Source organism: Lycorma delicatula, chromosome 13, assembly GCF_047948215.1.
Source record: "Lycorma delicatula isolate Av1 chromosome 13, ASM4794821v1, whole genome shotgun sequence".
In the NCBI taxonomy this organism is placed as follows: domain Eukaryota; kingdom Metazoa; phylum Arthropoda; class Insecta; order Hemiptera; family Fulgoridae; genus Lycorma; species Lycorma delicatula.
In genome coordinates this window covers 4,354,490-4,498,668 of record NC_134467.1, presented here as the reverse complement: position 1 = coordinate 4,498,668, position 144,179 = coordinate 4,354,490, and the positions used below count along the sequence as shown (strand labels likewise).

At 32.7% G+C, this 144,179-nt stretch overlaps 1 protein-coding gene across 2 annotated transcripts; it reads left to right on the top strand.

Moving 5' to 3' along the window:
* The first annotated feature begins 70,733 nt into the window (after positions 1-70,733).
* Positions 70,734-119,900, top strand: LOC142333901 (uncharacterized). 2 transcript variants are annotated; one of them, XM_075381495.1, is made up of 5 exons: positions 70,734-70,837; positions 79,444-79,596; positions 85,186-85,314; positions 111,193-111,366; positions 115,116-119,900. In XM_075381495.1, the coding sequence occupies exons 2-4, from the start codon at positions 79,447-79,449 to the stop codon at positions 111,199-111,201; spliced, it is 288 nt and encodes a 95-aa protein (XP_075237610.1). In that variant the 5' UTR covers positions 70,734-70,837; positions 79,444-79,446; the 3' UTR covers positions 111,202-111,366; positions 115,116-119,900. The 2 variants fall into 2 exon arrangements, with proteins under 2 accessions (XP_075237610.1, XP_075237609.1); XM_075381494.1 differs by lacking the exons at positions 111,193-111,366; positions 115,116-119,900 and having other exon boundaries at positions 85,186-85,683.
* The last annotated feature ends 24,279 nt before the right edge of the window (positions 119,901-144,179 follow it).

The following is a 144,179-nucleotide window of genomic DNA, read 5'->3' as shown; positions in this document are numbered from 1 at the left end:
TTCATACTATGTTTGTTTATCTAGACTAAGCAAAATTCTTACTGCTCAAAATTTTATTTACTATTATGTATGGGATTTATTACAGTATTCTGAGGTATAGTATAATTGCTTGGGGGTCAGCAAATAAAAATATCAAAATACAACCTAAGGAATCATAAATATACTGCTATGTTTTATTTTAATAAACTTCCTCTTGAAACGAAAAGTCTAGTATCAAGAGATCGGAAAGGTTAAGATGAATGAACTTAAAATAAGGCTATTTCACATAGATGAATACTTAAGTTACTGTATTGGATGGTATCATATTTGGTTTTGCAATTTTAGTTTTAAATTTTTGTAGACTTTTTTTAATATTTTTCCTATAGTTTTTATTTCTTGTACTGTTATTCTCTTTGTATTATTACTTTTTTTTTTATTTTGTGTATTTGTATATATGATTTTACATGAGATATTGCATTTCTGCAGTCTCTGTAGAGTTCTCTTGACACAGTGTCTTTCTTTCAACTGTGTAACCATTACATATGTGTTATAACATAAAAAATAAAATAGAGTAAATAATATAATAGTGAGGAACTAAAATTTTCTTTTGTAGTCGACCAAACGCTTCTGACATAGGCGGTACATTTGAAAAAAACAATAGTTACCGGTGACAATGTAAATACTGTTTTAATAATGCGACGATGGAATGAACGTTTTCGTCTGCGGTCAACAAATCACTTCTGATATCCTGATCGCAGATTACAATTCATAATGCGCTGAATCGAATTGTATGCCGGTTGTGTTCTGGTTGTAACACAGTGACCGGATGGTGGCACGTCGATGGCAATTGAACGCATCAATGACCGGTGAAACAAATTTGAATTCTATCTTAACTTTTTTGCTTTTTCAACACTTTTTCACTTTAGTTTTCATTTTAAATCGTTTGATGCTCACCTTGGGGAGGGGGGTTATTCCCTGTCCAGCAATATCACGTTTAAAATAAAGTCGATACACTTTGCAATCCGTATACTTCATAAAATTTAATGTTTAGCAACCGTAAATTTTGATTTTATTTTGTTATTCGTGTAGTATATTTTATCGTAGCAATTATATATATTTTTTTTTATTATTTTAATTCTAATTCTTGGGATTAATTTCCATCTTAGTTTTAACCTTACTTTATTAATATTTTAATATCCGAGAAGGGTTTTTTTGTAATTGTTTTTGACCCGGGTAATGGTAATGCGAAACCGTTATTTGCCCGATAAAAATATCACATTTATGAGGGTTTGCGTCGATAGTGTCTGATAAATATAAATGGTGCTTAACCGTAATTTTTCCTTAGCGAATCATATGTAGAAAGATATACCAGTATTAGTAGAAAAAATGTTATATTTGTAAATTAAAAAAAAAAAAAAACAAATTGAAAAACGTTTACATTTTAGTTGTATTATATTTTTTTGTTAATAAATTTCTTTGAAATTTTATTTCACCGTAAAATTTAATGAATTGTTTATGAAATTTAGATCAAACTTTTAATGTATCAAGAAATACGAATAATCTTTCAGAGATTTATGTAAATTTATAAAAATACATTTTTTAGAGCTGTTTTGTAGATCTTGATTGCTCTGGATTGAGCGATCAAATAGTTTTCATCTTTTCTCTTACGCGTTTTACTATATAAACCTAAATAATGAAATTAAAATATTTCAAAAGCTAGATATTATATTGTATTGTTTATCGGCTGATATTTTTGTATGAGTATATTACAATCGAGTTTATTGCTATTTTCCATACGGTTAATCTTCTTTGTTCTAATATATATATATATATATATATATATATATATATATATATATATATATATATATATATAGATTCATCATAAAAGAACGGTGAATGTTTAAGACGTGAATTAAATAAAAACAAAAATTACAGTTTTATATCGTTAAAAAATTTGACAAATACAACATATTGCTTTATTTGTCAAATTTTTCATTTCAAATAGTTTTATTACAAAGTGAATTTCAATATGCAACCGTTTTCAGCTCGGCAAATGTCCAATCGATATTGTTTCTGCCTATATGTGATGTAACATATCTTCTGTTACGGTTGTAATCGCTTCATTATTATTTCCTTTAACCGATTCAGGTCATTTTGATTGTTGCAAGTAAATAGCGGTTTTAGTATATTCCCGCAAGAAAAGTCAAGAGTTTAGGTCTGGAATTCTACGGGTTAGGCTATTTATCTACGCACCAAAGTTTTCATTTCAAGACCGGTCAACAAATGCTTTAAAGCGTGCTTAAGTCTTTACTTAAGCCGTCTTGTTATAAATAAATTTGACATGTATTTTCACATTCGTCCGGTTGAGGTAAGCGATTATTATTTCCATTAATAGACTTTTCAGCAAAGAAAAAAGGCCAAGGTGCATGATTTTCATTAAACCGCACCGAACATTCACTTTAAGTATGTCATATACTTCTCAAAGGTAAAGTCTGTTTTCAGATCCCCGTATTGCTGAATTCTGTATCTACTACATATACATTAACGCATCGGTTGCAGTTTTTTTTAACGCAAGCGATTTTCATGCGTTACAAATACCTGTTGTCCAGTATTTATGTTTCTATCGGTACGTTATCGCATCATGTAAGCTTTTGGCTCTTGAAATGCTACCTGTCGGTCATCGATAGAACTATTAGTGAATTTTATATTCAAATGATGCGATACCGGTCTCTCATGTCAGGTGTAATCTTTCTAATGTCAAAATATTATTTTTAGAATTTCTCAGTACGATATAAAAATATAAAGAGGATAAATAGTGGATACCGGTGTTCTTTGGCGGTCGGGTTTCAATTAACCACACATCTCAGGTACGGTCGAACTGAGACTGTACAAGACTACACTTCACTTTCACTCATACATATCATTCTCATTCATCCTCTGAAGTAATACAAGACGGTGGTTCCTGGAGGCTAAACAGGAAAAACCTAACCGTTCTTGCATTAGATCGCTTGTCATCCAGGTGTTCTGTGAGCTCAGACAATTACACTGTCACAGAATCTTTCTTTTGGCACAGTTTTGCTGTAAAGGATCGCGTAAATCGATAATTTATTTCTGTAAGCAGTTACTCTTACTTTCTTATATCCGGTTGTTTTTACCGTTACTTGTTTTTCTCTCCTCTCGCTTAACAATGTAATTTTGTGGCATATCAAAACAAACAGCGACTTCAGCATTACCGATTTGAACGAGACGATATTGTTTTTTTAATTGTAGATCGATACGTAATGTTTATATCTCACTAATTTACGCTTGTAATCTGATCGTAACTTCTGACAAATGGAGGGTTTGCAATGCAATGACAGACATTGCCTTGTCGTGAATTTCTCACATCATTCGTGGCTAGCTTTAAATTGAAGACTGTTATTCCTGGTCTTTAACATCACTAGAAGTCCTTTTGCGTGGAGTTCCTTGAAGTAGGCCAAAAGAGCAGCATCGATTTTCAATTATTTTCCGTGTTTTGGTCTCAAAAAAGATCTCTTCATTCATTTACACGCAAATAATCTTTGTGTTATACTGCATCACCAACGCGCGTTCGCTTCACTTGCCGAAAACCGTTTACCGGCGGCACAGATTTCTGATCTGTTCAGCGCATAAAATAACCTTGTGTTTAAAGTCGGCAATGTATGTGAATACTTTACCACGATGATGAAACGGTTAGAAAACTCGACAAATAAGTAGAAAGAAACGATTATGAAAAAATCAGACCGATTTACAACTATAGTAGTATACCGTACGCCTGTTCAACATCAAATGGATGTTAGACAGGAAACGTGAAAGAACTTTTGTCATCATGCATAGAGCATATGCACAAATTCCAGAGCGATCACTCATCACTAAATTATGAACAGCGATAAAGCTATTGAGGTGTAAAGCTTTCTGATAAGAGTCATCTTTCTAGAAATTTATGTACGTTCTATACACGATGACAAATGTTCTTTCATGTTTTCTGTCTGGTCTCCATTTGATGATGAACGTGCGTACAGATTCAGAAACTTCAGCTTTACACCTATTAACTCTGAATTTATGTCAAATAGCATTAGACCTCCTATTTAAGTCGCACCTTATGTTTTGACCCTTTAATCTGTTAAAAAAGATGCATCTTATATTTGAAGCAGTACTGGTAAGTTATGTTAAAACAAATTTCAAGGTGTAAATATTTATTATATATATATATATATATAATATGACTTGAAATAAGATCCTGGAGCTTCAATTGTGAAAAGATTTTATGTATGCGATTAAAACGGGATTCATACATTCTTGATCTCATCCTGACCCTGAAGGGGAAGATACCTCGTGACAGATCCAATTGCCATTAACCCTCCGGGTCGGTCTAGTGATGAACGCGTCTTCCCAAATCAGCTGATTTGGAAGTCGAGAGTTCCAGCGTTCAAGTCCTAGTAAAGCCGGTTATTTTTACACGGATTTGAATACTAGATCGTGGATATCGGTGTTCTTTGGTGGCGGTTGGGTTTCAATTAACCGCACATCTCAGGAACGGTCGAACTGAGAATGTACAAGAGTACACTTCATTTACGCTCATACATATCATCCTCTGAAGAATTATCTAAACGGCAGTTACCGGAGGCTAAACAGGAAAAAGAAAGAAAGATCCGATTACCACACCACCCCCTGTACCTAATCTTTAAAAGCTTTTCTAAAGGTCATTTTTTAGGCTTGAAGACATATTTCATCTTGCCTCGGTCAGGATGCCGCTGATACGAATATCACGTGTGACATTCAATGGAATATAATTTATTTAATCTTGTTACCATATCGTAAAGAGCGTGTCAAGTACCGGTTAAAATATCTTTATCTCATTCCAAAACAAATTTAAAAGTAGGTCAGTAGTCCGTGGACATTCTTGTACTTATTTTGACACGTGCCCGTATCACAACTTTGCAATCGCTAAGTTAGTACTCCTTTAACTCTACCTATATCGCTTACTGTCTTCTGGAGATTCTATCTGGTTAACCGTAAATAATCGATCAGAAAATCTTTCACGTCGCCTTCAGCTAATAATCAAAAAGCATTTGACAATTAAAACGATAAAAAAATGAAGCGAACAAAAAATCCAAATCGCTTTTCACGTCGGTTACTGATCATTTTATTATTATTTTATCAAATTAATGTCCAACATTTTGGAGATAAATCTTTTTATATTACTAAACGTTTGTTCTTTCTTATAACTAGTAAATTTCTTAGCGTTGAGTTATAGCTATCTATTTTATTTGGATAGTTTTCATAATTTTATATAGGAAATATTGCATTTAACAAAACCAAAAACGGCGAGGCATTATTGTAAAAGCTTACATTTTAAATCTATATTATTGTAGTGTTATAAAAGGTTGATATCGGTATATTTTTTAATGAAAATTAAAATTTAGCAATATTGCATATATCCTTTTTTGTTCGTACCTCATCGATTTAAAATATTCTTTATAAAAAAAAATTATAATTTTGTTATTTTACGTAAATAAAATGTTTGTTATAAATTTTAATTCAAATAAAATTACTAAAAACCTCACAATCGTCTTATAGAGTGTCTACAATTTGTACCACACAGTCGTCTTATGAATGAAAACATTAAAATTTTCCCTCTGTTGAATTATAGGCCTGTTTGAAAACATGTATACTTTCCTTCCTAAATTTTCTACTAATTCAGATGCTATTTAGTCAGAGTTAATCTCTGAACAGTCGATTTTTACCGTACGTATTTTACAATTTTGTCAAAGAAAACATTTTGTTTTAAATTAGGCGAAGGAGTTTTATTTATAAATTAGTTTAATTTTTACTTATAATTAAAATCGCATACGTTATAATAAATTCTTTATTGTACTTTATTTACACAACTTCACTATAATCTGCGGGTTTTTATAAAATCCTAAAAAAAGCAGTTTAATATAATTTATGATTTATCAAGTTAATCTAGTTTATTCTCCTATTTTTAACAAAGAATAAATTTTCTTTGGCGTATGACTTGTGGACGGTTAAATTGATTCGAGTGAATCTTTTGATAAAGAATTAGTAACCGCTTTGATTAGATTTCAAATATCGATTTATTAAACGGATTCAGATTCCTACAATAATAAAAGTTTGATGGTAAATTAAACATTTACTTTAATACGCTGTTTCACGACAGAAAACGATACTTTAATTTGCTAAGCGATTTGCCATCTCTTTTTACGACAAGACGCGTGTAAAGCACCTAATAGTCTAAAATCTGGCAACTGATTTCTGCAGGTGTCTTTTTTAATGAAACTCCCAGAAAATCAAGCAGGAATTATCTATCCGCTCTTGCGTATCGTTTTTTAACTTTTGTCTCTATATTTTATCGGTGAAATACTTAAATAAAAATTCATCAGAAATTAGTTTCGGCGACCCGAATCTAAAATTATGCGATAGATTAATATTAGATTATAATGCTACAATAGTTAATCGTAAAACTATTTGTATTACACCTAAGACGGTTAAATGGAATAGACATGTGTACATCTAAAAATGTCTAATTAATTAAGAGCCTGTTTTCTATTTATGACCTGTTCGTATTCTATATTAACAATCTTCACGTTCAATTTACAACAGAATAATAATAATTATCAGTATGAGCGAAAATTGTTTACAAATGCTTTCAAGTTTTCTTCTTTGTTTCTAAGCTATATTTAATATCTTAATATTAGCGGCTCAAAGGTATTTAATTACTTCTGAATCGATATATTGTAGAGTTTGTAGCGATATAACCGGATGTTGTATATAGTATACGGGTATGTAGTGTAACTACAAGCGAACACACTTTTACTCGTACAAATGCTTTTGATGTATATTAAATTTATAGTCGAGCAGCTATTTTATTAAGAAAACTAATTTGCTGTAAAATAACAAAAAGAAGGAGAAAATTCCATTTATTCTGAATTATTGTTTCGATTTTTCGGTTAATGATAATTACTATCCAGAAATTGTATTCGCTTTAATATCTTCTGTAAGTAATTTAGGATATTTCAGACTCAAGTTTTTTTAAAAATAATCTGTTTGGAATTTGTAAAAGAACATAGTTTTTTTTTCGGTTTTCTCACTTAGAATTGCAACTCTGAAATTCTTAGAATCGTAGTAGCAAGTTTATCTGACCGTGCGTCTGTTAAACTATAATTTTAATTAGTTCTGTACAATAAAGGGATGGAATGTGGAACGCTTTATCGCTTACATTTATATTCAAATTACCCGGTACTATTTAACTTTGAAATACACGCGATAATTGCAAGTTGCAGGTTTTCCTAAGTTCTTTTTTCATTGTCCACAAACAAAGCGATAACGACTAATGTTACTTTCTATTATGACATTTTGGTGCCTTTTCTGTAGTATTTTTGGTGTAAATATTTTACGGTGTATTAGATTTATTTAAAGCGAATGACTCGATATACCGAGTTCAGGGATGCGCTGAATAATAGTTTTAAAGTAGAAGCCGGTTAAAAATCAGAACTTGGAGACAGAATTTTTTTTATAATTTTCAAAATAAAGTGGGAATAGCAAAGAAATAGATTAATCCATTTTAAAAACGGTAGCGATGCTACCGTTTAACTATAAAATTTATCATAAAAACGAAAATTGAAATTTAATGACATTTTGGTTATAATACTAACGAAGAGAATTTCACAAACATTAGCGTATAGAAAACCTTTTACCTTGTGTTTGTCAAAAAAAAGCTGACAAGTTGTAATATTTTGCCGGCATCGGTTACTTAATCTTATTCTTGCATCGCTAAAATATTTATTTTTTCTGCTCCCCACCTCCAAAATCACCTTCCCAGAAATGTTTTTAATTTTTCTACGTTTACTATTTTGAAGAAACATAAAAGAATTCCATTAAAAATGTACAACCGTTAAAAGTTACCTAAGATTGTTTTTCAGGAGGGAGAATCTTTTCTCAAACGATCCAGAATATTCGAGACGAGTCAGAACTTCTTGCAAAGCCGCAAGAATGTTCTATACGGTGGACATAAAACAGAGAGCAATAGAGAAACATAGATTCCGGTTTTCTCAGTGCAACGGATTGGTGTTGCCGATATCAATAAATCTACTTATTCTTGGTAATTTGTAAGGTTTTTAATTAAGGTCGTACTGTAGCTTTAACGTCAAAATTCTCAAAATATATTACTATCGTATACATTGTCATCGTATGAGAGGCAGGGGGCGATGAAAATTACGATTGTAAATACTGAAAGGTTGAGAAATGCTGTCTTAATATACAGGGTCATTCACGGGAAATAATCATAAAAAATTGAATAAAAAAGTTTTATCGGTAATGAAACGGTTGTTAAATCAAAGCATTTGTTACTTACTCGTGAACGAAAAATTACGTCCGGCAAGCGATGTCCATTTTGGGCGATAAATTGTTGTAGCCTTTCTCGGTAACCGGCCTCAATTCTTTGCGGCATGTCTACATCGATCTGGGTGACGCGATGACGAATCGCGATCTTTAGGTCCTCCAATGTACGCGGTTTATTGCCGTACACACGCGATTTCAGAAACCCCCGCAGAAAAAAATCACAACTACTCGAGTCGGGGGGCCGAGGGGGCCGAGGAATATCGCCGAATCTGGAAACCATCCGTCCCGGAAACAAGTTACGGAGAACAGACATCGTTGCCCTCGCTGTGTGCGCTGTAGCGCCATCCTGCTGGAATAACACATTTTGAAAATCGATTCCCCGGTTTCGTAAATCAGGGATGAAAAACGTATTCACCATAACAATGTGACGATCGGCTGTTACAGTTACGGCAGCGTCATTTTCTTCAAAAAAATATGGTCCGATAACACCGACCTTTCCTATTGCACACCAAACGGTCACCTTTGGGCTATGAAGTGGTCTCTCGTGAAGCCGATGCGGGTTTCTTTCTGCCCGATACCGGCAATTCTGTTTGTTGACGAAGCCATTCGGATGAAAACGGGCTTCGTCACTCATTAACGATAAAAAATTTTCATTTTCTTCAAAAACGGTAAGCGTCTGTCGACAAAATTGTAATCGCCGCGTGAAATCTTGCTCGTTTAACTGCTGCACGACGGCTATCTTGTAAGGATGGAAATGCAGGTCTGTATGCAGAATTCGTCTTACCGTACTTGTGCTCGTTTGAAGCGCTGCTGAATACCTCTGAATAGAGGGGCGTGGGCTTCTGACGACGGCTTCCCTTACTCGTTCGATGTTCTCCGGAGTGCTAGCGGTTCGTCGGGGACCCGGTGGTTTTTTCTTCAATATTGAATCGCTTGTTCGAAGGTTGTTTACCCGTCGCGATATTGCGTTACGAGAAGGGACGCTTGCATTACGATGGATGTTAAACTGACGGCGGAAATCTCGTTGAACAGCAGTTACGGATTCGTCATTTCGCACAAAACTGTCATACGCGTACAGGCGTTGGTCTAGCGTCCACGGCTCCATCTCAACGACTTAAGTGTAAATGCTATGAACAAAGGAAACGTCAGACACCAGCCACGTGCCCCTCCCACCGCGAACGCCCGAGTACAACCCGCTTCAAAAACATCCGGTTCCCGTGAATGACTGTATATCTTGTTAAAATTTTCTTTTTATTAAATTTGCTACAAATTTATCGTTGCGATTCTTCTTAAAATATTTTTTCTTACACTCTTAACAATTTATTTAATATTCAACATCGTCCTCCTCTAAAATTGGATTTCTCCCCCGACAGTGAATTCATATTTTAAATAAAAATGAAATAAAACTAGCCAAAAAAACCGTTGAACTTAAGCGATTGAAACCGGGTTTTTGATCCTTCTCTACGCTGGCAATCTTTAACTTGTAACTTTTATTTCAACTTTTTTGGAAGTAATTTTGGTATACCAGATTTGAAGCGGTATAGAAATAACCTGAATATTTGTTTACGCTTCAGATTTTGCCTTTTCCGGTCCTTTATTCTAGTTTTAATCAACCGATTGTGATTTTTCATTAGGAATTAGTGTTTTTTTTTAGTAGTAGGAAGAATTTTACAATAAAAACCAAATAATTCAGGTATACAGATTCTCATTTGGTACAGATTAGTGAAAGTCCGGATTAATCGTAATCGCTTCTAATTCTAGTCTTTATTATTACTTAGAATTTATACGTAACACAGATCACGCTGAGGTTATAGGTACTCGTTTGAAAGATTGCGTCCATGATGTTTATACGGTTTTGTTAAAACGGCTGTGCCTGTGAACGTAACGAAGGAAATTGCTATCCAGCGGTGTATAAAACGAACCCGGTGTTGAGGTGTTTGTCAAGCAAAGGCTTACCTCTTGTAATTCATACATCCGTACGCGGTCTTGTACGCATTAAATTTGTACCGAAAGGTATAAGATTCCATCATCTAGTTCATCGGTAAAAGGAAGATGGCAGCAACCACTAACACTCTATGTTCCCTATTAAAACCGTGAACTAATTAAATTAAAACCGATAAAGTTTAATGTAAAATAAGAACATTTGTTGACTTAAGTTAAATTATTAGTAGGTATACCTGTACGGCAAACCTTATCACCCCTTCACCTCTTTAAGCTAGATTTTCACGTTTGTTTCGACGGACCCCTTGTATTGTCGCTTCTCTGTTGCAATTAATTTGACCGAATAGTTTGTCTTTCCGGTTTTTATCGCTTGGATAGATCGTTTTCAATTTATATATGTAGTCGTATGTCCCGACTGCGGGTAGGTAAACTACGCCGTGAAAATATTTGTCAAAGTAACAAAAAAAAAGTTATATATGCAAATGTTACCGTGCGTTAAACCCGCTGCAGATTGTTATAGACCGATTTAAAATTTTTAAGACTACTTTTTCTTCGACTTTTGTGGCCTTAGGATTACCTTGCGTATTAATGTTCTGGACGGTAATAAACGATATCGATATAAAGTTTTTGCGTCTAGATTTCTTTATAAAACTCATCCGTTTTCAAAGGAAATTTTGAGGACAGAAGCGGCAAGAATAATTTTCTCGGCATATTCAGGCGTTATAATGAAGGTTTTCATAAAGAATACTCAAAATTTTTGTATAAATTGACCGAAAATATTTTAAGTGTTTACAAAAAACTCTTGATAGCAGATTGTCGAATATTTTCATCGTTTTGTTAAAAGGAACTCAAATATGATGCTTTTTAAGCGGGAAAGCTTCACCTCTCGCTATAACAAAAGACATCGGCTCTTAAATTCCTGTAGTGGCCTATGTTGTTTTGTTTGCCGTATTCACCGATATTGACAGTTATAAATTTATACGAGTAATTTACGTCTATTAAAAGCCAGTAAAATATAAAAAAATCTTTTGACTGATAATCTATGGAAATATGTTTTATTCTCTGTCTCAGAATGAATTCTGAATTCAGTAATCCTTTTTTTCTCTCTCGCGCGCGTGTGTGTTCTATTTTTTATAATCGACAGCCAACTTGAACCCAAATACAGAATTACAAAGTAAATGAAACGACACTTACCTTGTTTTTCTTTTCTTTATTCCAATAGCGCTTTTTTAGAAACCTGCATCATCGGTTGTATATAAATTATATAAAATTACATATCAAAACATAACATTTTTTTAAAGAAAAATTTAAAAGATTAAAAAATAAATATAGATAAATAAATAAACAAATATTATATATAGTTACATATTTTATCTATAGTTAGATTTATCTAGTTTATCTGTATTTAGTTTATAAATATATACTATAAAAATAATAGGTAGCAGCTTCTTCTACTTGATCTATTATACTAGATGAAACAGAACGGTACACTTGTACAACACTGTAAATCGAAGCGGTCAAGGTAGTTGATGTACGAAGTCTGTTCAGAAAATAACCGAACTTTATTTTTTAATTTTTATTATTAGTTTTGCAAATTATTGGTCCTTTTCCCCTTCACCTATTTACTTACTCTTCCCAGCAGTGTTTCCGCTTCGCGAAGCGGTCCTAGATAGTTTCATTTGAAATGATATTTAAGATCTGCGACGAATTTGCTTTAATGCCGTCAATATTCTCAAAATGGCATCCTTTCATCGCCGATTTTAATTTTGAAAGTAAGAAAAAATCGCAAGAAGCCAGTTCTGGCGATTAGGGAGGACAGTCGTCTGATTTTTGGCACAAAACTGACGAATCGACAAAGCCGAGTGTGCGGGTGCATTGTCGTAGCGAAGGAACTATCAGTTGTCTCGCCGCAACCGGTCTCCTTGTGAATTTTTTCACGTAACCTCTTACGCAAGTTCTGTGACAGTCGATCGGCGATTTGCAAGCATCAGATCAGTGATTTTCTGAACGTCGATGTCATCGGTCGATGTCAAAGCCTTTTCCGGTCGAGTGTCATCTTCAGTTGACCGACGACCGCTTTTAAATCTTGAAAACCATTCGTAATATTTCGTACGACTCTGAACATCATCTCCGAAAGCTGAAATGTTTTTATGAAAGTTTTCCTCAGTTTCACGTAAAATTTTACATTATAAGATATTAAATCTAGTTTAATCCAAGAAGATGTGGTTACAGAGGAGGTTATGCAGAACACAATGCTGCCAACAAACCTCATACAGTAGCAATACACAGTACACAGGTTGAAGTACGAGTGCACAGTACATCTGTGTAAACCGGCTTTGTCATAGCTTGCGATAATCGTTGTAGATTATAAATTATATATTACAGAAAATAGATAATTCTTTTATTACGGTTATTTTATCTTATTAGACACAATTGTGTGCAAATTTCTACATCTTGTATTATAAAAATTACTTATAATTTTAGAAAGATTCCATTTAGGTTTTGTATTGTTTTTATTTATTTATCGTATTAAAGGTAACTAAGATTTAACAAAATAAAATAACATCGTTGTGGATTAGATATCGTGTTTCTTATGCCGTTACGTTTATATAATACTATAAAATTATTTACAAAATTTACACGTAACACGGTGTTTGGTTAAATCTTCTTTTAACTTTTAGCGGTTATAATTAAATTTCATATTAAATAATAAGTTCACCGCTTATGATGCTTTTTGTATTTACTAACCTAAAAATTTGCTTTTTGTCGTACTTTATATATCGAAAGTGAATCTTTACCTGCATTTCTTATGTTCATACTGCGGAAGTGATACTGTAGGTTAGCGATTAGAACTTGAAGGAATGATAATGAGGAGTTCAATATCGTCTTTTGTGTATCTTTTGCTTACAGAATCTACAAAACATTTTCTATAACTTTTGAATAAGTATAATTTAAACAAATTTGGTTTTAAATTAGTTATTGTAGTTTTCTTGAGCGCTTTATTTTTTGTATTACTAAAATATTTTGGTAACAAATGGATTTCTTTTTATTTAGGTGATAATATTTCTTATTCCTTATTCTGATTAATTTTTTGCGTTTTAATAAAATTAAGAATATTATTTGTTAAAATTTCAACCGGAAATATATCCTTTAAAAATTTACTGATCCTTATTCCTTTTAATCTAAAACATCTATTGTTATTTGTATTATAAAAATACGTTTAATTTTTAGTAATCTATCGACCGCTTAAATCGTTCGGTTTCTTGTGTCGCCAGAAAAATCGATCTTAAATTCTACTTTTACTTAAATCGTATTTTAATTCGTCTTCGTGTAAACCCTACTACAATCTGCGGTTTTCCTTATACCGCTCTAAAGAAATCGGTTAAGTCTTTGCTTTGAAGTTAACCGGTGTTTGCTTTGGGAAATAGCATAACAACTCGTCTCAGTGCTACAGCAGGATGGTCCAGACTGCACTACCTGGAACGACAAGTCGGAGCTATATAGATACTCTCTTAAGGGATGCGTTGCGGTACAGACCGATATATCAGAGTTGTTTGGGAGTTTGTCGATGAAAAAGTTGTGTTACTGTTAGTGGAGCGATCCAAGCCGCTGATCTCTGGAAGCGAACGCATTCACAAAGAAACGGTAGTAATTATATACAAACATTTACCGATTTATCGACCAAATTTATTTATTTTTATTAGATCGGGTAGTTACTCGCTATTCTTATGAGTTATAATTCTTAGCAGGATATATGAATACTTACGTAAGTAGCCTGCATGTATCGTTCCATATTTTACATTGTTGGGAAAACAAACAAAAAGAGCGTACTATTTATTTAATTTTATTGTAATTTTATTTCTGTTGTAATTACGAAAGATTTTTTACTATCGACAATCATCATTTGAAGAGTTGGAGGAGGTGCTGATGCCGAACTGGAGGAACCGGGAAGGTACTTCCAACCGAATGCTAGTAAAACATAGGTGTCATGCTTCCACCTAAATAACAAGTTTGCTAATAGGGAGCTTAAAATTCTATTTAAGAATACACGGCTCTTTCACAATAAGACACCAAAATACCTAGGTGTGACACCTGATAGAACGCTTTAATTTAAGGAGCGCCTGATGAAAACTGACGAGAAATAACATTGCACATAAGCCATGAAGAACAACACGGGGGCTTCCGCTTTGCACACATCGGCTCTGAACCTTGGCTGCAAAATATTGTGCGTCAGCCGTAATGTTCATAAAATTAACGCTCGACTTAATATCGCTATGAGAATCATCGCCAGGGTTATCAAATCTACTCCTGTGGAACGGCTTCCGGTATCGAGCTACATACCACCCCCAAATCTGCGCCGTACGAATTCTCTTGCAAGAGAGTACAAGATTAGGGGCAAGGGAAACCTACCGATACACAAGGACATTGAGGATGCCAATCGTGGTCGCCTTCGATCTAGAAAGCCGCTTATCAAAACAGAAATTGCCGCCACAGCGGAAGAATTCAACCTAACTGATGCCTGGCATCAAGAACGGACCGCAAAGCAGAATAGCCAAAGCTGCCGGGTTTTGACTTGCCGCGTAAGACGCGGTCAGCATTAAACAGAATATGAACTGAGCACGGTAGCTGCACCTACTTACTGTATAAATGAGGTAAAACACCGACACCCCTTTGCAAGTGTGGTGAAAATCAAACCGTAACACATCACAGAAGAGTGACCTGGGACAAATTAAGAAGGGACCCCTGAAGATTTCCTGATTGCGACTCCAGAATTAATAGCTTATATTAAATTGTTAGATGTTTGTTTGTAATTTTTTACTATAATCGGTGTTTTGTGTCGGTGCCGTACGCTAAATAAATAAATCGTCGATAACGAAGAAAATAACAACTGCTATGCGGTATAAAATCTTTTTCCATAAAATAGTTTATAAGACATATATTTCTTTCAGACACTATTTTTCATGACGTTTATTGCCGTATCTAAAATAACTTTTTACAGTAATATATAATTTGTTTATATTAATGTGTTTATTTATGTAAACATTATTTTGAACGATCGGCCTTCAGGTAAAGATAATGTTTATTTATATTTTAAAATGACATTAAATAAATTTCATTCGACATATTTATAGATTTGATTTGACGATTGCATGTCGGGTAACCTATAAAAATTCATATCTCTTTTGTGTGTGTTTGAATGACAATGGACATGTCCTGTCGAATAAAACGTACAACTAAATAATGAAAAAAAATCCGATTAGTTTTTACTACTTTTTATATATTTCTTTTTTCCTGTATAATATTGTGTTATTTATTCGGTTTATAAATTATAGTTGTACTTCCATTTCCTATAATTCATTCGTACAAATCGTACGCACAATCGTTCAGAATCTATTTCCGGCTTAACTTTAAGTACTTCAGATTTCTTTTAATATGAAACGCGCAAGAAAAAAAATTATTTCTCTTGTTACTTTCTTGGCCGTGACCCTGTTATAAATCGTTGGTGGGTATAAAATAAGTTTTAAAAAACATTAATTTCAAATCGTTACTTTTAATTTCCAATTTTAAAATCGGTTTGTTGTACTTTCTATTTTATATTACTCGACGCATTTACTACGTACTGTATACTCCATTGTCTGTCGTGAACCGTATTCACGCGCTGTTTTCTTTTTTAATTTGTATTTAATATGCGCGGTTAAATTAACTTTTTTCCTTGATTTCTTTAAATCCACACAGACTAATGAATAGAAGAAAATCGCATAGCCGATACCAGATGAGAGAGAATTTTAAAACTGAACCTAGCCGGCACGAACTGCAGTTGTAGCAGTCGTATTTAATGTTGCTACTATTAAAGCCGCTATTGTGTACCTCGCTACTCTCGTCTAATACGTTCACGATTCAGTTCTTTGTAGGTTTATTCTTTTTAGATGTATCTTTCTAAAATGCCCTATTCTATCGCAGAAAGGGTTACTATTGCGGAAACTTGTGCGCGTTCTGGATGCTTTCAAGAAACGCGTTATATAGTCGCAAAAAAATTCCCGAATACCAGAATTCCAGCAGGGAGTAGCATTCACGATTCGATTAAAAAATGATGTATAACAAGATCGATTTCTACTCAAAACGAATAGAAGATTTTCTTGGAATATCGGCTTTAACCGATGTTCAAAGAAGAATTTCTGTCGGTCCAAAAAAGAATCTACGCGTAAGTTATCGCAACAGATCGATGTAAAATAAACATTTTGCCGAATACATTCTTAACGATTTAAATTTCAAACCGTATCGTGTATCAACTGCGCGACAACTTATTTGAAAAACCGATTCGTCTTAATTATTGAGACCGACTTTTCAAAAAACATTGTCGATGAACAGATAGACCTGATGCTGCATTTCATGTCAGACAAGGTACGGTTTAATTATCAGGGTACGTTATTTGCACGATACGTGTATCGGATGAATGAAAATCTTTAGCAGATGTTTGCGTATCCACGATGAAAAATTTGGTGCAAGGTGTGCCGTTTCCGGTAATCGTATACTGGAATTTTCGATACGGAAATGTACCGTGTAATTTTGAAGAATTCTAAGCTCAGATAAGAGATTATGGAAAAAAGTACAGCTTTTTCCGACAAGACGAAGTAACGTGTCGCACATCAAACGACTTACTAGCGAACGTTTACGTGTCTTAAACGAACAGTAAGCAGAAGGAAGCCCTCCGTGTTTTTTGTCTAGCGATTTTTTCCTCCGGGGTTATTTGGGCAGATCTCCACACTATCGATGAACCGAACTCGATATAATACAATCTCTCCGATTCGGCAAACTATCGGTCGCCTTAGCTTTAACCTAATCGCTCGAATCGATTCTTCGTCCGGCTAGTCGGTCTAGTAGTTAAGCGTAATAAACCCCGGCGATGGTCCTGCCTTTTTCCAAGCGGTCTATGAGGACCAAACATGTGAATCCCAAAAGCTTTTTCTGCAGACGGAACTGTTTTCCCTTTCTTCGGTGCTTTTTCACCTACTTCCGCCCGCTGTTTGGTACATGGCATGTAACGGTGAATTTCTATTTTTATCTCCTGTTGTAAACGAAAAATTTCAGCGGAACCGCAATTAAATAAGTACACGCACTCGGGAAGTGTTCAGTGGAACGGATTTGTGGTTGACACATGCGGTACTCATCGAGCCGAAAGATTTTTCTTATCCAAATCATCCTGTAACATGTAGTCGAGATGTCTGCGATGTCAACAAGCTTTCGTACCCTCAGTCGGCAATCACTTAATACGGCATTGTGGGGTTTTTTTTTTTTGACATTTCATCGGTCGTAGCAGTTTTTAAGCGTCCCGAGCGTTAGTCATCGTGAACGGATGTATGACCGCGTTTAAAGTCACCGGCCCAGTTTTTACCGTCGAAAACGAAAGGTACGAATCCTTCAAAATTGAAAATAACTTCGTATCTTCGTTGTTTTGAAAAGTTAAAGGTTTTTTTTATCAATATTACAAACTACCAAAAATTTGTATTTAATCACCTCCTCCCCAAAAAATGACTATATATATATATATTTTTTTTTTTTGTTAGATATATCTTGCTTAAGAAAGCAGTTAATGAAAGTTGTTTGCATCTGCATTTTCTACATCTTCAGACCACTGTAAAAACGTTTTCCCCCGTCCATTCCAGTGGTAACAAAAAATATTTTTTTAATTAGAAAAAAAAAAAAAAATTAAATCAATCTTGTAAGTTATCCGTTGTATTTAAATCGTAAAATGTTAATTTTGTTTAAAGCCCTTACACTTTAGTATTTCTTGAAAAAAAAAATTAGTCAAACGTTTTTTCATCCCGTTCCTAGGAAAATTACAACTTTATTTAGAATTACGGCTGTATCTCTGTATGTTTTATACGATTTTAAAAGTTCTTTTTTATAAATCGATTATCACGACTTAGAGATTATCTTCTTATTAATTATTATTAAATTAATTTTACCCGAATGCTTCCCCTTTAGGATGGAAGCGTAATGAAAAAAATAATTTTTTTAATCCCAAAAGTGTGAAAATATTTCATAATTTTGGTTTTTTGTTCTTCGATAAAAACGAATGATTTATATATAAAGATATAAATAACGCTTAAAATTATTGAATTACATAACTTAATTTTTTTTATCAATATTACAAACTACCAAAAATTTGTATTTAATCACCTCCTCCCCAAAAAATGACTATATATATATATATTTTTTTTTTTTTGTTGTTAGATATATCTTGCTTTGTTAGATATGGAAAGTTATGCGGTTAGTTGCCGGGTTATTTACCTAAAATATCGATAAACATGATAAAAAATATTTTTCTTTTTTGCATTTGTTGGCTTTCTGTAACAAAATCGTATTGTCATTTCTATTTTACGTCATGTTAAGAAAAGGTTACAAACTACATTTAGCAATTTGTATCGGTCGGCCGAAAGTTCAGCGTGTTTATAAAATAATGTAACCCCCGTTTAAAAGAAACTATATTTAATGACAAACAGTAATTGATATGGTACGTTAAACTTAGCGTTATTAATTTTTTACACATACATATCGCAATAAAGGTTGAAAATATCCTTCTTCGACGTTTATGCAACCGTTAACTCGTTTCTTCATGTTCGGTGCGACTTTCCTTGGAGTCTTCAACGAGTTACTTCAATTCTCCAAAGTATGCGATTTCTTGAAAAACGGTACCTTTCAGACGACCCCGAAAATAGAAATCCTGTAATCGACGGTGAAACCGTTGCTCGATGAAAATCCGCGACAAAAGAAAATAAATATATTTGATTTTCATAAAATTATTTAATAAATCAAAAGAGCTATTTCTGTACGCAGCATCTTCCTCGGGCGTTAAAAACAGAATATTAAAGCTAAAAGTACATTCGACGCAAAAGGTAAATACAAATGCCAAAAGAGATAAAGAGCAACGATAGGGAGTGTACTCGTGTATCAGTAATATATAAATTTAACACCGAATACTATAGGTCGATTTAGAAAAAGGGGGCGGTACATAGAAAAAGATAAGAAGCCCATATCGCATCCGTAAGTACAAGTCCTTAGCATCACCAATCGGGGAGCCGATCGGTCATGTATGATATGTTTCTATTATTCCTTAGTTCGTTCCCGTTTAGATTGTGTCGCCTATTCTTCAGCTCGTCATACCGCGCTTAAAATGCTGGATGCTGTACATCGTGCTTTCCTTCGGCTTGGCACAGGTGCGTTTAGATCAAGCCCTGTCGCAAGCTTACTTGTTGACTACAGGGAGCCGTTACTTTTGGATAGACGGGACCGGGTTTTAGCATCTTATTTTGCCCGTCTCAAAGTACAGCCAAATCACCCGGCTTTTGACTCGGTCCTTGGGAATCCTACCTAATTTACGAAGGTATGAGGACCGTTCACGTTGACTGTACGTGTAGGTGTTCGAACCCGACATCTACTGCACCTTATAAATGTCGACACAGCTTCAATTTTCCAACATATCCTCCATCGGGATCAAAATTATAAATTTTACGTTTGACCTTACGATATACAGAAAAGGATCGACAACACCTGCTGTCTTCCGGCAAATGTTTCACCGTATTCTCGCAAAGATAAACTAAGACGCAGTAGTTTACACTAATAGATCGAAACAGAACATCCACGTACTTGTGGATTGCATATACAGGATTATCGTAAAAGAATGGTGCGGTTTCAGTAATTCATAGGAAGATTGTAGGGAAATTTCTAGATGTTATATCGGTATCCCTGAAAGCCTCCGACCCAAACGTTTGTTTATCAGCAGTTGTAACCGCAACGTCAGTTCTTGTATTGTTGTTGCGGTGAGTTTAACGAGTTACTACGTTCTCGGATAAAGACAAAGCAAAGTGTGTTTTATTGATACCTAAATTAAAATCCGTAATTTTAGTTCGACGTGCGTTTCGGCGTGAATTCGGAAGAGATCCGCCGCACAAAAATAACATAACGCGTCGGTTCAAACGATTCGAAGAAACCGGATCGGTTAAGAAACAGAAATCAACCGGCAGACCGAGTGTACCGGACGAAACGGTTGAACTAATTAGACGATCGGCGATTAGAAGTCCTGGGAAGTCCATCCCCGGTCGAACAGTCGAATTAGGTATTCCAAAATCAACGGTTCACAAAGTTTTACGTAAAAAACTGAAATTACACGCTTATAAAATCCAGATAATGCAGGAATTGAAACCCGATGATGGTGTAAAACGTTACGATTTCGCCGTTGAAATGTAAGACAGAATAAGTGAAAACGAATAATTTTTAGACGATATAATTTTTACAGACGAATTTTTACGTTAACGCATCCATTCCACGTGAATGGATGCGTTAACAGACACGATTCACGAATACGGGGCGCTGAAAACCCACACGCGATTATCGAGAAACAACGCGATTCGCCTAAAGTTAATGTTTGGTGTGGTGCGATGAAAAATCGTGTAATAGGGCCTTTCTTCTTTGCTGAAAAACAAATTAATAGAGTCGCGTATCTTGACATGTTAACCGATTATCGCTTTCCTCAGCCGCGGATGAATTCGAAAACATTCATCAAACTTCATTTCCAACAAGACGGTGCTTCCCCGCACTTCAATGCATCGGTCACGGACGCTTTGAACGAAAAATTTGGAGATCGATGGATAGGCCGACAAGGACCCGTACTTTGGCCTCCAAGGAGTCCACACCTGACACCTTGCGGAAGTACATCGAAAGCGTTGTTTATACGCAAAAAATTCACGACCTAAACCGCTTAAAAAACAGGATTAATGAAGCGATGACAACCGTTAACGAAGAAATGTTAACTTATGTTTGAAGAGAAGTCGAGTATCGTTTGGACATTTGTCGAGCGACTAAGGGCGCGCATATTGAAATTTATTAATTATGTAAAAAAATGTTTGAGACGACAAATTTGAAAAATAAAAAACATAAACCGTAAGTAATTCTGTTTTAATTTAAACCGTGTTCAAAACCGCACCGTTCTTTTATCATAACTCTGTATTATATTTTTTGTTTTAAGATTCTCAATTTGATTTAACTCTTATTTTGTACTTTTTAGAGGGTTTTTCCAATTTGTTTCCTTTTTTTATTAATGTTAATATTAATATTAGATAAATAAAAGCTTTTTAAAAAAATAATTTTTTATATGTAATCAAATGTATTTTTGTAATTTTTTTTGTATTTTTTATTATTGTAATCTTTCTTTATTTTCATAATCTTGATTTTATTTTATTCGCATTTATCTTCTTTAACGTCTAATATTTCTTTTACATATCTGTACCTATAATGTATATAATTATTAATGACGCTAGAAAAAAAAAAAAAAACTTATATACCTTACATTATTTATTTTCTATTTATGAAAATAAAAAGATGTATAAATTGGTTACTTTTTAACATTATATTTAGTAACGTTATTATTACAAGAACAGGTTCATTTTAATTTTATTCTGTTTATTACTACCGTAGATGACAGAATGCGTTTTTCTCATAGCAATTATTTAAAATAATTTCTCTTCCTGTATTAAGAAGAGTGTTTTTATTATATTTAACGAGTTAGTTTTTTCCGTTAACTGTTCATAATACGACGAAGGTCGCATTAACAAGAACTTTATGAATAGTTTGAATGCAATTATTTGCGATTAAATCTTAACATTTTACGACTTTTCATAAAATGTAAAATAAAAAGAAAAGCTAATAACAATGGTGATGAAAAATAATGTATAAAATAGCGTTTACAGTTGTTATTTTTAATTTTTAAATCGCTGTAATCGATGAAAATTAAAATCTATTTTTTAATCCTTTTATATATACTCATAATAGTTGTAACAATAAAACACTAAATAGCTATCTCTTTTTTTGGAAGAAGTAGATTGCCGTCTATTTTATTTGTATATTGCTATAATGGATTCTGTTGCAACGGACTACATCAATTTGCGTCCAAAATGAGGAACGTATGATTTGTAATTTTATCATTTACCCGGTAAAAATAGAAAAAATAAAACATTATTTACCCCCACGATTTTAATTCTGGTAAATTTTTAATAACCGTTAAAGATAAAAGGATGTAAAGTAAAATTCTTAACGATTCATTAATAATCTAAGACTTCCTTCTACAAATTTATTCTGAAATTAATAATAATTTATTTATTAGACAGAAACAGTTCAAGGCCAAAGCATTACCTAAGAAAAAAAAATTAATTCTCGACTCTGACTCGTTTTTCAAAGCATCATCTAAGCCGGTATCATGTGATGCCGGCAGAAAGCCATCCTCCGTAATTTACTACCGAGGATCTGAGGAATCCATCTCCGAGATATTAGTATTCTTCAAAATTCGACGTCGAGGTGTTCAGGAGTATCGAAAATAGAAGCAGAAAACGATGACCTAAGGGTAAACGTTGTGAATAAAATTTTATGAGCTTTTAGAGGTTTTTTCATGAAAATACCAATTTTTTAATATTTGTATGACATTGCAGCTGTCTTGAAAACATTTCGTTCAAAATGGTTTGGGTGCTTTTACATGGTAAGAGCCTTCTTGTGTTTCTTTGGGGTTCAATATCCTTTGACAAGTATATTTTTAGATGATCTGTTAGTACAGGATTAGTCTTCTCACAGTTTTACTGGTCTTTTAATCAGGGAGGAAAAAAAATGTTTTTGTTGCTTTTTTTGTGGTAGAAAAGGACTAATGACCACAGTAATTGATGTCCTTAACCCTCGAAAAAACTAACGAAATAAATATCTGACCGACTTGACGGCGAATATTTGCGTGAATTGAGTGCGCGGATTGTATGTTGAAGATTTATGAACAGCGTGCTCAATCCTTTATTGTTCTATGTCAAGAGGCCTTTTGATTTAACTTTTACGCCGATTGTATTACTTTTTTTTCTAAAACTATTAAATCAAGTAACTTAGGTATAAGATTACACACTAACGGTTAATCCAGGTACGAATTCTACATGTAATGAAAGCGAACGCGTAAAGTACATAAAATACAAAAGATATTAAGGACATTTTTTTTGCTTAGAAATTCAGGTATTGTAACACAAAGATCGTGCGGTAAAACGTATTCAGTAATTAATATATGAATATACTACTATGTACTTAGTGTATGAGAGTCCTTCCCCTCTTTGTCAGTGTACAATATGGTTCGCTCAACAAAAAGAGGAATAATAAAAACAGTTTGTTTTTTTTTTTTTGTTATTTCGGTCAATAGTTCAGTATGGTAAACTAAAGAGCAGAATTTTTTATTTCAAAGAGCAGAATTTTATTTCCTTATTATCACCGCGCTTCTTTAGATCGTAAATGTTGATCAAAGATTATCAGGTTCGCTTTTCTTCAAATCCAAATCCAAATCATAATCCCCAAATCCAAATTATAATCATAACCCCCAAATTCAAATTTTTAATCATAATCCCCAAATACAAATCCAAGTCCAAACCCTCTAATTCAAATCCAAATCCCGAATCCCAATCATAATCCCTAAATCCAAATTCAAATCATAACCCCCAAATCCAAATCTGAACCCAAATCATAATCCCCAAATCCAAATGGAAACCATAATCCTGAAACCCAAATCCAAATCCAAATCATAAATTTCAATTCAAAATCCAAATCCCCGAATCAGAATTAGAATCCCTGAATCAGACTCCGAATCCCTGAATCAGAATCAGAATCCGAATCCGAGTCAGAATGCGAATCCGAATCCCAATCCCGGAATCCCAATCAGAATCAGACAGTCAGTCAGACTCAGACTCAGAGGGGTAAAGGCCAGAAAGCCAGAGGGCCAGAGGGCCGAAGGGCCAGATAGAGGGAGAGCCAAAAGGCCAGAGGGCCAGAGTGTCAGATAGCCGGAGGACCTTAGGGCTGGCGGGCCAGAAGGCCGGAGGGACAGATAGTCAGAGGGCCGGAGTGCAAGAGAGCCAGAAGGCCTGAGGGCCGGAAGACCGGATAGTCGGAGGGCCAGAAAGCCAGAGAGACGGAGGGCAAGCGGGCCGGAGTGCTAGATAGTTGGAGGGCCAGACGGCCGGAGAACCGGAGGGATAGAGGGCCAGTGAGCCTGAGGGTCGGAGGGCCAGACGTCCGGAGGGCCAGAGGGTGGGTGAGCCAGCGGGCCAGCTAGTCGGAGATCCAGAGGGCCAGATAGTCGTAGGGCCAGACGGCCAGAGGGTCGGAGGGCCGTAAGGCGGAGGGCGGGAGGGCAAGAGGGTCGGAGGGCCAGAGGGCGGGAGGGCAAGAGGGTCGTAGGGCCGGAGGGTCGGAGGCCGTAGGGTCAAAACGACCCTCGTTAACCGGTCGTTCAGAACGACGGAGGGCTCTACGGCCCTCTCGTCGAGGGAGAGAGCCACAGGGTCGGAGGGCCGGAGAGCGAGATAGTCAGTGGGCCGGAGGTTCGGGGGGCCAGACGCCCAGAAAGATGGCGGGCCGGAGAGCCAGATAGTCGGAGGGCCAGAGGGCCAGAGGTTTGGGGGGCCAGACGGCCAGAAAGATGGAGGGCCGGAGAGCCAGATAGTCGGAGAGATGAAGGGCCAGATAGTCGGAGGGCCGGAGAGACAGAGGGCTGTAGGGCCAGAGGGCCGGTGGGCCGGAGTGTCGGGGGGCTAGAGGGCGGAGTACCAGAGAGCCATAGGGCTGGAGGGCTAGACGGCCAGAGGGCCGGAGAATTAGAGGGCCAGAGGGCCAGCGTAAGAGTCAGAGTAAGAGTCAAGAGTCAGAGGTAGGGTCAGGGTCAGAGTCAGAGTTAGAGTCAGGGTTCCAGTCAGTTTCAGAGTCAGGGTTCGAGACAGAATCTGAGTCAAAGTCAGAGTCAGAGTCATTTAATCTCAAATCCTGATGCATTATGGATATTTTTTTGCCGTACTGAATATCAGTAAAGCACATGTGCTTTGTCTTGTAATAATTTTTTAAAAATATTACATCTTTTTGAAATACTTTAAGAATTTAAACTTATATTTGTTTTACGGTCGTAAATATTTTATTCTAGTTAGAAAGAGCTCAAGATAATCATTACTTTTCTTGCACAACTCGTATTATTAATTTATCTATTTTATTTTATAAATTATTTACCTATATTTACTTCGTTGTACGAAGTAAAGGAAATATTGTAATCGTGAAAAATTCCATTTTTCACATTTCAACGGAAATATCCATTTTGACCATCCTTGAATCCATTTTGACTAGTTTCGACGTGACGTACATACATATATATGTATGTATCTCGCATAGCTGAAAAACGATTAGCCGTAGAATATCTAAATTTTGGATTCAAGACTGTTCATCTAGTTGTGCAACTCCCCTTTTGATTGCAATCTACTGTACCAAAAGAGCCCAAAATACAAAAAAAAAAATGGATTTTGGACTTTTCCTTTTTTTCTTGAATTTTTTACGGGCATCGACTACTAAGGTCATTAGCCCTCGCCACGTTCTTAAAAAGAAGTTAGTATCACCAACAAGATCGTCATGTGTAAGGGTGTAAAGGGCCCTTACATTTTATTTAAAAGCACAAACTACACAGAAACATTAAAACACCACAAAAACAAAAACAAAACAACACTTATGGGGTGTAAATGGCCCCAAAATTAAAATTTGAGATAAAATTCTCAAAGAAGATAAAAGTAAAACTATAAAAACAGTACCATACCGTTCCACTTATTTTCTTATACCCGTCTCGTTTAGTTGTTAATTTTAGCACCCTCGGGGAAACAACAACCGCCGTGAAGCAGTATATTAGTCGCGCCAGGATGCCGTGGCAGTTGACTCCTTATAAACAGGCTACAGGCAGCCATTGCGCTTACCCATAGCCTCGCGCCCTCAGTCCACCCTTGAGGGTCCCCCATGCCATCATCGGACACACCCCGACTCACTGCTCTTGAATGCAGACGAGCCAGGGTGGCCTAGGCAAGAGGGGGCTACCTCCGGTCACTATACGTGCACGCTTCGAGCCTCCCATATACAAATAAATGAAACTACCTCTTAGAGACTCTTTATATATAAAACGCAACCCGTCCATCACTCATCCATGAAATTTCAAACGTCAAGCTTTCTCCCCTACTTGTTACTGAAATGGACTCGTCCAATATCTGAACAACGCGGCGACGCAGTAGAACACTACCGATAGTAACAACAATGCAATCATAACGTTCAGTGCATCGCTAGAGACAAGATGGTGTTTTCGCTAGATGAACGTGTTTTCATTGCCGAGTCGTACTTCAGTACGAAATCAGCGGTCGCAGTGCAAAATTTGTTTCGCCATAAGTGTCCAGATAAACCGGATCCTAACAAACCATCAGTATTAAGGCTGGTTGCAAAAATTTGAGAGACCGGTTCTGTTAATAACAAGGAACACAAAAGATCTGCGTCGGTGTTGAATACAGATACAGTCGCTGAAATCAAAGACCGATTACTCGCCTCGCCAAATAAATCGATCAGACGTTTGTCTGCTGAAATTAATTTGTCTAAATCGACCGTTCATCGGGCGACCAAACGATTACAATTACGACCTTATCGCATTCAAACGGTTCATCGACTTCTTGAGCCCGGCAAAGAAAAACGGCTACAATATTGTCAACGGTTCCGTCGATTTCTGCGCGAGGGAATTAACGTTACGGATTCGTTATTTTTCACAGATGAAGCACGGTTTCATTTGGACGTAAACAGCCAAAACAGTAGAATTTGGAGCGCTGAAAATCCCCACGTTTATCACGAAAAACAGTTACACCCGCAGAAGTCGGACGTGTGGTGCGGGATATCGCGGAAGAAAATAATCGGTCCTATTTTTTTCGAGTATACCATTAATGCAGAACGATATCGGGATATTTTATTACGGTTCATCGCACTCTCGGAAGAGGAAGACAGACACTGCTGGCTACAACATGACGGTGCGACATCGCACTACGCAGGTTCAACTTCCGATTTCGTCGAGGAATTTATCGTCGGTTATGGGTCGAGGCTTGTGGCCACCAAGATCTCCAGATTTGACTGCGGCGGATTTTTTTCTACGGGGTTACCTCAAAGAAAAAGCCTACGGCGACAAACCACGAACACTTGAACGATTGAAAGTCAATATTGAACAAGCCGTATTAAATATCCGGCCACAAACTTTGAAAAAAGTTGCAGGAAACGCTGTAAAAAGAATCGAAACTTGTATTCAAGAAGATGGCGGCCACTTCCAACATTTACTCTAAATGTAAGGTAACGGATGGTAATAATAAAAATTACATTTACATTTACACATGCCTTTTTATTATTTCAATACCTACCGATATAAGGTCGGGTTGCGTTTTATATGGGACATTCTGTATTTAACATTAACAGTGTTAAGATTTTTATAAAAGTTAAATTTTTTTCGTGTTTAATATTTCTTGCGGTACTATTTAGTTTCTAATTACCTACGAGCGTACTAGGTCCTTCGAACTTGGCCCAAATAAAATTAATTTTTGTAAAAGGTTTTTCGAGTATTTTCTTGTTGAAATAAAATATTATATTGGATTTTTCTACCGAACAAAAATATCGTGTTTGGCCTAATTTTACCGTTACTTCTGGTACAATAAAAATAACGACTGCTTTAAAGCATATTGGAACGATAGCAAACTACTGGAAGCGCTGTCAATTAGGCTAAAGTTCTATAATGGAACTGGGAAATCTTAAAAATATATACTTCTGTCGGTTACTAAAATAAAAGTTATATATATATATATATATATATGTAATGCTATACTGGTATTTGACATTTTTCATCCCGTTTTACTGGAGTGTTTGTTAACTGTGTATATAGATTTCTAGTTGTACCTAGTAATCCCATTATACACCGTACAACTGCGCGCGAACTCTTCTATTTCGTTGTTGTTGCGGAATCGATGTCCTGTCAGTGCTTCTTTCAATAACCCAAACAAACAGTAATCTTAGAAGGATCTGGATCGTACGGGCGATGTTTTAAGATTGCTCGGTAAATTTCGTTCGGCTTATCCCGATTGCTAACGGCTATATGAAGCGTTGTCGTGATGAAAAATCGCATCTCTGATCGATCGGCTGACGGTGCTTTTGTTTCGGTAGGTGGCTTTCACTTTGCCCGAGAGCCGGAACTAGTACGTGCCATTTATAGTGCAACGGTTGTGAAAAACACGACGTGCAATAGGCTTCCGGTCCAAAAAGATAATCGTGAGGAATTTAAGTTAACGAATGCGTTTTCGCCTGTACGATGCAAGGCTCTCCTGATTTCGACTCGGGAGTATAATAATTACCCGTATCTCACCGTTTCAAATCTTGAAACCTTCCTGTCACAAACTTTGTGGAACTCTAGTCGCTTTGTGATAACGGAACGGGCACTTTCATTACCGAACTGATTTCATCGATCGTAGAATTCCGATCGCCTTCGATAAGGCCGCACGGTTCGATCGATATTGTCATTTATCACGCTTGACCTTGAACGTCTATTGCGATTCATTTTTTAGAGCTTCTTGCCCTTCCTTAAATTTTCCGACTCGGTTGTAAAATTCACCTTCCCTGTTGATAAGCGCTGTATATTTTCAGATTTTTATTTATTCAGATCAAGACTACATTTTTTAAAATAAATCGGTACGGTTTGACATCAAATAAATTATCTAGTTTTATAAATTATTTATTTATTTTTACTCGTTTTAGCTTACTACTTCGTCGTACGAAGTAAAGAAAGTATCGTATCGCGAAAAATTTCGGTTTTCAGAATTCAACGAATATCCATTTTGATCGTCCCCGAATCCATTTTGATTACTTTCGGGGTGAAGTCTGTACGTATGTATCTCGCATAACTCAAAAACGATTTAGCTGTAGAACGTTGAAATTTTTTATTTCAACACCGGGTCAACTTCTGGGCCAAAAATGCGTATACACTCAGACCTATAAATAAAGCGAGGTTTCAATTTTGAAATATTGGGATTTTGAACCGTTTCTTAACTGCAGCCATCGGGAGCGTTTCAATGATATATCATAAGCGGTACTTATTTTCATCGGTTCCGCAGTTATAACCACGTAAAATTTTAATCGATGAAATATTTGGATCTTACAAGGGGAAAACACATCGATTCGAATCTGACTCGGTTTGAATCCTTTTTTTTTCATTTTTATTTTAATTTAAATATATTGATTTATTAATAATATTAACCTCCGATTGCCGATTGTAAAAAAGAATTTAACAAACGGTAATTCAATAATAACAAATATAAAAAAAAATATGAAAAAAATCATAAGTTATTTTTACAATTTAACAATTTTTACGATCGGAAGTTAATAATTATTAATAAATCAATGCGTTTAAATTTTAAAAAAAGTTAACAAATAATATATGTATATGAAATCGGATTCTAACCGATGTGTGCGCGGTTCCGACACGTTTTCATTTACACCACACATCTGATTGAGCGACGTGAAGCAAAAATAATATATACACTAATACAAAACGCTAAGGAAATTTTTAGGACCGTTTTTCTTAAGAAAAATTTTAATAAGAATTAATATTTTAACAGTCGTGTAACTGTCCGCTTTATTAAAGAATTGGAGGATCGTATCTCACTTTCAAATGAAAAAATTTAGATAAACTGGAACAAAAAATGTGTACATGTAATTAAATAGGGTACAAGGAAATCATGCGGTGTCAACATCAGATTTTTTTTACACATATATTATGAGTAAAATTTTACGCTGTCGCTAAACAAAAAAAAGAATTACTATAACTTAATCGCTGTAAAAGTACTATTATATCTAAAGAAAAAATAAACTTTTTATTTAATTGAACTAAAATAACGGATCGGATTATTTATCGTAATCCGTTACATTTTTCATTAGTTTTTAAGCCGCTATACGATTATTGTGAGTTTTAATCTGTCGTTTTCATAAATCCACAAGTTCTATATTTTTATTTTCTTTTACCGTTTTTCATTATAGAAGAAATGAATCGCCAACAGTACTCGAATACTCTTTCTCATATATAAATTAAATTTTCCTAGCTAGTCGACGGAAAGCAATCGTTATAAAAAAAAAGTAATGAAAAGTATAATTAAAAATAATAATAAACACAAGAAAAATAAGAAATAGTTCTAATTCGATTTTCTCACGTTATTCTTGTTTGAAAGGAAATAGTTTATCAAAAGTACGTGAACCGAATAAACCGTAAAACAAAGTGTAATTTAAAGGTAATTAAAGGACGAAGGTTCTGAGGTTCAAATCCTAGTAAACGTCAGTCAGTTTTTGTAAGGTCTAGGGTGTGGATACCGGTGTACTTTAGCGGTCGGGATTTAATTAACCGTACGACTGAGGAATGTTTTGGCTTGGCGAGTCGTTACAAGACTTCACCGCACTTACATGTCATACATATGGGCCGAGAGGGGGGATTTCTTATTGTTATTAGTTGAACAGATTGCAACGAACAGATTAGGAGAAATAATAATATTAATTAATAGAAATAAAACGAACTAAAAACATTTTATTTTAAAGTTACTTAAGCTAGAAAATATTAAGTCGCTGAATTATAAACGAAAAAAAATATTTTACGGATCGTCAATAACTTAAAACAAAAAAAATTCAAATTATTCAATTTATGTCTCGATGAAAGTTCAAGATCTTAAAACGCATTAAAATTTTATTCGGAAATAACAAATGGATTTTCGGAAACGTCACGTTAAAAATCGTATAGTATTTACTTTGAATCAGATCGTTAAAAAGTAGCAGGTATTAATTTGTAAAATCAATGTAACTTTTATAGTCGGGATTAATGCGTTTGATAATATCAAATTATCGCTGTTCTAAGAAACAATATTTCGTAAATATGCTAAAAATGTGTAAATTTTGACCGAAGAAGTAAGGAGAGTAACGAGTGTGGGATTAGGCTGTCCCTGTACTCTTTAATATCTATATTGATGAAATTCTTTATCGGTCGAACGAAAAGGTTATTCGGAAATATTCTATAATTCATTTTAAAATACGGATGACATATTCCATTCAAACAAAGATAGGTTAAAACAAGTTATGTACATTTTACGTTACCGAGTGGAGAATTTGGTCTGATGATTTCGATGCGTACAACTAAGATGAAGGAATTTAAAGATAAAAAACGAACCGGGTAGGGAAACAAGTAAATGCGATCTAAAATTTAGTATCGTTGTGAAACTATATGAACTCTCATTAACGAAGGAGAAACTATAAGAATTGTAAATTGTATACGTTTTGTAATGAATTTAAATAATAAATTTCACGTTTAGCCACTGTATTAGCGTTTTTTCCAAGAACGGCAGTCATTTCACGCTAATTACAGTCGAATAAGTACTTACAGAACAGCTAAATAACTGTTAAAATTTATCGTTATTATTATTTGATGATAATATGTCCGAGGGTAAACGGTCAAAAGTTAATTTACCGAAAACCAAATTAAAATTAGAAATTAAGAAATAAGAACGATGATGTATTCGGTGGAGAAAAGTCTGAAAGAAAACTGTTAGCCTTTAAGATAAAAAAACGAGAAAGTATCTAAGGTGTAATGGTAGCTGCATGCTACTGCTTGCGGTTTTCAACTGTTAGTGCGATCGGTATAATAGTGTTTCAGAAATACAAACGTTTAATTACCTACAATTCTGGTGAAAATAGAATCAACATATTGCCAGTGATAAAGAGGTTTTAACGGTTATTAAGATTCCATACGATGCATATTTGTAAAGGCATATCCAGATGCAAAAAACTACGTTGTTCTCCCGGTTGTAATGCATTCCATAGCCGCAACAGAAGCACATGAGGATAAAATAAATAAAATATTAGAGACATGTAGTTTAGTCACGTACAAGCAGAAAGTCTGTCACAGTTTTTTAGGATAATAACCGGTCAGATGAAAAGAACGGTAAAATTATATCAGGTTTGACCGGATCGTTAACGGGAGGATTATTAACGGATAAGCAAATGTTAGTGTTACTGTAGTTATGAGAACTGAACTTTTAAATAAAACGGATAGGATTGTTTAATCGATTACTAGTGGAGAACAAAAAGACTTAGAAAATTGCAATATCTAAGAAGAAAATATTAAATAAGTTTATTTAATAAATAATATATGAAACAAACTAATTATAAAGTATATATAGAAAAAAGTATTTCATAAATAAACTATTACACGACTTTGTTATTTAACTATTTTTGATTATTTCTAAAAATATTAACAGAAAAAAGAGGAGAGGAAAATAAATATTCCTGCCTACCGCCTACCTTTATAACGCTAATTACATTTTTTGTTATGTTTGCTTTTTCTTATTTTTGTCTCGGGATTTAGCTGTAGATTCGTATAAATTAATAGGGAAGGCTAAATGCAAAAGAAATTTGCAGGTTATGATAAATATTGTTTACGGAATATAGCTAGTTGCATAAAGAGCAATAATTATTGAAGCGAGTATTTTAATTACTTTAAAGAAAATTTTGTTTCCCTAGAAAGGCAACTACGTTAGGCAAAAACTTAACTGGCGCAGTCGGTAGGATACCTTGACTTCAGTCAGCGCATTTAATTAACTTGGATCTCTGTCGTTAACAAGGTAAACTAAAATCAGGGTAGACTTCGGAAAGATTAGCGAACATAATTTTTCGTTCGATAGCATCGAAAGCCCACTCTATGAATCGTGTAGCCTTGCCGAAGGTGAGGGGGCTTCCGTGCTCGGTGGTACAGAGTAGCCGGACCGAAAGTGCAACCGTATCGGGGAGGTATCTGTTGAGAACCGGTTTAAGGAACGATTGCTGAAAGAGGGCATCAGCTCTTTCAGTATCTGTTAAGGGCGTAGGTCAGGAAGAATTAAACTCCAATTTCAATAATACTCGATCTTCTGAGTGCAGCGCAACTGAAAGCGATGGAAAATTATCGTTGCTGTTTTTTCCCCGAGAAATGTAGCCGTCTGCAGTTTCATGTATCGTAGATGACGGCGCCATCCGTGGTAAAATATTCCCTCTTTAAACATAACGTTTAAATAGAGAAACGGATAAGTTAAGTTAACGAGGTTAGGTGGGATGAGGAAAACGACCTTCGGTCAGGCGAGGTGATTTTAGAATAATTACTGGGGCTGTCAGGAATAAGTTTCGTAACGAACAAGAAGGTAGGGAAGAGAATAGAGTATTTAAAAAAGCATAGCGATAGAATCTTATAGCGATAGAATCAGGATAAAATCAATACCTAAGCCGTCAACGACTGTTAACTTCCACACGTCTACAAGTGTCCGTGATGATGATGAGGTAGTGTGTACGAAGAAATTGACGACGCAATTAAACACATAAAAGCGGATGAAAATTTAAAAATAATTAGCGATTGGAACGCAGGCATAGAAAAAGGCAAGGAAAGAAATACCGGGGGTGAATACCGATCGGGCAAAAGAAATGAAAGAAAGGACGACTAATTAAGTTACTGTCAACACCCAAATTAACAATCACAACAAAAGAATATATACGTGGAAAAAGCCGGGCGATACTGCAGGGCATTAGATAGATTATATCATTATTAAGCAAAGATTTAGAAATTAACTCGTCGACTGCAAAGCATAACCAGGAGAAAACATCGATTGCAACCGTAATTTAGCGATAATGAAATGTAGATTGGAGTTTAAAAACCTGAAGAAAAGTCGCTAGAGAAGTTAAGGAAGAGGAGGTAAAGATTTTTGAAGTCGACATCCCAAGACGTCAGAGTAAAAAGGATAAGGTAGAAAATATAGAAGAAGAATGATATAATAATGATACAATAATAATCTGAATTTAATAGAGCATTAAAGAATTTGAGCGGTAGAAAGGCTCCTGGGTACCGGCAGAATAACTGCGCAGTGCAAGTGAGGAAGGGATAGATAGATTATACAAACCGATGTGTAATATTTACGAAGAAGAGGATTGTCGTGATGCCAAAGAAAGCAGGAGCAGATAAATACGAAGAATACAGAACAATTGGCTTAACTATTCGTGCATCAACTAGAATTCTGTGAAAAACTGAGAGGTGAGTGGAAGAAGTGTTATGAGAAGAAATATTTGGTTTCAGGAAAATCATAGGGACAAGGGAAGCAATTTTAGGGCTCAGATTAATAATAGAAGAAAGATTAAAGAAAAACAAACCAAGATACACGGTATTTATAAACTTGGAAAAGGCATTTGATAGCGTAGGTTGGAATAAAATGTTCAGCGTTTTAAAAAATTTAGGGTTCAAATACAGAGATAGATGAACAATCGCCTAACTTTTACAGGAACCGAACTGCAACAGTAATAATTGAAAAGCATAAGAAAGAAACAGTAATAACAAAGGGCGTCAGACGAGGATGTTCCCTATCCCCGTTACTTGTTAATCTTTACATAAAACTAGCATTTAATGTCGTTAATGAAAAGTTTAGACCCGGAGTAACAATGCAAGGTGAAAAGATAACGATGCTACGATTTTCTGACGATGTAGTAATTCTAGGCGAGAGTAAAAAGGTTTTAGAGGAAACAACGAATGGCAGGGATGAAGTCCTATGCAAGAACTAACGCGTGTAAATAAAGAAGAATAAAACGAAAGTAATGAAATGTAATAGAAGTAAAGAAGATGGACCGCTGAATATAAAAATAGGACGAGAAAAGACTATGGAGGTAGAAGAATTTTGTTATTTGGGAAGTACAATGACTAAAAATGGATAAAGCAGAAGCGATATAAAATGCCGAATAGCATAGGCGAAATAAGCTTTCGGTAAAAATATATTTTCCTTACGTCAATATTTAATTTAATCATCAGGATAGCATTTTTAAATGTATATGTTTGGAGCGTAGCTTTATAGGTTTATAGAAGTGAAATTTGGCGATCGGAGTACCTGTGACGAAAAGATTAGAAGCTACTGAAATTAGGTTCTATATGGGAATTTAAAAAAATCAGACGGGCGGATAAAATGACAAATGAAGAGATATTGCGAAAAATTGGTGAAGCAAGGCGCGTTTGAAAAAAATATAGAAAAAAGAAGACTTATAGGCCGCATCTTAAGGCATCCTGGAATTGTCGCTTTGATTTTGGAAGGACAAGTAAACGGGAAAAATTGTGCAGGCAGGCGACCTTTGGAATATATAAAAGAAATTGTTAGGGATGCAGGATGTAGGGGGTATACTGAAATGAAACGACTGGCAATAGAAAAGCATCCTGGTCTAGAAAGTTAGAGAGCTGCATCAAACCGGTCAAACGATTGAATACAAAAAAAATCATCGAAAGAAGCCGTCCAGCAACGCAAGTGAAAGGACATCGCTCTACATGTTACAAGGGTATACGAATCCGGTCGACCCGATCCAAACAACGAAGTCAACGGTCCACTTATCAAAGGCAACGACCCGCATTTAAGTCAACGCATGATGAATAAAATAGTGAAATTATAATTTTAAGCAGAGTTTTTAATTTTGTGAGAGAATTTTTAACTATTTTTCCATATGAAAATGGCAACCCTAGTCTAAAAAAACTCTTAATTATAATTAAACATGAACCCTGACTTTTCAGGTGATCCTACATCACCGAATAGATTCATTACACTGTGTGACAAATCGGAAGAAAATTTTACGTAAATAATATTCCGGACGATTTCCAAAATGGATATTTATTTCCGACTATATTATCTAAGTTAAAGTCACCGGCGTTAGAATTAGTAATCGGTTCAGATACCAGAAAAAATTGGTCAGCGGTAGGTACTGTTAAAGGTTTATTTAGATAAGCGAGACTTGTTTTACTTTAAATTCGGAAACGGCAGAACTAAAACAAGAGCCAAATCAAACGCCGTTCAGTTTCTATAAAAAGTTTAAAAAATTAATACATTTCAAACGCTTATTTTACGAAGAGAGAATCAGTAATTGCGAATGTTTTTTAAATATGTAAAAAAAATTACCTTTAAGAGTAGTATTAAGAGGTTTACAAGAAACGATAGGTTCGTTAATGAGAACAAAGAATCCAAATTCTGTTAAAGAAACATTATACATGTTAACTAATGACTTCCATTTAAAATTAATAAGTTTAGTTTTGGTATTAATTTTTGGAGGGTGTAATCCACTCCCTTCGCATGTGGTAACTATGTGGTTGCCTGACTAATAATTGTAGGATGAAAGAAGGATAATGTATCTAGGTTTTGGATTTTTTTCACTTCGTCTTCTTTATATTCTTACATCGGCCGAGTTGGAAATCACGGGATATCATTTTTCCTTTTTTTTGCCGACTCTCCGTGTTTGTCGGTTGTAAATATTTACGACCGTAACTTATAAAGACGTGTGAGCCCTTTGAAGAATATCACGATTGAGAGTGCAGGCCTCTTCGTTTTCTCCGTCGGATGGCGGCTGGATTCTTCTCCGTTTCTCATTTCTGTCTTCCTGGGGTCTTCATTTTCTTCTCCGCTAAAAGGATATAGAATTGCGGGGAGGACTGAGAATTAATATTAAATCTGTTCGCGTATCAGAAGGTGGAAGCGATCGGAAACGTTTGAACTTGGACAGAAAAGAAAATACCAGTGAAATTTTCTTATAGATACACTGCATCTAGGAAGGGTTTGCGGAGACCGTGAGGCCGAAAAGTTGTCCTTGTCTGTATAGTTTCTGCCGTTCTGTATGTAGTACCTCAATCAGGACTGAAACAATAGAATGCGATGAGTAGGAGGTTACCTATCCGGCGTTTATTCTTTATTTCTTTACACTTACGTTATTATACAACACTAATCTTTATTTAGATTTTTACTTACTGGAGGAAACGATGTAAAGGTTCGGATAAAAGAAACCGTGGAAACACACGAATAATCGGGTAGATCGGCTGCTGAATTACTACAGATCAACCCCTAAGTCCTGAGGTGTAAATACTACCTAGGATCGGCGAACTTGGAAACAATGTGCGGTATTATTTGAAGGGTGTGTCCGATAATAATAAAAAGTACGAGCGAAGAATGCGTCCCAAGAATATTGCGTTTTGGGACAGTGTTCTTCTAGGAAATACGTACTAGAGGACGTTTCAGTGGGGATGGTGTGAACAGGAGACGAAGTAACATTATTTATCGATAAAATTGTAAGCGACTTTCTTTTGTAAATATTAAAAATAAATAAAACTTGCGTTACTTATTGATTTTGTAATTATTAATCTGCTCTATAATATATATTTAATTTTATAAAAGCTATTGTAGAATTCATAGTAGAATCGAAATTGTTTGGCGATTTATACGAGTAATTTAATTATTTTATAAGTAAAAAGTTAGAGTAAATAAATTGTAGTTATACGTACTTTTACGTTTGCTATATCTCAACAACTTTGGCGAATCGCAAACACGCGACAATATTATAAAATCAAAAGTTATTTATAGCGGTGGCACATTGATATTTATAAAGGAACACATTGAAAGCGAGATGATTAAAATTAAGGCGTATTTGAATATCTACATACACATGTATAAAAACTAAATTATTATGCTAGGAAAGAAATCTGGACGACTATTAAAGGATTTGATAGAAGTAACAAACGAATATCTGAAATTATTAAATTATATCGTACAGTGGAACAGGATTAAAACATCTAAGAGACAAAAAGGATTTTATTTTAAATATCTGCAACGTTGCTGAAAGTGTAAATAAAATTAACTTTTATGTTTTGCAAAAAATAACACGACTGAATTAAACTCTCCGCTGAATTATTTTTCTTTTATCACCGCATCGTGCGGTTCTGGTACGGGTAATTCTACAAAATTTAGCGGAGAGTTTAATTCAGTCGTGTTATTTTTTGCAACATAAGCGTAAACATTATTTACACTTTCAGCAACGTTGCAGATATTTAAAATAAAATCCTTTTTGTCTCTTAGATGTTTTAATCCTGTTCCACTTGCAGAATTATCCGTACCAGAACCGCACGATGCGGTGATAAAAGAAAAAATCATCGTAGTTTTTATTAATAGTAAAGTTATACGAGGAGACTTTCACATGTTTGATCGATTTTAACCGGAAATAATTATGAATTTTTATCTGTGTTAGATAAAAAGGCTAAACATAATACGAACTATATATTGGGCCTGGAAATCGTCTACAAATAAACCCACTGCCTTTGTCCTTTGGCCAAACGCTTTATTCGGTGTATATTTTTGCTTCGAACGCGTAAATAGATATTTATTATTAAACCATTTCATTTTATATTTTCATATATTTTTTTATTTGTTTCGTAAAATAATCGGTCACAAATTGAGGTGTATTACATCGCTTTAATACGATAAACATATAATCTTCATTCTACTTTTTAAATTGTTTTTTAAAAACAATTTGTTTAATCGTTTTAAATTGATTTCTCTAGATTTAATTTCTGCGGTAATCTAAGATGGTTTCTTTATTCTTATATTTGTAATAATTTTTTATTATATAAAATGTTCGGTACTAGATAAAATTGCTGTTAAAAACGTATAAATGTATTCGACTACATAGCGATACATATTTACTTTTATTAACGAAAGGCTTTACAGTTTAATATATTTAATGAAGTTATCGTTGCCGTTAGAATCCTGATGTATTTTTTATTGTGCATGTATGCGATTAAATTTTCATATTTTTTACTTAATACTATTATTTGGCAAGTGTTAGTTCGGTTCTTATCGATTAAATTTACAAAATACAGTTCATACGACGAATTCTGAATTGTTTCTCCAGTAAAATAGGGAACGAGCGATTCGTATTCATCTCTTTACTATTCGCTTCGAATAGTATTAAATGTTTTTAGAACTACCGGTTTGTTTCCGTTAAAAGAAAAAGCGCTGAATTTGGAAACTGAAACTTGGGTATTCGTATATAATTTTAGGCGTAACCTTTTTCCGCTTTACTTTCGGAGCGTAAATAAATTTATCGTTTATAAGCTTGATTCTAAACTTACAAATACCGTCGTGTATTTTTTATCTTTGAATATAATTTTCCAACAAATAACGCTGTTCCCGTCGTTTAAAAATATTAATAAAATTTATTTGAAAATTGAAAAATTTGATAAAGATTTACCGTCGTACTTTCCTTCCTATAATGTAAAAAGGTTTTTGGACAAATATTTTAATATCGTTTTACTAATAATCGCCGTTCCGATTCTGTTATCATTTTATTTGCAGTACATCGAGAGGGCAGTTTTAAGATTATTATTTGCTTGTTTAATGTATTTGCCGATCCGCACGAGTTTCGTACTGAATCTTGTTTACATAAAAGGATAAAACTTTTACGTCATTTATTAGATACATTCATCCTAAATATTAAACGAGGTTCGTTGGAACGCGAAAGACCGTCAAAATTTTACTGAAAAAATAAGATTTCTACGATACGTCGTAAACGAATATTTTTCTGAAGTCAAAAAACCGTTCAGACGAGAACGTCATTTCAACAATTTTTATACCAGATTTCCAGTCGTATCGTTAATATTTTAGTTATTCAGGTTAACCGATAAAGCTCAGCTCTCATTACGGGTTTTTTATGTTACTTCCATGTACTTGGCTGTAGTCGTTCTGTCTACCGGATCAAAGAAAATTGTAAGTCGGAATTTTTTTTGAATTCTTAATTACACTTTATTTAAAATGTTTTGTCTTCTCGACGCTTAAGAACTAATTTCTATTTTTCACTGGAACCTACAGATTTAATACGTAAAAGGAATATAATACGGCAAAACAACTAAATAGCGGTAATATTTTGTAGCGTTAAACGGCGAGAAAGAATCAGATACAGCGCTCGAAAAAGTTACCGACGCGATCGCCAACAACCGAAATACGGTTACCGTTGATGTCTGACTCCTTTGTGTATCAGTTAACCGTCAAAGGGTACAGCTATCGGAGGTTACAATATATTTCTCAAATGTAATGTATTTTTAAATACTCATCAAAATAAAAATATTATTCGTAAAATTAAAAACAGTCAGAGTCGTAAATATTTTTATTAATATCTAATAATCAATCAAATAAGTATCATCTCTGTCAAACCAGACATCAAAACTACTTTCATGTTAATTCAACACGAAATTTTTATTTGTAAGAAAGAGCCTTATAATCTTTTTATTGCCGCTTTCGATAAATTTCCAAACCGTTCAGCACATCATCCCAGCGACTTATTTAAAATACAATTAAACAGTTTCCTTTTACAGCAAAAATATTACTCTGTCGAGGAATTGGTAAATTATAGTAATTAAAAAAAAAAAATTTCCTGAATTCTCTATAGCTCTGTTCAGTACGTGTACAAAATACATAAGAAAAAAGTAGCTGGTGCTATACACTCTTTGTGTATTGTCAGCTTGGTTTACGCAGTAAAGATATAAAAGAAGAAACTTTTCAGTTATCTTTCGCCGTAAAAATTTGCTTAACCGTTTGAGAATGCGAGAAGAAAGCGATTTTTAACAACTAAGTCCAAAAATATAAAAACCCCTGTCAATGTCTTTCCAGTAAAATCGTCAAATTCAAAGAAGTGATTTTTTTTTTTTAAACAATTTTTGGTGGGATTTCATAGATACAATTTAACCGTTCTACAAATTAAAAATACACATTAAATTTCAATATAAAATAGCAGATTGTATGTTTATTAAATACCATAACCGTAATGGTTGTAAGTGACATGGCAAGTTCCTACTAAAAATAACACGGCCATGATTATGAATAAAATCCATCCTATACGATGGTTATTAAGAAAAGCGGCAAGTAAGGTGATTACCGGTTGCCTTTTACAGACTGCTATGTAAACCCGTTAAAATGCAGTTGGTATTTAACTCTAAAAGACACACTTTCCGTTTTGATGAAATTTGGACTACACCTTATTTAGGTCGTAGGTTATTTGTTACGATTGAAATTTTTCGGTCGGAAATTGATTTCACACGAATTACGTCCCTCGTTTGTTACACAGTACTCTCACCAAAAATTTCATAACTTTTGTTAGGTTAAACTTAACGTAACCAAATTTGGTCTTAACAAACTTAACCGAATTATTTGTTCCGAAAATAATGTAAATTGCTCTTGTGCACTATTGAATTACGAAATTTTCAACCGCCTTAATGATGAAATTAACACGGTTAAAAATATATGTAACTAATATGCGACAAACAACATGGAACTTCACTCAGGAATTCAAGATAGATAAGTTTAAGATATAACATCGTAAGAGATGATACTGAGTAGGCTAACGTAAAACTACGTACTCGTGAATCGACATCAGTAATCACACGATTGTTATTACATAGGCTTTGCCAGATGTAGGACCGAAAACGTCTGAGAAAGAATCATAATTTAAACTTAACAGTTTAGCCTCCGGTAACTACCGTTTAGATAATTCTTCAGAGGATGAATGAGGATGATATGTATGAGTGTAAATGAAGTCTTGTACATTCTCAGTTCGACCGTTCCAAAGATGTGCGGTTAATTGAAACCCGACCGCCAAAGAACACCGGTATCCACGATCTAGTATTCAAGTCCGTGTAAAAATAACTGGCTTTACTAGGACTTGAACGCTGTAACTCTCGACTTTCCAAATCAGCTGATGTGGGAAGACGCGTTAACCACTAGACCGACGCGATGGGTCGACTCTGTAAATATTAATCGTAACGAATAATAAAATAAAACGTTAAGTCTTTTATTTTGAATAAAATTATACCTTATTTGAAATCGATTAATAAATAGCGGATTTGTAGTTGAAATTGTTAAAGAAAGTAGCAATATTTACGCACAGAAATAAGAAAATTTGTAAACAAAGTGAATCGGGGTTCGAACCGACCATGTTCTTTACCGGTCACGGGTGTTTTTAAGGCATATCTGTGAGCATTGTCGGGTTGAAACCTCCGTGAAATGTAATTATTGCAGGAAGGAGCAGGGTTCCGTAGAACACTCTGTATTTGTGGCGATCGTTTTCTGAATGGTATTGAAGCGTGCCGGAGAGAATTCGGCACGTATACCTCCAGAGAATATCATTTGGACTATACTGAACATCAGAAGAATGCGGCACGAGGACATCGTTAAGATCATCTTAAACATCACGATCATCTTTAACGATCATCGTTAAGATCACCTTAACGATGATCTTAAAGAACATCGTTAAGAAAAATACGGTGGAAGAATAGGAGTGAATAATTCCGTATAAATCACAGGTTCGGCTCCAAGGTACAGAAAAAACCGGCACAAAAGTGTATAATATTTGTAATTTATTTAAACTTTTATACGAATTTTCTTGTTTATTTTGATCTCCTTAATCGGTCTCTTTCGACTTACTATACCGTTTTGTTCAGAATTAAATTCTCTACAAGTTTTGTTTAAAAGTTTTACAGTTTATTACTCGTTTAACAAAGTTATTGTACGTCTAACATAAAAAACAGGGTTTTCACCCCAATTTATTAAATTTCACACCAGATTTCACTATAACTACTGCAGATACGTTTCTGGGACCTATTTCATTATATTTTTTAAGTCAAAAACCAAACAAAACAATTTTGTCCCGTAATTAACGTTTTAAAAATTTCAGTACGACATTATTTCACCGGCATTCATAATAATGCGTGACATTATTTTAATATAAAATATATTTTTATTTTAATGGAATAATTCATTTTACGTCCTAAAATGATGCATTTTAAGACATATGTTATGACGAATTTTTTTTCATTATCTTCGCGAGTAGAATAGGTTGTGAAAGGCTTGGGAGAAATTCGTGATACACTCTGCGTATGTAATAAATAATATATTACCGGGAAGATAAAAATTTAATCGAAATTCAGTGAGATTCAATCGTATCGATTCTTTTTTCTATAACCGATGAACGATTCACCGTAGAAGATCACAAAGAATTTATTACAAAGGAATGTGAAAATGGAAATTTTAAGCGTACGCAAAATGTTACGCCTGACCGGTATTCGAATCCCGGGACCTCCAGATGAAATGCCGAGACGCTACCCCTCCGCTACGGTGATCAGAGGAGTGGAGGAGTGGTAGCTTAATTTATTATATCAGTTGGGTTTTCTAAAAACTGGGTTCAAATTTTTAACGGTTTTTTAATTTAATTTTTTTTAAAATTAGTATATTTTTTTAAAAATAAACCTTTATTTAGCTACGTAACTTTTGATAATAAATAAAAATATTTATATATAAAATGAATTTTAAATTACGTTTAACAGTTTATTTTAATAATTTATTTTATTATTTTACACGTTTAAATAGATGTTGAGTGTATATGTGAGGGTGGGCGCACGCGTTGTATATTAATAAAATAAAACTTCAACGCCGTTACGTTAATCTATATTTCACAAGTTAAGCGGTCGAGTGAATTCATACACCGAAGGTAGCCGATTGTACGCGGAGATTTACGAACGCGTACACGATAACTCAGTCGATCATCAGTCGCTTACAGTTGATGGACAATAAACGAGTTTTAAATTTACGTATAATTAATGCGTGTTGCTTTATTTATACAAACTTATCGTCTTTATTTTAACATTTTGGTATGTATTTTTAACATATTTTATTTGTTTTATCTAACGCATATTTATTAGAACATAAGATGTTAATTAAAAAATTCAATACGTATATATTTAATTTTTAAACGGTCACTTATGTTTCGCTTTTTAATTATATAGTTAATATTAGTGTATTAACCTTTATGTATTATATTATAAAAAAATAGTATTGAATAACTTGTTTCAAACTTGGTTGTAGTGTGCGTGATGCGCGCCCGTTTTATCTCTCTCTCTCTCTCTCTCTCTCTCTCTATATATATATATATATATATATATATATATATTTATTTATTTATTTATTTATTTGGTTATCTTATAACAGAACACGATATTGCCGTTTTCGTTATCTTCAACTGCTCATCTACGTTATCTACGAACGTTCCGGCAAATTTTTTCTCTCGTTTTGTCTTCATAATATAACATATTGTAATACGGGAAAAATTGAGGTCGAGGAAATAATTGCTCACAATTACCAAATTATATGTTATATAACTAAAGTAATTTCACAACTTACATAGAAAAAATTCGCCTGTAGGATCGGCAGACTGGTGTATCCATGCGGCTTAATGCACCAGGTACGGAGTCGACCGGGCGATCGATTTAGACATCCCGCCAGACAGAGTGACTTTTTACATTTTAAATATTATTCATTTATCTAATTCTACCGCTCACCTGTGACGTCAGAACATAGCAGTAAATTTTTGCGGTGAGGATGGGATTTTAAAAAAGTTTTTTTGTAAATATTGTTACAATTTTTTAATCGTTAAAAAATTTGCCTAAGTAAAATATGACGTTAGGCGAAATCTCGAGATTGAAGGTGACCTTGCTATACAGTCTCATCTTCTTGACCTTTAAAGTTGAAAATTTAAGGGCACGTGCAACATATGAAGAAGTAATCAGACCAAGTTTGGTCTAAATCGGTTCAGTAGTTCTGGAGATATAAGGTGATTTATATGCCGACACCGAACGCATGTTTATACGAACATTAACATCCGATAAAGTTCCATTCGGTTTTTCGGGTTCCTTAGGCGTCAAAATGTCAAGATCCGGTGAAAACCGCATATGCCGAAAGAGGACCGATTTAAATACATTCCCTTCTAGAGCTGTAAAGCTATTTAGACGGGAAAGTTAAAGCTAATTTAGTAACTCTCCTTTCGTTTGTACTGTTAAATATCGTGTGACGTATAATAAATTAACTATTCTAATTAAAAAGTTGCGCTTATAGATTTATTTATAGGAAAATTTGTCTATTTATGAAAAAGATTCAAAATTTAAATTTAACTATATCTGTTCCTGTATATTTTACGTTCAGATTTAATAATAACTTTGGTAATTATGTAAGTTATGGACTCGCCTCTGTTTTTGATGAAATTTGGATTATACTTTACGTAAAACAAAGTTATTCGTTACTATTAAAATTACTCGTCGGAACGCTTTCCATCGAGTTAGTCTCTTCCAAGTTACGCAGCACCCTTACCGAAATTTTGAAATATTACAAGTGTAATATACTTTATTTTGGAACTAAATAAATCGGTTTCGATGAAATTAAATTCACTTAAGGTTAAATTAATTTAGGTTTAGCTTAAGATGTGGGTTTTGGTAAACGTACGATACGCATTATTTGCGGAGTAAAATGCTTGGTTTAAATGAAATTTAATCGAGTTTAGTTAGGTTTAGATCAAGGTTAATGTTAGGTTTACGAGTAAGTCGATTGAATTTCCCGTAGTTTAACGGATTAATTCACACTTCAAGATTTCTGGTTAACTCGACTTTAAGTAAATCTAATCTTATTCTTAACTAAATTTATACGAAACAAAATTTTAGCCGGCAATTAATGTAGTTACCGTGAAAGATCGATATCTGACAAATATGGATTTTTTCCGGTGAATAAAGTCAAGTACCAAATACGTCGGTGATAGATTGAAATATTTGCTTATTCGGACCTTCCCTGAATTCGTGACAACATAGATAATCCCTGGCGAAGGGGGGGGGGGGGGTCGAAACATTAACTAGAAATTAAAAATAAAATCAGTCCATACCAGTCTCTAGAGTAAACAGATTACGAGAAATCCTCGTAAAACAAGTAAGTTTAAATTTTCTCCAGACATAACCTACATTTGTTAATCTCGTCTAATTAACGTTAAATTTACAAATCAAGTATGTTATTCTCCAACATCGGAGGCGATTAATCAATTCACCGCATTTATAAATAAATCAAATAAAATTTTCAGCATTTTATATACCGGAAAGGCCTCAGGATATACAGATTATTTTTCACGAATGGATGAATAACGATGTAAATGATCGTCAGATGGTTTGCTCTTCGTTCACTTTTTTTATAAAAATGTTTTTATTCAACATTCACCGTCAGAGTGCACCCTGATAGCGGTGAATCTGTTTAATCGGCTCCAATGTTAGAGAATAACATTTATAATTTGTATATTCAATTTCAAATTCAAATCTATTCCGATAATACTTTTACAAATATATTCACGATGTTCCATTATCTGGAATAAACTAAAGCGACAAAAAGCTGCATTTTTTTTTTTTATTCTTCGGGACAACCTTTAGGTATTTCTTCAGAGGATGAGATGAATGACAAATTTTGTAGCGTGTGAAAATTCCACGTTTGACCGGGATTCGAACCCGGGTCCTCCGTATGAAAGACCGAGACGCTATCACTCGCACCACAGAGGACCGCAAAAAACCTCCGTTGCCAAAGGTAATTCTATCCTACTTAAACGGCATATAGTTTCGGGAAAATTTAGCCCTTTTTAACCGGATCCGAATTTTCGTATAAAAATCGTAAATATCTCGACAACGGCTCGTCCTAGCGCTCTGAAAGATTTTTTCGAACCCCCCCAGGCATAATTTTTTTTTTTTTTTGTTTAACCTCCGGGTCCGCAGTCAAGCGATTCATACCGCAAGGATGAGATGAATGTTTTGTAACGTGTGTGAAAAATGCCATGCCTGACCGGGATTTGAACCCAGGACCTCCAGGTGAAAGGGCGAGACGTTACCACTCGCGCCACGGAGCCCGCCCAGGTATAAGTCTATCCGCTCCCGTTGGTATCCGACGATCGATAATATTTTCAATTTCCCCCGGGGCGCCGTTCGGAAATCGGTGGGGGGTTGCGATGGGGTGCCGCCGTAATATTTCGGCAACCGCTCGTCCGATTTTCAAGATTCAAACGGCGTATGTATCATCCATCAGCAGGTTAAACTGTTTAACGTATCGGGATCGGGGACACTGTTGTTCGACCGGATCTTAGTTATCTGGAAATTAAATCGTTTAGCCCTACGTTTAGTTTGCACTCACCCGCCGTAAAAAGTAGCGATCCGATGTTTTGCTAAATACGCTCATACCTGTGCGCTACCGCAGCTATAAAAATAATTCCTCATCGAGAGCTTTTCACGTTATATCATAAGCGGTATTTATTTTCATCGGTTCCACAGTTATAGCGAAATAAAATTTTAATCTTACAAATGGAAGGCGCATCGATTCAAATCTGATTTCATACACATATTTTTTTATTTATTCAAATATATTGATTTATTAATAATTTAATTATTAACCCCTGATTGTAATAATAATTTTACAGTAAATAATAATAATTCAATAATAACAAATATATATATATGAAAAAAATCAGAAGTTATTAATGAAGTAAGATTTTATGTAATTTTCATTTTAAAAAAATATGTATATGTAATATAATAGGCGTACAAAGAAGTCATGTGGTGTCCAGATCAGATATTTCCTGTATGACACAAGTACATCTGGGAAGCTTCATGGAGAAAATCTGAAGTTTTTAATCGAAAGAGTACCGTAACTTAGAGGAATACAAAAAACTATTTTCAAGTTTAAAAAAAATTAATTAAATCTCTGAACGGATGGGGGGTGGGTTTCGAAGTAAATAATACGGGATTTTTTTCTTTACCTTCTGTTCACTAAAGATCACGTTTCAAAAATTTTGATTTCTTTTGCTTTCCAAAATGTCACGTTTCTTCGGTCCATCTGTTCAGGTTTATACCTTTTTTTTTCTTTTTCACTGGAAACGTAGATTTCAAATCAATTTTCTAAATTTATCTCTGTCTTTACACAGATCATTATAATGTTTATTATTTTTAGATCTGTTTATGTAGAGATTAAATAGGGTTTAGTCAAGCATCGATTCCGGTGGCGGCTCGTACTTAAAATTACTGGGGGTGCTGCTCCAGAAAAACCTTTTCTGGACCTTTTCAAGGCCGTGGTCAAACTTTTATGGAAATTAAAAGAACCGACAAAATGAATCGAATAGAATAGCTGGAAGCAGGATATTAATCTAATTCTACACTTTATCGGTTTTTTAAGCACAGCACATTCTGCTTTAAAAATCGTATTCGGTTTAACCGAATAAATAATAAAATGTCAATACAGATAATATTTTATAGTATTAGTAGATAACTTAATAAACTGTCAGTTTAAAAACACTGCAGTCTAACGGTGTTTAATTTAAATTTCTATTACACAGAAACAAATTCGTAATTATTTTTTTACTAATTACCTTCTCTTTTGCCCTTCCAGCGTATTTTTGGACGGTTGTGGCGATCAAAGAATTCTTGCTTTACACCATCTTCTGATCGCTACTGAAAAACAACTAAACCGCTTTCGTATTCCTTCCACCGATTAAACTAGAAAAGGGAACGAACGAGGAACGTTCCACACACGCGCGGAGTAAAAACAAAACTACCTTCTACCGGCACGCAAGGGTCAGAACTGCGGGAGCGACAGTGCTTTCTCTCCCTCAAAGCATCGTTCAGCGTTCTTTACGCGCACGCGTAGAATAGCCAAACAGCACGCCGCTGTAACTGTGAAGCTCACAGTTGCATATAAAGATTTTTGTATGTTTTCATAAACCGCGGCACGGCTACTGAAATTAAGCGTAAGGATTATATATTGTACACGTATAAAAGGAATCGTTATATTAAATGTTATCGATAATACCAAGTGGAAATAGGGGGTGCTGCAGTTCACAAGTGCCTGTACGAGAGTCGCGTAATTTCTTTTATACGCATCGGGATTTACAGGAGATGCTTGCGAATCGGCCACCTGAACACTCACACTTGAATTCTATAAGCTAACCGAATAAGATATACCTGAAAAATTGATGATTTGTGACATGGAAGTAACTTAACTAGGAAGATTTCCTTCATTTTTAACGCGATTCAATATAATTGTGTCAAGAATTCGTAACTCTTGAAAAGATTTAAATAAAAGCTCTTTCTGCAATTCTAAATTATTTTATCAGAGCAAAGGTATTATTTTACTTTTCGCTGAAAAAATAAGAAAATAACAAACTGTAGTAAATCGTAAAGATACCGTAATAGATTTAGACAGATCTTAGAACTAATAATATGATTCGACACCCCCCAAATTTATTTTGTATATAATCGTATAATTGAGGGTACAAATTAAAATAAAGGACTATATAAATTTTATAATTGAATTTATTCATACGCATAAAAAATTTTACACCGCAATAAATTCATTAAATAAAATGCCGAACTTTAAATTCACTTGTTTGATTTGTTCTCATGTTCTTTCTATTTTTATTAAAACATTCCTTTCTTGATTGTAATTAACTTAAATTGTATGACACCCTACCACGTAACGCATACAAAAATTGAAATATAGCTACTATTTTAATGACAATTGAACGCCTACCGCAAAAAAGTTGACAACACAGTTGTAGGATTTTCCCGTCACGTGGAATTTCTCTGATGCATGGCTTACGCATACAACTTAAATTAAAATATTTATCAATTTATTTAAACATAATATTTTTTGTTTATTTAATTCGATGATTCTAACTAGAGTGCGCGCGCATACAATATATTATTCGCGCGGCGGTCACATTAGATAATTTTTTATACTCCTCTTGTAATATTAAATACTTGTAATATATATTAACTCGAAACGATTGCGATCCCATACAAGTTTTCACTTCGGCCGTGCGGTGTGAAGCACACATTTGTTTTTTTTTTTTTGTTAAAAATAACAATTTTTAGGCGAGAATTAAGGAAAAAAAATATTTTTTTACCTACGCTCGCTGACATCGACAAATTAACAATAATGTTTTCATTATTTAAATAATAAATAATTGTCAGAATTACTGAATTTATTATTTAAATACTCAAAACATTACCGTGTTAATTAGGCAACGTTATCGAGCGAAGCGAGCGTAGGTTAAGTTTGATTAAATTATATTTACAAAATAAATAACTGTAAATGGTTATATTGAGTGAATTCCTAACATGTTCAAACTTGATTAGGGAGGAAAATATTTATTTTTCATTTTAAAATTATTTTTATGCCCAAAATCAAGGAAATACAGGTGATTCAGGAGAATAGAGCAATACTTTGACAACTCATTCTAGAGGCTAAAAATAAGAAAACGTTCATATAAACATAGACCCGAAAACGCTTCGTTAGCGAGTTATACAGAGTGAAAGATTTCGCCCGAGTTTCAGTTCCACCGGGTAAATTAAGGCTTTCTGAAATCCTGGGAAGGTCAATTAAGGGGCAAGTTCAATTGTTTCTTATAGTTTTTGAGCTGGGAAATCGAACAAATAGGTCCCAGAACTGTATCTCTTTTAGTTTCTAAGATATCTCGTGTAAAACGCCAAAAATAGGGTCAAAAAACACATTATTTTACGTTTGACTACAATAACGTTGTTAAATTGGCAATAAATCGTACATTTTTTAAACGTAAATTGTAGAGAATTTAATTACAAGAAGATTAACGTAAATAATAATGTCAACAAAAAAGAAATAAAATTTTAAACATGTCGACTTCTATTAATGACGAAAACTTAGAAGAAAATGTTACAAAAAAGAAAACAGATGTGTCTAGTAGGTACAATAATTTTAGACCTACGGAAAACAAGTTGGGAACACTGATTTTTTTCATCGCAATTAGTTTAAATGCTACTCATTGTTGTAGGTTAATTGTTGGTAACGTGTTAAATAACATTTCGCTGTTCAATCGTGTTTGAAGTATTACGTCGAATTCTTATCGTAAAAATTTCAGAAAACCGTTAAGAAGTGTAATTTATTATGCAGGTTGTAATATTAACAAACAGAAAATTGGATTCTGTACAGCACACATTTTTATGTTTATTTAAAGTGCAAAATTTATTTCGTGTATTATTGTTTACAGGTTCACGATTGATTATTGTCAGTTTATTATATTTTTTAACGATTTGGATCAATTAACAGCAAATGAAAAATTACAAGGCAGATTGGGAATCAAACCCAGTAACTTACAGATTAAAATCAAACAGGAATGGTAGTGATAAACGTAACATGATTTTTTTATCTTCAGTCATTTGACTGGTTTGATGCAGCTCTCCAAGATTACCTATATAGTGCTAGTCGTTTCATTTCGGTATACCCACTACAGCCTACATCCGTAACAATTTGTTTTACATATTCCAAGCGTGGCCTGCCTGCACAGTTTTTTTCCTTCTACCTGTCCCTCCAATATTAAAGCGATTATTCCAGGACGCCTTAATATGTGGGCTATAAGTCTGTCTCTTCTTTTAACTATATTTTTCCAAACTTTTCTTTTTTCATCTATTTGCCGCAACACCTCTTCATTTATCTTTTTATCCACCCGTCTGATTTTTAACATTCTCCTATAGCACCGCATTAAAAAAAAAAGCTTCTAATATTTTCTTTTCGGGTACTCCGATCGTTCAAGTTTCTCTTCCGTAGAAAGCTACGATCAAAACGTCTACTTTCAAAAATCTTATCCTGACGTTTAAATTAATTTTTGATGTACGCAAATTATATTTCTGACTGAAAGCTCGTTTCGCCTGCGTTATTCGGCATTTTATATCGCTCCTGCTTCGTCCATCTTTAGTAATTCTACTTCCCAAATAACAAAATTCTTCTACCTCCATAATCTTTTCTCCTCCTATTTTTACATTCAGCGGTCCATCTTCGTTATTTCTACTACATTTCATTACTTTCGTTTTGTTCTTGTTTCTTTTCATGCCGTAGTACTTGCGTAGGACTTCATCCGTGCCGTGATAATATTTGCAGATAAAAATGTTTATTATTATATTATAATTTATTTTTTTATATTTTATTTATATTATTATAATTTTTTATTTTATATTTGTAGATAAAAATATTAACACGAGATAATGAAAGAGTTACAAAACGCGAATTCAGTCGATATTAATTTTAGAATCGATAACAAGAACTTTAAACCGATCGCCGTTAATCGATCGCCTCCACAGAAATACATTTTTCCCCCTGATCGGCTTAGATCAGGGGTCGGCAACCTGCGGCTCGCGAGCCACATGCGCCACATGGTGCTCTATGGATGTGAAGCTGCGGCTATTTAGTTCCATACGCAAATATTATTTATTTTATAAAAAAAAAATAAACATTTAAAAATCGTTCTGAATCGATTAACGAGGATTAGGCACGGATTCTATCACTTTTCCACTTGTACTCGCTTTTCACCGCACCCCTCCCCCGTGACACGCGTCGTCACTGTCGTCAGTCCGTCAGAAGCTCTCGAATGACGCCGTCGTCGGTTGTTTCTATGTAGGTTTTAATTCGCTTTCGACGCAAGACAATTTGGCGTCTTCAACAGCGCTTTGGCTGTGACGTATAGTTTGTTGTTTCAAGTAAAAGAGTTAGAAGCGAATTATCTTCTCAAAGTTATGTATGTACATATAATAATAATAAAACAACCGAAGTAAAGATAGGTAACATAATAAGTATTATATTTTTAAAATACATATTACACATATTTTTTTCCAAATAAGGTACCTAACTGCTTTTTTGAAGTCTATAAGAATTGTTAAAAAAGAAAAAAAGTACTACTGTTGGATATTACCGCAAAAGTGTTTTTATTAAAATATATTATTTAATAAATCACCTATTTTATTATTTATATATTTTATAGCTTTTATTATTTAAAAATTAGAGGTAAAATAATAATTATAAGTGTAAGTACCTATAAATTGTTATTTAATAAACCTATTTTCGAAAAACTTTTGTGGCTATTTAAAAACTTTGAAATTTTGTAAATTGTAATTTTTGACTCTTCTGACTCAAAAGGTTGCCGACCCCTGGCTTAGATGCTTAACTACAAAATATAAAGACCGATAACGTAATTTTAATACGAATTTGAATATTCATGAATTTCTTAGTATCGTGTAACTATATGGATTACACGATTAAATTACACGTAAACAAATCTACACTATTCAAAACAGTCTCGTTGGCGTAATGCACTCGACCAGCTACACTTTTAAACAAATATATAAATGAATTTGAATTTAAAAATACATCGTACAATCGTTCGGCAGGAAAAAATACTTATACCGCATTCTTTTCAAAATTAACCGTTGCAAACATTAATTTTCGTATTACACCGGTATATTTTCTAAAAAAGTTCCCGACCGTTTTAACGTCCAAATAATAAATATCTAATAAAAGAAACAGATGACGGGTGAAGCGCAATATATATTTTAAATTACCGCATCGAAAAACAAAAATAATCAACACTAATAACAATAAATTTAACATATTATTATAACGAATAACATACGACAAAATAAATTAATAATAGACTACTTAACATTAAAAAATCTACATATGTTTAAGTGAATGCTAAGGCAGTATAAATTCATAATTGTATTTATTGTTGTCTTATCGTAGTTATCTTATAATGATTTTTTTTTTATTTCTCCAAAATGTATTTTATTATATACAATTTCAATGTAAACTTAACTAATTTTACGTTCTGGTGCTGTGCATTTTTTTTTTACTTGAATTTTCAATTTAAATTTTTATGTTTTTTATTTCTATCTATCATGTTAGAAAAATCCTATATATTTATTTAGATAATTATTGTATTTTTCATTAATTCTTTTTTTAATAATTCTGTTACAATAATATGAACTCGCGGGTAGCGCTCAAGATTTCTTTTGGTATCTGCTTCAAGGATAAATATGTCGAATAAAATTGTATATGCAATTTTCAATCGACAATAAACAAATATTAAAGCGAATAATGTCAAAATTCTTAGCGATTTTCAGTTTGTAAGGAGTAATTTAAAACGACTGTGTAATAAAATTTAAACTAGTATAATAAACGACATGGATATTTTCCAAATTATCTGCGGCTTGAAAAATTAAGATGCGATCGCTTTTCGTCTTGAAAATGGATTTAATTCACGGTGAACTACAAGACATTTAAATTCCGAGTTTGTAATCGCGATAGAAGTTTGAAGTCGCGTAGTCGACGTACTATGGACATCTATAGCGGCTCGAATTTAAAGCGGAACAGAGAGGAGACAACGTTTCTTCAATCTGTATCGGTTTGTAATTATGATTACTGAAAATATTAGTGCGGTGTTATCAGCAGACATGCGAGGACCTCGTGTAAAATTATTTATGAAGTATATAAACACGTAGTTGCAAAAATGTTCTATCGTAATTGAATTTACCTTTTGGTTCTTTTTGTATCGATAAATGTAAATATCATCCGTTTTATTTAGTTTTGCGTTAGGTTTTATTTACTTTAAAAAATATGTAGATGCGGTTTTAATTTTTTTCTATTTTTTTCGCTTGCAGTGAAACCCTTAAATATTACACCGTATTGTAATACAAACCTTGTAAATTTTCGTCTTCCAAGTAAAAGTTTACATTCTGTATACTATTACATAACGTTTAGCGAAATAAGTACGTTTTCTGATAAAACGTCTGCTATCCCGGAAGCGATTCGTAGATTTCGTTCGTTCAACTACATTATTGCAAATTATTCTTGGAAATATACCGATCTCATTTCTTTTGGGTGTATTATCCTTCCCCTTCGTAAACTAAACGCATCAAGACTTTCTTATATTCAACAAACTGTAATTATACGCGCTGTACTTTTTAAATTTCAGTTTTATCACGTTCTCGATTGTTACACGACTGCACAAAAATGAGTGTAATGTATTTAGGGTGTATGTTTGTACGTATGTATGTTCCATCTTTGCAGCTCAACGGCCGAACCGATTTAGTTGTACGCCTGCACGTTGGAATCCTTTCGTTACCGGGAGTGTCATAGGCCAATGATTCCCATACTGTGCGCCGCGGCCTCTTCACAGCGGCGCCGCGAAATATTTTAAAAGTTTCATAATTAATTGAACGAAGACATTTATTATTATTGATTAATTTTAATGAAAAAAAAATAAAATAAAATAATGAAGTACACGAATTTTTTTATTTTTCTCTTACATACGAGTAGTCATACTTAGGGTAAACCGCCATGGAAAAACTTTTAATTGATAAAGGACTCCGCGGCTCGGAAAATTTTGGGAACCACTGCCATAGGCTTTCTCTCTCTCTCTCTCTCTCTCTCTCTCTCTATATATATATATATATATATATATATATATATATATATATATATATATATAAATTTTATAAATATGTATGTAATAGTGGAGATCTGCCGGTTGAAGTACAAACTTTAATGAAGTGAATTAATGAACTGTGAATTTGTGAGCCTCTATCGCTGTGTGAACCTTCAAGGAAATCGTACGAATAATAGAATTACATTTACGTTAAATAAAATTACTAACAGACTAATATTAAATAGATAAATTAATAATAACGGGCTTCCCATGGGGACTGTGAGTAAGGCTAGAGTGGTGAGGTGATCCAGAAACCTCGTGCGAGGCTAGACCGATCATCACCAACAATTGGTAATACACGGGGTGCCCCTAAAGTGCTATTTGGGGGGTGCAATGGGATGTTCTTATAATATTTCTGCAAAAAATCGTCCGATTTTCAAAATCGCTACTTGTTAGTAGGCTGAAGGCTAACTTTTGCGTTTTATCATATACACTCTCGATCTAACAAATAACAGTTATTCAGAAATATTATATCTTCGCAACCGATCTTCCGATTTTCAAAATTTAAACGGGGTGTTTACTAGTATAGAAAATCATGATGGAACCAAAGCTGCACAAAAAAACAAAAACAACGTTTATCAGCAGTTTCTTTTCGGCAGTCGTGTTTTTTTTATTTTTAATATTTATGTCTTGTTTATCTTATAATTTGTTTTTGTAATTTATATTTTGTAGACGTAATCTATATGATGTATTATTGTCTCCCGATCGGAATGAAGGTTTATTTATAATTAGTTTTATAATGTGAAATTTGCCGGTTCAAATTCTACCTGCTGCGAGAGGTTAAAATTTGTAAACCGAATCGATAACTCTCCAACCGACTCGTGAAGGATACATTGATGTTGGTAGTTTTAAGGAGATCAGGCGTGTTGCTGCTGAAAGTAGTTCCTTGTATACCGTTGACTATCAAATTAGCCTGAATTAACTTTTCAATTTTACCGCGCTCGCTCGCTTGTTTTTATTATTCCTCGAGAACACCCGGTCGGTGTTTTTGTGTTCTCAAGTGTTTCATTATAAATAAAGTATTAGTTTTTAAACCGCAAAATAAAACCGGAAAATTTTCAATAATATTTTGGGTAGTTTTGCCGGGTTATCTTAAAATCTAAGAAAGTTTTGTCTGTTATATTCTGTAACCAAACGGTAGAAGGTGACACGATTTAGAACTTTTTTTACTTCTTAAAAAAAAAGCATACGTATTCTCTAAAATAATATTTCATACCGCGGGTACTAGAAGAGTAACACGTGATTTTCCCGTTCGCTACTCGTCGAGCCGAAAACAGAATCAAACACCGATACACCGAGAGAGAGTTATGATACGTACTTATATATTACGACTGCACAAAAAAGTATAAGATTTGTAAGAAAAAAACTTCATTCGCGAACCAAGTTTTATTTTGGAGGGTTAAAACCCGCATTAAAAAAGGCTTTCGTACTTTTAACGCGATTTTTCAGTCTTTATTTATTTATTGTTATTAGTGTTCTATAATTTGTATAACCGACGAGTTAATCGTTAAACAAATATTTTGTTTAAAGCGGGATAACGCCGTTCGAAGTAAAATATATGCTATTCCATTTTTTCAAATTATTTTCGTACAAATAAAGAAAATCGATCGAAGGCGATAGGCTATAAATAGAAAAGTATTTATTCCAAGCGATATACTGTTTGTTTAAAGAATAAATAAATTCGCTTGTTGCGCACAATGAGGCGTCATGTTTCTTCTATTTTTTAAAGTTAAAATCACCTTTAGGTTTACTAATGTTATAGATGTAATTACTGCGTATATTTTTGTGCGGTAAAATTTTAATTTATATCTCGGTGTTAAAATATAATTTTTGAAAATGATCAAAATTGTGATTCTAAAAAAACCGTTTATTTTTATTTTTTTGTAAATATGCATATTTGTTAACCTCTTTTGCTATAACGTTGGTTTTTTCATTGATATTCTCTGTTTAATATCTGACACGTTAGGCTGGTATCATTATTATAAATATAACACGAGGGTGGATAGTAATTAATTAGAAAAAATAAAAAATAAATTTATCAAATCGGTAAATATTTGTTATACTCTCGAGTTTGTTTTTAAATACGTAAAATATATTATTTTTTTACTTAATATAATTATTCATTTACGCTGAATTTGTCCCTGGAGACACATATGTTGTGCGTTTCATATACAAAACGCACATAAATTTGTGTGTTTGTGTGATAAGTAAAAAAGATAAATCGTAAAAAAAATAATTGTTCGTTAAAGTAATTAACTTAAAAATATTTCTTCCCTTTAGTAGGTGGATACACAATTAACACGAGTTTGTTTTTATCGTATAAATCGATTTAATTAGGCCATTTCTGGGTCCGTTTTTGTTAGATTTTTTTATTTTATTTTTATTTTCAACTGACTTCACGTGTGTTAAAAAATAATGTTTAGAGTATATATTAACGTAGAGTTTACGATGAAAAAAGTTACTTTATAAAATTCTCTCTCCGCTACAGAAATAGGAGCGATTTCATTTTTGAAACGTAGAAGAGAGCGCGGCAATCGCTCAGCAGTTGACCACTCCGTGCATCGCAGTAGGCGTAGTGCGCCAGGCTTAGCTATATCTGATTTTTGCGGTTTTGATAGTTAATTGAATCGGTTAAAATTCAATCGTTAGAAAGAACTGACCAGATTGAACGAAAATTTTACACGAATTTAAACTTTCTGGTGTTCTATAAATCAATTGACTGCTTCCAGCGGTCTATGATTTTTTATAGGGTAAAATATTTACAATATACCTCATCTTGTCTCCGTTTTGAATATTTCCCGTTTCAAATCGATTTATTATTTTGCTAGTTTAAATTTCATCGTTAAACGTGAACGCATGATATTTTTGATAGCGAATAAAATTCTTCCAAGTCGATATCCCGGTATAAATTTAAAAAATATTATTTAAGAAATATAATATTATAATTAAAAGGTTTGTTAAACTTACGCGTATATTTCATTAAATGGGAAACCCTTTTTCCTCATAAAAGTTTTCTAAAATTTTTTTTTTAATTTCTCGAATATTTTTTTTGTGTTGATATATAACAACAGCTATTATACTGACTTCCACGTGCGGTTATTTAAAGTAATTTGTGGGTTAAAGTACTCAGTATTTCGTATAGTTTATTGTTTAATTACTATTTGGAATTATTTTGTATTAAGTTTGTTACTTCTTATTTTTATCTTAGCGTAATACGTAATGTTTTATAACATTTTCTGATTATGTGCATTAAAATTTTGGCGGGATATGATGTACTTACCAACAATATGGACCAATGTTGACTGCTAAATATATAAATATTTATATATTTTTTTATATAATGAAGGAGTTTTCTCTAATATTCTCCGTTTAGTAGGTGACACGTTAGATTAGCATCAGAAAGTTATTTGTGTGAAACTTTTTAGCCGTAAGTAATTTTTACACTTGTACGTCGAATGAAATGTAATAAAAAAACATCGGTATTTCAAACGCTAAATTCCAAGTCCTCATTGTTACGGATTTTCTTACAGTTATTTGATTTACTTGATTTAACTCGTACTTACCGTTATTTCGCTTCCCAAGCGATGGTGAATAAAAAAATATGTATATTCGGCCTATCTTGACCGGGCAATGGAGTTTATTATTAAATAACTTTAGAACCGACTCATTTTTAAACTAGGTTGACCGATTTCTGTTATTACTTTAATGTGGAAAAAATTACGTCGCCTTTTATGCGTAATTCGTAGATTATTCTGTTAACTGAGAAACTTAACTGTACAACAAAGGTTTTTATACTATCTTTTAACGGTTTCGCCGATCTGAATTCTCACACGGTGGTCTGTTTCTTTCGCGTCTGTAATGTACGCATCTACTTCGTCGAATCAAAATCGTAATGCATTTTAAATCCAAGATGTTTCCAAATAGGCTTCCGCTAGGTGTAGAGAAATAAGTCAAGTTACGTAACGTACTGGAATTTTTCTATTTTATTACCATTTTCTTTTAATGAAGCGTACTAAATTTATCAAACGTTATTTTTACTGAATTCCTAATAGATTTTATTTTAATAATTCAAAGGATAATTAGCCAAACCTGTTTTATTACAACGAAATTCAGTTAAGTCGTATACTTCGCATATTTTACTATTTGTTTGGTAATTCTTTACGCGATTGTTTTACAGTTTATTTTATTTCAAAAACGTACTGAAAATTATCAATTAGGGAGCGAAATTACTTTCATATGAACAGGATGAGAGATTTAAAAACTAAGCGACCCGGTTCGAGCTACAATTATTATCGTGTCACTTTTAATACCGTTGCTACTACGAACTCCGCTATTAATTGTTTATTTTACGACTCTCGTCTCTAGGGATGGGCAAAATCGATTGATTTTAATAATAGAGGTATTAGTAATGGAACGATATAAATAATCGATGATTCGTTCGAAATATGAACGTTACTTATTTTTTCCACAAGTACAAACATCGAATAAGATACATTAGTTTGAGTAATTTATCATTTAATAAGTTTTGACTGTCTACGGGCTACTGGCGCCGCTATTAATCGCTCCCTAAACATTAATTTCTTCAGATGCTGTGGTTTTATTTAAATTATTATCTCGTCAATCAGTACCTAATATTTTGGTAACTTGTTTTTTGTTTTTATATATTGGGTCAATTCTTACGGTGTTATTTGTCACAGTTTCAGTTAGCGTTGCGTTTTTCAATTTTGTTTCTTTAGTTTTTTGATTAGGTCTACAGAATTTTTCATTTATTTTAGTATTTTAGGAATTATTACTTATTAGAATTTACTCGTTTAGAGATTATTTCGTTAAACTTTGGTTTTATCGAGTTTGATTATTTTTCGTATATAATTTAGCCGTTTAGAAACTTTCTTTTTTAAGTTTTATTTATGAAGTAGAATTATGAAACCAGGGGGAAATCATCGATCGTTTAAACATTGTTTACTAAAAATGAAGACAACAAAAGTGTTTGTTGTAAAATTTGCAAAAAAAAAACAAAAAACCATTTAATGTTTTTCGACAATATTACTAACCTAAAAGAGCACTTAAAACGGAAACATTCTTTACAGTTAAATGAAGAATTGGGTAATAATAATTTTTTTTTTGTCTTCAGTCATTTGACTGGTTTGATGCAGCTCTCCAAGATTCCCTATCTAGTGCTAGTCGTTTCATTTCAGTATACCCTCTACATCCTACATCCCTAACAATTTGTTTTACGTATTCCAAACGTGGCCTGCCTACACAATTTTTCCCTTCTACCTGTCCTTCCGATATTAAAGCGACTATTCCAGGATCCCTTAGTATGTGGCCTATAAGTCTTGCCTCTTCTTTTAACTATATTTCTCCAAACGCTTCATTCTTCATCTATTTGCCGCAACACCTCTTCATTTGTCACTTGTCATTTTTCATTTGTCAAAAGAGACAGTAATATTATTTTTCGCTCAAGATGCAATGTAGTACAATTAGTTATCGTATCTAACTTCGCACGGGCGCTGCTCATTGTTTAATCCTGAGGAACATTTACGCCTTATCATATCTCGGATAAATATAACGATAAAAAAATAATACAACTTAAGTACAATTTATTATTATTATTATTTAATTTTTAAGAAATGAAAATAATAAAAAAAATTACAAAGATTCCAAAAAACATTTTATGCATAAAATACTACTAGTGGAGGCAATCATTAATTTTGCAAGTTTAATTCATTTTTAGTAAAATGCCCATAATATTTTTACGATTTCCAAATTACTTTCCTATGATCTATATTTTTATGAACAGCAGCCCGAGGGTGTAATGCAGAAATTTTTTTTTTTTTTTTTTTTTAATAGTAAAATTATAATATATTGATTCGTTATTAAATTAAAAAAAAAATAGATAATAAAAATTTTACCAAAATATTAAAAATTATTATTTTTATTCATATTCTATGTAAACGTATTGAATAAGAAAAAACGCAACGCGGCGATTTGTCTGATGCTAAGCTCGGCGGCTACGGGACCACAACGGAAGAAGTGGCAACATAACAGTTTAAATGTTACAATAGTAAATCAGTTTAAATGGCAACATCTGTCTGTGTCTGTCCATCACATCATATACAAGCTTCCTATTACGAATAGTATTGTCATACGTTTCATGTTTTTTATTTACACACTCATAGCTTCTCTGCCTTTCCACACTACGGCAACGACCTTGATAGACATATTCAACAAACCACTATTTTTAAACAACTAAATTATAATGAAAAATTATTCCATCTAAAATTTCATTCAACATCAATTTTTTTTTAACAATAGACAATAGACTGTTATATATGTTGTCTAATATTAAATTATTTTGTTATTTTTAAAACTTATTATCAATCTTACGAAAATTATAAGTACATAAAATATTACACAGAAAAACTTTTCACTTAAAATGAGATTTTCACTTATTTAATTAGTCTAATAATCAGTCTTCCTAAGAAAACTACTGAAATTAATTTAAGATAATGCAATTCTAATTGAAAATACAAATTTAAAGCAAAATTAAAGCATTTTTTGTGAAAAAAATTATTAATAACATTTAAAAAATACATTTATAATAAATTATATTGAAAGTAACACCGTATTGAATGTGACTGATAAAAGCACATGTTTAGCATACGACAAGCCCCATCTAAATTTTGGAAACGTGATCTTTAGTGAACAGAAGGTAAAGAAAAAACCCCGTATTATTTACTTCGAAACCCACCCCATACCCGTTCAGAGATTAATTAATTTTTTATTTTAACTTGAAAATAGTTTTTTTGTATTCCTCTAAGTTATGGTACTCTTTCGATTAAAAACTTCAGATTTTCTCCATGAAGCCTCCCTGATGTACTTGTGTCATACAGGAAATATCTGATCTGGACACCACATGACTTCTTTGTACGCCTATTATATTACATATACATATTTTTTTTAAATGAAAATTACATAAAATCTTACTTCATTAATAACATCTGATTTTTTTCATATATATATTTTTGTTATTAATGAATTATTATTATTTATTTATTGTTTTTTATTTTTATTTTTTGTCTTCAGTCATTTGACTGGTTTGATGCAGCTCTCCAAGATTCCCTATCTAGTGCTAGTCGTTTCATTTCAGTATACCCTCTACATCCTACATCCCTAACAATTTGTTTTACATATTCCAAACGTGGCCTGCCTACACAATTTTTCCCTTCTACTTGTCCTTCCAATATCAAAGCGACTATTCCAGGATGCCTTAGTATGAGACCTATAAGTCTGTCTCTTCTTTTAACTATATTTTTCCAAATGCGTCTTTCTTCATCTATTTGCCGCAATATCTCTTCATTTGTCACTTTATCCACCCATCTTATTTTTAACATTCTCTTACAGCACCACATTTCAAAAACCTTTTCTTCTCAGATACTCCGATCGTCCAAGTTTCACTTCCGTATAAAGCGACACTCCAAACATACACTTTCAAAAATCTTTTCCTGGCATTTAAATTAATTTTTAATGTAAAGAAATTATATTTCTTACTGAAGGCTCGTTTAGCTTGTGCTATTCGGCATTTTATATCGCTCCTGCTTCGTCCATCTTTAGTAATTCTACTTCCCAAATAACAAAATTCTTCTACCTCCATGATCTTTTCTCCTCCTATTTTCACATTCAGTGGTCCATCTTTGTTATTTCTACTACATTTCATTACTTTTGTTTTGTTCTTGTTTATTTTCACGCCATAGTTCTTGCGTAGGACTTCATCTATGCCGTTCATTGTTTCTTTTAAATCCTTTTTATTCTCGGCTAGAATTACTATATCATCAGCAAATCGTAGCATCTTTATCTTTTCACCTTGTACTGTTACTCCGAATCTAAATTGTTCTTTAACATCATTAACTGCTAGTTCCACGTAAAGATTAAAAAGTAACGGAGATAGGGAACATCCTTGTCGGTCTCCCTTTCTTATTACGGCTTCTTTCATATGTTCTATTGAAGAACACTTCAATACTGTTGCTGTTGCTGTTACTGTTGCTATTGGGTTCCTGTACATGTTAGCAATTGTTCTTTTATCTCTGTATTTGAACACTAATTTTTTTTAAATGTTGAACATTTTATTCCAGTCTACGTTATCGAATGGTCAGGTGATTTTAGAGTAATAATAATAACGAAAGAGAAAATACTTCTGAAACTTCTACTTCATCGGTTAATCAACCTCACCGACGCACAGTACCAGTAATAGCGGATCGCGTTCCTTCCATATCATCAGCCGAAACACCAGGTAGTAAAATTAAATTTAATAAAGTAAATATAGCTCCGCCCAAAAAACAACTATGAAAATAATTATCTATCGCAGAAAAAAGTGCAATCGATATGTGCAACATTAAGGTTGTAGCTACCGATTTTCAACCTTTATCGTCGGTTGAAAATTCTGGTTTTTTAGATTATACAAAAAAATTGAACCGGTTGTATACGTCACGTAGTAGGAAACATTTATCGTGTACAATGCTACCCCAAATTTATTCTCGAACGTCGGAAAAAGTTAAAAATATCTTAAATTCAATAAAACATGTTTCAGTAACTACCGATATTTGGTGGTACCGATGGCAATAAATTGTTTGTTACATTTTACACGCGGTAACAAACATCATTCAATTGTACCGGCGACTCGCGAAAAATCAGTTGCTCGAACGGGAGTGGCAATCGGCTCTATGTTAAAAACAATTTTCGAAGAATGGAATATCACCGATAAAATAGTGGCAATAGTTGCAGACAACGGATGTAAAATAAAGAATGCGATTAATGAACATTTAAATTTGCATTACCGTCCGTGTGTGGCTCACAAGCTTAAGTTACCTGTACAAGATGATGGTAAAAAGAACATAGAGTACTTAGATTTATTGAAAAAATTCAGGTATTTTGTTCGCATTTTAAACGTAGTGTGTTACGGCAACAAGCAAATTAATAACTGATCGTGGGATAACCTGTATTAAAAATTAAACAGGATGTCTGGACCAGGTGGAATTCTATTTTAATGATGCTGAAAAGGCTATTTAAAGATCCATTGTTCGTTACGATATCTGAAATTCCAAAAGCTCTTGGATTTTTGGATGCCTCAGAATGGATAATCGACACCGATTGTATTGTTGTTTTAAAGCCTGTTCGGCAAATGACTATCGAGTTGTCAGGAGAAAGTAGTTATGATGAAGTAATCTTTACGGCAAAGGATGATTAGGTGTAGTATGAGATATGGAAGAGTGATTTTTCCTTGTCCTTGGTTAAATTTGTATTTTCTTTCTTTCTCTTTTAATTTTCTTTCTCTCTCTGATAAAGTAGTTATGATGAAGTAATCTTTAGGGCGTTGAATGTTAGGTGTAATCTGAGATAAAGAAGAGGTAATGTTTCTATTCATTGATTGAATTTTTATTGGCTTTCTCTCTGATAAAGTAGAAATGATGAAGTAATTTTTAGGGCATTGAATGCTAGGCATAATCTGACATATGGAAGAGTGAAACTTCCTTGTCCTTCGTTAAATTTTTATTTTCTTCTCTCTGATAAAGTAGTTATGATGAAGTAATCTTTAGGGCGTTGAATGTTAGGTGTAATCTTTGATACTGAAGAGGGAATGTTTCTCTTCATTGGCTAAATTTTTATTTGCTTTCTTTCTCTGATAAAGTAGTTATGATGTATTAATTTTTAGCGTTGAATGTTGGGTGTAAGCTGAGTTACAGAGAGTGAATGCTTTTTGTTATTGTTTAAATTTTTTATCAGCTTTCTCTCTTTCATGAGGTAGTTATTGATGAAGTAATGTGTGAAGGCAGTGAATTTTAGGTTTAATCTGAGATACGGAAGAGAGAATGTTTTTTGCCATCGGTTACAATTTATCGGGTTTCTCTTTCTGATAAGTTTGTTCTTGAACAAGTAATCTCTGAGGGCGATGAATGGTAGTTGTAATCTCAGATACGGAAGAGTGAATGTTTTTCCTCATTGACTCATTTTTTATCGGATTTCTCACTTTCATAAGTTAGTTATTGAAGAATTAATCTGTGAGGGCTTATATGTTAGGTGTAGTGTGAGATATGGAGGAGTGAATGTTTCAATTCATTAGTTAAATTTTTATCGGCTTTCCTTTTCTGATAATGTAGTTATTGACCAAGGAAGCTATGAGGAAGGTGATTGGTAAGTGCAATCTGAGATACGGAAGAGAGATTGTTTCTTGTCATTCGTGAAAATGTACCGGCTTTCTCTCTCCGATAAAGTAATTATGATGAAGTAATCTGTGAGGGCGTTTAATTTTAGGTGTAATGTAAGACATGGAAGAGAGAATTTTTCTTGTTATTGGTTAAATTTTTATCGGATTTCTCTGTTTAATAAGGCAATTATTGAAGTAATCTGCGAAGGCGGTGAATTTTAGGTTTAATCTGAGATACTGAAGAGAGAATGTTTCTTATCATTGGTTAAATTTTTATCGGCTTACTCTTTCTGAGGAAGTCGTTATTGAAGAAATAATCTGTGTGCGCGTTGAATGTTAGATGTAATCTGTGATACGAAAGAGTGAATTCTTCTTGTCATTGGTCAAATTTTTATCGGCTTTCTCTCGCTGATAAGATAGTTACTGAAAAGCCATCTGTGAGGGCGTTGAATGTAACGTGAAATCTGAGATACGGAAAAGGGAATGTTTCTTAATTGGCTAAATTTTTATCGGCTTTCTCTTTCTGATAAGGTAGTTATTGAAGAAGCTCCATTTTTAAGTACCACGTTTAAGTCAATAATACTCCATAATTATATATAAAACATTTACACAAGAACAAAACTGATTGAAAAAGGTGATTGATTAGCAAAAACTTAAGAAAAATTTTCTTAACAGTTTAGAAAGAAGGTTTTAAAACATAGAGAAACAAGAAATCAGATTTATAAATTCTAAATAAAGAATTAAGAAATCAAAAGAGTATAAATTAAAAGATAAATCTATGCCTTTGTTTCTTTTTTTTTGTATTCAGTCATTTGACTGGTTTGGTGCAGCTTTCCAAGACTCCCTATCTAGTGCCAAATGTTTTATTTCAGTAAACTCCCTACATCCTACATCCCTAACAATTTGTTTTACATATTCCAAACATTGCCTGCCTGCAAGATGTTTACCATCTACCTGTCCCTTCAATATGAAAGCGAATATTCCAGAATGCCTTAATATGTGGCCTATATAAGTCTGTCTCTTATTTTAACTATATATTTTTTAATGCTTGTTTTTTCATTGATTTGACTAAACATCTTTTCATTTGTCACTTTATCCACCTGTCTGATTTTTAACATTCTCCTGTAGCGCTGCATTTCAAAGCTTCTACTCTTTTCTTCTCTGGAAATACTCCGATTGTCAAAGTTTCACTTCCATATGAAGCTACGCTCCAAACATACACTTTCAAAAATGTTTTCCTGATGTTTAAATTAATTTTTGATGTAAGCAACTTATATTTCTTACTGAAAGTTCGTTTCGCCTCTACTAATCGGCATTTTCTATTTATTTATTTATTTGGAATTTCCTGCCTTCATCCATCTTTAGTAATTCTACTTCCCAAATAACAAAATTTTCTACCTCCATAATCTTTTCTCTTCCTATTTTTATATTCAGCGGTCCATTTACTTTATTTCTACTACATTTCATTACTTTCATTTTGTTCTTGTTTATTTTCATGGCAGTAGTTCTTGCGTAGGATTTCATCCGTGATGTTCGTTGTTTCTTCTAAATATTTTTTACTCTCAGCTAGAATTACTATATCATCAGCAAATCGTTGCATCTTTATCTTTTCACCTTGCACTGTTACTCTGGATCTAAGTTTTTCTTTAAATCATTAACTACTAGTTCTATGTAAAGATACCATTTGTATCTGTAAACCATGAAAAGAAACTATTAGCCCAGCCCAGTCTAGTGGTTGCTAGACTAATGACCACTACACTACCTCACTCTCTTTTTCCGTTTAGCCTCCGGAATGTGGTCTAACCAAATTTAACTGACGTAGGTGGATGCCCACCATTCCAGCAGGCTGGCCACCATTCTACTCCCCCCCCCCCTCAACGCAGTGGGGATCCTCACTAACTCAGAAATCACATTCGATTATGTTATTCTTGTCTAACAGGTCCGTTACATACCTCACCCTTGGTTTAGTCCATTTGATGCACACGAAGATCACGTGTTCAACATTGTCGAGGGTGCCTCAATAAAAGCACAAATCATACTCGCTGCACTACAGGTTCGACCTGAAACAGTCATGATCTGACAGGAAATAGTCTACATTGCAGCTGTTTCACACTGACATCAGATGACATTATTGGGTGGTTTATTTTTTAAATTGGTTTAACATATTTTAGAATGTGTTTGAAATAAATAACAGCTGGTATAAACTTGTTTTAATGCTAGTAGATATCCATAATTTTTCATTCAGGACAAATGTAAAAATGAGGTGAATTAATGTTTACAAATGTCTTCAAGGATAAAAACTCAACGGCAAAAGTTAAAAAATAATTACTTCTTACTTCTCTTAGAAGGATTGACTTCTTAAAAATCTTGAATTTTAAAAAAGGTCAGTAGGATGTAAGTGTCAAATCTGATTTAAAAGGTTAATTGACAGTACATTTGGATGACCGTTGAGCTTTGATTATTAAATTGAGATTCTTTCTATAACTGTAGGTATGTGAAGAGTCGTGTACTTTCTTATTTGTAATGGACCAAGGTAAATCTGTAAGCTGTGAAAAACTTTGGATTGAAAATGTAATATAATTACATTGAATTTTATTAATATTCCCAATAACTGGCTGCCATAAATCCAGATTGGATTAGGGATGGCTTTGTAAATAATTAACTTGTTCAGCGATAATTTTGACTTTAAATTTACAATCCAGTACAACTGACAAAATTTAATATTCAGTTTTTCTCGTTTTTCCAAATGTGGGCCTTTTGTCAAGATGAATACCAAAGTATTTTGTAGAATTTGATTGCGGTAGCTGAATGTCATCGATTATAACAAGTGGACATTTGTTCAGAGAGTGAAACTAAATGTGTACTTTTATTTTCGTTAGACTATATTTGCCACAACTTCCATCATGCTTCAGTGTTGTTTAACTATTCTTGAAGGTGCTGTGACATGGTGTCTGGTGATGCTTCAATTATTTTCACGCAGTACAAGCAAAGAACATAAGTAAAGGGAGCTATTACAGTGTTGGGAGAAACTGGCATATTTGGAAGTGTATGAATATTACACTTCCTTGAGCAATCCATATATTTATGGAAAATAGTGGAGACAATTCAGTTTGGATTTAACCTTGAAATATCTATTACTTAAAAAAGAACTGAAAATGTTAAAATACTGAAAGGGTAGATGTTGATTAATTTTAAAAAGGCCAGTGTGCTACACCTAATCTGAAGACTTGGCAGATTTAAAAAAAAAATAGTAGAGCAGACGTTCTTTGTCTGATACTATCTGAATATTAGAAAGAACTCTATGAATCTGTTCGATGGTACTATGAAAAGTTTGAAAGCCAAACTTGTAGTCAGATGTTAGTTTGTTTTGTTGAAAAAAGGTTTTAATCTTCTATGTAGAAACTTAAAGTACAGGTATAAAAAAATTATTAACCTCTGATTGTAAAAACCTTTTACAACAAATAACAATTCAATAATAATAAAAAATTATATATGAAGAAAAATCAGAAGTTATTAGTAAAATAAAATTTTATGTACTTTTGAGTTTATTTCAAAATTTTTTACAGAGGTTAATAATTATTAATAAATCAGTATATTTAAATTAAAAAAAGTTAAAAAAAATATATATGTATCTAAAGTTGGATTCAGACCGATGAGTCCATGGTTACGGATCCGATACCCTCTCACTTCACATAACTACTTCAACAACGTGAAACAGAATTAATATGTAAACTAATATAAAATGCTTAAACGTATCATTTTTATTTACGTGTACCGGTATTTTAAACAAAAGTGGCTGTCAAGGTCTTTTGGCATTGCGTTGCAGTGATCCATAAAAATACTCGTTTATGTCTGATGTTTGTTTTTAATAATTATTGACTTCGGATTCACTGAAAGATTAATGTGATTCGAATCAGGGATTCTTGATAACTAACTGATTTTGATAAGTTAGTTACTACGGATTCACTGAAAGATTTATGTGATTCGAATCAGTGATTCTCGATAACTAACATATGTTAGTTATCTCGATAACTAACTGATTTATGTGATTTGAATCATTATAATGATTAGTTTTTCCCAACTCTAGTTCTTTGCGGCTATATGTCGGCTATATGAGCCGTAGCATTGTCCTATTAAAACCACGTATAATCTATCCGTTCTGCAGGTATAGTGTTTAGAAATTGTTGCACCGTCTGTATGTAGCGCTCATAGTTCACAGTGCCGGAAAGAATGTCGTGAAGTTTCGACTACTGATATTGCACGCGAAACTCCCATTTTTTGTCCGCGGAGAGGAGACTAGTGCACTGATGTGGATTTCCGTACGCGAGATGCGTGAATTCTGTGCTTTCATGGTAGTTCCATATTGATGGAACCGTGCCTCGTCGGATCGAAACCGATCGTTGAATTCATCCCCGTCCGAGTTATGACATGAACCGCTGACAGAAAGCTACACCTTTTCCAGTGTCTTAAGGTAACAACTCGTGAACGACAGCAATTCTGTGTGAAAATTAAAAAAAGCTAAAAAACATATATATGTATGTAAAGTTGGATTCAGACCGGTGAGTCCACGGTTACGGATCCGATACCCTCTCACTTCACATAACTACTTCAACAACGTGAAACAAAATGAATATATAAACTAATATAAAATGCTTATATATCATTTTTATTTATGTGTACCGGCATTTTAAACAAAAGTGGCTGTCATGGTCTTTTGGCATTGCGTTGCAGTGATTCATAAAAATACTCGTTTATGTCTGATGTTTGTTTTTAATAATTATTGACTTCGGATTCACTGAAAGATTAATATGATTCGAATCAGGGATTCTTGATAACTAACTGATTTTGATAAGTTAGTTATCGCGATAACTAACTGATTTACGGGATTTGAATCTAAATAATGATTCGTTTCTTCAAACTCTTTGCTGACCACTTTTGACTTGTCCGATCTTCCCGAGTTAATTTTTTATTTAGACGTGTCACAAAAAAAAAGTACAACTAATTTCGTGTAAAATATTTTAAGTACATTTTTATAGAAAAAAATTAAAATAAGTTTGGTGCTGTGTGTCGTTTCAAAAGTATGCATTTTTAAATTAATATCACCTCCGATCGTCATGGTCAAAAATGTATAAGCAATTAAAAATGATTACCGGCTGTTTAATTTATTAACGAAAATGTTTTTTTGAATTTTTACGTATAACTACTGCGTTTTTGTGTTTTATTACTTTTATGTTTAACAAAAACATTATTATTATTCAGTATTATAACGAGATATCGTATGTATTGAAGTATACAATAGCATCTGTTGGCATTATTGAACAATCATTAATAGTGTGAACGTTTGTCTAAGACCGTTGTAAGGGAGGTATTTATATTCTAATATAAGTATTATTTATATGGTGGTGTTCACTTTTGTTTTCTGACCAAGTAAGTAATTTTATACCATTCTAGTATAAATTAATAGAATTTAAGTTTGATTTTTTTTTTATGATGAATTTGTCATTACTAATGCTGTACAGTTAAGTGCTCTACAATGTAATCATTTCTTAAAACATTCCTGTGTTAAATAGTCTAAATTAGCGATCGTAAGTTAATTCGTTAAATTATATTTATAATATAATGGTTATATCGGGCGATATTGACAATAATCCAAAGGTTTGCTGTTTATAGTTATAGATACAAATTAACCAAACTTAACCTAAGATCGCTAACCTCTACTAATTAACATAAATGTTTTGATTATTTAAATAATTGCAATAATTACTGAATTATAATTTAAATACTCAAAACATTTAACAGTAATGACGTATACGATAAAAAAACATTGGGTTGGATAACATTGCATAAGTTCTGTGATTATCTTTTTATTTATTGGAAATAATAATACTTAATTTCTTATTCATATTCTACGATACTAATAAATAAGAACAGCGGATAGTTGACAGTTTTGCAATAGACTGTTGAAGTTTTCAATTAGGTTATAATTACAATAGGACCCCGATTGTTCGTCACCCGTTAATTCATCTCGTTCAATAATTCGTTTCCTTCTGGAAAAATTTGTGATTTTTATTTTAGAGGTACAATACTGATACACAAAAGTAAATTAAATTTGTAATTACTAATAAAAAGTACACCATCTGTTAGGCCTACAGCATAAAAATTCACTTAATTGCGACTGATGTTTTTATATGAGCCTATTGTACATTATGTATAAATTACAGTAATCATGTGAGAAAAGAACTGATAAAATTACTTTACATATCTTTCATTCATATAAACATTTTCATTTGGGCACTATTATTTAATCAGTTTTTTCATATTTCTTACACAGTATAGTACTTTATTATCAAAAGAACTGTAATTACATCATTTCTCTTTCATTTCTAAAATTCATTACAGTAGTGAACTTTGCATTATACGAGTCAGTTGTTCATACTAGTGTCGTACCTATTAGTGTGTACTGTACTTAACGAAGCAAAGTTGTCTAGCAAATGTGGGAGTTATAAAAGTTTGAGATTCTTCAACACCTGTATAAGGGTGAAAGTATCGTTAAACTATCACAGGAATTCACAATCCCTCATATATCAGTAAGCAATATTAAAAAAAAATTCCGATAAAATAGAACAATTTATGAGTAAAATGGAAGTTACTGATGGTGATGTAACAACCAGAAAGAGAATGAAAACAACAGAAAATGCTGAACTTGACAAACCAATGTACATTTGGTTTGCACAGCATCGTAGTCAAGGTCTACCTTTAAATGACTCATTAATTATTGAGGCAGTTCTTCAAATGGATGAACTATTAAATGACGATCCAGATTTTAAAGCCAGCCAGGGTTGGCTAAATAGTTTTAAAGTAAGGCAAGGAATTCGCCAGCTTGCAATTGAGGGCAAAAAATTAAGCGCTGACAGTCAGGTTGTAGTAGAATATTGTGAAAGTTTAGTTCAAAAAATAAAAGTCATAATTTAAGTCATGCGCAGGTGTATAACTGTAACGAAATGGGATTGTCCTGTAAGGTGCTTCCTTAGAAAACCTTAGCATCTTCTTCCTGGAGCTCTGAAGCTGGATACAAAGTAAGGAAAGAACGCATCTCCAATCATGTATGTTCTATCACAAGTGGTTGTCATAGACTTCCTCTAGCTGTTATTGGCAAGTCAAAAACCGAGAGTTTTTAAACATATAAATCGTGACTTATTACCGGTGAAATATTTTTCACAATGAAGTGCTTGAATGACAAGAAATTTTTAGCCGGTGGTTTCACGATGTTTTGCGCCTGAATTCCAGCAACATCTTAGAGAAAATAAATTACCAGAAAAGGCAGAATGCAAAATTTAGGTCTTAAATCAGCAAATTTTTAAAAACCAATTTTTACATTATGTTTTTCTTTGAAGGCTGTGTACAATTCTTTTACGTTACATAAGATGAGCTTTTTTGAATATTAATTGTCTTCCTGTCAGCTTGCCTTACAGAGACACAATCCTTCTTTCCTGGCAACATTCAGCTGTGCTGATCATTGTGGTAAAAATGTTGGTCACATTTAATAACATTTTCATCAATTAGGTGACTTGATTTCTTTTTGCAGATTCGCGGCAAAATTCCACTTGTTTTAACTAATTGTTTGGATTGAAGGGCTAAATGCTGACCAACACTAAACACATTTTGAATTTTTTGATTGTTCCAGCTTCTTGGTAACAAAATTTTTTCCTGGGTTGATTTAACTGTTTTCATTTTATCTTTTATTTTAATGATTAATTCTTCACATTCCCTACCTAAATCAGCATAATTTTGTGGTACTAAACTGGTTTCTTCTGTAGAAACTATTTAAATGAAAGAATTTGTTTAATTTACTGGTAACCGACTTTGCTATTTCCGTAACATTATTTTTTGAAATTGGTACCTTTGTGCTTTTCGATAATTTTTTAACCTTATCGGAGGAAATGCCAAGTGCTGATCAAGCTTTTTTCACAGACATGACTATTACATATTGAGGCTCAAATATATCTTCACATTCCGGTTCGCTTTCTGTATCATTTTGTGGTTTTTGTATTTTGTTTAAGCATTTTGTACACAGTGCTCTGCCTGGAATTAATTTTAAATTTGGATTGCATGTTAAAAGTGTCAAAGATATTTCCAAGATAGATCACCTAGTGTGATAGCTAAATGGGTCCGAGTGACTTTTTCCATTAGTATGAAAATATTTATCTAAATATTCAATTTTATGAAAAGTACAGATACTTTTTGTTTCAGTACATCCACTTCTTAAAGATATCAATGTTATTTGCTGTTTAGTAAACTCTAAAATATCGTGCAATACTGAAGATCTATTGTAAGTCAATTTGTGACATACTGTTTCAGTATAAATGCTAATTGAACACTCCATAATCTGTTTTTATAAAATGCTAGGGTTCTTACAATAACAATACAGTTAGTATAATTTATAAAACTACCAATTCCACCTCACTTTGTCTTATTCCAGTTTCTCTACAACTAAAATTAAAAATTTCTCTAATTAATAAAATTAGAAATAAAAGAGAAGTTCACTGTTAATAAAATTACTTTTTAAACAAGTATATATTACCTAACCACAGTGTTAACACTAGCAACAATACAACATGTCGCATTGAAATCAAAACAGTAACGGAGACTTCTCTACAATGTTTACATTCAGGATTTTGCAAACATTTATGTCCAACCATGTCTATTTATTTTCGTGTTTAAACATGACTGTGTGTATGAGTCATACTTTAAGTAACAAACTATCTAGAATATAAGCTATCTCATTATAGATATATCAAAATATTTTTTATAATAGACCTTCATTATAATCTGACAAAATACTTGCTGTGAATTTTTTTTCTCATCTTATTTTATTTTTATTTGTTGATATTATTATTGTAATTATTATTACTATTGTTATAATTTTACGGTTAGAAGGATGGTGTTTTCAGTGGTTTTGATGGCTTCAAACAAAATAAATTTTATATGGTTTTAAAGTATATAAAAAATACTACTGTAAACATTTCAGATTTTTGCAACCTGTCCCGCAAATAGTTTTTGGGCCCCAAAAATGAGACATTTTCAAAATCTTATGATTTGGAGCCATTTCTTTTAATGAAGGACACTCAGAACAATCATTTTTTTTATAAGTACTACTAGTATCTAAGAGTTAAAAGTTAGAAAATAGGCCTGTTACCCCTAAGTCCTTCATTATTTATTTTGGGTCCAAAATTTGAAAAAAAAAAATACAATTTGTAAACGTAACTTCAGTAAACATTACAAGATTTGGTTATGTAACAAAATGAATTTTGAGTACACCAAGATGAAGTTCCATCTTTACTCTTTCCAAAAAGCCCTTTTTGACCCTCTGTATGATGTAAAATAAGAATGCTACAGCTTATAGAAAAAGTTATGTAAAGGACTGTTTTTACCTGTTGGCGAGTTAGAAAATATTCTATTATGTAAGAAAAAAATTTTTTAAATATAAAAGTATTTTTTGGCCACTGCAAGGTGGGTAGTTATCATGTTTTAAATATCATTAAAATCAAAAGTTTTGAAAATTTGTCGAATTAAATTGGAATACCCCAAAACACAAAGACAGAATAAAAACATCTTTGTAACTGACTAAATACATGTCTACTTAATAGTCTCACAAACTATCAATTCTATTAAAAAGCCACTGAAATTAAATAGCATGTAAAAAAAATTAGAATTATAAATATTTGAAAGTGATTTATAAAACATATGAACATTGTATATAAATATTTATACCCCCTTAAAATTAGTTCTGCCTCTTGTTTATTAACTTTTAATATGTAACATAAAATTTGTTGTTAGATTTGATGATAAATTGAATAAATTGGTTATCGCTAAAGTGAGTACTGCCATTTCCTGAGGGGTGCTAAGAGACCTAAGGATCACCTGGATTTAATTTAAGTTTAATAATTTATTTATTGAATTTAAAATTTTATATGCACATAATTTAAATGTTACATGGTGGTAAGCAAGGTATAACATAATGTCGAACTTAGATATGAGTAAACAAAGATGTACACAGCAATATTATGAATCTGTTTCACAAACATGACTGTAATATAATAAATAAAAGTTCCATAAACTTGTGCATATTTTGACGTTTATATATCTAAACAAGCTTGCATTATTTATTTTTTAATTTCTGTTTAAACTGATTAATATATTAAAATATTTATTCTAAAATCGGAATTATTTTTGTAACATAATTGTCATCAGTTGAAATTGACCAGTTTGCAAATATTTTAATGTATTCTGTTATAAGGTTTTTAGCTTAATTTATATGATTAAATCTCATAAAATTCATTATACCACATCTAAGTTGCTTCCGTGTAATTTTGCTGTTTTATTTTTAATTATTAAAATTTTGTGTAATTTTCATTGATTGCCAGTAGTTATTTGTTGTGCTCCTTTAAGCGTTAGACTATGCATAAAACTGATATCAGAAGCATGAGACTTATCTTCTTTAACAAGTCATTTAAATGTAATATTTATTAAAAGTGTAACAAAGATGCACATAATACAAAAACTCATTTGAGCTACATGTGGCTCACACAGCCTCCTGATGTTCTTTAGTTTTTAATTTGAGGTCCATGTGAGCCTTATAGGGATCACCTGATTAATTTTAGTATTATTTACAAAGTATTCTTGTATATAAAAAAGTTATATTTATAACTCTTAAGGAAACTACCTATTTACATCTTTTAACTACTGTTATTATTACTTACATCGTACTATGTTATAAAAAAATATTTACAGAAAACAATAACATTACATCAATTCTGTTCATAATTTCTATCATGTAATTATCAATTTTTGTTATAAAGAATTCAATACAGAACTTTTTTACACAAAATCATGATCAACAAAGTTTCTATCAAAGATTTTATGAGGTGACAAAATCAGTCAACAGCCGAAGCAATAAAAAATAAAAGAAGGTATCATACACATAACATTTTGTCATCACCCTTTTGATAATTTTTGCTGAGGTTTCTCTATCATCTGTTTACCTCTTCATTTTGTAGCAGCCACTGGATCTCTGTCTTGCTGTTAACTTCTTACCTTCAGTGTTGATCAGCCTATCTACTCTTGCAGTTTCTTTTGTAGATGCACCTTGACTGATTTCAGTTTGCACATCATTGTCAAACATCTGTAAAACATGTAAAGTCAATTCTTCCCTAAATATTTGGGTTTTCGTTGGAAGTTTCTGTTCTTTGATAACAGGGTTGTATGAAAACCAAGCACTGATAATTGATGTTTTTTGACGTAAACAGTATTTCAAAAATGATTTTTTTATATCACTTGATTGACTTGACTCAACCAAGCAGCAGATTCACGCTTCGTTTGTGGATCATACATGAAGCAGCAGCTTTCATCCCCAGTTACAATTGTTTGCAAAAAATTTGGGTCGCTGTAGGCAATTTCAATGAAGTCTTGAGCGCAAGAAAGACACACCTGTTTTTGTTTTGCGATTAACAAATGTAGAACGAAATGAGAGCATACCTTTCAGCAGTTAATTTTTTCTTTTAAAATTTTACGTGCCGTGTCTACCGATGTTTAACACTTCAGCTATGGCCTGAAGGGTAAGATGAGGTTGTTTGAGCAGAGCGTTTACACTTTTGCAATATTTTCATTATGAACAGCTGTTGATGGCCTTCCACTTCGTTCATCGTCATCTAACGACTCTCTACCGTTTTTTAAACACTTCAACACATTTATGTTGAAGTACAAGAAGGTGTTCATCTCCGAATGCTTGCTGTATCATAGAATAAGTTTCAACGAAAGATTTTTGAAACCTAACACAAAATTTTATCGCGCTCTCTATTCCATATTGCAAGCTCCCACAAGATCACAGGAACACAATGTACTTGGCCGAATATAACTCGAGACTAGAGTGACGAAACATGATGAAATTTTGTACACACACTTGTCAGGCATTGTGCTACACATTTCCCTGATTGTTTGAGAGATGGCGCTACTTGTATCGAATACAGAAATTTTATTCGGGAACTTTTCAGACCTACTATACATATAAGTACTTCTGCACTGTTGTAATCTGTAACTACCTTGGTTTCGCGGTGGCCTTTCCTTCTGTTAATCATTAACAAATGCCTGTTATTTTTCCATTTCAATATATATTTTTTTTTTGTACCAGAACCTTGGGCTGTAACTAATTCAATTTTTTTCAGTTTGGTTTCTGTTAATTGTTTTGTATTTCCTTTTTGATTAGCCATTAATCAACCAGCAAGATTTGTGTAACAATCAGTAACTAAGAAGTCAACGATACCCTTGTATACCAATTTTCAAAATAGTGTTCATCCAACATCAAGTAATGGTCCAACAAGCTCCAACACATTTTTTCTGGAACCCCTTTGCTTGAAATTACATCTTTTCTAGCATATATCTTGAGATTCCATATATAGCCACAGACAAGGCATAATTTTAAAAGTTTCACCCCGTGCTGATGTCTTTTTTTTGGATAGTTTTGATGAAAGACAAGCTGTCCCCCTGAAAAGAATTATTTTTCATAGATTCACATCTCTTCCTGAGGATTCATTCCTTCTTGAAACTTTGGGAGAATCTAATCGATGAGTTGTTGAATTTTGTACAGTCTTTCATCGTATGGAACATTTCCATTATTTGAGGCATGGAACATTCTCAGAAGAATCTCAAATATGTTACGATAAATTAGCTTACCAACTTGGTTATAATACAACAGACTTGCTATATACTCGGCGTTTTACTAACACCCATCCACAAAATTATTCCACAGAATCTTTGCATTACATTTATATAAGTTGTATACCATTTTTTCAATCTAGAGCTTTTTTATAATTATTGATTGCTCTGTTCTCCTTCGAAATTCAATCTTTTGTTTCGCATAATGATTTGTCTCATTGACTTAAGAAATTGAAAATGCATGATTGATGAAAAGTGCATAATACACGTTTTGGGAGGTTGGCATCTGTACCTTTGCTATTATTTTTCATCATGTAACTAATAGTGGAAAAACATTGGGATAAAATATCATGTATATCTAAGTTATTATTAAGTTAGATTAGATTCATTATCTCCTTCGTTGTTATCATTTTATAGTGCATTGTTGAAAACATTAGAGCATTGGAGGCTCCCTCGGTGCACACTCCAAGATATCCTCACCTTGACCAGGAATACAAGAAATCTGAATATTGCTGCTGCTACGTAAGTCAGCCAAATTACTGACAGAATCAGACATTCATAGTTCTATCATAACTTTCCTCTGAATCACTCTCTATAAACCTCTAATTTTTTGTCTTGTCATTTACGATTGGTTTGTCAAATTTTGATCTGTAGTCAGGGTTTTCATCAGTCAGTGTCAAAATCAGCATTTTCACTAGAACTCGTTTAAAAATAAATCAAAACACGAAACTGTTATGCTGGATAACACTAGAATTAGGTTTGAAATAAAATAAATGTTTTTAGGTTTAGAATAAAAAATTTTTGTTAATTTTCCAGTAAACAATTAAACATTTCTAGTTTGTAGAGAATTTACTTCTGAGGATATGAATGTAAATAACATCGGTTAAAATTAAACAGAAATTTAGTTAATAAAATAAAAAAAAGAAACTAAATCTGGAACTAAATGAAAACAAATAGAAAACTTATCAATAACAGAAAAAATTCATAAAAAATATATTTAAAAAAATAAAAATCACGTACATTAGTATGTATCAAAGAATCAGTGAGCCAAGGGCCATGTCACATGGCCTCTTAGAGCGATTAATTTGAGCCATGTATATGGCATCATCTGTTAATATCATTCGTCTGTTGTTGTGTTCTTACCATTTTCATTGAGAAAGCTTGCATCAGTATCAAATATAACTCCATTCAAGCCACCAGAAAACATAAACAAAGAACAATCATTAAGGAGTTATAAGACAGCTGTTTATGAAAAACTCAACAGTATTTTTTATATATATATATTTTATGGATATTTATTTTAATTTTTTGTTTTTTTATAGATAATGAATGGGTCTGTAAATAATACTTTTAGTAATGGAGATGTGCCTCTTAATAAAAATATTAAATTAGAGACTGAACAGGATAATGTAGCACAAATAATATCCTTTTTTTTACCACATCACATGACTGAAACTAATACATCACATGAGCATGTAAGTTTTTTAATTTTTTTTTTTTGTAAGTTTGAGGCAATATTTTACTTTAATTCATTTCTTTCTAAATGTTTATTCCTGTTTTCCAACAGTTCTTAATTCTTTTGCTTTACTTTTCCCTTCTCTCTTCTGAGCAAATGTTGTTTCTTTTTTCTACCTTTTTGTGAAATCGTTACTGGTTTTCTGAACATTATTCTGTATTGTACTATCTCCTTGAAAAAATATTTCCATTTTCATTTAAAACCACTGAAATCTGTTGATTTCCATTCTTTTTTTCTGTAAATGTGGTTGAAAATCTGTTTTGTAAGACTGAAAAAGATTTGGCTGTTCGTTTTTGATTGAATTGACATTTTGTCGGTTTCATTGCGTTTGTAAATGTCTTTATTACTTCTTAATTTGCATTCTTAGCGGTTGTAGAATCTTTTTTAAGCTTTTACTCTATTTTTCTTTTGGATTTATTTTATCTGATTTTAAACTGAAGATGCATCTGATGCAGATGCCGCTGCTAAAGACGTATGCAGTCAACTATCCTTCACTACCTGTATTACTACATCCAACTTTATTAACCATGTCAAATACACACTTTGTGCAAGGTGGCAAAATGACTGGGTTGCCATGGTAGGTAACAAACTTTGACATCTCAAAGGTGCTGTGTTGCCACAGGATTCCTCCCACAGGAAAATTCGCTGAAAGGAAGAGGAAGTGGTTCTCTGCCAATTACGGATAGGACGTACAAGAGCTTCTCACAGGTACCTGATGTCAGCAGAAAATGCACTGATATACGTACAATGCGAGTGCCGCTTGACTGTGTGCCACATCCTTGTGGATTGTTATGCGGCCTTGCATTGTAAATTTAAATTGTCCGGGAGTTTTCATCAAATTCTGGGCAGTAATAAAGAAGTTTCGGACTGGGTATTTTTATTTCTTCCAAGTATTAGTATTTTACATACTTTTTAATAATAGTGTGCTTAAATTTTTTATGTACAGTAGTTGTATATTTTTGTTTCACATTTTAGTTAAAGTTTTTTATTTTGTCATTACTTTTAGTATTTTGGTTTGAATTTTTATTTTTATTTTTAAGTTTTTATTTTATTTTAATTTTGTTGTTGTCTTATTAGATTTTATATTTTATTTCTATATTTCAGGTTTTTTTTTCTGGGCTATCATAATGAAAATGTTTTTTGCCCAGAAAAAAACTGAAGCAAACTGGTCCCCTGTTTGATTACTGTATTTTAGTGCCTGATTTTGGGATCTACTGAGACGTTCATTTTGTTGATAATATCTTTTGTTAGTTGGTAGGCTAATTTTATTTTTTTCTTTCTTGTTTCATTGGTTTTTTTTTTAAATCTAAATCATTAATTTGTATTATTTCTTCCATATATTTAAATTTGTTAACTTTATTGATTTCCCATATTTCATTTTTAGGGACTTGGGGTATGTTAGTTGGTTGTGAATTCTGCCTTTTTCAAAGAAATCTTTAGCCTTATTTTTCCTTCAAATTATTTTAAGTATTTTACTTGTTCAGCTGCCTTTTTGAGGTTCTCCAAGAAAATTGTAATGTTGTCAGCAAGGGCTAAGCACTTACTTTCAATTTCAGACTCAATTTTATTTACTGGTCTGTTCCAATGTTTTTCATCTTGTTTTTCCATTCTTTTATTACTTTCTGTTGGTCACAGATAAAAAGAATTGATGCTGAACTCTCCATTGTCTTCTGTTTTAATTTCTAATTCTCCTGATACTTCTCATATGAATTTTACTTCTGATTTTGTGTTTGGAAGAGTGTGTTTTGTATTGTTAATTATGTTGGGATCCACACCAAATTCTTCTAGGCTGTTAAATAAGGAAGTTTTATAGATTGAGTTGTATGTCTTTTTGAAATCTATGAAGACAATTACTTAGTTTTTATACCTTGTCATTTTTTCCCTTATTATTGTTTTAAGATTTATTTTGAGATTTGTTCTGCACATAATCTTTTCTGAATCCTTCTTCTTATAGTAAAGTGCATAGAATCACAGTTTTATAGGCAGGATATCTGAGAAAGATTTTATGTGGTATTTCTAGTAATTTTAATTGCAAGTCAGCAAAAGGTCGCCAGACAACAGAACCGTAATTCTGTACTGTATAAATGTATGAACTGAAATTTTGCAGAGTTAATATTTTCTATGATTTGTAGAGAATCTCTTAATAAAATTGACAATTTTTAGTGACTTAGTGAATACTCTGGTTATACAGTATCTAAGGATAACTTGCTGTCAAAATATACAGCTAAATCTTTAATAGAAGATACCTTTTTTATTGCAGTATTATTCAGTTGCACAGTATATTAACATTTGCAAACCTTCCAAATTGACTATGAAATCGATTTTTTTTAAGTTAATATAAATACTATTTAAGTCAAATCATTTTTGCACAAAGTTCAATCGAAAGTAATTGAATATAAACTAGATTTGTAATAGGCTTAAATAATTTCATATCATCTGCAAAAAATAGAAAAAATGTGAATAGTGTATGAATAAACTTTCATTTATAAATACTATGAAAATTGGAGAACCCAAATACATGCTTTGTTTTACTCCAAATGTAACATAAATAGAATAGAGATAAAGTTATCGGTTTTAACATAGGAAATTTGTTTGTGCAAAAGAAATGTATACAAGACAACAATTTATTATTAAATCCACATGCAGCGAGTTTTTTAATAAGTAATTTGATATTAACTACATCAAATGCACAACGAAAATCAGTGTAAATTGCATCAACATAATTACCATCATTTAGTACATCACCAGTATCTTCTGTATATTCATACAAGTTTGTTCGCGTAGATTACCTTCTAAAAAACCATGTTCTTCAGGAACTATATTAATTTGTTTATGCAAAGTGTGATTTTCATACAAAGAGCTTGGCAAAAAATTGCATTTGCGGGGGTAGGTTAAACGATTGTTTCTCAATAATTATAATTAAGATTTTAGCCCAAAACTAGCATTATTGAAGCGTACAGTGTTCTTTACGAGACAACCTATCTTTAGTTTCAATGATTATTTTATGGGAAAAAACACATCATTGCAATCATTGAAATAATTTGAATAAGATGATGATATTTTTAAAATAAAGTATATAATATTAAGCTTTTATTGAGGTTGGAATGATTTAAAAAGATCGGTCAAAAAGTACAGCTGCAACTAGTAGTTTAGCATGTTTGTGCTATAATAACCAGCAACACACAGACATGGTTTAATAATGCCTTTCACACAGTTTTGTCAGACTACTTTATACATCTTTAATATTATAAATTTGAATTTTTGTAAGTATTATTATTATTACTATACTGTTGGTGTTGTTATTTTCATTTATTTTAATTTTTACAATTATTTGCAATATTTCTATCAAAGACATCTATATAAAAAGAATAACAGATTACATAAAGGCATTAAAATCGTATTGGTAAACATATTATTAGAATGCTGAAATTTTTAAATAAATGTGTAAAAGCAGTAGCAAGCAACCACTTTTTCTTAAAGCTGCTGTTTGATTTCAGCTTTCCTCCAGCTGTTGTGGTAATTTTATGTACCACAAAAGGGAGATAAGTTGTGTTATCTATTATTACTGCACTCCCTTCTTGTAAGTTATTTGTACTTCATTCATAAACCAATCTTTATGATTTTCATTAACCCAGTCTCATCAATGTAAAATATACGTCAACCAGCACATGATGCTTTTAATTTGTGAAATGTCTTAAAAAACCAATTTTTTTCACAATACGAAGAACGGTCATAGATGATAAAATTTGCTTTCAGTTTTTCCCGTATTTCCTCTTTGAACTTAACGGTAAGGATTTCATTATGAATGGTAGAGGTAGTATTGATATATGTTTCTGTACAATACATGATGGTTAAAATTGTCCAGTAACAGATTTCCATTCTGTGTCCTATTTTTCCCTGGCATTTCAAACTGAACGCAACTGTTGTTGCTATCGCACTCCTTAGCTGTCCTACATATCCTTTGTACTGATCTCCAACTAATGCTGCATGTTTCAGCATTGATTTCATGAACTTTATCAAAGTAAATCACGCTACGGAATTCAAAGTCGGAAAGCTGTTGAAAAAATTTATATTCATTGTAGATTACATTTCTCTAACTACTTTTAATTGTATGGCCATGTTGACTGGAAAACGAAGGTGTTTCCCTCTTATTCATATTACACTTAAGATAGTTACAGAAAAATTACAACAAAAAAAATCTGTAACTTAAAACCTGATAAAAAAAATGCAAATTAACTTATTATTATAAACTGTCTTTGGCATAATGCAGCACTGTTAAATAAAAAAAAAGCATGAACTGAACATTTGGAAATAAAATATCATACACCTTGTTAGATACCACAGCTAAGGGCTTAATGAACTCATCAGACTGAAGACTGGCATTGCAATTAATTTATACTAATATACAATGACATAATATCAATATACTGTAATCAGTATTGAGACTTTACTGCTCACTGAGACTGCTTCTTCAGTCCTTATATTGCCACAATTTTCAATCTATTATTATGATCTCACCGTAAAACACTTATGTTTATTAATTCAACTATACAAATAAAAATTCTAAAAAATTAACGCCTGATATTAATGGAAATTTATTTTTTCTAATTGTTTAATCTACTTTCAAAAGTAGAAAATTTTTATCTCTATCGGTTTGGATTTTATAGCAATTTAAGAGTCTACATTCTCAAAAAAAAGTGCAAAATATTCGCTTTTCGTGCCCCCAATTTTCAGAAAACTGACTGTAACTAAAATTGGCCGTATCCAGGTAGTGCAAAAATAATTTCATTTTCTGATGATACCTTAATTTTTATTGTAGGATTTTTAACTTAGATGCAGTAGTTTAAATACTAGCGCCGTCTTTCATAGTGACCACTGTAATATAAATGCAATATCTTACAAAAATTTCTGTTTCATGATCAATATCAAATTCTGGTCAGGCATCGTAATTTTCTTATGCTACAAAATTGCATTTCCGAATTCTACACAAGCTTCAAGGTTATGTGGCAACATAACAAATAAACAACTATTGTTTAGAATTTATCTTTCAGTCATTGAATTTGAAACTTACAAAATTTCTATTTTTATAATCTGGTATGTATTATCAGATATAAGATAAGAATTCAAAATTTTAGGTAACATTACTTTAAAGGTATATATTTATGACTAACAAAAATTTTACCATAGAGAATATTAACACTAATGTTTCTAAGATTAGAAAAAACTAAATGAGGAAAATTACCGGAGCAGTTTAACAAATTATTTGATTGTAAAAGATTACAATTTGTAGAATAATCTGTAGTTGAGTAATTTGACATTTTTAACATTTAAATTTGGATGATAAAATTTGGTGTAAGAAACATTTTCTAGGTTCTCCCATACAAAATCTGGCTTATTAAAGTCATAATAATAATAATTTGACTGTGGCTGTACTGTTAATGTGCGTTATAAGTGAATTAGAGGTACAGATTATTCTTGTTATACAAATTATACAAAAAATCATAAATATTTACTTTTTTAGCATTCATTTTTTTGTTTTGCATTGCAGCAGGTAGATTTAGTACAACTGAAAGAGGAACCGGTTAATATGATTAATGGTGATATTCCAAAAGATCCTTTATCAATTGAAGAGAACACCTCAGTTAAATCAAAAAATGTAAAAGTGGAAAATGAAGTGGTAAGAGTATTAGATTTTGCATACAGTGAAATATCAGTTATCTAGATTGACCTTTGCTAGGCCAGATCTGGATAACTGGAAAAGATAATTTAAATAGTTTAATATATATATATACATATACACTGGACATATCATTCTAATGTTTAAATGGGTAAAAAAAAGTCGCTAAAATTAAAAAGAAATTTGGAACATGTACAATGTAAGAAAAAAAGTAATGCGACACATTAGTATGGTGTAAAAAAAAACAATGTGTAGAAATTTACTTTTATAATTAATTTAACAAATCCCTTCATACAGGGTTACAACATAAAACCGAACTCATATAGTAACCGCTGCAGAATCGGTAGGTTATTTTGGAATGAAATTTGATAAATGATACGGATAAATTAAATAAAAAAAAACATAAAACATAATTTAAATGTTGCATTTATATATCTTATTGTTACAAAAGATGTTTAAAATGGCCACCCTTGACATCGATGCACTTTTGTGTTCAACTGTTCATATTAAGTGTTGTCTGATGCAAAATGTCATTTGTGTTGATTTTTTGTTAAAGGTTCACCTTCAGAACGTTTGATGTTTGACAAGTTACTCCATCTTTTTAGAAGAAGCTGTATTCTTTTTCATTATCACGTGTTACTTGTGCATAGAATTCTTGAAAATTGCTAGGTAACTTGTGTATTCACAGTCTGGTCAGAAAATATTGTTCCCGCTATACAATTACCGCAAACGGTATGTAACACCAATTTTCTCATCGTGAAGTGAACGCTCGAATATCTTGTGGGGATTCCTTGCCATTTAGTACTTGGTGATCTGTAAATTAATATTGTCTTTTAAATGAAGAAACCGTGCCTCGTCTGACATAAAATACAACATTAGGTCTAACTGTCGCCAACAATGTTTTGGAGAAGCCGGTTGCAATAATCAAGTCGTTGCAGTTTGTCTGTCTCCTTCAGTTGTGTCACAGTTGTAATGTGGTATGTTCACTAACTGTGACTAACGACTTATTGTTCATTTTCCTCAGCTCTGAAATAGTGGCCTTAAGTGAAGCGACTTGATCAGATAACATCTGAACAAGTTTTTTCAGCTTATTGCAGGATCCACACTGCTGAATACCTAAATTCACGGGAGTTTGTTTTGACGCAGCAGTAGCAAAAGATACATATGAATTAACAAGGTTCTGTGAATTTAAGTGTTTTTCTGTATTCTCTGCATGCAGCCAGAAAAGATAGCTTGTGCTCGGTAGAAAGTCTGAGAATCGCCTTTTCCTCTAAAAATTGGGCAGTCTCGAGAGCGGGCTGCGTGTGAACCACTATGGTTCACATATTTTTCATCTCATGGCAGTCTGTGTAATTGTGGCCTTCCTGAGCACATTGAGCACAAATCTCCATCCGAGCAAGATTTTGATGCTCCTGGTATTACCAGGAGATTAAATGTTAATATAAGAGATGGCATTAGTTATTCCGACCCGCTCTACCACTTCTTGATACAATTCACACTTATTACTTCTTGGATTCAAAGTTCATCAGCTATTTCTAATGACGAGTAATTTCGTCAAAAACTGTTAAGGGGGGGGGGTTAAATAATATCAATATTTGATGTCATAAGTTACACAATTTATGTTTGATTGATTTGTAGTTTTAATCTCTCTTGTTTAATCAAATTGCTTTTATGTACATGTTATTTCTTTTTTTCAATTTCTTTCTCTTCCATATCTCCTTTATTATTTTCCAGTATTTTACTTTCTTTTTTTTTGTCCAGGTAAGAAATATTTCTTCTATGGTTTTTTCTGTCCTGGAAACCTGAAATATTTTGCAATTCTTTCTCATAGTAAATGTTCTTTGATGTCTTATTGTATTATTTTCCTTTCTTCTATGTCTTTTTCAATTTATATATATAAATTGATTATATATATAATAATTGATTATATATATATATATTTTATATATATAAATTCAATTTATATATATATATATATATATATATATATATATATATATATATATATATATATATATATAATAATAAAAACAATTGTAAAAATTTTAAAATACACAGGAAAAATATTAAAATATCTTTTTAAAAGAAAAAGATAGTTGAATTTTATTCAACAAAATAATATTAAAAAAGAAAAAGATATTTAAATAAAGAAGGAAACAGTTATGCGGTATTTAAATATTAAATCAACTTTGAGAGAGATTTAATTTTTAAATGATTTCACTTGTAGAAATAGTTTTTTCGATTAATCGAAAAATTCAATTTTCAAAGAGCTTTAATTTTTAAATAGATTATGACGTTGTAGAAATAGCAGGTATTTAAAAATTAAATGTCCTCACCAGTCTTACATCAATAAGAAAATATTTAACTGCAGTTATTTAAAATTTAAAGAGCTCTTTAATAAGATTAAACAAAAAAAAATACTTTCAAATAATTTTAATTTTTATATCTATTTTTAATAGGGACGATTACGTATGTGAATACAGAGTGTTTCTAAAGTACTGGGCTGGCAATATTTTTTCGGATTCTACTTGTAAAACTAAACGAAAAATATCCCAAACGAATAAACCATAGAGCTTAATTTTTAATAGGGACGATTACGTATGTGTATACAGAGTGTTTCTAAAGTACTGGGCCGGCAATATTTTTTCGGATTCTTCTTGTAAAACTAAACGAAAAATATCCCAAACGAATAAACCATAGAGCTTAATTTTTAAATGTATTTTTAATAGGGACTATTACGTATGTGTATGCAGAGTGTTTCTAAAGTACTGGGCTAGCAATATTTTTTTCGGATTCTACTTGTAAAACTAAACGAAAAATATCCCAAACGAATAAACCATAGAGCTTAATTTTTAAATGTATTTTTAATAGGGACGATTACGTATGTGAATACAGAGTGTTTCTAAAGTACTGGGCTGGCAATCTTTTTTCGGATTCTACTTGTAAAACTAAACGAAAAATATCCCAAACGAATAAACCATAGAGCTTAATTTTTAAATGTATTTTTAATAGGGACGATTACGTATGTGTACACAGAGTGTTTCTAAAGTACTGGGCTAGCAATATTTTTTCGGATTCTACTTGTAAAACTAAACGAAAAATATCCCAAACGAATAAACCATAGAGCCATAATAAACCACAGGAATAAGCCACAAATAAACCTAATTTTACGCCAAATCAGAATATTTAAAAGACAGAAACCACTCGTTATGAACGATTTAAAATTTAAACACCTAGTGCAGTTCAAAAATGTCTTTAATCTGCAATAGGTTTTTAAAATTTAAATACCATTTATTTAAAGCTGAACATTTAAATAGACTATTATTATAGATACGTATATATATATATATATATATATTTTTTTTTTTTTTTTACTTTCTTTTGGACGCGATAACTGCCGTAATATTGCGCCAATCACTTTCAAATTGTTACATAAAATATAACGACCCAAAATCTCGGTCGAATACATTAATGGGCAAAAACGGACCATGGAGGTGGAAACGGGGTGGTTTTTTTCGAAAAAACCAAATATCGTTATAGCTTTCTTATTAAATAAAATATCGAACTTCTTTAAAGTTCGTACTATTTTTTGGATAAGGACCTAAACCTTATCTAAGTAAAGTCTTTTGATATCACCAACCGTTGGCCCAGCGGGTGAAAAAAATGGGGTTTCGAAGACAAAAAAGCATACCTTCCTTAATAGGCACAGTATCGAATCGATTTAAAGTGATCGTTTCCCCTCTAAACATTACCTGAAACTTTTGTTTGAAACAATTTTTGATATGACCAGCCCTTACGGCAAGGGATGACCAAAACTTTGCTGGAAGTGTTAGAAGATGGGGCTTGTAGTATGCTAAATATATGAAACATTTTTTCACTTGCGACCATTGTCATATCGAGTAAATTTGTAGTTTTTCTTAACTTTTAGGTGGAAATCTTTTTTATCTCCTACTTAGCACCGGTGAAATCTACCTCCGCCTTCCGGCGTGCGAAAGGGTTTTTTTTTAATAATAATTCTCGAAGACAAAAAATTATACCCCCCTTAATAGGCACAGTATCGAATCGGTTTAAAGCGATCGTTTCCCCTCTAAGCATTACCTAAAACTTTTCTCTGAAACAATTTTTGATATGACCAACTTTTACGGCAAGGGATGACCAAAATATTGCTGCAATTTTAAGATGGGGCTTGTCGTATGCTAAACGTGTGCTTTTATCAGTCGCATTCAATACGGTGTTACTTTCAATATAATTTATTATAAATGTATTTTTTAAATGTTATTAATAATTTTTTTCACAAAAAATGCTTTGTTGCCACTTTCGTCGTGGTCCCGTAGCCGCCGAGCTTGGCATCAGACAAATCGCCGCGTTCCGTTTGTCGTATTCAATACGTTTACATAGAAGATGAATAAAAATAATAATTTTTAATATTTTGGTAAAATTTTTATTATCTATTTTTTTTTTTTTAATTTAATAACGAATCAATATATTATAATTTTACTATTAAAAAAAAAAAAAAAGAAAAAAAAAAAAAATTTCTGCATTTACACCCTCGGGCTGCTCTTCATAAAAATATAGATCATAGGAAAGTAATTTGGAAGTCGTAAAAATATTATGGGCATTTTACTAAAAATGAATTAAACTTGCAAAATTAATGATTGCCTCCACCAGTAGTATTTTATGCATAAAATTTTTTTTGGAATCTTTGTAATTTTTTTTATTATTTTCATTTCTTAGAAATTAAATAGTTTTGCACCTCTCCTTTTGATTGCAATCGACTGGACCAAAAGTGTCCCAAAAAAGCCCAAATTGGATTCTGGACGTTTTCTTATCTACAGTAATAAGCCCTCGTCGAGAGCTTTTCAACAATATATCATAAGCGGTACTTATTTTCATCGGTTCTAAAGTTATAGCCAAATAAATTTTTATTTTTTGAAATATTTGGATTTTACAAGGGGAAGGCGCATCGGTTCGAATACGATTTCTTTTTATATTTAATTTTTTTTTTTTTATTTAAATTTAAATTTATTGATTTAGCAATAATTATTAACCTCTGATTGTAAAAAAAAAATTACATTAAATAATTCAATAATAATAAAAAATATATATATATATATATATATATATATATATATATATATATATATGAAAAAATCAGAAGTTATTAATGAAGTAAAATTTTGTAATTTAGTGGGCGTACACGGAAGTCATATAGTGAATACATAAAATTTTTTTTACAATGAAACATCCATGTTGGCGATTTAACAGTCATAAAAATTCACGTTTAAAATTTATGTTTTAAATACCGGTATCGTTCGTAACCCGTCTTTTATTTCTATCGGAATAATTATTTACTTTCTGAAATGGACATTTAAAATTTTAAATAAAAGAATTAAATAGACGTATAAACCGTATTTATACTTACATTTTTAAAATCAAATCCTTTTAAAATTTAAATACCAGATTAAAAGAAACTCAAGTTAAAGATTCTTAACGGTTCAAAAAATTTTGCCTCATTTATTCTCTTGCGTACAAATAATAATAAAGATAATAAATTTTGTCAAATCTTTATAATTTTTTTATTTTTATTTTTTTGTCTTCAGTCATTTGACTGGTTTGATGCGGCTCTCCAAGATTCCCTATATAGTGCTAGTCGTTTCATTTCAGCATATCATCCCCTACATCCTACTTACCTAACAATTTGTTTTACATATTCCAAACGTTGGCTGCCTGCACAATTTTTCCCTTCTACCTGTCCCTCCAATATTAAAGCGACAATTCCAAGATGCCTTAATATGTGGCCTATAAGTTTGCCTCTTATTTTAACTATATTTTTCCAAAAGCTTCTTTCTTCATCGATTTGCCGCAACACCTCTTCGTTTGTCACTTTATTCACCCGTCTGATTTTTAACGTTCTCCTATAAAACCGCATTTCAAAAGCTTCTAATCGTTTCTTCTATGGTACTATGATCGACCAAATTTCATTTCCATATAAAGCGACACTCCAAATATATACTTTCAAAAATCTTTTCCTGACGTTGAAATTAATTTTTGATGTAAACAAATTATATTTCTGATTGAAGGCGCTTGTGCTATTCGACATTTTATATCGCTCCTGTTTCGTCCGTCTTTAGTAATTCTACTTCCCAAATAACAATATTCTTCTACCTCCGTAATCTTTTCTCTTCCTATTTTCACATTCAGCGGTCCATCTTCATTATTTCTACTACATTTCATTATTTTCATTTTCTTCTTGTTTATTTTCACGCGGTAGTTCTTGCGTAGGACTTCATCCATGCCATTCATTATCTCTTTTAAATCTTTTTTACTCTCAGAATTACTACATAATTAACGAAACGTAGCATCTTTATCCTTTCACTTTGTATTGTTACTTTCGATCTAAATTGTTCTTTAACATCATTAACCGCTAGTTCTATGTAAAGATTAAAAAGTTACGGGGATAGGGAACATCCTTGTCGGACTCCCTTTCTTATTACGGCTTCTTTCTTATGCTCTTTTATTATTACTGTTGCCGTTTGGTTCCTGTAAATGTTAGAATTTGTTCTTCTGTCTCTGTACTTGAATCCTAATTTTTTTAAAATGGTGAACATTTTATTCCGGTCTACGTTATCGAATGCCTTTTCTAGGTCTATAAACGCCAAGTATGTCGGTTTGTTTTTCTTTAATCTTCCTTCTACTATTAATCTGAGGCCTAAAATCGCTTCCCTTATCCCTATACTTTTCCTGAAACCAAATCGGTTTTCTCCTAACACTTCTTCCACTCTCCTCTCAATTCTTCTGTATAGAATTCTAGTTAAGATTTTTGATGCACGACTAGTTAAGCTAACTGTTCTGTATTCTTCACCGTTATCTGCTCTTGCTTTCTTCGGTATCATGACTATAACACTCTTTTTGAAGTCTGACGGAACTTCCCTGTTTTCATAAATATTACACACCGGTTTTTATAATATATCTATCGTTTCCTCACCTGTACAGTGCAGTTATTCTACAGGTATTTCGTCTATCCCAGGAGCCTTTCTACCATTCAAATCTTTTAATGCTCTCTTAAATTCAGATCTCAGTATTTTTTCTCCCCTTTCATCCTCTTCGATTTCCTCTTCTTCCTCTGTAACACCAGTTTCTAATTCATTTCCTCCATATACATCTTCAATATATTCCACCCACATATCGACCTTTCCTTTCGTATTATAAATCTTTTTCCCCTTTCTTTAGACAATCACTGTATCGCTCAGAATAAATACTTTTCTATTTACAACCTATTAAATTGAATCGCTTTTCTTTATTTGTACGAATACAATTTCAAAAAATGTTATTACAATCATTTTTCTGGGAATTTTTTTCGGAACTTCTTTTATATAGTAAATAATTGGAAAATAAATTTGCAAAAAATTGCAAAAGACATACACATTAAATTAAGAAAATTAGTTTTGTACAAAAATCTTTTTTAACGTAAAACAAGGGTTTTACGTTAAATTCAATTTTCTTATGTAAAAAAAAAAAAAACGTTCTTACACCTCGAACGGCGTTCTCCGCCTTTAAACTCGTAAAATACGGGTCATCAAAAAAGGTTGTGGCAATAAATAGAATCACTTCTCCCTACGTAATTGAGTAAACTATCGATCGGAATTACAAAACAATCGGAATGTCAAGTTTTTTTTTTTTTAGACGTGACCTTGTGCGATGCGCACAACCACCGATCTCGTTGAAGTATTGGAATTAGTAAAATTTGAAGCTTAAACTACCGCCATCAAAAAATTTTTCCATGGCGCCGTACCCTAAATAAAAGTATGACTACTCGTAAATAAGAGATAAAAATAAATAAAACTCGTGTACTTTATTTTTTTTACTTTATTAACATTACATTAATAATTATAAACGTCTTGGTTCAATTAATTATGAAGCTTTTACAATATTTCGCGGCGCCCTAATGAAAGGGCCGCGACTCCCCGGGGCGCACAGTCTGGGAATCACCGCAGTACATTGCCGCAGTAGATAGGTTGTTAACAGCGCGGTAAGCCGACCGTCAGCCTATGTGCACAGCAATACGTCGACCGCTACGTCATAGGGAATGTTTATTTAGACGTGCTACAACAAGTGTACGTTTTCCCGCAAGTCCACCGAATCGAACAGGAAAGTAACGTTGCTGTAATGTTTTTTACAAGACGGTTCGCCCCCCCCCCGCCACTTTAGCCTAGGCGTTTGACCCCTTTCGATGAAAAATTTCCTAATCGCTGGATCGGAAGGGTCAAAGAAAAGCCCAGATTTGACGACCCTAGACTTTTCTACGGGCATACGTTAAAAACATTATCTGTAATGAAAAAATTAGCGATGTACAACATTTAAGACATTTTATTTTTGAATAAAGGATTTACATGAAGAAGAAAAAGGGCGTAGTACATCGTTAATATTTAATAAATATATGCAATTTTAAAAAATAATTTAACGAGTTGAAAAAAGTACGACACAAAAGTTGTGTAATATAATCATAACAACTTCCTAATTATATAATTTGAAAAAAGATTTACCAAAAAAGTAATGTTTAGAAGGAAACTCCAATTTTCTTCTAAAATGTTTTTTTTTTTTTAATTAGTGAATTGATAAAATTTTAAATTAAGAAATTTTAAAGCGATTTCAAGAAACAAAATAACATATATGTTTGTATAAACAGTAAATCACAATTCCTGTTTTAATCAATCTCTCTCATCGCTTATGGAATTACAGTATATCTTTTATTTTCATTATGCTCTTTTATCTTAAAATAAAATTATTATGGAATATTCTTTTGTTCTAAGTAAACAGAAGTTAAGAATTAAGAAGGAAATTTGACTCATAGTAATGTTAAAGAAGGGGTACAGATATTTACTAGAAAAAAAGCTTTAGTTAGAGTACCTCATATCTCTTTTATGGACCCTCAAATTGAATAGCTTTGAAAAAGAATGTAAATGCACTTAAATGAGAAAATATTGGGAAGAAACATCAGAAGAATAAATTTTAACTGCAAGGTTATGCGCGTGGATCTATGCGATTAGAATAATGAATTTAAAAAACTTTTCATTACAATTAAGGGATAAAGGTTATAAAAAATGGTTCTTTTATCGTAAAAAGTGGATGAAATGTGGAGCTTCAAAAGTTAATCGTGCTTCTCAAATTTCCAAACAACCTAAGCCGAGAAAGTTATTATTGATGGTTTCAAAATAAATATATTTTTTATAATACTGAAGAATTGTGATATATTATGATGATTTTTGAAAGTATATATTTGGACTGTCGCTTTATATGGAAGTGAAACTTGGACGATCGGAGTATCAGAGAAGAAAAGATTAGAAGATTTTAAATGCAGTGCTATAGGAGAATGTTAAAAATCAGACGGGTGGATAAAGCAACAAATGAATAGGTGTTGCGGCAAATAGATGAAGAAAGAAACATTTGGAAAAATATAGCTAAAAGAAGAGACAGACTTATAGGCCACATATTAAGGCATCCTGGAATAGTCGCTTTAATATTGAAGGGACAGGTAGAAGGAAAAAATTGTGCAGGCAGGCAACATTTGGAATATGTAAAACAAATTGTTAGGGATGTAGGATGTAGGGGGTATACCAAAATGAAACGACTGGCATTAGATAGGGAATCTTGGAGAGCTGCATCAAACCAGTCAAATGACTGGACAAAAAAAAAATGATGATATGTAGGCACAATTACTGAATAAAATTACTGTATAAATTAAAATACTGAATAAAAAGTAACATTATTAAATATTAAAATAAGATATGTTCATATATCAGAAGTTGAATTAGACGGGATTTATATTCTAAATTTTAGAACAAGGTTAGGTTTATCAGATAGGTACCTTAGACTGGTTTTGTTTGCGAGCTTCTATAAAAGAAACAAAGAGTCCCTAGACACTGTCATAGAGAATTTAAGAGCTATTTAGGAAAGAGAGAATGGAGAGTTACAAGATAACTTATAATAATACTTTGTTATAAGTCGATCGGGACTCGAACATATTCTGTCTGCTGATTTAGAGCATATTTATGTGACAATAATGCTAACTTAATGTTATTAAATAAATATTTCAATCTACTTATAAGTATATATCCAGGAATCTCTGAATGACTTACTAATATATATATAAAGATAGCTAAATAAAAATAGTAAATTATCACTACTAAATATTACAATAAATATTTATTGAGAAATAATCAGACAAAAGAATAACAGATACCTATACTAACTAATTTGATGCAAATAAAATAAATGTCAGTGTGTTTTTTTTCTATAATATATTCAATAATAAATTTCAGACCGACAATACAAACTAAGAGACATAATTTTATCGGTCTACCGATTGGTTTCTGCGAATAATATAATGATGCTATTTTGCACCACAGTCCTCTACTAAAAGTAAGTAATGACATACAATTAATTTTCTTAATTGTACAAAATATTAATGTGAGTTTTTGAACCTGTTTTACATTAATTATTTACAGTTGCACTGTTTGTAAATGACGACAGAATATTCCAAGGTAATAATAACAGCGATAGACAAAAATGATTGTTTTAATGTTTCTCTAAGTCTGATACCACTTCTTGAATTGCTTTTTTGTGTTTATTACAGGTCTGTAAATACAATTTTTCTTTTAAATAAATAATGCTTCGATAGAATTAAGGGAAAATATTGTTAAAATGTATAATTTTGCACGGCCATACCTGTGTTAGAATAATTTTGCTGATGCTTTTCTTGTATAAATAGCACATCCCGAATTAATGTCTTAACAATAATCGGCTAGCATGTTAGTATTCCATTTCCCTTTATAACGACTTTCCATCACCTAATTGTCTTGGTGAAAACGTTCACTGTGTTCATCACTTACATCTCCGAGGTTGTCCAGGAAAAAAATCCAGATGTGAATGGAGGAAATGTATCATCAAAGATGTATTACATCCCATAGCTCTTAATAATTAAGACCTATGGAACGGTCAATAATAATTCTCTTTATCTTAAAGTAAAAGAAAGTAAATCCCTTTATCTTAAAGTAAAATTATTATGGAATATTCTTTTGTTTTAAGTAAAAAGCAGAAGTTAAGAATTAAGAAGGAAATTTACTATTGTAATGAAGCGATGATGTGAAGTAAGAAGTTGATTAACAATATTGTGGTAATTGTTGAATTTTTGTTTGCCGAGAAAATTTTTGTAAATGTCTTTAAATGAAGCCCAAGCTGCACTTTTTACATTATTTAACATCGAGTTAAATACATCATCTTTCACCGACTCTCTTATTTGAGGACCAACAAATATTCCACGATGAAAGTAACATATTACATGATGAAAGTAACAAGGTGTCGCACACCCAGCGTTGGGCAGTGGCTCGTCCCAAAATCCTTTTCCCGTCATGATGTTTAAATTCATTTATGCGGTTGGCGCACAAACAGAAGAGAGACATCAATGTGATTAAAGGCAGAATTATTAAAAATAAACAAACTTTTGAAACATAAAAGAATAAAATTTATTGACGTATATAAAAAATGAAAATTGGCATCAAATTGTGGATTTTTACTCTAATATTTATAAATAGGAAGTGCTGTACTCACGTGTGCGTGTACACGCACTTCCAAATAAATATGGAGTGTAGGTTTTTTGTTTATTTTATATAACATTTAATTGACTGTATGTGGAGTCGAGAATTATGATCTGAATGATTAATTTCGTTTATTTCTTAACGATTTAATAATTTCTAATAATTTTTCTTAATAAACAATTTACGTTGAATTAATTATTAATGTACTATTAGATTCAGAGCGGTTCAGAAAATAATTAACTTTAATTATTTTAATTCAAAATGAAAGTATAATGGAAATGTTTTATATGAAATAGAAAATAAAATAGTTTTCATTAACATAAAAACCTATCCGACCCTTTTGCAATTGTTCTCTTTATTGCACGTGGTTTAAAATGGTTTACCTAGAAAATCCCTTCCATTTCATTTGACTCGTTTGAAAAATATGTTTATTGAATATAAAATTATTTTTCACTAAACAACTTTTTATTTTATTTTTATTTCAGTATTATAAAGTAATATTCATTTTGGTATCCGTAAAAAAATAAGTAATATCTCATTTTCCCGTGTAAATTAGATTATTAAAAGCAATTTCTTTCAAAAATTGTTTTGCGATAATATTTTTAATTAAACTAAAAAATCATCAATTCCGAAGATTGACCAAAATAAATAATATCAGATCTTTAGTTATAAAATTTTGAAATAAGTTATCTCCCATTTAGTTGATTTTCCATTTTAACAGCATTAAATAGTTTCACATAATAAATGGAAAATATTAGTAAAAAAAATATTTTATGAGCATAAAAAAAATTATCGGTGATTCGATACCGAACCCCACGAATAGCAAAAGGAGTCGTTACCGTAGAGCCACACACACTCACAAAGACTTTGTCAGTTGCACTTCATAAGATGTGTCCCCTGTTTGTTTGTTTAGGTTTTCATTCATTATTTTGAATTTTATCTTAATTAACAATCAATTTCAATACTCTTAAGAATCAATAGACTTGTATAAAATATTTATTTTTATTAAAGATTATTAAAAAAAAATTTTTATTATGTTTAATAAATATTACAACTTAAGTGAATAATCATTCATAAATATTCGATTGATAGCTCGTTTAATCATTATCATATATTTAAAATTTAGTAAAATTTTTGTACAACTAAAAACTTTTGTCCCAAAATCCCTTACTTATATGTTCAAATAACCCGGTAGAAAATGAGATTTTGGGACGAGCGTATACGCATGCGCGCCGAATACTGTGCGCAATGCTACTTGTCACTTGTGTACCTTTTTACTTTCATCATGAAATACATCACATGGCGTGGGTTTGCGTTGTTAGCGTCTTTTTCAACCGTGCAGTTAACGGCTGTTTACTCAATTTAGTAGTGTAGATTAATTTGTTAGTCCAAATAATCTTACTTGAATGCGTACTAAGAGAAATAATTTGATAGTTCTACCGATTGGTTTTTACGAATAATGAAATACTATTTTGCTCCGTGGTAAAAGATAGTAATGGCATATAGTTAGTTTTCGTAATTGTACATAATATGAATGTGTGTTTCTGAACTTGTTTTACGTTAATTATTTATAGTATTACGTTATACTAATTGTGTTAGCTAGATAATATAAAACTAAGTAACTTTTAAGACGTTATGGTTATAGTTAATTTAGACCTAAGTTTTTGGTGTATCTTATCTGAAACGTTTTTATTGTTTTAATATTATTTTTTTGTGTTGGTAAACAAAGTTACGTTTTATTATTCAACCTTGTCAGTTCTAATTTCCATGTTAATTATTTTCAATGTTGTTAAGGGATACTGCTACATTGCTGTTGAATAAGAACTATCAGTAATAATTACCCATCCAGTAATAATTACCCAACTAACAAGTTGGGTAATTTGAGTTTATAAACATATAAACTCAAATTTGTAATAATGCTATTGTGAAATGCAGTGCATTTATTCATTGAATAGCATGACATAACTAAAGTTATTAATAATTGAGTTTTAGATTAATGTAATTTTTCTTCAAAGTCATTTGTAGCTAATTAATGGTTCCTTCCTGCATTAAATAGGAATGAGACAATAATTAGCTGCATAAAGTATTTTGGAAGAAAGAATTTCATTAATCTGAAACTAGTAGTCAAACTTTAACCTAATATAGACTCATTAATTAAAATTAAATGTAAAAATAAACTTATTTAGAGAATTAAAACTACAATTCAGATTTTAAAAAAAGAAAAAATAGAAGAGGTTAATAAATCGGTTCTCCAAGTGCATTAATTTTGTTTTAAAACAAATTTTAACTTTTCCCTTTTTCAAAACAATTCAAAATTTATTTTTAATTGTGATTATAAGCTCAAGTTATGTCACTTGAACACTTCTCTAAAATTCTTCTTATCTTTTGATCTCAATGTATTTAATAAATACTACATGTTAATTCTTAACAGTATATCCTGTCATAGAGTTTACAGTAACACCATTCTTTACATTACTAAATTATAACTAAGCAGTGGAAGGGAGGCTTGGGTAAGATGATACCTTACCACAACTTCTTACAGTTTGATGATTCCACAACATTGTGCAGAGTAAGATCCCAGAAATTGAAGATTATATGAAGTGAAGTAAAATGCTAATGTCCAAATGATGAAGGGCTTAACAAACCTCAGTCAACTTCTGGCCAGTCTAGTTGTACAGTGAAAATACTCATGATGCTACTTTTATATGTAAGATTTTTTTAAACCACAGATTCTCAAACATTTTCACCTACCATCCATATTGATAATCAAAAATTTTCTAGCGTCCCCAAAAATGTTTAAACTTACCATTTGTTTAATAATTGCAGTAGTTGTTTTTAGATGCATTCTTAAAAACAACAATTGCAGTTATTGTTATTAAATGTGGCATTACCTGTTTCTGAGTGAAACTTACATTTTAATTGAAAGCAATTAAACCGCATAATTAATCATATTTAGAAATATTTTTATTAAAGTTGCTTTCAAAAAAATTACAATTTTATCTATATAGTTATTTAACAATAATAGTGATAGCATATTCAATATAACAATTCAATAATTAAAACAAAGCTTTCAATTGAATTTTTTGTACTAGTATAGTAGGTATTTAAAAACATTAAAACAGTAACATACAACTCTGAATGAGTTCTTAAATGTAATATATTGTTTGTTTTGAAAAAGCCATTAGAGTTATAGTTTAGTTAAGTTATTAAAAAAAGTTATAATTTCAAAAAAAATATAAGTTAAAAATTCTTGAGAAAATTGTTGATTTTTTGATCAAGTTATTTTAATTTGGCATCCTAATCTGGATGAAATTATAAAGTGAATCTGTCTAACATCTTTTATTTTGATGTTCCTGATAAATTTGGTAATTACAATCATTCGATTAGGGTGGTTCAATGTATGTATGTGTGAATCCTATTGTCAGTGCAAAAAATAAGTGAAATAATAAATAAAATGTGCAGAATCAGTAGCCAAGAGTGTTGTAACAGATAGATTCAGTTTTGCTTCTGATAAGCTAGAGTAAATTTCAAAAGTTTATAAACATATGTTATTGTTATTTTATTTATTTATTATTTTTTTTGCAATCAGACCTAACTATCCAACCATCCATGCATAGTTCTGAGTTCTTTCTTATCCAGATTCTTTAATTTTTTCCCTAAACTTGTCTCTTCTTTCATTGGTCTATTCCTTTGGTGTTTCCTTTTCTGTTTCTCTAGTAATGTAGATTTATCCACTAGTTTTCAGAAAGATTTCATCAAAAATTATTTCTTTGGAAGTATTTAATAATATTTTTTGAACTAGCTTATTTGCTTTTTCTTTTTTAAAAAAAGTTAAATACTTGTTTTATTAATTTAATTTCATTCATTCCATTCAAGTGACCATAAAATTTGATTCTTTTTCTAATTGTATGGCTTCAAAATTTTGGTAAATTTCTTCCGATTTGCTTAATTTATAAATATTATCTTTGAGTTTTAGTGGTAGAGTTTTCTTAAAATAATTTTTTCGACAATTACTAGTTTTTCCTAAGAAATTCTTTAGGCCTTCCATACTATATAACAGTAATAGTGGTAAAGCTATGTTTTTTTTTGTAGTGTCATGTGTTTTTAATAAAAAAAAATTATTTTTATGTTTAAGATGAAAGCCACTTTCATTTTTTGTGTTCTGGTTTTTATTTATTTATTTTTTTTCTAAAACATTAGGGGTAATTATTTTACTTAAATATTTAAATTCGACTCTCTTGATTGATTGTTATTCTGAAATTTTCACGGTTTGGATTCTACTTTTATTGTTGAATCCATTATATGAAATTTGTAGCTTGATTTTGTTTGAACATTTTTTGAATTCTTTAATTTTCATTCTCTATCTAAAGTCTTTTACCAAAGTTGCTAGATCATCAGCTAATGGTAAAATAATTACATTTAAACATTTAGATATTGTGCCCCCATATTTATAATTTCATTTTTATTAAATATTTGTATTTTCCTATTCTATTCTTCAATTAATTTTTCCAGAGCACAATTGAGCAATATTGTGAGAGACCATCACCTTGTTTCACTGCAGTTTTTATTTGAAAGGGTTTGGAAATTCCACTCAAAAATTTTACTTCTGAGTATGTCTATTTTATGTTTCAGTATTGACATAAATTCTTTCAATATTTTAACCAAAGATTGTCATTTGAATCATATGCCTTTAGGAATTTTTGAAAATAATACTGATTCTGGTTTGGTATGATTATTATTTTATAATTAATTTTTTTTTTTTGCAAATACGAAAAAAATGTGTTTGAGATTTTTATGTTATTTATCTTCAAACTATCTAGTGGAAATATGTGAATCTTTTGAAGCTCAGCTCTATCAAACCAGTTGATATTTTAAATTTAACATGTGTTTTCAATTTTTTATTTTTAGTAAAGAATTGTTTTTAATTGTCTTTTAAAATTAACTCAAACTGAGTGGTACTACTTTTTTATCTGAAAAAAAATTAGATTTTTAGGTTTTCTAATTTTTTACAACTGGACATAAAGTACCACAGTCACTTCTGAAAACGGTGTAATAATTCTCAAAAATACTTTTTTTAAAGGCAAAGATATTCCGTGTAAGTATATTGCAACTAGTATTTCAGTTACACTAAATAAACTTAAATTAAGAATTATTTAGACAATGAAGTAAAACTTATGAAAAACTTTATCTTTGTTTTCCTTTAGAAAAACTCGACGTATTTTTTTCTTTTTGTAACCATTAGGGTCAGTGGAAATGTAAACATCAATTTTAACCTTGTACCATATTGGCTGTCCATAAAGAAAGTATGGCGGTTGCACATACGTCCCTATTAATGTGCATCCGCCATTATTTTTTTTTTTTATAAATTTTAATTTTATTGAAAACACTGTTAAGATAAAAATATAATTACACACCGTAATTTTCTGTCAGGCTTTAACTTTGTTCTATTTATATTTAATTACTGTAAGTTAGTATTTTTTATATTTTCCAGGCAGAAATGTTGGACCAACAAAGATTAAAATATAATGTATTTAAAGGATTTAAAAAATTAATGTTGATGAAAAAATTACAGTATCAGGAAAACCGTTAAAGGTAAGAACATTTATTAATTGCTTAAGTGAAAAACAATCAAAGAATTTTATTGAATAAAACTAAGAATTTTCTGGGTTCACTTCATTTTCACTTCTGTCCATTTTAGAAGATTCTAAAATTCACTAATTTCCCAGAAAATTCTTAGTTTTATTCAATAAAATTCTTTGATTGTTTTTGGTTCTCTGAATCAGGGTGGGAAAGTGGGCATAGAATGTCATTGTTCAGTTGATGTTTAAAAAATTGTCAAAACAAATTGATACTTTTAAGAATTACAAAAATATTTAATTAAGTAATTGTGTAAACGACATGATATCACTGAAAGAAAAACAACAGTTGTAGAAGGGATTCTAGAGAAAATCAACCATCGGTATAGATATACATTATAAAATAAAATATAGTATACTGCTTACTACGAAGAAATATGTGAACCCAGAAGAAATGAAGTGAACCCAGAAAATTCTTAGTTTTATTCAATAAAATTCTTTGATTGTTTTTCACTTAAGCAATTAATAAATGTTCTTACCTTTAACGGTTTTCCTGATACTGTAATTTTTTCATCAACATTAATTTTTTAAATCCTTTTTAACAAATCAGTTGCAGCAACAGGATCACAAATACACAAAAAAATTAGTTGAGTTTGTTTTGCACATTACATAACATAACAGAAATTTAATAATTAGGAATCATCACCATAAATCAGCTGTCATTGGCTTTGATCAGATCACGATCACCATTATTCACTGAGCACCGATCAGGTCATAAATCACCGTTCATTGTGCATTTGATCCATGTCCAATGAGCACCGGCTAGCTTCTCTAAATTCCACCGTTTCATCTGACACTTTTCTTCAGGATTCTAAACCCAAATCTACATTTCATTAACACTAAATTATGGTTGCTATCAATGTTTGCTCCAGGGTAAGTTTTGCAGTCGACGAGTTGATTTCTAAATCTTTACTTAACCATAATATAATCTGCCGGATACCTTGCAGTATAACCAGGCTTTTTCCATGTGTATATTCTTCTTTTATGATTTTTAAACTGGGTGTTGGCAATTTCTAAATAATAGTTTGTGCAAAACCCTGTAAGTCGTTTCATTCCTTTGCCCAGCCTGTATTCACCCACTATATTTCCTTCCTTGCCTTTTCCAATGCTTGCATTCTAATCTCAAACTATTATTAAATTTTCATCCCCTTTTATGTGTTTAATTGCTTTGTCAATTTCTTCATATACACACTCTACCTCATCATCATCATCATTGGCGCTTGTAGGCATTAAATGTTAACAATCATTGTTGGTTTAGGTTTTGATTTTATCCTTATTACAATTATTCTATCGCTATGAATTTTTAAATACTCTACTCTCTTCCCTTCTTTCCCTTTCTTGTTAATCCCTTTCTTTCTTCCCTTTCTTGTTAATTACAAAAGCTACTTCTGCCTCCCCATTATTTGAAGTTAAGTTAATTATTCTAAAATCACCTGACCAAAAGTCGTTTTCCTCTTCCCACTGAACCTCGCTAATTCCTCCTTCATCTACATTTATCCTATCCATTTCCTTCTTTAAATTTTCTAACCTACCGATCTTTTTTTTAGACTTCTAACGTTCCATGTTCCGACTTAGAGTGTTGAGTGTTATTTTTTAATTTTCTGGTGACCCCTCCCTTAGCAGTCCCCACCCAGAGATCCAAACGGGAGACTAGTTTACCTCCAGAGTATTTTACCAAGGAAGGTGTCTCCATCTTTGTTATATGAAAATGCAGCTGCAGTTTTCCATTGCTTTCAACTGCACAGTACTCAGAAGATTTAGTGATGTTGATATGGCCATTTGATTTGTCCTGACCTACATCCTTAACAACTACTGAAAGAGTTGCTGCCCTCTTTCAGGAATCATCCTTAGTCTGGCTCTCAACAAATACCTCTCCGATATGGATGTACCTTCAGTCCAGCTACTCTGTATCACTGAGCACTCAAGCCCCCTCACCTTCGGCAAGGTCTCATGTTTCATAGAGGGAGCCCTAATATAATATCTAAAAACTTATTAAACTGAAAATCAGCATCATTGTTATCAAGAATTTTTCTGTGTGTTTAAGTAAAATTGATCACCCTCGATAACTCTTTTTTCAGTATTAACTAAGGAGTTATATGTATTCATTCTAAGTATTTCTAGATGTTCACTATTACTATTTTATGCTTTCATTAATGTTTGCACCAATATCTCTTATTAAAAAGATATTGCTTGTTGGAAACATAGGAAGGTCTTCAAGACCTTTCAAATTCGGTCTTATTTTGTTTATTCCAGCTATAGACATCGAGAACTAAAAAAAAAAAAAAAACGCTGTTTTAACCGATTCTTCTCCCTTCAGAATATGTCCCAGCTCCCTTATTTTGAATTTTTTTCTGATTAAGCTTCTATTCTTGTAAACAATTTCTTTATTATCTTTTCATTTCCATCTATTCATTTAATCTCCATTCTCAGTTTTGTTTTACTCGTTCAAACCTCATTACTTTTGTTTTCTTAACATTCATTGCAACTCTATTTTGTAATAATATATTCTTATTTTGAATATTATGTACTTCATCTGAAAAACAAAATTGTAAAATCACTGTAAACATTTTACAATTTATTTTCCTTTCTCCTAGATTTAATCTGTCATCTTTACTTCTAGAGCATCTTTGATCATATCTTCAACTACATATTAAAAAAAGGCAGCGTCCTTGCTTATTCCTCTTCCTAGGTTAAACTCAATTTGAGCATCCTTTATTTTGATAACCAATCTCCGTTTCAGGTGCAATTCTGTAATTAATTTTGTATATTTGGATTGTACATTTGTTCTTTGTCTTTTAATTATTTATATTAGTTTTTATATTTGACATTGTATACTTATTTCTTTACTTCTTACCATATACCTATTACTAATGGTTTTGATTAGCCTAATCACATCTGTAGTGCCTCATTTTTTTTTTACTCGGTCTTTCTGTTGAAGAGAAGATTAAAACTTGACTAACTTGAAGATTTAAACTTGAAGAAGAAAATTTGACTACATCCCACTGTTATAGATCTCATTTATGTAATATTGTTATCTCCTGAAATCCTCCTTTAAGACTTCTGTTGTGATCAGTTCTGTTGATGCTGATAAAGCTTCCGATTTTAAGTTTTGCTGCTTCTACTTCAGGTTTTTTAATTTTATTCCAGCTTCTATAAGAAGATCATTTGGCTTCCTTTTAAGCAGTGTTGTTCCTTTATACACTTATTCTACCTTTCAAATATCTTTTCTTCTTCCTACAACACTATTATTTTTACTGGCAATTTCTTTAGCGTCTGTATCTCTACTTATTCCAAGTTGCTGTTTTTTACTATTTTGCACATAAGTTCATACCGCCTGTTTTCCTGAATTTTCTACGTGTGAGTGGTCTCACAAAACCATTTCTTTTTTACTTTTTTGTGTTGCTCTTCTTAATTCATTATTCAGTTTTCTCCATGATCTCTTGTTGTCGTATTTCTTGTAAGATGAAGAAAAATGTACGAGGCAGATAACCTTGGTTTCCTTAACAAAACCGATCGTTCTTCTGTCGCTTTATTATGCAATTTTTCATATTCACATCGACTTCATTTGCTCTTGCCCTAATTATTTCCATAAAATAAAAGTATATGAATACCTGTATTATATCCTTTTACTAGCTGGCCCATCTAGCCAGAACCTGACCCTCAGGGCTCAGATCAGCCCAGACAAATCCCAGAGCCAACTCAGGGGCTCCCGGGGCCAAGAAGCCAGGGGGCCTACCCTATGGCTGCAGAGATCACTTCACTCACCATTTCCAATTTGTGATTATGAGTCTGACCTTCGCAAATTACAAAATGATGGGCATGTTTATTTTTCATTCCATTAAAACTCTGTAAATATTAGATTCATCAAAATTTATATTATTTGCTAAAACATTAAGCCTTTTATTTTGAATAAAATGACATTTTGTTTTTTAAAATCGGTTAACAAATAGAGGATGTTCAATTCTATTAAATATTGTTTTTATTTCAACAAACTTCAATGCAATATAGAATCTAATATTATATTTCTGGTAATATCATTAGATATTTGATATTTATGTGGACATCTAGGTCATAGAGGCTTTCTGGAAGGTTCTGGGTTTGAATCCTAGTTAGGCAAGGAATGAGTCTTAATGACTAATTGTTTTAAATCATTTTAAACGCGATGGATTACAAATTTAAAAAATATATTCATTTAAGTTTTCGGGGAGACTCTATATACGTTACGGAATCGTTAAATTTTTTCAGATTTATTCTTCCGTTAGGCATTTACCAATGGAAAAGTGGTTATTTTTTGAACTCGCCGCATTAAACCCTTTAATTATGTACTTATCACCAAGATCTGGGTTGAGGGCTTAAATTTTTGTTCGTTAAATTAACTAAGGGAAATTTAGAAACTCTGGAATTTGAAACTCTATATTTATGAAAAATTATGATATTTCTTTTAAAAAAATAGGGTTAAAATTCGTTATATGCCCACAACGCTTCCTTACTTGCCCACCTACGCTCGCTAACCTTGACCAGCGAAGGTTAGCGAGCGTATGTTAAATTTGATCGGATTACATTTATAATTCTATTTATTTATTTTCTTATTTCAATATAGCGTTTCATTGGCCCCGTCTAAAAAATAACAAACTGCAGAAGCGTTGTGTGCATATAACCGATTTTAACCAAAAATAGTAATCGATCGCCTTTAAAATGATTAAAAACAATTAGTCATATAGACCCGTTCATTTCTAACTCGCCGGGTTGGTCTAGTGGTGAACGCGTCTTCCCAAATCAGTTGATTAGGAAGTCGATAGTTCCAGCGTTCAAGTCCTAGTTATGTCGGTTATTTTTACACGGATTTGAAACCGTGTAAACGATCGAACTGAGACTGTACAAGACTACACTTCATTTGCACTCATACATATCCTCTGTAGTATTATCTGAACGGTAATTACCGAAGGCTAAACAGGAAAAAAAATTCTTCACCAGAATTACGTAAAACATCTGTTTTACATAAATTTGTTTTAGGTTCATTTTTATCAGAAATACTTGTAATATTCTTTAATAATATAAAACAGATAGAAAATAATATTATCGTACAAAGGACTATCGATAATCGATTTGTACGATATTCTGAAAATCTCCATTTATCCTGGGTAGATTTTTCGATTTGGAATCGGGGCGACCGTGTCGCTCGTTAATGTACCTATAGCTTATATTACATCAGAATATCTTGATTACGACCGAAAACAGCGTGAAGGATAAGAAACCGTATCGAAGAGTTGTTAATATTAAAATTAATATAATCTGTTTTGCCAGACCTTGAACCGTCGACTTCCCTACAGGAAGGTTAGTGCTAACCGTTCGTGCAGTTTCAGCGTGTAAGAGTTAAATGAATGAATGAAGTTAAATACAAAATGTATTCTCAAAGATTATTTTTGTTCTTATTCCTTTATGGAGGTTTGAATAAAACAAATACATCGTACAGAAATACTTTAGCTGTCTAGTGAGCATTAAATTATGTGAAAGAATACACCACATCAACCCTTGGAATAAAATTTTGATGTATGCAACCTACAAAGTACATATTTCTTTTTCTAGGGGGAAACGTACCCTGTTTACAAATCACCGTTGCAAAATTCATTCAAATCGATCAATTCAGTCTGGAGATAACAAAAGAAAGGTACTTACGTAGATACATACAACCTTCCAAAATTGTTAATCGCTAAAATAGTGTATTCGGTTATATTATAACGGCTGTATATTATACTATATATGAAAGTAAACAGACTAGAAAGTATACACCCGGGAAAGTAAATTATCAAAATCGGCCACACGGGTTAGTCTAGCGATGAACTCGTCATCGCAAATCAGCTGATTTCAAGGTCGAGAGTTCTAAGTTTTAAATCCTAGTAAAGGCAGTAGTTTTATACGGATTTGAAAACTAGATCGTGAATACCGGTGTTCTTTGGTGGTGTTTTTTTAACCTCAGGATTCACCGTTAGGCATTCTTCAGAGGATGAGATTGTTTGTAGCGTGTGTGAAAATGCCACGCCTGATCGGGATTCGAACCCGGGTGGTCGGGTTTCAGTTAACCGCACATCTCAGGATCGATCGACCTGAGACTGTACAAGACTACACTTCATTCATTCATATCATCCCCTGAAGTAATACCTTACGGTGATTCCGGAGGATAAAAAGAAAAAAAGACTGAGGAGAGGTCCGACGCGGATGTACGTGTTTAATTGGTATCCGTAGGCTCCGCTGTGTTCCTTGCCGACTATTATCAGACAGGTCCGGTCTTCACGAGTTATTGTGATAGGGTGGGGGAGAGTTTAGACTGTGAAACACGGCACTAAAAAAAATAAGATACTAATATAAAATATTTGAAATAAAGGAAATAGAAATGGGGGAAGGAAAGTGAAAGGAAGAATACAAGGGGAAAATGGAGAAAGCGCATATGGGAAAAACGAAAATGAGAACAAGGGAAAAGGGAAAGGTTAAATTTTGTGAAGTTCCGTATGGTTCATTTTATTAATGTTTTATCAAACCTTCAATTATCTTCATTTAATCTATACTCAAATTTAGCAATAGCGAAGCGCTGCCGGATCTGCTAGTCTTTTAATAACTCTGTTGTACAATATATATATATATATATATATAATTTTTTTTTCCATAACGGAACGGAACGCAAAAGTGGCGGGAGTATCACAATTCTCTATACAAATCGCCAGAGCCTGGACAGTGTCCCTTGCTGCTGTATGATACTATAATCGGGCATGTTTCAGGGGTTTTCTTTTAATGTCGGTTATAGGTTTTAATTTTTGTTTTATTTATGGACGGATTTAGTGATTTGCGTATTTTCCATCATGTGCAGTTTGTCTTATAGCGTTTTACGGAGTGATTTAATAGATATTAAAATATTAGTATTATATATATATATGTGTTGGTGTTCACTTTGGTTTATGTAACTATGTAATTTTATCCCATGCTAATATAAGTTAATAGAATATAAATGAGATTTTGTTGAGCTTCGTATTTTCCCAGATGTTAATTCTACGATTAATATTCAATTCTATTTTGAAGTGCTTTTCAAAGAATTTTATTTGTCAAAGGTAAGAGGGGAAATCCCTATGTCGTTATTTACTTCTGTTTCATCTTATTTGTGTAGCGGATGTATTAGTGCATTTTCTGGTCTTGTAGGATTTTTTCAGTTTTCCATATCTCTTCTAGCACGTTCTTCAGTTTTTCCTTCGTTGTTTTCATGATTCTTTTCGTAATTCTGTTGCAGTCAAGCTATCACATTCTACATTGTTTAATTTCTGGCTAATTTATCTAATTTCATATAATTTTTTTGGGGATTTTTCAGTTCATGTTGCTAGATTTTGAAATTTGAAATCTTACCTTGGTGTTTGGTAGTTTAAGATATTTCAAAGTACTTGCTGGAATTTTGCAATTGTCTTTGTTGTTATGACCTAATTTTCTATTTTTACCCCAAAGCCCGGGTGATTGGTATTTGGTAAGTTTTTAAAGTTTGGTAATTGTGGTAAATTTTAAAGTGTACTTATTTACTTAATTGAAGACAGGCACAAAATCCATCAATACAAAATCATATTAAAAAGAACATACATACATAACAAAATTATCATTCATAAGTTAGAGTAGCTCTTGATAAGATATTAAGTGTACCTTAATGTACATTAAGTAGTAAATGTAGCCTGGTAATAGGTGATGTATACGAATCGATTGAACCGAGAAAATATTGAAAATTATATCTAAGCAATCTAGCTCTTAATATATGCAAGTCAAAAAGCTGCAATAAATTACGGGAGTCAACGTAATTACTAAAAATTTTATTAGCAAATATTAAATCTGTCCTCATCAGAGATGATTCAATTCTTGGTATTTTTAACAAATTAAAAATACGAATAAAGCTATGATCGGTAAAGAACATAGAATCACAGATTTTATAGGCGGCATATCTAAGAAAGATTCTATGTGGTCTTTCTAGTAGTTTTAATTGCAAGTCAGCAAAAGGTCGCCAAACAACAGAGCCATAATTTAATACTGTATAAGTGTATGACTAAAATTCTGCAGCGTTAATATTTCTGTAATTTGTAGAGAATCTCTCAATAAAATTTACCATTTTTAGTGAAGATACAGTATAACAAGTTTATTCACTGGAGAATAACTTGCTATCAAAACATACAGCCAAGTTTTTAATAGAAGATATCTTTTGTATTGCAGTATTATTTTATATTATTCAGTTTCACATTTATATCATTATCTGCAAACCTTCAACATTGAATATGAAATTAATTTTTGTAAGTTTGTGAAAAAATGATGAGACAAATAGTATATCTTCTAAGTTCAAGTCAGTTGGAAGTAATTGAATGTAAACTAGTTTTGTAATAGGCTTAAACAATTTCATATTATCTGTGAAAAATAAAAAAAAAGTGATAGGGTATGAATAAACTGTTATCTATAAATACTACAAAAATTGGAAACCCTAATAAATGCATGCTTTGCCTTACTCCACATCTAACATAAATAGGCTTAGAGATAAAATTATCAATTTTAATGTAGGAAATTCTGTACGAAATGAATGTATCAAAGACAACAATTTATATTATTAAATTGACACACAGCAATTTTTTTAATAGGTAATTTGATATTAACTACATGAAACGCACAATGAAAATCAGTATAAATTGGATCAAGATAATTACAATCATTTAGTGCATCAACACTATCTTCCGTATGTACATACAAGTTTGTTCAATTAGATTTACCTTCCAGAAAACCATGATGTTCTAGAACGATATAAATTTCTTTATGTAAGTGTGTTTTTCTTATAAATTAACTTACCTAAGATCTTTGCAAAAAAATTGTATTTCCCAAGGGCAGTAATTATTGATATCTGAATGTCGCCATTTTTAAATAATGGACATATGTAACAAATTTTTGTAACACTAGGATGTAGAAGACTATTTAAAGAATGATTGAAGAGCTTAGTTAAGAACTATACTAAAAGAGGATGAATATATATTCTGTGCTTGTCAAAGAGTTAGCATTAAGTCAAATGGCCTCTTCAACATCATTTTGAGTTAAAATAATGTTAACTGCGGCAATCATCATTACAACTAAATGTAATTTCAGTTAAGGAAAAATCATTGTTAATATACACTCCCAAATTTTTTAGCAAAGTTCTACAATATCAGTGCCCATACTCATTTCATAAAGAATACAAGATGGACAAGATCTACTGTTGTCATTTTTATTAACAAATTTAAAAAAATCTTTGGAAACATCAGATTAAAGATCCTCAACTTTTAACAGTGTAATTTAATAACAAAAACTTTATGACTGATTATTGCATACACTTTGTTCTTAAATAATTCTTAATAATAAGTAGATCTATATTGTTTTTGAAGCTTATAGAACTTTTTGTTATTAGTAATTGTGATAATAATTTCACTACAAAATTACATTTTTTTTGCAAGTAGTTTTGGTACGTGACTTTCAACAGTATTATTATAGTGGTTGCCATGAAAGATGGCACGTGTGTTTAAACTGTTGTATTTCAGTTTATATCATTAGAAACTGCAGTTTTATTTTTGCCAACTGGATTTGGCCGATTTTAGTTAGTCTTTCGTTTGAAAATTAGGGGTGTGAGAAGTGGAAAACTCACAATTTTTGAGAAAGACTTCTTTGATTGATATAAAATTAAACCCGATGTAGATAAAAGTCTTCTGCTTTTGGAGGTAGGTTGAACGATTGTTTCTCAATAATTATAATTAGGATTTATCCCAAATTTAGTATTATGTAAGCATGCAGAGTGTTTTTTTATGAGACAGCCTGCCTTTAGTTTCAGTGAATATTTATGGAAAAAACACGTCGTTGTAATCATTGAAACAATTTGAATAAGATGAGGATATTTTGAATATAATGTATTTAATTAAGCTTTTAATTGAGGTTGGAAAGGTATGAAAAGTTCATTCAAAAAGTACAGCCGCAACCAATGCTTGGCGTGTGTCCTGTTGCTATAATAATCAGCTACATGTAGGCATGATTTAATATTGCCTTTCACACAGTTTTATCAGATTACTTTATACATGGATAATATTAACTAATAAAAAAAGTGGTTGCAATCAACCACTTTTTTGTGAAGCTACTGTTGGATTTCAGCTTTCCTCCAGCTGTTGGTGGTAACTTTATTTACCGCAAAAGGGTGATAAGTTGTGTTATATATTATTATTATTATTACATTCCCTTCTTGTAAGTAATTCAAAAACTCATTTGTAAACCAAATATTGAAACTGTTCTTATTCATTTTTGAATGATAATCACAAGAATTTACTGCTAATACTTTCTTTAATGAACCCTTTCTTTAGCCAAACCTGCACGACATACTATTAAACGACTGACTGTCTTTCTGATGAGGATTTTAGTTTTAGTATCATATTTTTCTTTGAATCTTGCGATATTTATGAGATTGATTTTCATTAACCCACGTCTCATCTGTGTAAAATATACGTCGATCACATGACGCTTTTAATTTGTAAAATATGTTTAAAAATTAAATTCTTTTTAATGCAATATCAATTTATTCCATCAAGAAATGTTGACCATCTTCAGTTTTTTTATAACAAAAACCAATTTTTTTTACAATATTATAAACGGTCATAGATGGTAGATTTGTATCCAGTTTTTACCGTATTTCATCTTTGAACTTCTTAATGGTAGGGATTTAATTCTGAACGGTACGGGTAGTTACTGATATATGATTGTGTGCGCAATACATGATAGTTGAAATCGTTCAGTGACAGATTTGCATTCTGTGTCCTATTTTTCTCTGGCATCTCAAACTGAACGCTACTGTCGTTACTATCGCACTCCTTAGCTGTCCTACATATCCTTTGTAGCGACCTCCAACTAATGCCACATATTTTAGCAGTGAGTTAATGAACTTCATCAAAGTAAATCGTGCTACGGAATTCAAAGTCAGATAGCTTTTGAAGAAATTTATATTCATTGTAGATTACATTCTGGAACCGCCCTTAATTGTACAGCCATGTTGATTGGGAAACTGTGTTTCCATCTCATTCATATTAAACTTAAGATATTTACAGAAAAATTACTTATAACCCGATAAAAAAATGTAAATTAATGTACTATTCTAAACTGTCTAATGTAACGTGGCACCGTTAAATAATCTTGCTAATAAACCAGTATGAACTGAACATATGGAAATAAAATATTATACCACAGCTAAGGGCTTAATGAACTCATCAGAGTGAACACTGGCATTGCAATTAATTTATACTAATATACAATGACATAATATTAATATACTGTAATCAGCGTTGAGACAACTGCTCACTGAAACTGCTTCTTCAGTCCTTCATATATTGCCACAATTTTAAATTGATTATTATGATCCTAACCATAAAACGCGAATGTTTATTAATTCAACTCTAAATAAATATTCTACAAAATTAATGCCTGATATTAATGGAAATTTATTTTTACTACACCTAATGTTAACTGAAATGTGATGTTTTTTTATTGAACAACCTGTAGGCTTAAATAGTAATAGTTGTGGGCTAAATCTTAATTAAAATTATTGAGAAACAATTGTTTAATCTACTTCTGAAAGTATAAAATTTTTATCTCTGTTGGTTTGGATTGTAGAGCAATTCAAAGTTGATGGCCTCAAAAAAAATTCAAAAAATCTGCTTTTCATACCCCTAATTTTCAAACAAATGACAGTAACTAAAACCGGTCGAATCTAATTAGCGCAAAAATAATTGCAGTTTTTTTTTTTTTTTTACTGAGTTGCAATAGTTTATACAAGCACCTTCTTTCATAGTGACCACTGTAATACATAGTTGCAATTACTCAGAAGAAATATATATATCATGATCAATATCAAAATCCAGTCAGGCAGTATATTTTTCTTATGTTACAAAATTGCATTTTCATGTTCTACACACAAGCTCCAAGTTTATGTGGCGACATAAAAAGTAAATAAATATTATTTAGAATCAAACTCTCATTCATTAAATGTTGAATCTTAGAAAATTTATGTTTTTATAATCTGGTATGTATTGATCAGACATAAGATTACAATTCAAAATTTTAATCGGTAACATTATCTCTAAAGGTATATTATATTTATCGCTATGAAAAATTTCACCATAAACAATATACACAACAATAAACACCATAAATAATAACACACACTAATGTGTGTAAGATTAGAAAAGACTGAATCAGGAGAATTACTGCAAAAACTTAACAAATTATTTGATTGTAAAAGATTACAATTTGTAGAAAAATCTGTATGTAAGAAAAGTCGCAGCATTTTCTACATTTAAATTAGAATGATAAAGATTGCTATAAGAAACATTTTCTAGGTTTTCTCATATAAAACCTGGCCGATTAAAGTTACCTAATAATAATAATTTGACTGTGATTGCAATTTTAATGTTGTAAGTAAATTAGAGATACAAATTATTTTTATATTATAAATTGTACAATAAATCATAAACATATTTACTTTGTTCTTTGTTTTTTATTACAGAAAATAAATTTAGTACAACCGAAAGAGGAACCGTTTGACATTATGACTGGTGATGTCGAAAAAGATTCCTTAGCAATTGAAGAGACCAACTTAGTTAAATCAGAAAATTTAAAAGTTGAAAATGAAGTGGTAAGAGTGTTAGATTTTGCATACAGTGGAACACCGATTATCCAGATGGACCTTGCAAGACCAAATCTGGATAATTTAAAGAATGTTGTCTTATTTAACTGCACATATTATTGTAATGTTTAGTGGGTAAGGCACTAAGTAAAAAAAAAAAATGTAAAAAATAAATAATTGTATTTTAATAAAATTAAAAAGAAATTCGGAGCATATGTACTATGTAAGAAAAAAGAGGTTCAGTAATATGGTTAAAAAAATATACACTGTGTAGATATTTATAATTAGTTTTATATAGACTAAAATACGTATATGTTTTTGCTAAATGAATTGAAAAAAAAAAATCACTTAAAAAAAATTCCTATTGAAGCAAAGATCTATTTGAGTAGTATTTAAAATTTTCAAATTATGCATTAGTTTTTTTAAGTTGTGTAGTGTGGATTTAAGCAGTGCTGTTAGTTGGACATCTGGAAAATTGCTGTCCCACTTATATCTTTTTTTTTTGTTATTGTATTTGTTCATATTTCCCCTCTGTACTGATTATGTCAAAGACAAAAGTATAAAAAGTTTATCACCAAAAGTACAGAATTCAATAATGCCCCTCACCTTAAGCATGTTGTTATTATATAAAAGCTCTTTCGAGGGTTTCCCTCATCATCAGTTAATAAAACATATTCTTTTTAAAATCACACATTAAAATTTAAAACTTATAATTGTAAATATATAAAAACATGTAGTCATAATAATTAAAAAGATGAAAAATTTTTATTATATGTGACTAGTCACGCATACAATTCTGTACTAAAATATGTTAAATTTTTATTTAAATGTGCTGTTTTTATCTAAGGTGGTTTTGATAAGAAACTTATTATCAAATTCTGTCTGTACATTAATCAAACCATTTATTAATTAAGATTAATATTGATTAGCAAGATTGGAGAAACCTAACTTGTTTTTTTACTAAAATGTTCTGCAAACCTTTCCCTAAAGGATCTACTAGTTTTTCCAATATAAATTTTGTTACAATCATTGCATGTTATTTTATAGATACCACACAAGCTATTGAGATCATTACCATTATTATGGGTTTTTAAATCATTTATTATGCGATTGTACGGTCTATAAGCTATTTTATTTTTTTATCATTTTAGACATTAACCAAATTTTCAATATTGTTGTTAGTGTAGCAATATTTTATATAAATATTTTCATCAACACTTTTATTATTTATAGGTATCAACATGGTTTTATTATTAGATTTTAAATTTTGCTTTTTATAACTATTATCAATTAATGATGACATGTTATATCCATTTTTTATTGTAATAACCTTAATCAAGTTTTTTATTATTATTATTATTATTATGTGTATAATGTACGCTCTATTAACATGTTTGTAAATTTATTATTAATTTTAGTTGTTAGTTTTCTATATACATCTAAAAAAAATATTTTTCTGTATTTGTCAGTTTCGAATGTAAATTTTAAATTATTATAAGAATTAAGTTTTTTTTAAAATTATTAACTGTTCATTAATTGTAATAGGTTCATAGATTACCAAAATATAAATATCATCCACGTATCAAACCCGTGATCGAATTTTATAAATGTGGGTAATACGTATAACGGCCAATGATGGAAATCCCATGGGTAAAGTATTATCTGGTGTGTAAAAATTTGTTGTTAAACTCAAAATAATTTTGTTTACATATATCTCTAATGATGTTTATAATATTATCTATACATTTCAGGTCTTTATTAATTTTCTATTTATGCCATAACTTATCATTCTAGTACAAAAGTACTAGAATGATAAGTTAAATTACTATTAAACTATTACTAGAATTTACTATTAAACTATTTAATTTAAGTAAGTTGTACCCATTTTTTATAATATACTTATTAAGTAAATTGATTTTTCGTCTTGAGTATATTATTTATTATTTTGGTAATAAAATAACAAGGAGTGAAATTAATTAATGGACGCATTGGGTTATCTGCATACATTTCGTGAAGTGTATATTCTTTACATTTCTTTGATATATATACAATAATCTTTTTAAAGTCAATTTTTTGAAGACCCATATTCCTCTGTACTAATGATTAGTACTGTACCCTCTGTCCTCTGTACCAGATTAAATACATGTAACTTGGCCAGTCAGTGTTACAGTACTATGTGGATTTGAATTATTTATTCATTATCATTATTTGAAAAAGTGCTGCCATCTACTGCAGCTTTGTGTAATATGTACCTTTATTAGTTTATAATTTATAATATATACATTCTCCATTTGAATTTTGAAAATCGGATGATTGTGTGCAAAAATATTATAACAGCACCACATTGCATCTCCTAAAACAGCGCCCTAGGGGCGTCCTGTTTGTTACCAGTGATGGTAATGATTGGTCTAGCCTCCGAATTGCAGTAAGTGCACTTAACGAAACGGAACATATAAGCACCATCTCTTTGCAGAAATGTTCAGAGTAGCGAACAGATTACTGTATGGCAATAACGTCTGCCGTTTAAACACTAACCATGTTTGGCAGTTTCCATTAATGGACTTTTCCATTTACATATATGGGGCATCCAACACCATGTTTGGTTTTAGAACAGACAGTTTAAATTACTATACGTTATTTGTAACTACTGATGGTTGATAGAAATTCCTGTCGGTTGATTACTGCTTGCTTGTCTTTTTTTTGCCCAAGGTAAAAACCTCCCTAAAAAATTAAGATTAAATTATCTTTAAAATAAAAAAAATACTCTGTTGCCACCGGGATATTCTGATATATTCAATATATTTTAATAGATTTGTATATATGATTTTATTATTCTTTTTTTTTGACGGATGAATTGATAGGAAATAGATAATCCGAATAGTTGTAGGAAATAGATAATCGTGTTTTTCCTGTGATGACTTTTAATGTTTCTATTTTAATTTTTGCTACTTCAATATTGTCTGTAATCATTGCCTGATCTTACATAAAGGCAAAACAGTATCTTCCTAAATTATCTTTTTTGCAACCTAAACCTTTTTTTCTACCACAATAGTTTTCAATGTTTTCTTCCATTCCATTATGATTACAATGAACACAATTAAAGGGGATCAGAATCAACAGTCTTGTTACCTTATGTCTGTTTTACTTCTTTGTACGAAATAAAGGAAGTATTGTGATTGCGAAAAGTTTGGTTTTCAGATTTCAACAGAAATATCCATTTTGACCATCCCTGTATCCATTTTGTAGTTTTGGCATGATGTCTCTACATATGTATGTATCTCGCATTACTCAAAAACAATTAGCCATAGGATGTTGAAATTTTTTTGCAATAAATAATTATTCAGTAATAACAATAAAAAAAATCAGAAGTCATTAGTGAAATAAAATTTTATGTACTTTTAAAAATGTGTGTGTAATTTAATAGGTATTACTACATATGTATATATGTAATAGAGTTTGTGAAACATCTGATTTAATATTAATTGAAAATTATAATTTAGAATCTTGTTATTTTTGGATTTTCTATTTTAATTTCTGTTTAATTTTATCTACATTAAAGTTAACTACAGAGTGACTGAAAAGTAGACCCTCACAAGAACAACATATTCACTGAGGCGTACATGCCCAATGTTTAATAAAATGCAAAAATTCTTATCTTTAAGTTCATTACTCCTTTGATATTGTCCCTAACTCGGAGTTCATCAAAATTTCATTTTGTTGCCGATCATTTAATTGGTCTTTGGTTTGATGTAATTCTTCTGATCTCAATTTGTGTATGCGTCCTCCAGTTTTAAAAGTTATGTAACTGTCCACTTTATTAAAAAATTGGAGGATTGTATCTCACTTTCAAATGAAGTTTAGCAAAAAAGTATATATGTAATAAGCCTACAGGGAAGTCATTTGGTGTCCACATCAGATTTTTTTTTTATTGGTTTCGATAATGCCAAATAAATTTAATTTATGAAAAAGCATTGGAAATAGTCTCTTCAGTTAAAAAGTTTATTATTACATAATCCTTGTATTTCACCATTCTATCTCGGATTATTAATTTTACACAAACATTTTCCCATTCTAAACCACCCTGTTGTTGTATCCTACAGATTTTTTATTATGTGCTCTTCTATTCTATTCTTTACAACTTTTGTAAGATTTTTTAAGGTTTGTAACTTTTGTAAGGTTACTGAAAGAACAGAAATTTCTATGCGATTATTAACTTCCATTTTGCTTCCTTTTTTGTTTAGAGGATGAATTAGGGCAGACTGCCATTCTTGTGGGATTTTTCCTGTCTTCCAGATGTTTTCAAATAATTTTTCTGATAGATCATATATTAATTAGCTAATCATCATAATTTAAAAAAATTGCACAGTTATTGGGATTTCACCCAGATGCGCTATTTTTTTTTATAGATCTGATTATATATTCTTTATTTCTTGTTTATTCGGGGGACTTGAGTTTACCAGTTTAGTTACTGGTTGTAACAGTTGCGCTATTCTTTAGGTTTCTGCAGTTTAAAAATTTTTCAGAATAATATGCTAAAATTTTTGTACCATAAGTTTATATGACTTATATTTAAAAATATGTATTTAATTTTTTTTTTTAAGTATTCTTTGTGAAGTATGTTTATAATACATAAATTGTGATTTTTATGTGGTATAAATAAATAACATTTTGTTCTTAATGTAAACAACTTCAGAATTATGTACTATAACATCAACTTAAATATTTAAGCAAATTGATTAATTTCAAATGTACATTAGAAATTATTTATTTTTTAATCTAATAAACAAAGTTACACAGAAAACAGGTTTTTTCTTTATTTTAATCGTATACCATTTCTTTCCATAAAAGCAAATCAATTGTATTACAGTGCGGACTGGATGCAAGTTTATTATTTATCTTGTAATAGTTATGATAAACATTAAATCGAATCTTTTCAACCTGCATACTGAAAGTGGTACTAATGTGTGTCTACAGGTTTGGGGGTTTGAATCTGAGGTTGGTTTTGAATTTTTTATTTATAAGTGCCTGCAAATATTTGTCAACCTGTCTGTTTAATATTTTGAAATTTTTTATATCGACATCATTTAAATATGATGTGCAACCTTACTCTTTCTATTTAAAATTTTTAGTGTTGTAACAATGGGGGTTTGAGCAGTGGTGGATTTCTAAATATGCTAGCTAGGCTGTAGCCTATGGTGGCAAATTTTCAAAGGCAGTAATGGGCTGCCTGGAACCGAGTCAGGCACTTGCAGACACTTGTTGGGATATAAGGTGGTTACCGTAGATTTAAGCTCATCAAGCACTACTACTATCTCCCTCCATTCGGTCTCTACAGCTTGAAATAATTGTTTCATCTCATCATTTCACCAGGAAGAGGAGGTGGGACATGTCTACCAAATCAGTCCATCACAGCCTTGTAGGCTCCCCCCCAAGAGTCAGCATCAAGATCAGCAATGAACGTCTCTCATGCATTTATCTTAGCTTCTCTGATCGCATCAGTTAATGGCTTTCTTGCTCGACTGTATTCTTTTCTCTTTCCCTCATTCATTCAACCAGTTCTACACGTGTCCCGCTGCATTTTTCTCCTCAATACGAGTGTATTGAGGAGAAAAATGCTCACTGATGCTCTTATTTCTGCAATTGCTGGGGACCACCAGTATACCCAGCATCTACGTGGTCCGTCCTGCTGTCCTGCATGTCTGCAGGCGTTTTGCAAGTATTCAGAAAGACGTTCTGGGGTTATTTGTATATTTTCGTCGAACATTTGCGAGACCTCATCTGCCACGTTTCTGGCTTCGTAATCCATTGGCTTCCAGCATGGGGTTCTGGTATATCCGGGCTGTGTGCAAGCCACAGAAAATGAGATGGCTTTGTGATTAGTAGCAAGTTCCTCCTGTCGCACACGCCAGTCAGTTGGAATTATGCTTTCTGTTGCCACCATTATGTCAACGATTGAGCCATCACCCCGTCCAATGTATGTGGGGGACACAATCCTTGTTGTAAACTGCTGCAAACATGCTGGGCATGACATATCCGCATCTTGTCGAGATCCTATCATCCAGCTGACAACATTCAGAATTCAGATTGCCCATTAATACAATGGGTTTGCGATGTCCTCTTATAAATTCTTCAAGTTCTTCTGTAAATTCAGAAAACATTGCCATCCCCGAGTTGGGGGAGATGTATGCAGATATTAGTATATATGTTCAGTCAACTCCACAGCAACAAATCCATTATGTCTAGAAACACCTATCTGTGCATACCGACCAGATATGTTCAGAATAGCTGCATCCAGCCTCCCAATTGTAGGCAGTCACCCTCCTCATATTAGGTTTCGAAACCGCTAGAAAGGCAATGTTTTCCTCAATGGTCATTCTCCAAATCACGCCGTGCGCAAAGGCGCTATGGTTTGCATTGACTTGCATCAGTTTCATCAGTCGGTCTTCTTACAGATCCCGCTGTCAGTCTGATGCCAGCCTTATTACATTTCAGGCACCTTGAAGACTCCGTACAGTCTCTTTTCTGCCCTTGTCCGCCGCAGTTAGGTGCGATCAGGCCTGTAACATTGAGAGGAGGAGTGACCCATCTCCCAGCACCTAAAGTAGTGAGTATCGGATTCTTATCTGAACTCTATAAAATACCCATTGTATACAAATTCTCGCCTGTATAAATTTCATTGCCGCTCTGTGTGTTGTGATAAGTGACGCATTTTGCATACTACTGTAAGCGGGTCTTATCAATGATATTTTAAATTCATCCTTATCACCGATGACTTGAGCCACCACATTTCTTATTTCATTCTCAGTTGTGTAGCAGTCCAAGTCTTTGAGCTGGACCACAGTCCTGCGACTGCCTCTTGTTTTAAATCAATCTGTAGGTCTGCGGCTCTGTCTCTGAGTACGTTTTTTAAACCCTCTGCATTCGTATGACCCTTGACCCGAATGCATAAGCTCATCAGCACCCTTACGTAATGCCAGGACATCTCCACACTCTTCTCTTGTAACACATTGTTTTACAGTGCGAAGAAGGTCAGTGTATGATCTTCCCGCGAATCTTACTATTAGCCTGCTACTGTCAGAAACTGCTGGCATCGTCAACCTGACGCTCTGAACAGGTCCACTTTGAGCTTTTGCCATTGTCTGCAACGGCAAACACCATTTTTATTTTACCAATTCTCCCTCTCAGCGTATATATTAACATGCATTTTATTGCCATACAGATTTTTCCTTCTGGTAAAACAAAACTCTGTGACGAGGAATCCTCCACCACCTTCCTGATCGTCCCTAAGATGCTGCATACTGTATTTTCTTCTCCTTCCTCCAGGTCATAGAAAATCTGATATTTTCCTTTAAAGGATTTATCAGCTTTCCTGCCCATGATGATAGCTTCTTCAATAATATCCCCTTGCCTAATGTCTGAGGGCTGTGCACCCACATTTACCAAGCCCCGCCGACGTTCAAGAGTTCTGAATGTGCAGACATCAACCTCTGCCAAACCTGCATTGGCCAGCAGTTGCACGTGTCCAGATAGATCTGTTGGCCAGCGTTTTTTTTGCTAACCTGATTAGTTCAGCATCAGTCAGTTTTTCATCCAGGATGTTACACTTATTGAACATGTGTGGCTCTTCAGTCTGTGTCCCCTGTGTAGTTCGTTTAGTGGGTGTAGTAAAGTCAAGCAGTTCCTAGAGACCGCTGAGAATAGCTTGCAGTTCTTTTTCGTGCGTGTTGATAAAATCATGAAATCCAATACCGTGGTTCTGTCTGAAAATCTACAGGGCAAGCCCCAGTCTGTTGGTCAAGGTTTTCAGGTTTCCTCATGGTGGATCCTCTTAATCCGTTGATGATTTTTTAACTCTCTTCTGTCCTTTGTCAGATCTAGCTGGTTTGGATGCTGACGAGCCGGTCGATACAGAAGAGGACTCGTCCTCTTCATCCATTATGTTTTTTGGTTATTGCTGCTGGATTTCGGGGCTCGGGAAAAAAGGGGGAACAGGTTTTTTTGAGGGGGTAGATAAAATTTATGAAGCCAAAAATTTGGGGGGAGGTCTGAAAATGTATCCCCCAAAAATAAAGTAAAAAAAATGGGTAAAGGAAGGGGGATCGGGAAGGACCTGGGACAGATAGATCCCAGGGGGTTTGGGGGTAGGCAGTACAGGAAGAGATCTATTGAGAAAAAACCGTTCCGTTTTATATTCCTGTCTCTGGACTAAGAAAAAATTTACATGCTGACCACGAACATTGAAGAAAATTTCCTAAGTCCTTGTTTACTGTATTTGGTTACTTGTCGAATCTTGAAAACAAAACAGCCACTCAAATGTAGTCCTTAATGCCTATGGCAATAAGGACAACGTTAGAAAAAACATTATAAAAAAGTAGTCTATTATCCTTTAATCACAGTTTTCATTAAAACACATGAACTAATAATATATTCACCAACAGTTGCCATAGTCCAAACTGAAAAACCAATAAAAATTCTAAAAAAACATGGAGCAAAGAAACAACACATCCACTCTGTTCGAGTGCTAACATGTAGCCTGACCGTCTCCTTTCTACCACTAACCATTCTCTACCGTCTTCCTGTCCAGGAGTCGACTTAACTATATCCATTTCAACAGACACACTTGCCTGTTGCTTGTCAGCTGCCTTAACACCATTTACCTCAGTCGATTTCCCTTTAACATCTATACCAGTGACCACCGTCTCTGTATCCTTACTGCCAGAGGCAACATCCATTAGTTGGACTTATTCTTTTTTGTCATCAGACGCCTTCCTAAACATCACTGAAGAACGCTTTGTCGTAGCAGCTAGAAATGAATTCTGTGGCTCCATAAACTTTAAATGTTTATATATTTTTACAAAAAATTATTTTTAACAAACAGAGTTCAGAAACTGACTACACAAAAAAATCTGACAATTTGAGTACCCACTTTCACTATTTGGGGTGGCAGGGGGGTCGGAAAATGTATAAACCTAAATCTGGGATATGATTTGGGGGAAGTCAGGGGGTCCGGAGATAACTGAAAATAAAAAGAAGGAAATAAAAAGAAGGAAAATAAAAAGAAGGAACAGGTTTTTTTGAGGGGGTAGATAAAATTTATGAAGCCAAAAATTTGGGGGGAGGTCTGAAAATGTATCCCCCAAAAATAAAGTAAAAAAAATGGGTAAAGGAAGGGGGATCGGGAAGGACCTGGGACAGATAGATCCCAGGGGGTTTGGGGGTAGGCAGTACAGGAAGAGATCTATTGAGAAAAAACCGTTCCGTTTTATATTCCTGTCTCTGGACTAAGAAAAAATTTACATGCTGACCACGAACATTGAAGAAAATTTCCTAAGTCCTTGTTTACTGTATTTGGTTACTTGTCGAATCTTGAAAACAAAACAGCCACTCAAATGTAGTCCTTAATGCCTATGGCAATAAGGACAACGTTAGAAAAAACATTATAAAAAAGTAGTCTATTATCCTTTAATCACAGTTTTCATTAAAACACATGAACTAATAATATATTCACCAACAATTGCCATAGTCAAAACTGAAAAACCAATAAAAATTCTAAAAAAACATGGAGCAAAGAAACAACACATCCACTCTGTTCGAGTGCTAACATGTAGCCTGACCGTCTCCTTTCTACCACTAACCATTCTCTACCGTCTTCCTGTCCAGGAGTCGACTTAACTATATCCATTTCAACAGACACACTTGCCTGTTGCTTGTCAGCTGCCTTAACACCATTTACCTCAGTCGATTTCCCTTTAACATCTATACCAGTGACCACCGTCTCTGTATCCTTACTGCCAGAGGCAACATCCATTAGTTGGACTTATTCTTTTTTGTCATCAGACGCCTTCCTAAACATCACTGAAGAACGCTTTGTCGTAGCAGCTAGAAATGAATTCTGTGGCTCCATAAACTTTAAATGTTTATATATTTTTACAAAAAATTATTTTTAACAAACAGAGTTCAGAAACTGACTACACAAAAAAATCTGACAATTTGAGTACCCACTTTCACTATTTGGGGTGGCAGGGGGGTCGGAAAATGTATAAACCTAAATCTGGGATATGATTTGGGGGAAGTCAGGGGGTCCGGAGATAACTGAAAATAAAAAGAAGGAATTTCCCCTTATAGCTCACCTTAGACTTAGAAAATATTCCAATTGGCAATACCTGTTTAGAATATTGCCACAGCTGTACACTACAAAACTGATAGTAACAATCCTGCCGAATCTAACTGGCCAATCTAATGTAAAAACATTATAACAGTTGAAGTACACTTCACTGAAGACGTAATTACTCATTTACTCATTAATTCACAAAAGTAAATTACACCCACTCGTATGATTCTTAAGAAACACTCATTTTACGTAATTTAACACTTTACATTACCAAAATTACAAATAACACCACTAAAACAACTTTCACTTCTGGGAGTACCATTTAATGAACTGCTATACCATAGGCTATCCAACAACACCTTTTCTTTTCTTATTCCTGTTTAGCCTACAGGAATCATCATCAGGTATTATTTCTGAGGATGATATGTATGTGTGTAAATGAAGTGTAGTCTTGTACAGTCTCAGGTAGACCATATCTGAGATGCATGGTTAATTGAAACCCAACCACCAAAGAACACTGGTATCCACGATCTAATATACAAGTCCGTGTAAAAATAACGACTTTACTAGGACTTGAACGCTGGAACCCTCTACTACCAAACCAGCTGATATAGGAAGATGAGTTCACCACTAGACCAACTCAGGTGGGTTAATGTTCTTGTTCCGAATTGCAGTAAGTGCACTTAACGAAACGGAACATATAAGTACCATCTCTTTGCAGAAATGTTCAGAGTAGCGAACAGATTGCTGTATGGCAATAACTTCTGCCGTTTAAACACTAACCATGTTTGGCAGTTTCCATTAATGGACTCTTCCATTTACATATATGGGGCATCCAACACCATGTTTGGTTTTAGAACAGACAGTTTAAATTACTATACGTTATTTGTAACTACTGATGGTTGATAGAAATTCCTGTCGGTTGATTACTGCTTGCTTGTCTTTTTTTTGCCCAAGGTAAAAACCTCCCTAAAAAATTAAGATTAAATTATCTTTAAAATAAAAAAAATACTCTGTTGCCACCGGGATATTCTGATATATTCAATATATTTTAATAGATTTGTATATATGATTTTATTATTCTTTTTTTTTGACGGATGAATTGATAGGAAATAGATAATCCGAATAGTTGTAGGAAATAGATAATCGTGTTTTTCCTGTGATGACTTTTAATGTTTCTATTTTAATTTTTGCTACTTCAATATTGTCTGTAATCATTGCCTGATCTTACATAAAGGCAAAACAGTATCTTCCTAAATTATCTTTTTTGCAACCTAAACCTTTTTTTCTACCACATTTAGTTTTCAATGTTTTCTTCCATTCCATTATGATTACAATGAACACAATTAAAGGGGATCAGAATCAACAGTCTTGTTACCTTATGTCTGTTTTACTTCTTTGTACGAAATAAAGGAAGTATTGTGATTGCGAAAAGTTTGGTTTTCAGATTTCAACAGAAATATCCATTTTGACCATCCCTGTACCCATTTTGTAGTTTCGGCATGATGTCTCTACATATGTATGTATCTCGCATTACTCAAAAACAATTAGCCATAGGATGTTGAAATTTTTTTGCAATAAATAATTATTCAGTAATAACAATAAAAAAAATCAGAAGTCATTAGTGAAATAAAATTTTATGTACTTTTAAAAATGTGTGTGTAATTTAATAGGTATTACTACATATGTATATATGTAATAGAGTTTGTGAAACATCTGATTTAATATTAATTGAAAATTATAATTTAGAATCTTGTTATTTTTGGATTTTCTATTTTAATTTCTGTTTAATTTTATCTACATTAAAGTTAACTACAGAGTGACTGAAAAGTAGACCCTCACAAGAACAACATATTCACTGAGGCGTACATGCCCAATGTTTAATAAAATGCAAAAATTCTTATCTTTAAATTCATTACTCCTTTGATATTGTCCCTAACTCGGAGTTCATCAAAATTTCATTTTGTTGCCGATCATTTAATTGGTCTTTGGTTTGATGTAATTCTTCTGATCTCAATTTGTGTATGCGTCCTCCAGTTTTAAAAGTTATGTAACTGTCCACTTTATTAAAAAATTGGAGGATTGTATCTCACTTTCAAATGAAGTTTAGCAAAAAAGTATATATGTAATAAGCCTACAGGGAAGTCATTTGGTGTCCACATCAGATTTTTTTTTTATTGGTTTCGATAATGCCAAATAAATTTAATTTATGAAAAAGCATTGGAAATAGTCTCTTCAGTTAAAAAGTTTATTATTACATAATCCTTGTATTTCACCATTCTATCTCGGATTATTAATTTTACACAAACATTTTCCCATTCTAAACCACCCTGTTGTTGTATCCTACAGATTTTTTATTATGTGCTCTTCTATTCTATTCTTTACAACTTTTGTAAGATTTTTTAAGGTTTGTAACTTTTGTAAGGTTACTGAAAGAACAGAAATTTCTATGCGATTATTAACTTCCATTTTGCTTCCTTTTTTGTTTAGAGGATGAATTAGGGCAGACTGCCATTCTTGTGGGATTTTTCCTGTCTTCCAGATGTTTTCAAATAATTTTTCTGATAGATCATATATTAATTAGCTAATCATCATAATTTAAAAAAATTGCACAGTTATTGGGATTTCACCCAGATGCGCTATTTTTTTTTATAGATCTGATTATATATTCTTTATTTCTTGTTTATTCGGGGGACTTGAGTTTACCAGTTTAGTTACTGGTTGTAACAGTTGCGCTATTCTTTAGGTTTCTGCAGTTTAAAAATTTTTCAGAATAATATGCTAAAATTTTTGTACCATAAGTTTATATGACTTATATTTAAAAATATGTATTTAATTTTTTTTTTTAAGTATTCTTTGTGAAATATGTTTATAATACATAAATTGTGATTTTTATGTGGTATAAATAAATAACATTTTGTTCTTAATGTAAACAACTTCAGAATTATGTACTATAACATCAACTTAAATATTTAAGCAGATTGATTAATTTCAAATGTACATTAGAAATTATTTATTTTTTAATCTAATAAACAAAGTTACACAGAAAACAGGTTGTTTCTTTATTTTAATCGTATACCATTTCTTTCCATAAAAGCAAATCAATTGTATTACAGTGCGGACTGGATGCAAGTTTATTATTTATCTTGTAATAGTTATGATAAACATTAAATCGAATCTTTTCAACCTGCATACTGAAAGTGGTACTAATGTGTGTCTACAGGTTTGGGGGTTTGAATCTGAGGTTGGTTTTGAATTTTTTATTTATAAGTGCCTGCAAATATTTGTCAACCTGTCTGTTTAATATTTTGAAATTTTTTATATCGACATCATTTAAATATGATGTGCAACCTTACTCTTTCTATTTAAAATTTTTAGTGTTGTAACAATGGGGGTTTGAGCAGTGGTGGATTTCTAAATATGCTAGCTAGGCTGTAGCCTATGGTGGCAAATTTTCAAAGGCAGTAATGGGCTGCCTGGAACCGAGTCAGGCACTTGCAGACACTTGTTGGGATATAAGGTGGTTACCGTAGATTTAAGCTCATCAAGCACTACTACTATCTCCCTCCATTCGGTCTCTACAGCTTGAAATAATTGTTTCATCTCATCATTTCACCAGGAAGAGGAGGTGGGACATGTCTACCAAATCAGTCCATCACAGCCTTGTAGGCTCCCCCCCAAGAGTCAGCATCAAGATCAGCAATGAACGTCTCTCATGCATTTATCTTAGCTTCTCTGATCGCATCAGTTAATGGCTTTCTTGCTCGACTGTATTCTTTTCTCTTTCCCTCATTCATTCAACCAGTTCTACACGTGTCCCGCTGCATTTTTCTCCTCAATACGAGTGTATTGAGGAGAAAAATGCTCACTGATGCTCTTATTTCTGCAATTGCTGGGGACCACCAGTATACCCAGCATCTACGTGGTCCGTCCTGCTGTCCTGCATGTCTGCAGGCGTTTTGCAAGTATTCAGAAAGACGTTCTGGGGTTATTTGTATATTTTCGTCGAACATTTGCGAGACCTCATCTGCCACGTTTCTGGCTTCGTAATCCATTGGCTTCCAGCATGGGGTTCTGGTATATCCGGGCTGTGTGCAAGCCACAGAAAATGAGATGGCTTTGTGATTAGTAGCAAGTTCCTCCTGTCGCACACGCCAGTCAGTTGGAATTATGCTTTCTGTTGCCACCATTATGTCAACGATTGAGCCATCACCCCGTCCAATGTATGTGGGGGACACAATCCTTGTTGTAAACTGCTGCAAACATGCTGGGCATGACATATCCGCATCTTGTCGAGATCCTATCATCCAGCTGACAACATTCAGAATTCAGATTGCCCATTAATACAATGGGTTTGCGATGTCCTCTTATAAATTCTTCAAGTTCTTCTGTAAATTCAGAAAACATTGCCATCCCCGAGTTGGGGGAGATGTATGCAGATATTAGTATATATGTTCAGTCAACTCCACAGCAACAAATCCATTATGTCTAGAAACACCTATCTGTGCATACCGACCAGATATGTTCAGAATAGCTGCATCCAGCCTCCCAATTGTAGGCAGTCACCCTCCTCATATTAGGTTTCGAAACCGCTAGAAAGGCAATGTTTTCCTCAATGGTCATTCTCCAAATCACGCCGTGCGCAAAGGCCCTATGGTTTGCATTGACTTGCATCAGTTTCATCAGTCGGTCTTCTTACAGATCCCGCTGTCAGTCTGATGCCAGCCTTATTACATTTCAGGCACCTTGAAGACTCCGTACAGTCTCTTTTCTGCCCTTGTCCGCCGCAGTTAGGTGCGATCAGGCCTGTAACATTGAGAGGAGGAGTGACCCATCTCCCAGCACCTAAAGTAGTGAGTATCGGATTCTTATCTGAACTCTATAAAATACCCATTGTATACAAATTCTCGCCTGTATAAATTTCATTGCCGCTCTGTGTGTTGTGATAAGTGACGCATTTTGCATACTACTGTAAGCGGGTCTTATCAATGATATTTTAAATTCATCCTTATCACCGATGACTTGAGCCACCACATTTCTTATTTCATTCTCAGTTGTGTAGCAGTCCAAGTCTTTGAGCTGGACCACAGTCCTGCGACTGCCTCTTGTTTTAAATCAATCTGTAGGTCTGCGGCTCTGTCTCTGAGTACGTTTTTTAAACCCTCTGCATTCGTATGACCCTTGACCCGAATGCATAAGCTCATCAGCACCCTTACGTAATGCCAGGACATCTCCACACTCTTCTCTTGTAACACATTGTTTTACAGTGCGAAGAAGGTCAGTGTATGATCTTCCCGCGAATCTTACTATTAGCCTGCTACTGTCAGAAACTGCTGGCATCGTCAACCTGACGCTCTGAACAGGTCCACTTTGAGCTTTTGCCATTGTCTGCAACGGCAAACACCATTTTTATTTTACCAATTCTCCCTCTCAGCGTATATATTAACATGCATTTTATTGCCATACAGATTTTTCCTTCTGGTAAAACAAAACTCGGTGACGAGGAATCCTCCACCACCTTCCTGATCGTCCCTAAGATGCTGCATACTGTATTTTCTTCTCCTTCCTCCAGGTCATAGAAAATCTGATATTTTCCTTTAAAGGATTTATCAGCTTTCCTGCCCATGATGATAGCTTCTTCAATAATATCCCCTTGCCTAATGTCTGAGGGCTGTGCACCCACATTTACCAAGCCCCGCCGACGTTCAAGAGTTCTGAATGTGCAGACATCAACCTCTGCCGAACCTGCATTGGCCAGCAGTTGCACGTGTCCAGATAGATCTGTTGGCCAGCGTTTTTTTTGCTAACCTGATTAGTTCAGCATCAGTCAGTTTTTCATCCAGGATGTTACGCTTATTGAACATGTGTGGCTCTTCAGTCTGTGTCCCCTGTGTAGTTCATTTAGTGGGTGTAGTAAAGTCAAGCAGTTCCTAGAGACCGCTGAAAATAGCTTGCAGTTCTTTTTCGTGCGTGTTGATAAAATCATGAAATCCAATACCGTGGTTCTGTCTGAAAATCTACAGGGCAAGCCCCAGTCTGTTGGTCAAGGTTTTCAGGTTTCCTCATGGTGGATCCTCTTAATCCGTTGATGATTTTTTAACTCTCTTCTGTCCTTTGTCAGATCTAGCTGGTTTGGATGCTGACGAGCCGGTCGATACAGAAGAGGACTCGTCCTCTTCATCCATTATGTTTTTTGGTTATTGCTGCTGGATTTCGGGGCTCGGGAAAAAAGGGGGAACAGGTTTTTTTGAGGGGGTAGATAAAATTTATGAAGCCAAAAATTTGGGGGGAGGTCTGAAAATGTATCCCCCAAAAATAAAGTAAAAAAAATGGGTAAAGGAAGGGGGATCGGGAAGGACCTGGGACAGATAGATCCCAGGGGGTTTGGGGGTAGGCAGTACAGGAAGAGATCTATTGAGAAAAAACCGTTCCGTTTTATATTCCTGTCTCTGGACTAAGAAAAAATTTACATGCTGACCACGAACATTGAAGAAAATTTCCTAAGTCCTTGTTTACTGTATTTGGTTACTTGTCGAATCTTGAAAACAAAACAGCCACTCAAATGTAGTCCTTAATGCCTATGGCAATAAGGACAACGTTAGAAAAAACATTATAAAAAAGTAGTCTATTATCCTTTAATCACAGTTTTCATTAAAACACATGAACTAATAATATATTCACCAACAGTTGCCATAGTCCAAACTGAAAAACCAATAAAAATTCTAAAAAAACATGGAGCAAAGAAACAACACATCCACTCTGTTCGAGTGCTAACATGTAGCCTGACCGTCTCCTTTCTACCACTAACCATTCTCTACCGTCTTCCTGTCCAGGAGTCGACTTAACTATATCCATTTCAACAGACACACTTGCCTGTTGCTTGTCAGCTGCCTTAACACCATTTACCTCAGTCGATTTCCCTTTAACATCTATACCAGTGACCACCGTCTCTGTATCCTTACTGCCAGAGGCAACATCCATTAGTTGGACTTATTCTTTTTTGTCATCAGACGCCTTCCTAAACATCACTGAAGAACGCTTTGTCGTAGCAGCTAGAAATGAATTCTGTGGCTCCATAAACTTTAAATGTTTATATATTTTTACAAAAAATTATTTTTAACAAACAGAGTTCAGAAACTGACTACACAAAAAAATCTGACAATTTGAGTACCCACTTTCACTATTTGGGGTGGCAGGGGGGTCGGAAAATGTATAAACCTAAATCTGGGATATGATTTGGGGGAAGTCAGGGGGTCCGGAGATAACTGAAAATAAAAAGAAGGAATTTCCCCTTATAGCTCACCTTAGACTTAGAAAATATTCCAATTGGCAATACCTGTTTAGAATATTGCCACAGCTGTACACTACAAAACTGATAGTAACAATCCTGCCGAATCTAACTGGCCAATCTAATGTAAAAACATTATAACAGTTGAAGTACACTTCACTGAAGACGTGATTACTCATTTACTCATTAATTCACAAAAGTAAATTACACCCACTCGTATGATTCTTAAGAAACACTCATTTTACGTAATTTAACACTTTACATTACCAAAATTACAAATAACACCACTAAAACAACTTTCACTTCTGGGAGTACCATTTAATGAACTGCTATACCATAGGCTATCCAACAACACCTTTTCTTTTCTTATTCCTGTTTAGCCTACAGGAATCATCATCAGGTATTATTTCTGAGGATGATATGTATGTGTGTAAATGAAGTGTAGTCTTGTACAGTCTCAGGTAGACCATATCTGAGATGCATGGTTAATTGAAACCCAACCACCAAAGAACACTGGTATCCACGATCTAATATACAAGTCCGTGTAAAAATAACGACTTTACTAGGACTTGAACGCTGGAACCCTCTACTACCAAACCAGCTGATATAGGAAGATGTGTTCACCACTAGACCAACTCAGGTGGGTTAATGTTCTTGTTCCGAATTGCAGTAAGTGCACTTAACGAAACGGAACATATAAGCACCATCTCTTTGCAGAAATGTTCAGAGTAGCGAACAGATTGCTGTATGGCAATAACTTCTGCCGTTTAAACACTAACCATGTTTGGCAGTTTCCATTAATGGACTCTTCCATTTACATATATGGGGCATCCAACACCATGTTTGGTTTTAGAACAGACAGTTTAAATTACTATACGTTATTTGTAACTACTGATGGTTGATAGAAATTCCTGTCGGTTGATTACTGCTTGCTTGTCTTTTTTTTGCCCAAGGTAAAAACCTCCCTAAAAAATTAAGATTAAATTATCTTTAAAATAAAAAAAATACTCTGTTGCCACCGGGATATTCTGATATATTCAATATATTTTAATAGATTTGTATATATGATTTTATTATTCTTTTTTTTTGACGGATGAATTGATAGGAAATAGATAATCCGAATAGTTGTAGGAAATAGATAATCGTGTTTTTCCTGTGATGACTTTTAATGTTTCTATTTTAATTTTTGCTACTTCAATATTGTCTGTAATCATTGCCTGATCTTACATAAAGGCAAAACAGTATCTTCCTAAATTATCTTTTTTGCAACCTAAACCTTTTTTTCTACCACATTTAGTTTTCAATGTTTTCTTCCATTCCATTATGATTACAATGAACACAATTAAAGGGGATCAGAATCAACAGTCTTGTTACCTTATGTCTGTTTTACTTCTTTGTACGAAATAAAGGAAGTATTGTGATTGCGAAAAGTTTGGTTTTCAGATTTCAACAGAAATATCCATTTTGACCATCCCTGTACCCATTTTGTAGTTTCGGCATGATGTCTCTACATATGTATGTATCTCGCATTACTCAAAAACAATTAGCCATAGGATGTTGAAATTTTTTTGCAATAAATAATTATTCAGTAATAACAATAAAAAAAATCAGAAGTCATTAGTGAAATAAAATTTTATGTACTTTTAAAAATGTGTGTGTAATTTAATAGGTATTACTACATATGTATATATGTAATAGAGTTTGTGAAACATCTGATTTAATATTAATTGAAAATTATAATTTAGAATCTTGTTATTTTTGGATTTTCTATTTTAATTTCTGTTTAATTTTATCTACATTAAAGTTAACTACAGAGTGACTGAAAAGTAGACCCTCACAAGAACAACATATTCACTGAGGCGTACATGCCCAATGTTTAATAAAATGCAAAAATTCTTATCTTTAAATTCATTACTCCTTTGATATTGTCCCTAACTCGGAGTTCATCAAAATTTCATTTTGTTGCCGATCATTTAATTGGTCTTTGGTTTGATGTAATTCTTCTGATCTCAATTTGTGTATGCGTCCTCCAGTTTTAAAAGTTATGTAACTGTCCACTTTATTAAAAAATTGGAGGATTGTATCTCACTTTCAAATGAAGTTTAGCAAAAAAGTATATATGTAATAAGCCTACAGGGAAGTCATTTGGTGTCCACATCAGATTTTTTTTTTATTGGTTTCGATAATGCCAAATAAATTTAATTTATGAAAAAGCATTGGAAATAGTCTCTTCAGTTAAAAAGTTTATTATTACATAATCCTTGTATTTCACCATTCTATCTCGGATTATTAATTTTACACAAACATTTTCCCATTCTAAACCACCCTGTTGTTGTATCCTACAGATTTTTTATTATGTGCTCTTCTATTCTATTCTTTACAACTTTTGTAAGATTTTTTAAGGTTTGTAACTTTTGTAAGGTTACTGAAAGAACAGAAATTTCTATGCGATTATTAACTTCCATTTTGCTTCCTTTTTTGTTTAGAGGATGAATTAGGGCAGACTGCCATTCTTGTGGGATTTTTCCTGTCTTCCAGATGTTTTCAAATAATTTTTCTGATAGATCATATATTAATTAGCTAATCATCATAATTTAAAAAAATTGCACAGTTATTGGGATTTCACCCAGATGCGCTATTTTTTTTTATAGATCTGATTATATATTCTTTATTTCTTGTTTATTCGGGGGACTTGAGTTTACCAGTTTAGTTACTGGTTGTAACAGTTGCGCTATTCTTTAGGTTTCTGCAGTTTAAAAATTTTTCAGAATAATATGCTAAAATTTTTGTACCATAAGTTTATATGACTTATATTTAAAAATATGTATTTAATTTTTTTTTTTAAGTATTCTTTGTGAAGTATGTTTATAATACATAAATTGTGATTTTTATGTGGTATAAATAAATAACATTTTGTTCTTAATGTAAACAACTTCAGAATTATGTACTATAACATCAACTTAAATATTTAAGCAAATTGATTAATTTCAAATGTACATTAGAAATTATTTATTTTTTAATCTAATAAACAAAGTTACACAGAAAACAGGTTTTTTCTTTATTTTAATCGTATACCATTTCTTTCCATAAAAGCAAATCAATTGTATTACAGTGCGGACTGGATGCAAGTTTATTATTTATCTTGTAATAGTTATGATAAACATTAAATCGAATCTTTTCAACCTGCATACTGAAAGTGGTACTAATGTGTGTCTACAGGTTTGGGGGTTTGAATCTGAGGTTGGTTTTGAATTTTTTATTTATAAGTGCCTGCAAATATTTGTCAACCTGTCTGTTTAATATTTTGAAATTTTTTATATCGACATCATTTAAATATGATGTGCAACCTTACTCTTTCTATTTAAAATTTTTAGTGTTGTAACAATGGGGGTTTGAGCAGTGGTGGATTTCTAAATATGCTAGCTAGGCTGTAGCCTATGGTGGCAAATTTTCAAAGGCAGTAATGGGCTGCCTGGAACCGAGTCAGGCACTTGCAGACACTTGTTGGGATATAAGGTGGTTACCGTAGATTTAAGCTCATCAAGCACTACTACTATCTCCCTCCATTCGGTCTCTACAGCTTGAAATTATTGTTTCATCTCATCATTTCACCAGGAAGAGGAGGTGGGACATGTCTACCAAATCAGTCCATCACAGCCTTGTAGGCTCCCCCCCAAGAGTCAGCATCAAGATCAGCAATGAACGTCTCTCATGCATTTATCTTAGCTTCTCTGATCGCATCAGTTAATGGCTTTCTTGCTCGACTGTATTCTTTTCTCTTTCCCTCATTCATTCAACCAGTTCTACACGTGTCCCGCTGCATTTTTCTCCTCAATACGAGTGTATTGAGGAGAAAAATGCTCACTGATGCTCTTATTTCTGCAATTGCTGGGGACCACCAGTATACCCAGCATCTACGTGGTCCGTCCTGCTGTCCTGCATGTCTGCAGGCGTTTTGCAAGTATTCAGAAAGACGTTCTGGGGTTATTTGTATATTTTCGTCGAACATTTGCGAGACCTCATCTGCCACGTTTCTGGCTTCGTAATCCATTGGCTTCCAGCATGGGGTTCTGGTATATCCGGGCTGTGTGCAAGCCACAGAAAATGAGATGGCTTTGTGATTAGTAGCAAGTTCCTCCTGTCGCACACGCCAGTCAGTTGGAATTATGCTTTCTGTTGCCACCATTATGTCAACGATTGAGCCATCACCCCGTCCAATGTATGTGGGGGACACAATCCTTGTTGTAAACTGCTGCAAACATGCTGGGCATGACATATCCGCATCTTGTCGAGATCCTATCATCCAGCTGACAACATTCAGAATTCAGATTGCCCATTAATACAATGGGTTTGCGATGTCCTCTTATAAATTCTTCAAGTTCTTCTGTAAATTCAGAAAACATTGCCATCCCCGAGTTGGGGGAGATGTATGCAGATATTAGTATATATGTTCAGTCAACTCCACAGCAACAAATCCATTATGTCTAGAAACACCTATCTGTGCATACCGACCAGATATGTTCAGAATAGCTGCATCCAGCCTCCCAATTGTAGGCAGTCACCCTCCTCATATTAGGTTTCGAAACCGCTAGAAAGGCAATGTTTTCCTCAATGGTCATTCTCCAAATCACGCCGTGCGCAAAGGCCCTATGGTTTGCATTGACTTGCATCAGTTTCATCAGTCGGTTTTCTTACAGATCCCGCTGTCAGTCTGATGCCAGCCTTATTACATTTCAGGCACCTTGAAGACTCTGTACAGTCTCTTTTCTGCCCTTGTCCGCCGCAGTTAGGTGCGATCAGGCCTGTAACATTGAGAGGAGGAGTGACCCATCTCCCAGCACCTAAAGTAATGAGTATCGGATTCTTATCTGAACTCTATAAAATACCCATTGTATACAAATTCTCACCTGTATAAATTTCATTGCCGCTCTGTGTGTTGTGATAAGTGACGCATTTTGCATACTACTGTAAGCGGGTCTTATCAATGATATTTTAAATTCATCCTTATCACCGATGACTTGAGCCACCACATTTCTTATTTCATTCTCAGTTGTGTAGCAGTCCAAGTCTTTGAGCTGGACCACAGTCCTGCGACTGCCTCTTGTTTTAAATCAATCTGTAGGTCTGCGGCTCTGTCTCTGAGTACGTTTTTTAAACCCTCTGCATTCGTATGACCCTTGACCCGAATGCATAAGCTCATCAGCACCCTTACGTAATGCCAGGACATCTCCACACTCTTCTCTTGTAACACATTGTTTTACAGTGCGAAGAAGGTCAGTGTATGATCTTCCCGCGAATCTTACTATTAGCCTGCTACTGTCAGAAACTGCTGGCATCGTCAACCTGACGCTCTGAACAGGTCCACTTTGAGCTTTTGCCATTGTCTGCAACGGCAAACACCATTTTTATTTTACCAATTCTCCCTCTCAGCGTATATATTAACATGCATTTTATTGCCATACAGATTTTTCCTTCTGGTAAAACAAAACTCGGTGACGAGGAATCCTCCACCACCTTCCTGATCGTCCCTAAGATGCTGCATACTGTATTTTCTTCTCCTTCCTCCAGGTCATAGAAAATCTGATATTTTCCTTTAAAGGATTTATCAGCTTTCCTGCCCATGATGATAGCTTCTTCAATAATATCCCCTTGCCTAATGTCTGAGGGCTGTGCACCCACATTTACCAAGCTCCGCCGACGTTCAAGAGTTCTGAATGTGCAGACATCAACCTCTGCCAAACCTGCATTGGCCAGCAGTTGCACGTGTCCAGATAGATCTGTTGGCCAGCGTTTTTTTTGCTAACCTGATTAGTTCAGCATCAGTCAGTTTTTCATCCAGGATGTTACGCTTATTGAACATGTGTGGCTCTTCAGTCTGTGTCCCCTGTGTAGTTCGTTTAGTGGGTGTAGTAAAGTCAAGCAGTTCCTAGAGACCGCTGAGAATAGCTTGCAGTTCTTTTTCGTGCGTGTTGATAAAATCATGAAATCCAATACCGTGGTTCTGTCTGAAAATCTACAGGGCAAGCCCCAGTCTGTTGGTCAAGGTTTTCAGGTTTCCTCATGGTGGATCCTCTTAATCCGTTGATGATTTTTTAACTCTCTTCTGTCCTTTGTCAGATCTAGCTGGTTTGGATGCTGACGAGCCGGTCGATACAGAAGAGGACTCGTCCTCTTCATCCATTATGTTTTTTGGTTATTGCTGCTGGATTTCGGGGCTCGGGAAAAAAGGGGGAACAGGTTTTTTTGAGGGGGTAGATAAAATTTATGAAGCCAAAAATTTGGGGGGAGGTCTGAAAATGTATCCCCCAAAAATAAAGTAAAAAAAATGGGTAAAGGAAGGGGGATCGGGAAGGACCTGGGACGGATAGATCCCAGGGGGTTTGGGGGTAGGCAGTACAGGAAGAGATCTATTGAGAAAAAACCGTTCTGTTTTATATTCCTGTCTCTGGACTAAGAAAAAATTTACATGCTGACCACGAACATTGAAGAAAATTTCCTAAGTCCTTGTTTACTGTATTTGGTTACTTGTCGAATCTTGAAAACAAAACAGCCACTCAAATGTAGTCCTTAATGCCTATGGCAATAAGGACAACGTTAGAAAAAACATTATAAAAAAGTAGTCTATTATCCTTTAATCACAGTTTTCATTAAAACACATGAACTAATAATATATTCACCAACAGTTGCAATAGTCCAAACTGAAAAACCAATAAAAATTCTAAAAAACATGGAGCAAAGAAACAACACATCCGCTCTGTTCGAGTGCTAACATGTAGCCTGACCGTCTCTTTCTACCACTAACCATCCTCTACCGTCTTCCTGTCCAGGAGTCGACTTAACTATATCCATTACAACGGACACACTTGCCTGTTGCTTGTCAGCTGCCTTAACACCATTTACCTCAGTCGATTTCCCTTTAACATCTATACCAGTGACCACCGTCTCTGTATCCTTACTGCCAGAGGCAACATCCATTGGTTGGACTTATTCTTTTTTGTCATCAGACGCCTTCCTAGACATCACTGAAGAACGCTTTGTCGTAGCAGCTAGAAATGAATTCTGTGGCTCCATAAACTTTAAATGTTTATAAATTTTTACAAAAAATTCTTTTTAACAAACCGAGTTCAGAAACTGACTACACAAAAAAATCTGACAATTTGAATACCCACTTTCACTATTTGGGGTGGCAGGGGGGTTGGAAAATGTATAAACCTAAATCTGGGATATGATTTGGGGGAAGTCAGGGGGTCCAGAGATAACTGAAAATAAAAAGAAGGAATTTCCCCTTATAGCTCACCTTAGACTTAGAAAATATTCCAATTGGCAATACCTGTTTAGAATATTGTCACAGCTGTACACTACAAAACTGACAGTAACGTAAAAACACTATAACAGTTGAAGTACACTTCACTGAAGACGTGATTACTCATTTACTAATTAATTCACAAAAGTAAATTACACCCACTCGTATGATTCTTAAGAAACGCCCATTTTACGTAATCTAACACTTTACATTACCAAAATTACAAATAACACCACTGAAACACCTTTTCTTTTCATATTCCTGTTTAGCCTGCAGGAATCATCAGGTATTATTTCTGAGGATGATATGTATGAGTGTAAATGAAGTGTAGTCTTGTACAGTCTCAGGTAGACATATCTGAGATGCATGGTTAATTGAAACCCAACCACCAAAGAACACCTGTATCTTTGATCTAGTATTCAAATCTGTTTAAAAGTAACTGCCTTTACTAGGACTTGAACGCTGGAACTCTCGACTTCCAAATCAGCTGATTTGGGAAGACACGTTCACCACTAGACTAACCCTCAACAACACCTAGGATTTGTCTAATTAACACACACAAAGATCATCTGCTTGACATCATCAAGGACACCACGATACGAGAACAAATCGTACTCGCTGGTACAAATACGACATGAAGCAGTTATGACATGACAGTAACTGAGTAAGGAAATAAGTCTACCTCACAGCTGTTTCTCATTGGTTCCAAATGACATTATAGGTGGTTTATTTTTTTAAATCGTATTAACATATTTTAGAATGTGGTTGAAATAAATAACAACTGTATAAACTTTTTTTTTTTAATGCAAGTAGATACCTATAATCTGTTTGTCCAGGACAATGAATAAATGAGGTGAATAAATGTTTACAACTGTCTTGAAGGAGAAACCTCAACGGCAAAAGTTAACTCTTATTTACATCATACTTCTCATAAAAGGATTTACTTCTTAAAGATCTTGAATTTTAAAAAAAGGTCAATTGGATATAAATGTCAAAGATTAACTGCCAGAACATTTGGATGACTGTTGAGTTTTGGTTAACAAATTGAGATTTCTTCTGTAACTATAGGTATCTTGAATCATGTACATTGTTATTCGTAATGTACAAAGTTGTAAGGAAATAAAATTTACCTCACAGCTGTTTCTCATCGGTGCCAATGACATTTTAGGTGGTTTATTGTAATGTGATGATGTGTAAAACTTTGTATTGTATACATAATATAATTATATTAGATTCTGTTAATATTTCTGCCGTAAGTCCAGATCAAATTTTCGATGGCTTTGTAAATAATAATCTTGTTCAGAGATAATTTTGAGTTTCAATTTAGAATCCAGTACATTTGACAAAATTTAGTAGTATTCAGTTGTTCCTTTTTTTCCAAATGTGAGCCTTTTGTCAAGGTAAATACCAAAGCATTTTGGTATTCACTAAAATGCTTTGGTGAACACTTTAGTTGCTGCTTTGAAAATGCATAACTAAAATGTGTACTTTTAATTTTCATTAGACTTTATTTGTCACAACTTCTGCCACGCTTCAATGTTGTTTAACTCTTCTTGAAGGTGCTGTGTGTGAACTTGTGAATTACTTTTACACACTACAAGCAAATCGCTTAAAATATGCTATTGTAGTGTTGTGTGAACAAGCATATTGGAAGTGCATGTAGAATACACCACTTCCTTGAGCAGTGCCTACAGTTACAGAAAATATTAGAGATAATTCAGTCTCGAATGTAATCTTGAAATATCTATTACTTAAAAAAGAACTGAAAATGTTAAAAAACTGATAATGTAGATGTCGATTAATTTTAAAAAGACCAGCATGTTACACTTCTTAAGATTTGGCAGATATCAAGAAGAACAAGCAGAGCAGACTTTTTGTCTGAATATTAGGGAAAATTTGATGAATCTGTTTGATGGTACTATGATCTGTTTGAAAGCCGAACAACCGGTAGGCAAATGTTTTGTTGTAAAAAGGTTTCAATCTTTTGTACAAATTTCTTTGAAAACCTTTTAAAGTACAGGTAGCAAGCTAATCTACTGATATGATGTTATTAGAGAATTAGCATTTAGTTATGCAAAAGCAAAAATTCTACTCGTTTATTTAAGACAGAATAAAATAATTTTATGCTGTCTGATTGTATGTGATTTTTCACTCGTCATATTTCTTATATCTGCATGCCAACAATCTGTAAGTTTTTTTAAACAACTTTCAAATTAAAAATCCTTTTGGATGGTATTGGGATAAATTTAATACATATTCTTGGAATTAACCTTCACTTCGACAAAGCAATACTTGTTGACACTTACTATCTCTTTTAAGAGACCTAATACGTGCTTAATTCCTTTGGGCAACCAAGTTACAAGATCATGGGATTTTTGTACAGAAATTTTAAAAAAACATTTAAATGACAATTTTTTGAATATACATTTTGTATAATGTTATTATACCGTCCAAATTTAAAACCCTCTGTACTATCATACTGTTGAAATCGAACATTAATTTGGTGTAAAACATGTTTATATTTATACTACAATAGTTCTCATGTGTATCTGTGTATGTAATACGACACAGATCAATGACAACAATTTTTCTTGAAGAGAAAAATCACAATAATTATTTAGAAGGATGATGCGCATTCAAAAGTCAATAGACTTGGCATGTGTTGTTATAGTCATCATGGTTATTATCAATAAACAAGAAAAATGAGTCACTCTACAGTAGTTATTAAATGTTACAATCTTTTTTTTTGTAATAATACAGGAAAGTTTTGGGGTACATAAATTAAAATTTAATAATGTGTTAAACAAAGATGGTACACCGATATACAATATGAAAGGCCAAGTCAATAGGTGGGTGGAATATATTGAAGAGTTATATGGAGGAAATGAATTAGAAAATGGTGTAGAGGAAGTCGATGAGGATGAAAGACGAAAAAATCTGAATTTAAGAGAGCATTAAAAGATTTCAATGGCAGAAAGACTCCTGGAATAGACGGAATATCTGTAGAATTACTGTACAGTGCAGGTGAGGAAGCAAATCATAGATTATACATACTGGTGTGTAATATTTATGAAAAAGGGGAAGTTCTGTCAAACTTGAAAGAGTGTTATAGTCATGATACCAAAGAAAGCAGGAACAGATAAATATGAAGAAAACAGAACAATTAGCTTAACTAGCCGTGCATCAAAAATCTTAACTAGAATTCTGTACAGAAGAATTGAGAGGAGAGTGGAAGAAGTGTTAGGAGAAGACAATTTGGTTTCAGGAAAAGTATAGGGACAAGGGAAGCAATTTTAGCGCTCAGATTAATAGTAGAAGGAAGAGTAAAGAAAAACGAACCGACATACTTGACATTTATAGACCTAGAAAAGGCATTCGATAATGTAGATTGGAATTAAATGTTCTGCATTTTAAAAAAATTAGGTTTCAAATACAGAGATAGGAGAACGATTGCTAACATTTATAGGAACCAAACAGTAACAGTAATAATTGAAGAACACAAGAAAGAAGCCGTAATAAGAAAGGCAGTAATGAAATGTAGTAGAAATAACGAAGATGAACCACTGAATGTAATAATAGGAAGAAAAAAGATTATGGAGGTAGAAGAGTTTTGTTATTTGGGAAGTACAATTACTAAAGATGGACGAAGCAGGATTCCATTTTGATGTAATTTGTTTACATCAAAAATTAATTTAAACGACAAGAAAAGATTTTTGAAAATATGATTGGAGCGTAACTTATATGGAAGTGAAACATGGACGATCGGAATAACCGAGAAGAAAAGAATAGAAGCTTTTGAAACGCGGTGCTATAGGAGAATACGTTTGGAATATGTAAAACAAATTTTTTTTGAGGGCGAAAAACGCCTGCGTGTTATCATCGCCCGGAATTTTTTTTTTAATAAAAAAATAAAAGAAATTAAAACTAATATAAATGATGAATAAAACTTACACACCTAATATCACAGATAAAATCTAAAATAAAACCAAAAGTAAATAGAATTTTACAAAGTCCGAGACGGGTGTAAAGGGCCCATTCTCGGATAAAAAAAATACTAAAAGAAAACTAAAAACCATATAGGTTAAAAACTAAAGTAACAAAATTAGATAAAACTTAAAACTAATACAAATTATATAATAAAAACTAGGTTAAAAAACAAAAATTAAAACAGTGAAATAAAACTAATATCACAGACAGCCTTTAAAACTTAAAAGCTGAAATAAAAAAAAACTATATAAAATT

Coding starts and splice junctions, on each gene's coding strand:
- LOC142333901 (XM_075381494.1), top strand. CDS start 79,447: ATGAATGGGTCTGTAAATAATACTTTTAGTAATGGAGATGTGCCTCTT. Junction 79,597..85,185: donor CTAATACATCACATGAGCAT/GTAAGTTTTTTA, acceptor TTTGCATTGCAG/CAGGTAGATTTAGTACAACT.